Consider the following 120,337-nt stretch of genomic DNA (forward strand, 5'->3'; position numbering starts at 1 on the left):
CTTGGATGGATAAACTGGAGACTGTTCTCACCACAGACAACTGGAAGGTAAAGAGGAGGTCAGTCTAGGGGAGATTATGTCACGCCCATCAGTTGGGGTTCTAAATTTGCAACCCCCTTTCCTCGGAAGCTTTGCCCTCTGGTTAAGGAGAATACCCAAAACAAACTGTCTCTTTAACAAAGAAAAGATTTATATAAAGGTATTTACAAATACAGCAGAGTCCTGGGATTTTTCAGCTGCTTCCATGCGATGACTAGTAAACAATAAAGTCCTTATCTTCAGATAAGATGCCACAGTCTTGTTCTTCAGACGTTGCAGTAACAATATACCTCCGGCAACTCCAACTTGGACAAATCAGCTCCAGCAACTCCAACTCAGCATTCAAGCTCTAAACTCTCTCCAACCTCAAACCTCAAGCACCAACCTCCAACCTCTTTCCAACCTCAAACATTGAGTAACATAATGTATTTAGTCTCTATTAGTAGTACTCCATCTCTAGCAGGTGGCTTGATTGTTGCTGGCCATACAGTATTTGGTCCTGTTCCTTACAATCACTTACCTATTTTTACTTAAGAAATGATATAAAACTCTGACAGATTAGTCGTTCTTAGCTGTTCTATCTCTCTGGCTTGTTTTTTTTCTGTGTCAGGAGCGACTTGAGAAACTACAAGTCGCTTCTGGTATGAGAGAATTGGCTGTCTGAAAGGACGTTGCCCAGGAGATGCCCGGATGGGGTTGTTGTGTGTGTTATGGGCTGTATGGCCATGTTCCAGAAGTATTCTCTCCTGACGTTTTGCCCACATCTATGGCAGGCATCCCCAGAGGTTGTGACATACCTCACAACCTCAGAGGATGCCTGCCATAGATTTGGGTGAAATGTCAGGAGAGAATACTTCTGGAACATGGTCATACAGCCCAGAAAACACACAAAAACCCTGTGATCCCAGCCATGAAAGCCTTTTACAACACAGATGCCCGGATGTTTGATGTTCTACCATCCTTGTGGGAGGCTTCTCTCATGTCCCCGCATGGAGCTGGAGCTGATAGAGGGAGCTCATCCGTGCTCTCCCCAGGTTGAATTTGATCCGGCAACCTTCAGGTCAGCAACTCAGCCTTCAAGCCATCAGTCCTGCTGGCACAAGGGTTTAACCCACTGCGCCACTGGGGGCACCTTACTGGCTTGTTGAGAGGATATTAAATTGCCACACATATGAGCTCTTTGGAAGTAGAGTGACATGCAGGTTTTGAGGGCGATCTGACTGTGACATCTGTCACCCTGTTGATCACGAGGGTTGTGTTGGTTGGCTAGCTAGGCAGATGTCCCTCTCCCATTGACCCACATATATCCCCACTGAAGCTGTGAGCTTGGTGGAAGAGAATGGCCACTTCAGATAGAAGGAGTGCACCATTATTTGGACAATGGTATATGATGGCTGAGCCCTATTTCCAGAACCTTCAAACAAGCTCAAGGAAGTAGGGTGAGATTCTAAAGCTGTGTAAGGAGTAATGTGTAAACTTGAATGGGAAGGTCTTCTGGCAAAACCAGCCTTAGCATACTCAAGCTTGGGAAAGTGACCCTTTGGACACCAGTTCTCAGCATCCTAGTAAATTCTGGGAGTGAGTGTCCACAACATTTTTTCCCCAAGCTCTGCCATGAATGCACTCCTGTTAACCATTTCAGAGGGAACCCTGATGGCACAGTGCTGATGACTTGAAGGTTGGGTTGCTGACCTGAAGGTTGCCAGTTCAAATCCAACCTGGGGAGAGCGTGGATGAGCTCCCTCTGTCAGCTCCAGCTCCATGTGGGGACATGAGAGAAGCCTCCCACAAGGATGGTAAAATATCAAAAACATCCAGGCATCCCCTGGGCAATGTCCTTGCAGATGGCCAATTCTCTCACACCAGAAGTGTCTTACAGTTTCTCAAGTCACTCCTAACAAGAAAAAAAAAACATTTCAGAGAAGAGGTTACAAAGTGATTGCAATGCTCCTGCCTCAAAAAAGTAAAAAACTTTATAAAGAGCAAGCAAGTATAATTTTCCTCCAAAGAGGTCACTCTGACACTCTGGACATCAGAAACCTCTGTGGTTTTTCTCAAATAAAACCCAATTCAGAAATGGTCATCCCAGATGCTCCCTCCACCTGGCTGAATCCAAGCAACTACAAGGCAAGAGAAAGTGCCACCCAAAAAGCTGCCTTCCCCCAGTCTCTCCATTGATCTCTTTGAGATTGCAAGAGGTGTTAATGAGGTCCTGGAGTTTGGGTGCTCTATAATTGGCAACAGTGCTCCACAAGGCCTTGGCCAAACTAAGAGAACTAGGAGATGCTGCCCTGTGGCCTTTACAGTGAAGAGCAATTAGCCTGGAGCTGAAAGAACCCCTACCTGGACCTGCTGAGTGCCAGCTGCTAGCATCAAAGTGGGAAGACGGGCTCACACTTGCAGGTCCATGCAGGAAAAAGCAGATGGAGGATCTAAGCAGAACCAAGGGGGCCGGGGAGTGAGGGAGTGAGGGGTGGATAGTGGCTCCAGTGTCAGTGAATCTCTTTGGGGTATCAATCTGAATAATCCATGGTGTTTCTAATTTGAGGATAGGATGAAACCTTGCAAAATTCATTTAAAGTTCCAGCTATAACAGAGAAAATTCACTGCCCCCATTGAAAAGGTTACACCAGCCACCATTGAGCTGTGCCTGATACACACCATATTCCCAAATCTCACTGATACAGAAAGAGGGAAATATTTGAATATTTGCAAATATTCAAACTACAGTCACCTAGGAACTTAGGTTGCTTCAAGTACCTGCTGGGACTCTGCCGAGAATTTCTGAGAAGAACAAACAAAGGTCAGAACTAATTAGCTCTAGTTACTATTCCAAGGCTCAGAAAATGTAATTATCGCCTCATTTTCAATTCTGTAAAAGTTTCCTGTTGTTATTTGCTCTCAGGTCAGCTTTCACTTCTGATGACCCTATGAATGGGAAACCTCCAAGAGCCCTGGTTATCAACAGCCCTGCTAATGATCGTGTCTTTCTTTATTGAATCAATCCAACTGCATTGCAGTTTTCCTCTTTTCCTACTGAAGATTACTGTCTTTCCCAGTGAGTTATGTAATCTTTAACAGGCTATCCATGGATGGGCCTTGAAGTCACCTGTTGACTGACAGTGACCCCATGAATTTCATTGGGTTTTCTTTGGTAAGGAATACTCAGAGGTGGTTTGCCCTTGCCTTCCTCTGAATTATAGCCTGCAGTATTACTAAAATATTGTCTTTAAGATCAGAGTTCAAAATACTGTTGTCCTATTGCATAAAACACCTCTGGCAATAGACTATCCATGCATGCAAATACAATAATAATCAAAACACAGTTACAATTTGATTGCAAAAGGAATGGAGTTACCCTTATTGCACTGATATCCTAATGTAGCTTAGTTATTGCAAGAACAAGTTAAAAGCAAGGAAATAATTGTTTATAACTAGCTACCTCCAATTTTCAAGAAAGGTTGATCACCATTTTTTAAAATAAGTTTTCTTTATAGGAAATAACATTGGATGCTGATTTTGCTGTCTTTGGAAAAAGAAATATAATCTGAGCCAGCCTTGGAAGAAAACAGAGGTATGTGAATCAGTCGGTTTCACCTTAGAGAGGTTAAAATCTATTCCTCAGAAATATATTCTCCAATAAATGTCCTTTAGCTCTCATTTCATCCTCATGGCCGAGCAAAACTGTTTTTCCATCTTCCTTCCATCCTGCAGGGGAATGGAATTCTAGGGACAATGTGGAGCTATTTTAGACAAAGGGTATATGAACTGGCCATTAAAAGTTCACTGCTCACCAATGATAGCTGAAATACACAGGTCTAGGTTGAAAGATATATCATAAGCAAAGATATATCAAGCAAAAGATAGGCTACTGGTGAGTAACATCAGTCAGTGACTGCCACATTAATGATGTAGTGAATGCACTTGGGCATTTAATAAGTCTAACAGAGCTGTCCAAGGTACTGAGCCAATTTTGAGGCTGAAGTTCAGCACTCTGGACAGACTAAAAGTGTTTGCCACTCCACCTAATTGGAAGATCTCTATAGGATCATAGCAAGGCATTTGATGGCCAAGGAGAAGAATAGAGAGCACTGTTTCCCTTTCAATGCATGAAAAGCAACTAGATGGATAACTGAATTTTATTTCAACACTGATGGGTAAGAAATGATGAGAGTGGACCTTGACAGCTTTCTCATGAGACCTTTGAAAAGTTGCCAGAAAGTGTGTGAAATGCGTACATTTTCTGGGGTATAAAAGGTATTCATTCCATTCATTTAAAAAAAACAACACCGGGACTTCAATATTAGACTCTCTTGAAAATAATATGGGTCTACATGGGAATATTTTTCACAGCATACAACACACCAGGTGTGAGAAAAATGCTGATTACATCATGTATATACTTATCAGTAAATCAAGTATAGGTGTATAGTGTCTAGATCCAGGGAAGTCATGCTACCCTTCTATTCCATCTTGGTCAGTCCACCTGGAATACTATGTCCAATTCTGGGCACCGCGATTGAAGGGAGATGTTGACAAGCTGAAATGTGTCCAGAGGAGGGCGACTTAAATGATCAAGGGTTGGGAAAACAAGCCCTATGAGGAGCAGCTGAAAGAGCTGGGCATGTTTAGCCCGCAGGAGAGAAGGCTGAGAGGAGACATGATAGCCATGTATGTGAGGTGAAGTCATAGGGAGGAGGGAACAATCTTGTTTTCTGCTGTCCTGGAGACTAGGATGCAGAACAATGGCTTTAAACTACAGGAAAGGAGATTCCACCTGAACATCAGGAAGAACTTTCTCACTGTGAGAGCAGTTCGGCAGTGGAACTCTCTGCCCTGGGGTGTGGTGGAGGCTCCTTCTTTGGAGGCTTTTAAGCAAAGGCTGGATGGCCATCTGTTGGGGATGCTTTGAATGCAATTTTCCTGCTTCTTGGCAGGGGGTTGGACTGGATGGCCCATGAGGTCTCTTCCAACTCTATGATTCTAAGTTCTTTGGACAGTTAGCAAAGCATATGTGTAGCTCAGGGTACATGTTCTCCAGAGACCTGGGGATCAATGTTTGACTCCCTGGACTTGTAGTGGGCTGAACCTGCCCTGCGAAACAAAACTAAAAGTGTCCTGAAGTCAAAGCAAGGCACGTGTTTTTAAATGTAGATTCACAGCTCTTGGGGGCATACAATGGTAAAAATTGCCCCCCATTCAAAATACTCACTTTTGATGGTGATGGGGATCTTTTTGGGAAACTATTAATTGTTCCTGTTGTGATTTGTATTGTTTTCAATTAGTCTTCCCTAACCCATCCTCTCCAGCCCAAATGCTGTGATAGGTGTTGTAGTCTGAAAGGTCCAGAGAATGCCATCTAAGAGGAGGCTGGCTCCTGAGTGTAGAGGGGAAGGGACATTTTTAGGAATGAGATCCCTGTTTCTGCCGTTGTTTCCCCTCGCCCGGTCCCCCATCTCCGGGTAGCAGCTGTCCACCCAGCAGGCTCCCTCCGCAGGAAGGCCCAGCTCTTTCCTCGAAGCCTGCATGTGTCCACGGAAGCCAGCTGGTCTCAGCCAGCCATGGAAGAGATTCTGGATTCCAAAGGGCTTTGCAAGGAACCCGTCCTCTTGCAAAAGGAACCCTTTTTAATCAAAACAGAACATTGGCTCCCTGTTGCAGAAGAACAGCAACATCTCTTAATGGGGATTAAAGGAAACTCATTCCTGGTCACAGAGCAGGACTACTTTTACTTTTGGAGCAAAAGAGATAATCCTTCGGGGTTTTTTTTGCTTCATCTTTTAAACTCACATAAGCATACATACACACACGTGTGTGTATGTGTCTCTGTCTTGTCATTGCTCCGAAACCAGGACATGTTCGGCTTATAAGGCAACTGAAAGAGGTCAAACAATTCAAAAGGGAGAGGGTTATGAAGTTGCTTCAAGATGAACCTTACGTTGTTCATGGCACTGCTTCATTCATATTTTATTGAGAAGGGGGAAGATCTAGAAAAGTCCTTTTCATTTTCAAGGCTCCCTTTCTTTTCCCGTTGTTTTTCCATCTTTTTTCTTAACAGGAAAATAAAATGCAATGGCTACACATTCTGACTCGCAGTGGATAGTTCCAAAAACTTGAAAGCAGGCAAGGTGGGCAAAGTGCAGCATTCTCAGTGCAATTGGACTAGAAATTTCAGCAGCATCCAACCATGTCTAGATAGTGATTTCATTCCCACTCCTAATCTAAAAGCTCACTGGCTCTCAAGTCAGCCTAAAAGTCAAAGCCTCTCTTCTCTTCATATGGTTTGTTTTTCATCTGTTCATATTATACAATTTCTCATCTACAAAGGGACAGTAGATTAAAATGTGATCCAGATTAAGATCATATAATAAAAAGAACTGAAAACAAATATAGACATACAAGCAAAGGCAGCGAACACATGACACAGATAAATCTCATCAATTAATTTGAGATGCCCAGGCAAGTAAAAAGGCTTTGACCTTGAGCTGAAAATAATGCACTGCCATCAGGAGTTGCGGAGCTGATCTACAATAAGGACCACAACAGTGTTGTGATGCCAGGGCTCACATAACCAAGTCCCAGAAATTTTTGATTAGTAAGGATGTGCCATCCCCTAGATTTTCTTGTTTCTTTTCATACGAGATGCAATGCATACAGTGCTGGGGCAGGGTGAGTTTGTCCAGCAAAAAAGTGAAGCTCCTTTTACAAAGCCTTATGCCTCCCACCCCATTGCTGTTCCTCCTTGCTTTCTCTCTCTACCTGGAAGGGTTTTTTTTCTGGGTGATGACTGAGAAGATGGAGAAAGGGGATGAGAGAAATACAAACTTCAGGCAATAGCATCACTAGGTGGGATGGGGGGGGGGGTGCAAACCCCACCAAATGACACCATCAGAGGGATAACACCAAAGCTATCTATTAACGTTTTGTGCAGTGTTTCAGCAGAAATTTATTTTTTTAAAATAAAAACACCCCTGTAGTTAGATATAACGACAAAAATATTTTTTCATGCACTGGATCAATATAACTGCAAGCTAAAATTCTGTGATAATTTACTTTTGAATTTTCAAATGCACGTGAGCTCTGCTGAGAGCTGTGATTATCATCCAATTACAATGATGATTTGAATTATGTGTTTAGTTCAGTGGTTCCCAACCTTTGGTCCTCCAGGTGTTTTGGACTTCAACTCCCAGAAATCCCAGCCATCTTATCTGCCGTTAGGAACTATGGGAGCTGAAATCCAAAACACCTGGAGGCCCAAAGGTTGGAAACCACTGGTTTAGGTCAACAAGCATTACAACTGTGTTTTTTAACCTGTAGGTCCCCAGATGTTTTGGGCTTCAACTCCCAGAAATCCTAACAGCAGGTAAACTGTCTGGGATTTCTAGGAGTAGTAGGCCAAAACACCTGGGGACCCACAGGCTGAGAACCACTGCATTACAAGCATGCAATGCTATTTTATTGGTATTTTTATACTGGCTTTGTCCAATTTTCTGGTATTTTATCTGCAAATTTTTAATCTCATCTGGGAAGAGTCTGTTGGGTGGCACCTATTGCAATGGGTGACATCAACAGCAATAAAACCTAAGTCTGCTAAAGAGCATGAATCTACTTACTTACTTACTTGCCCTACAATGAAGACATCTGCCCTTGCGCTTTGCTACTCTGCTGCTGACTACGTATGCCCAGTGTGGAATACATCTCATCACGTTAAAACAGTGGATGTGGCTCTTAATGAGACATGCGGCATTATCACAGGATGTCTATGCCCCATGCCACTGGAGAAATTATACTGTTTAGCCGGCATTGCACCACCTGATATCCATTGGGAAGTAGCAGCCTGTAATGAAAGGACCAAGGTATTGACATCTCAGCCCCATCTTCTGTTTGGATATCAGCCAGCATGTTAATGCCTTAAATGAAGAAACAGCTTCCTAAGATCTACAGAGATACTTGCAGGTATGCCTCAGCAAGCAAGAGCCCAAAAGTGGCTGGCTAAAACCCATAACCTCAATCCATGGCTGAGACTGGATGAAAAACTCCCTCCTGGACACACAGAAGACGGTGACTTGGAAGGCGCTGAACAGACTGCGCTCTGGCACCATGAGATGCAGAGCCAATCTTAGGAAATGGAACTACAAAGTGGAGTCTACAACATGCAAGGATGGAGAAGAGCAAACCACAGACCACTTACTACAATGCAACCTTAGCCCTGCCATATGCATAATGGAGAACCTTCTCACAGTGACTGCAGAGGTGCTTCAATTGGACAGTTTCTGGTCAAAGGAAATCTAGTATAATGTCAAGTTTTTAACTTTATGCTTTTAAATACATTATAACTGTAGCCTCAATGTGATAAATAAATAACTACTCAATCAGACTGTAGCTGTGTGTTCCTATCTACAGCAGCCAGGATAAACAGCAGCTGACTCCAGAACCCCTTATTTATGTGAACAGCAAAGCAGAAAAAAATGGAAAGCAGGTAAGCCCATGTCACCAACGAACCATAGCATATTTAAAAGGTATGCAAAATGGAAATTGTAAGAAAAGTGGAGGATGGTGAAAGAAAAAAACTATCCCTGGGTGCATTTTGGATGAAGCTTTCAATCAGTGTCCAGAAGGGTTGAAATGTATTACATTTTATTTTTTTATTATGCCAGGCTTATGTAGTCCGGTTCATATGTGTATATTATTACTTTTTGATAAAAAGTTTCCTGAAACATATTCAATTAATCTTTTTTATTTGCAGTGTGGGAACCCATCCCAATTCTTTACTTTTTATTTCTGCCTGTGACATTTTCTGTTAAAGTAGTAATGTCCATCTGTGTTAACTGAAGTTTGTTCCTGTGTACTTTCATATTGTTTCAGACTTATGGTGGCCCCACCTACACTGACATATAAAACCAAATTATCTGCTTTGAACTGGATTATATGGCAATGTGGGGCCCTATATCCCAGAATATCAAGGAGAAAATCACACATTATCTGAGTGTGGACTCAGATAACCTAGTTCAAAGCAGACATTGTGGGATTTTCTGTCATGATATACTAGAATATAGGTCTGTGTGAAAGGCCCGTAGACTCATATAATCCTGTTCAAAGCAGACAATCTGGATTATCTGCTTTGATAATCTGGATTATATGGCAGTGTGGATCCAGCCTAAAATGAATTTATCATGGAGTTTTTCTGTATTATTTTGTGAAGGTACACAAGAACAAACCTCATATTTCACAAAGCATTTTGGGGTAGATTGCTCTTGAATATGCAATTAAGACTTATTAGCTTTGAAAAAAAGACCTGCTCATGGCTGGAAATGAACTTGCTAGAATGTATTGGGTAACTTAAGACAAAGTGCACTCTTTAATGCTACAAAATGAAATTCCAATAAAATCTTGGTACGATTAGTCCTATAGTGTTTTGGGATGTGCTGTTTTACACTCCCTTGCTCATACAATGTGTTCTTTCCAGCCAGAGTCAAGAATGGGCAGTCATTTTTAATGACCATCAGCAGATCCTAATAAATGGGTGTTTTGCTATGTTCTAATGTTTTGTGTAACTGAATGAGTGGAACAAAGAGAGGGAAAAGATACACAAATCAATGCATTTTAAAACTCTCTATGGCCCCTTCCACACAGCTGAATAAAACCCCACATTTTCTGCTTTGAGCTGGAATATATGGCAGCGTGGACTCAGATAACACAGTTCAATGCAGATATTGTGGGATTTTCTGCCTTAATATTCTGGGTTATATGGCTGTGTGGAAGGACCCAGTGTCTGACCTACAGTTTTGAACTCTTCTTCGGTGAATGATGAGTGCCTTCACTTCAGAATTTAGCACCAAAGAACAGGATTTAGCACTTTGGAACAAGGAACAGGTTGAGCATCTTGTATTTGGAATTCTGAAATCTGGAATACTCTAAAAAAGCTAAATTTTCCACATGAGTGGTTGAAATAGTGACATGTTTGCTTTCCGGTGGTTCAATCTACACAAAATTATTTAAAATGTTGTATAAAATTACCTACAGTGCTATATGTGCAAGGTTTATACAAAACATATCCTAAGTTTAGACTTCGCTCTCATGTCCAAGATATCTCATTATGTACATATATGCAAATGCAGGGATTCCAAACTCCAAAGAAATCTGAAATTCAAAACACTTCTGGTCCCATGAATTTCAAATAAGGGATGTCCAACCTTTTTAAAACATTGTTATTGGAAGTCCATTTTTTTCATGCAAATAATGCATGTGTGCAAGCTTTTCAGCACAAACTTGATATTTGGATTGAGATCTTTAAAAAGAAAGTTAATAAATACATGTATGCACATCTCATATTCTAGCACAAAAAGACACAATCTCAGATGCCTATGCCCAATATCACTGGAGAAATTATACTTTTTAGCTGGTATTGCACCACCTAATATCTGCCAGGAAGTAGCAGTCAGCAATGAAAGGACCAAGGCATTAACATCTCCGGCCCACCCTAAATTCAGATATCATGCCAATGACATAAATCAAGAAACAGCTTCCTAAGATCTCTACAGAGATACTCGCAAGAACACCTCAGCAAGCAAGAGTCCAAAAGTGGCAGGTTAAAACCCAGAACCTCAAGCAGTAGCTGATAACAGATGAGAAACTCCCTCTTGGGCATACAGAAGACTAGGCGACTTGGAAGTCGCTGAACAGACTGAGCTCTGGGACCATGAGATGCAGAGCCAATCTTAAAAAATTGGGATGTAAAGTGGATTCCACGATATGCAAAGAGCAAACCATAGACCATGTACTACAATGCGGCCTGAGCCCTGCCACATGCACAACGGAGGACCTTCTTACAGCGATACCAGAGGCACTTGAAGTGACCAGCTTCTGGTCAAAGGAAATGTAGCATAATGCCAAGTTTTTAACTTTGTGGGTTTTTTAAATACATTAGAGCTGTATTCTCAATTTGCTTCTGACATGATAAATAAATAAATAGCACCTTGGAGTCTAGTTGGGGAGAAGACACTTGTGTTATAAACTTTTATAGACACAGACCATCTCATCTGGTCTTAGCATTACTCTGTAGCTTCTGATCTGAATGTATTCATTGAGTTAAACTAAATGTGTCTTCTGTCTATTCTAGGTTTTCAAGTGCAAGGACAGCGTGTCCATTTAGCCACACAACTATTACTTTTAAAACGCCTTGCTTCAAAACATAAGCGCCCAGGGAAAATGGAGGCAAAATGATCAGACATGCTTTGCAAAATTCAGAATGTGGCTTTTGAGCACCCTCTGCTGGCACAGAAATCTTAAGGCACAAACGGTCTTAGTTTTTACCTTTTTTCCATGAAGATGGAAAATCCCAAGAATAGACAGGCATTGATAGAATGAGGGTGGATATTTTTTGGAAATAGATCCTCACTTTCTAATAGAAGAATGAAGGGACGGAAAAGGTAGGATGTAGAAAGAGACTGACCTCTTTCCCCTCACATGTGCTGTTTCAAGTCAGTTTCCATTCCATTTTCTCCCACTGTGGACATTCCAGATATATAAATCCCACTTGACTAGTTTCCAATAGACCTCACATGTGGGCAAAACGTCAGGAGAGAATGCTTCTGGAACATGACCATACAGACTGGAAAACTCAATGCAACCCAGTGCTTCCGGCCATGAAAGCCTTTGACGACACAAAACAGAAATTGATTTTCAACAAAATGTTGCTACATGAGATAGTGCAGTGTAAAGTTCAATCCACACCATTACCTTCCTTTCCTCTTTAGTTTTCAATTTTTTGTCCCAATGCTTAGTCAGTACAGTAAAATCCATCGGGTTTATTCTCTGTTCCCTAAAAACAGAGTTTCTCAAATGACTGTTAAAACTCTTCAGTTTCATGCATGAACTTTGATCTCTTAAATATGGTGGTCGATAATTACCAAAGAACGTTAGCCATTCATTGCCCTGCAAATTGAAGACAACACTTTATTGGTAGCAGATGCTAGACATTTCAAAACAGAAATATTTTCATGAAAATACATTTCCCCTCCCCACGTTTAAGTCTTTTTCTCCAAATAAAACCTAGAAGGCATTTTAAATCATACCTCTTGAGAATTTTATTTCCCTTTACAAAGGTAATACAAAAAAAATAACATCCAACCCATGCTTTTTAAATTTATTTTTTTTAAAGAAAAGTGGTAATTTAGCAGAAAATGTTTTTTTTCCAATGTACCATTAAAAAGATTGTTTGGATAAAATAGTTCTTTAAAATAGTGCAATCTTTGTGTTGTGTACCTCTGCTTTAACCATAATTTCATTTCAATGAGAAGAAAATTTGTAACACGAGCTGATCTCATTCACTAAAAATGGATCAGACACAATCCACTGCATTTTTTGTGCGATTTCTATTTAAATGAACAGAAACACTGTGCTCTTGTACAAGTCCCATTCATATGGGGAAAAATAAAACTGTGGTGGGATTTCCCACCATGGTTATGCTGGGTGGATAGTCTTTTAAAAACTCACTTTAAAAAACTCGGTTTCTTCCTGCAGCATCATGGCATTCCACATGTTAATGGGGAATAGAAACAAAAAGCCACACTGTGTCATTCCTGTGCTAGCTAGATTCTATGTTTGTGTTCCCAATCAAAAGCTGTGTTTGCCTAGGGTGTGCCTGTAACACATTTTATCCACTTTCAGACAATTGTGAAAAAATTATAGGCAATTGCTCTCGCATTGTGTTTATCTGTCTTTAAGTGACCTGTTGAATTATGACCCTGTGAATTTCATAGTTTTTGGGGCATACCCCGGGCAATGACTTTGCAGACGGCCAATTCTCTCACACCAGAAGCGACTTGCAGTCTCTCCAGTTACTCCTGACACGAAAAAAAGGGTTTTGAGGCAAAGAATCCTGAGGTGTTTTGCCAGTTCCTTCCCTGAAATCTACCCTACAGCACCTGGTATTTTTGAAGGTCTCACAACTAAGGCCCTTCCACACAGCCGTATAACCCATATAACCATTCTGGTTTTACATAAAATTATATTAATTTGTCTGAGAAAATCAATATTATTATGTGAAAGCATCCTGAGAACAGTATCCTATGGTGTTTTACAACTTGGGCATGCCATCCTTTCTTACTTGGAACAAGTCCTACTGACATGAATAGGGGTTTACTTCTAAGTTGACACATGTAAGATTGTATTCTTAGTCATTTGCAACTAGAACTTGAAAAAAAACTTTTTCTGAAATCCCCACACAGCATGGCCCCTGGCTATAATGGTTTCTTGAAGTCATGCTCCAAATAAAACACTTTGTCCACCTCTGTTAGTAATAGGCATTGCTCTTCAAGGCCTACCGCTTGCTATGGGCTGTATAAAACCGTATAAAGAACATGGGGCTTGCCATCTACAGTGAACAGATGAAAACAGAAGTGGGAATAAACAGGGATGCACCAATATGCAAGGTTGGCAAGCAAGTTAAGGCTCGGCAAGTTTTGAAATGCATACAGATGAGAGGTTGGGAGTATTTGACCCTTCAAATGTTGATCACATCTCCTACCAGCCCTAGCTAGCACAGCCAATGGGGAAAAGTGGCTGTCAATATCCTGAGGACACACATTCCCCATTTCTAATGCAGAGAATAGGTGTGTATTCCCCAGCATTGCGGATGGTATGCAAGGGGCATAATTATCAGTGAATCTGGTAAATAGATCTTTATATCATTTCAAAAGTTTACCAGAGATATACAGCCATGTACACACCAAAAATAACTCTTATCATAACACTTTCAATTCTCTCCCTCCTTCCAAAATTACTCTCTGTCCAGCCCAAATAATAAATTAATCTTACAAATTGGAAAGGGGTAGGTTTGGCATGTAAAGAGGTGCTGAGACTGTGGTAGGAAGTTGGAGCCAAAGAGGACTGAAGGGAATAAAATGGTGGCAGGGACCTGGAGGGGGTGATAATGAATATAGGAAATAGGGGTAAAGGAGTATAATGCGTGTGTATATGAACACGGATGCTAAAAATGGGAAAGAACCCCCAGTTGTTAAGGGTGGAAATGTACAAGCAGTATGGACAGAAAATTTCTGCAGGGGTGAAATTTGTCCTTTTTTGCTGTTCCAGAATAATGTAACCTATGAGTCCTTCTGAAAGGCTCTACCCACAAAGTTTCTGTTCCATTGCTATCTGCAGCAATGTCACTATCTCCACACAACAAAAACTGGGTGGTGCTACCCATGCAGTATAATGATAATCTTGCAATGACAGGCAAAAGCTTTTTTTTACAAAAAGAAAAATGTGGAGGCAAAAATGTGAGAAAACAGCAAAGGAAATCTATAAAGTTATTGATTCAGTGTTCAGTGCATGAAGGCAGGAGAAGTTGTGATATCTCCTGCTGCTGTCACACATCCTGACCAAAATATTATGACTGCAACTAACCTACCAAATTATCTGCAAGCCAGAGTAGCCACTATTAAGACAGGGGTTGGAATTATATTTTCCTGCTATTATGTTTATCTCTGTGTTTTTGCTGGTGCTTTCACTGGAAGGAACAAATTGTCTGAAACAACATCATTTGGTTGTTCTTGGGAAAATAAATTGTGTCTGGCATGGCCCTTTGAGAAGTGACTATTTGTTAACATTTCAAGACAGCAGACAGCATGAAATCAACTCAACGCCAGTTAGCCTTCACAGCATGACCTCAGCGTGAATATACTGCGTTTGCTCTGAAGACATATGTCTGCCTGCATAGCCTTCAAAAAGTTGTTTTCAGGTGCAAAGTGCATGCAATTTCTGCTCCTCTAACTCAGTAAGCAAACCTGTAGGGGGGGAGGAGGGTGTGTTCCATTGTGCTTCGGAGACAAAATATTGTCCAAAAGAAATACTGTACTCCCTTTGGTGATATCGAAGGGTAAAGAACAGGCACAACTGTCTCCTGCAAATGTTGCACCCAGACACATCTATCCAATGACTCTAACTTTTGGATAAGCAAAGGACAAACATTGTACTAAGAGTTACTTAAATCTTTCTGTGAAAGTTTCTCTGGGAGGTTGGTGAATGGAAATCGAAAATAACCAGAACAGTGATCTTCCACATAAAGTCTTGTGTGGGATAATGGTGGAGAAAGCATCAATTTCTTGTACAAGGAAAATCGTAGGTCAATGATGTTCAGGTGGAGCCATGAAATGACACAAAACTACAGGGATATCTATGGCACAAAGAGAAGTGAGTCATAGCTTTAGGACACATTACCTTTCAGCTTGGCCCTGACTCCCTCAAACTTTAACACTTCGGCTTCTACTACCTTTGCATCAACTCCAAGCAACTGTCCATGGAAGAGGATCTGGTTTTACCATTTACCTGACAAGTAAGGTGGACACCCTAAGCATCTGAGCCCAATCTGAAAACACACAACACCCCCATAGCCCAAAACTGTGGGAACACATCAGTGGTGGAACTACAAAATCTATGTGGTTCACTGAACACTTCCTTGAGGGCCTAAGGAAAAACATGGTGATGGCTGAATTGGTGATAGGATCCATTCATTAAAACAATAATCTGACCGACAGACATATATGTGAGAAATCTTTTAACATTGTGTTAAAATAGTCTTATCTTTATTGTCTAATAGATATAAAAATAGTGCCTGTAGGGCTGCAATTCTTCCCAGTTGTTTCAACCTAATGAAAGGTCAGGGGTTGTAGGGAGGAGAGAAGAAAAAGAGAAGTGGCTGATTTTCTTGACTCATCTAGAACTCTCACCTCTAGATATCTTTTTTATTCCTGAACCCAGTAAGGAAATTCTGGAACCTGCTCCTCACTCTGTATTCTAAGTGGGCGGGTGAGGCAAATACGCCATTATTTCATGTTAGTTCTGCACCATTTTTAAAAAAGATATTCTCACACCCCAGTCTTCTGAATAGCACACTTCAGACATGCCAGAAGTCAAGGGACTTTAGATGGAGCAGTCAAGATGTAAGCAACCTAACAGAAAAGACCAGCTTTAATCCATGGGGAGAGTGGGACATAAAAAGGCTCTAAGGGATTCTGCCAAGCCCAAAGGGACCTGGCAGGGGCTGGCTTCAATGTTTGGGTACAAACAGGAGCAATGCTCCCATAGACCAAATGCTTCTTGTGCAGGGTGCCATGCACATGCCCGCACAATAGAAACAGGCCAAACGCAGACACATGCACCATACATACACACAATTGCACACAAACAATCACACACCGTTTTTTCGAGGCGTAGCTGAGAGAAGAAAATTCATACACAGAAAGATTACAAAATACGATCCTTCAAATAAGGCCTACTCTCTTCCACAGCTCAGTCCTCACCACTCCCAGGCCACCCCCAATCCCCTCACCCCCCAAAAGGCTGCTAGGCAAAGAATGGCAGTGTGCTGCATTCTGGGAGGGTGGGAGGTAATGGTTTCCTGACACAAATCAACAGTAGCTTGGCAGAAGGAGGCAGTATGCTGAAGCAGAAGACCTGAGGCAAGTCTCACAGCAGAGCAGATGGGAAAACCAAGCAATAGCACTCCACTGCCTTTTGTACACGGGCAAGGGGAGGGATGGCACCCATGTCCTCACAAACACCACCCCTCAGCTAGAGCATGGCAAGCCTGCCCCACTATAGGGTAAGGAAGTGCACTCCCAGAGCAGCTGCACTCCTGCATGGCAATGGCCTCTCCACACCCATGTTTCACAGTCTCTGCATGGTCTCTTCAGGGAAGGGGGCAAGGTCATGACTGTGCATGCGAGATCCACTGGCTGTCCATGGGGCGCCGCAGCAGTTCTTCTACGTGCCGTGCCACATCCATCGAGTCATCCAAGTCAAAGTCCCCGTCCGGGTCCAGTACAGAGTCAGAGCTGAGACAAAGGAAAGAGCATGCTGATCAGGTGGCCTGTAGAGAAAAACTCCTATCCACTTTTGCAAAGTCGTAAATCTGTCCCTCTAACCATGTTCAGCATCCCTCGAAAATTATAGTTCCTGGGATTTAGATCAGTAGTTCTCAACCTGTGAGTCCCCTGATGTTTTGGCCTTCAACTTCCAGAAATAGCTGGTTAACTGGCTGGGATTCTGGAAGTTGTAGGCCAAAACACCTGGGGACTCACAGATTGAGAACCACTGGTTTAGATGAAGCCATTCTACATGGGCCTCAGGATGATGTCAGAGTCAGAAAGCTGGAGTGGGAGATCCAGGTGCACTGCTCCACTAAGTCATGAAGCTTCCTGGAAAAGCAACCCGATCTATCTTACATTTTAAAATGATTAAATAAATCTGTGTAAACCACTTAGAGCTTAGTGTGAGTGGGAAATAGTATATACATATAACAAACACATGAACATGCGCTCTACGTGGGGCTGCCCTTGAAGACAGTCCGGAAACTGCAATTCGTCCAGCGCTCGGCAGCCAGGCTTCTAACTGGAGAGAATTACAGGGCGTGCTCAACTCCCCTGTTCAAGGAGCTCCATTGGCTGCCGTTTATTTTCCGAGCCCAATTCAAGGTGCACGTGATCACCTACAAAGCCCTAAACGGTTTGGGACCCACCTACCTTCGTGACCGCATTTCCCCCTATGAACCAGCACGGTCCCTTCACTCGTCGGGGGAGGCCCTTCTCTCGCTCCCATCACCCTCGCAGTTGTGGTTGGTGGGAACGAGGGCCTTCTCCATCATGGCCCCCTGCCTCTGGAACTCTTTCCCCAGGAAGATCAGGCTGGCCCCTACCCTCCTTACTTTTCGGAAGAGCCTGAAAATTTGGCTCTTCCAACAGGCCTTTGGCGACTGATTTCCATAATAAAGGATTGACCTGTTGCCTATTTTTATCCTTACTGCACTTTATTCCTTTAGCCGGCCATAGTTTCCTTTGTTTACGCCTTCCCCAGCACTTTAATGGGACAATGGTTTTGTATCATCCTCTCCCCGATTGTATCTAACACTACTAGCACTTTCTTTGGCCCAGTTCCTTTTAGGAGCCAACCCAGGATTTTATCAAAGCATGTTTGTTTTATGTGATCTCATTAGTTTTATGACTTGTTTTATTGTTGATTGATTGGTTTTATTGTTGTGTTTTTACATTGTCTGTTTAGCCTGGGCTTGGCCCCATGTAAGCCACCCCGAGTCTCTTCGGGGAGATGGGGTGGGGTATAAAAATAAAATAATAATAATAATGATAATTAATATTAACATAACTGATTTAACAAAACAACATGGCACGGCTCCTTCAGACTGCTATATTATGATTTTGGAAGAGGTACCCATTCCCTTTCTATCTTGGCCTTGATCAGTGCAGATTTCCTTTCATAAACTATTGCACACCAGATATTCTTTCATTTTTAACTTTGTTCTATTCCATTTTTTATATTGGGATTCCTGTTTCAAACAGGTTTCAAATGGTTTCAAAGTCATTTACATGTCCTTTTTTTTTTAAAAAAAACTTTTTATTGAAATATTTTTAAATACACATAATAAATACATGTCCTTATTTGTTGATGCCCGACAGAAGACAGGGAGATTGGCTTGCAGATTTTGTGTTGTTGTGTGCGTTTAAGTTATTTCTGACATGACGATTCTAAGATGAATCTTTCAGGGGTTCTGGAGCTGAAAGTGTGCAACTGGCCTAAGGTCACCCAAGTGGGTTTCCATGACATCATGGAGAACCCAACCCCGTCTCCAGAGTCCAAGTCCAAGTCAAACAACTACACCAAGCTGGATCTCAGATTAGCTTTGGGTTTTTAAAGGAATTATAAAGTAGAAATCTATAGCTAGGGAAACATATAGGCAGGCATGTCCTGAAGCGCAAAAGATCTGTACCATTTCACTTGTTTTTCTCTGTCTCCTAATTTTAAAAAGTGGGAGGTTTAGTTCTGTTGTCAGACAGTCCTTCTATGTGAAGGACTGCCTGACTGCAAAATTACTGTTTGCATTTTTGGGATGTCCGCAAGATTTCTGTCAGGTTTCTGGGTTTGGGAAAATTAAAAATGACTTTCCTACAGAAGATTGAAAGGAATAAGGAACATCTCTGTGACTTTTAACCTATAGTTTCACTGCCTGCAGCTCATCAAACAGTTATTTGGTGGAGGAAATAAAACATGTGTCACTAGAAGGGCAGTGCATGTTGTGAGTTATCCCTGCACATCATGCTTCCCATTTACACCACCAAATCCCATCTCAATTGATTCTGAAAATGAATGGGGTGCAGTGGAGACAATAGGTTTGGTTTTCTCTGGCTTAAGAGCAGGTAAGAAGAAGTCAGTGGAAGGATTAACAGACCACAAGCCTCTCTCAGCCTCCCAGTCTAGCCTATTGCAACAATTTACTTACTTCTGTGCATACATGTTGTAGTGGGACTGAGGACAAACAGCTGGGGATGATGCTTGCTCCATATAAGTAGTCCCTCCACCTGCAGAGTCCCCAGACGTGGTGGCAAACCTGCAACAGATGGGGAGGGAGTGAAATCAAGTAGATCTAGAACAGGGCTTCTTAAAACCTTTCCCTGGGGACCCCATGTGGCCCAAGGAATGTTTATGTGACCCCAACATTAAGCTAAAGGGACCGTATTTTGGGTCGAGACCCATAGTTTAAGAAGTAGTGTTCTACAGAGTCTCTTTTTTGCCTGACTCATCTCCCAAGATATGTCATGGGGGCATTTGAGGGAAAGTCAGATCTAGCCACGTCTGTATAATGAGTCACCCAGTTTCCACGAGCAGCAAGAACACCATTATCGTAAATATCATTTGGTGTAAAAGCTGAGTATCAACAAACAAAAAGTATATACAGCTCCTTAATTCTTTCCTGCTCTAACTGTGGACCCGGGCTGTGGCGCAGGCTGGTGAGCAGCTAGCCAGCTGAAGCCAGCTGTAACAAATTACTCTGACCAAGAGGTCATGAGTTTGAGGCCAGCTCGGAGCCTATGTTTGTCTTGTCCTTGTTCTATGTTAAAGGCACTGAATGTTTGCCTTATATGTGTAATGTGATCCGCCCTGAGTCCCCTTCGGGGTGAGAAGGGCAGAATATAAATACTGTAAATAAATAAATAACTCCCTAACACTAGTCACACCAGCTGGTCTATTGCATTCTGTCCAAACTCACAAATGGATCCATTCACCTTAAAGGAAATAATCTGGTTCCTCCATTCCAGGACTTTTAAAGGCTACCTCTTTGGTCTCTACTCTCCAAATCTTGTTCATTAGGAGAATAATAGACTCAAAAAAGGTGACATTTCCAAGCTTTGCTATGTTTCTTCCATATTATATGTTTCAAGGACCCCCTTCCCCTTCGTTCTGTATGGAGCAAAGTGACCCAAATTAATCTTTTTTCCACCACAACTGAAGATGGTTTAACAGAGAACCAAGGCAAAGGAACAAAATGAGTAAAGAAAAAAAAAAGCATGAGAGGAGATGGCAGCAGCAACAGCTCTCAAGATACTCCTCAACTTTTCTAGCATCTGCCTCTTCTACCACTCATCTCATTTCCTAGGAAATGAGACAGGAGAAGAACTAGAACTGGTTTCAGGTTTTGAAAAATAAAACCTCAAGGGAAATGCAGCAGGACTTTTAACTGAAGGCAGAGTTCTGAAAAAGGTGCTGCAGAGAATATGTAGCCAAAGTTTTAAGAGACATCTACTCCCCTCCATGCCATAATTATAAACTCCCCTCTCATAAAAACCCAACCACCATCATCACCCTTTTCTTCCATGAAACTCACTCTGGCACAACTTGCTTGATCTGTGGCTTCACATATCCATCCACAGCTTTTGCTGCAAAACAATAAAGGAGGGAAAGTACTGAATTATTACATCGGTCAAGGTAAACATCTTGACCCCCAATCTCTGCACTGCATTACAGAGACACAGAAAAACCGTTGAATGTTTTTTGTTCATCTTATTGTGTCCCTGCTCTCTCATAAGGAATTGGAAGACTTCGTGTAGTTTTACTGAATTTTCTCAATGTGCATATTTCTGTACACAGTTTTCTAATTTACATATGCGCTTCCAGTGACTAAAGCATGTTTATATATATATTTTTAACAGTTCAAATGTTTAGCCATTTGCATTCTGTGTATACTTCACTTTAGAGAAATGAATAAACCTCAGCATCAACACATGTGAATTATCAGAGCAGAAATGCATTTCTTTGTGCAACAAGTCTCAAGAGATGTGAAAATGCTACTTTCACTGACACTCCAGTTTCAAATCCAATTTCTGATAAGTAGTAAAAAAATGTTTGTTTGCACCCAAAATCACATTGGCCACTTAGAAAAAGTGTCAACAAATCAATTTCACCTATAACTTCAACTTCTTTAAATCTACACACTTCAAGTCTAGCTACTATAACAACTTCCCTCTCCTTTGCCTTTGTTATTTTCACTTCTCTTTGAAGAGTTGTTTTTAATCTATTTTATGCATTTTTAATCTGGGGAGTGGAATGAGCACCCGCTGTTAGCCCCAGCTTTTGCCAACGTAGCAGTTCGAAAACATGCCAATGTGAGTAGATCAATAGGTACTGCTCCAGTGGGAAGGTAACAGCGCTCCATGCAGTCATGCCAGCCACATGACCTTGGAGGCGTCTACAGACAACGGCGGCACTTCGGCTTAGAAATGGAGATGAGCACCAACCCCCAGAGTCGGACTTAATGTCATGGGAAACCTTTACCTTACCTCTTTATGCATTTGCCCTTATGGCATAATACATATAATTCGGTTTTATAGACTACCAGGTATTACCGACAGGGCTTTTGGACCATCAATTCTATTCTATCCAAGATCTAGGAATCAGTCAAATATTGCTGAATAATGTGGCATGTTGCAAGCAATGTTGCTTTCTGTTAATTGTTTGCTGTGATCCTATCTATAGAAGTTTCATTCAGATAAATTCAATCTGCCCAACTAGAATTGCTCTTAGAACACCCATCACTACTGGAATCACAGCCTTTATCTTTTAAAAAAATAAATATTGTCTATTTGCCATTGTTATTAGATTGGTTTCACAAAAAAGGAGTAGTTCTGGATCAGTAGTGATTCAGATTCTACCCAAGAATCTAGGAATCAGTGGAGTATCGTCAGACAATGTGGAATGCTTCAAGAAGTGTCATTTTTTGTAACTGTGCTATTGTTATCCAATCTGTGTTGACTTCATTTAGATGTTTTATCAGTACAATTGGAACTGCTTCCAGTGCACTTATCAATACTAGAATCACAGCTGATTTCTTCTAATAACAGGTTTTGTCTGTTGTTGCTGTTCTTATTTCAGTTTCACTGTCTACCATATATTTTTGTCTGGAATAGTTTTTGGACCTTCAATGATTCAGCTTCTATCCAAGGATCTAGGAATCGGTGAGCTAGTGTTGGAAAATGTGGCATGTTCCAAACTATTGTGGTACTATCCATGGCAATTTCAATCAGACATTTTGTCAGTCCTTTTGGGCTCGGGCTGTGGTGCAGGCTGGAGAGCAGCTGCAATTAATCACTGCAATGAATCACTCTGACCAGGAGGTCATGAGTTCGAGGCCCGCTCGGAGCCTATGTTTGTTTGTCTTTGTTCTATGTTAAAAGGCATTGAATGTTTGCCTATATGTGTAATGTGATCCACCCTGAGTCCCCTTCGGGGTGAGAAGGGCGGAATATAAAATGCTGTAAATAAATAAATAAATTTTGGAGCCATAAATGATGACGATGATTTTCTGCTACTGCTACTACTACTAAACTTTATTTATATATCACATTTCCCCCCCAAGCCAGGCTTAAGAATTAAAACAAATAGAGTACATTAAAATGGAATTAAAACTACCAATAGCTTAAAATAATTTCATATCCTGAATGAAACAGGATGCCTTGATAACAGTACCACAAAGTTATTTGAATACCAGAGGAAAAACAGGTGTCGCTATTGAATGTAACTACTGCCTAGATCCCTCTACTAGAGGTCTTCAGAGATATATTTGCATTTATCCATCAGAATGGGAAACATTACTGTGACATTACTTTTTTTTTTTTTTTGGAATACAGGCTTTGGGATGGATTGTGGCTGGACAGATCAGATCAGTTTCCTAGCAATTCAAACTCACCAAGGACTGGCATGTAGTATTTGGAAAAGACCTCTTCCTTAGGCCTGTCAGGATACACAAAAAGGAGGTATGGGAGATCTCCAAGACGGTCTGCTAGTGACCGGATGGAGAAGTCACGGGTGGTGAAGGGCATCAGGTTCCAGAACATTCTGTCAGCTATAAAATTAAACATGGCCGTAACATAGCATTAAGATACAACAAACAGATCTGTGTGCAACTAGGAGAAGAAAAATACTTTCAAAGAAATGCAAGACAATTGCAGAGATAGTGGTGAGGAACTAATAACTACTACAGCTGCTATGAGCACAGTTGCTGTAGCAAATATGTAGTCTAACCCTACATATGAGAATACACAGTGAAGAAAAGGAAACTGGATGAATTTATTAAGAAAATACATTGATCCCAAAAAAGCCCAATAAATGCACAATGTAACAAAATGTAGTTCAATAGATGATACACTTTCAATAAAGTTTATACAACACAGGAAAACACTTGCATGCAAAAATTATGACAGAAATGTAGGAAATGCACAATATATTAGCAAAAGAAATAATACTTGTAGGAACAAGGCCTAGCAACAATTGAGTAAAAGATATGCACTGCTTGTGTTAAAAACAACCCACCCATACTCTGACACTACCTTTGCCTAGAAAATTCAGATTAAACACCCTCAGAAAAGTTAAAGACAAAATGCAACATTTCTCTAGCGAAACTAAGATACGCACTATTATCAAACTTCCAGGCAATTGTGATACCACCAATCTCAGAGTCACTGAACCTCAGGAGGAACGTTCCATCTGGTTTGTTGATTAATAAATCATGGGCCTGCTGCTTATTGACAAAACCTAGAATCGCCCTGTAAAGAGAGAGAAAGAGAAGGACATCAGGCTGCAATGAATTATCGCCCTGGAAAACCCAGAACAGAGCAGAGAGGTACGTAGGGATCTCACCCATCATTCCAGTGAGGCTTCAAGTGCTTCTTCAGGACCTCCATCACTCCATCAAACCATTGCCAGAATGTGTAATTTCGTCCTGGAAGATTCTCCTAGTCAAATAGAACAAGAGACCAACATTTCTGTTTGTATCTCACTTTGCAGTCTTTTCAAGGCAGCAGAGTATATTTATATGTCCTTTGATGGTTTACAAAAAGCACCGACTGATACAGTAGCAAAGTACACAGGCGGCCCCATTACTCATAAACTCCACATGCTATCCATAAGTTAACTGGATGCTGATTCCCAGCTGGCTGACATCAACAGCAGGAATGGCCTCTATGGATTTGAACAATTTAACACAGGAGGCTCTTCAAGGAGATGAAAAATCTGTCTATGGAGTTAAGTCAGATATATACAACTTTTATCCATGTGTCAGGTCACGTTTTCAATCTAAATCAGAAACACTGCACTGGAAAGTTTGCGCAAGTGGTGCTGGCAGAGCTCAAATACTGACCCTGCCAACTACACTTCAATCTACTTCAAGATTTTTGATGGTGTGTCAAATGAGTGACTTTGAAGACAAACTATTCACACAGCCAGCACCCAGCAAGCATTCTTTAAGAAGCTAACTTGAAAGCACAGACTATCAAACATCTGGAGAGCTGGTATAGCATAGTGATTGAAAGAATGCATTCTGAAGTTGGAAGCACAGACTTCAAATCTCAGTTTGTCCATATGCTTGCTGGAAGACTAAAAAGTCATTTTTTATTATTGCAGGTTAAGTTTACATTTTTTTTACATAACCGTTGTTAATATCCAATCTCAGTTATACATTTTTATTATCCTCTAAAAATGTTCTCCATCTCCCCCACTAAAAATATATATATATTTAAAATTGAACTGCAAAGTTATTTGTTTTTCAATTCAAAGCTGTTTTGCTAGCGTAATGAAGATTATGTGAATAATCCCCACAGTCAAAAGAAGCTTTAATCATATACACACACACACACACACACACACACACACACACACACACACACGATAATAAGCTGTTACTATAGCACTATATTGTCAAAATCTCAATTCCCTTCTTTCTTACCTCATATGGATCATTATTATGCCCTTTTACAGATTTGGAACTAAGAAAGTCAGACTCGCAAAGGTTGCCATGGGAAACCAAAGCTCAGCAGAGGTATGTTCTCAGGCTTCTTAAGATCCAGGGCCAGTGTAGCACAGATAGGGAGTAAGAGAAAAGCTACAGATGTGGTGATAGGAATAGCTTACAGGCCAAATTACTTTCTAGTCTTTTTACTCTTCCTGAATCTAGAACTCTTCAAATGTTTTGGACCACACTTTCATCAGCCTGAGCAACCATGAACAACAAAGAGAGGTCAAGGGAGATGATGGCCAAAACAGGCTGGGAAGAAGACTTTCCTAGACTGGAAATGGAAACAGGTTGGGAAAAGGAGTTGTGGTTGTTACCCAATTCCCTACAGTCATAGCATCTTACCCTGTTGAACTGAGCCCAGGAGACAGGCATGTTGTTGTAGTCTTCTATGTGGCTGCTGTTGCTGTTGAAGAGCTTCTGAGCCAGGAAGAGAAGGTTATCCTTAGTGAGCCCTCGGCTACTCTGGACTTCCGACTTGAACTTCATGTTCAGAGCTTCACAGAGTTGTGACCACATCACTTTGTCAGGCACAGCGAAGGGCACGCGGCCCGGCTCCGCAAAAGCATTGTCCCACAACACGGTGGCAGTGGCATTGTTGTCCTGGCTACCATGAACAATCACCACGACAGGCAAAGACAATGTCTTCACCTGAAACACCAGCTCATTGCCTCCGACACTGAACTGAGACTCAAAGAGGATGGTGAACTTCTCCTCAGTCACTGACTCAGCTCCACGCCGATCTGAGCGCTTGATCCGCTTCAAAGACTACGGAAGAGAGGGATGGGGGAAGTAGACACAGAAGGGAAAAAGCACATGCATGCTGTCAGGAGCATAGAAGCAATATGCATGGAGGAACACAGGGAGAATTACACACATGAACTATCCAGTGAGGCAGATTTGCAGAGGGGATAAATCTCAGCATGAATTGATCTGTTCAAAGAGCTTTTCAGTGACTATACAGTTTGAAAGTTTCATTATGTAAGCATACAGTCGGTTCTTCATATTCACAGCCTGAAACTAGTAAGATGATTCCTTGATTTTGGCATTTTACATAAGAGACATCAATCTATTCTGTCATAATGCTACTTGCGCACCCATGGATTTGGTATCCATGAGGTTTGTGTGTGTGTGTGTCCTGAAACTAAACCCCAATGGATACCTAGTGTTCACTGTACCAGTAGAAAAATATAAAAAGATTTTTTAAAAACATTTCCCTTTGCATTCATCAAAAACTATCCAACTCTGCCTTTAGAAGATGTCCCATCTACCATACATGTCTATGCTTTTCTTGGAAACTAGCATTGGAGTATTAATAACATTTTTGAAAACAGTAAAAAGGCAATATGGAATTAGGAAGATGGATCAGGAGTTAGTGAAGATATTTCTCACCATGTTGCGGAAATGAGCACTCAATGTTCCAGTTGCTTGGTGATATTCCATTACACAGCAGTTATTCAAGATATCACCGCTGCTTTCACTGCCAAAAGAAAATAATTGTGGTTTGGAGAATACAAGCACTGCATCATGGGCAATTTATTATCTTCCCATGGACAGTGTCCAGTTGTTCATCATGGGAAGACTAATGATGAGACTCTACCTGTCAGAGAATGAAGTTTTTTGCAAATTGTTTAACCAAAACCTTGTTATTTTTAAAACTAGAATTAAATTATTAGAATAAAATCAATTAACAGAACATATGCATACATATACATCTTAAAAAGACAACAAGTGGGTGATCACTTTTCCCCTTATGCCCTTTTGACAGTCTTGCAGTAAGCTACTATCATGTCATTAAACGTTTACCCACATTCTATCTCTTCAGGAGAAAGTTTATCAAGAACAGACTGTACTAATGTACTGGGCATAAAGGGTCTAATTGGCATGAGACCTAAAGTGCACGCAGCAAGAAAGCAGTTACATAAAGAAGCTTAAAAAGTTCTGGACAAGGAAGATTAGGGTAAAATTTCTACTTTTCTGCATTTTAGCTCCTTATCTTCCTGCATTAAAGAGGGAAAACATTTGTGTATTTAATATGTATTCTTATATCACTCCTGTCCATTGCTTTCCAGATGTGAAGACTAACTATTCTGACTAATATTTAATAAAATTCAAGTGCATGCCTCTACATGCAGCTCCACTTCTTTTCTCTTCATGGTTTCTAGTACTGTGTACTCTCTCTCCTTGCTTTCTTTGCCAAATCCCTCTGTTTCTTGACACAAGTGGTGTGTGAAGATTATACATACTTGCGGGTGCTCTCATTCTTCAGAAGGGCTTTGGCCTGTTGCTCACTGATGATGGTGGCCTTCACCTGAGGGGGATTCATGTGAACGTTTAGCTTTCCACCTACTAACAGCCTTACTGTGGCTGCAAACTTGGTCTGTGTTTTCAGCACTTGAGGAGGCTGCTTTTCAATGATGAAGGTGCTGTAAGGAGAAGGGAGTAAACGAAGGGAAACATTACTTCTACACTGAGATAAAGTAGTCATTACTTTTTTAGATGACAGTTTCCAGACTCTCCTAACTAGTATAGACTATTTACATTCTATTAATTTTTATTTCCAGCAAGTAACATTTTCAAGTTTTACATTTGGGAACCTTTAACTACTATTTCTGATACATATTTTTTATTTCATATGTATTTGTTGGCCATCATGCTAAGGTGCTGGTTCTGGGGGAAATTGTCTAAAATATAACTTTTTCAAGATCTGGTCCAAGGTAAATATCATAATATAATGAATATGCCTTCAAGTTGCTTGCAGAAGAGAAGGTTGAGAGGAGGCATAATACCCATGTTTAAACATTTGAAAGGATGTCACAAGGAAGACGGGACAGGCATGTTGTTTGCGCCCCTGGAGACTATGACTCAGAGCATTGGGTTCAAATTACAAGAACTTCCTGACCTTAAGAACGGTTTCAACAGTGGAACTCATTGCTTCGGAATGTGGTGGAGGCTTCTTTGTTGGAGGTTTTTAAACAGAGGCTGGATGACCATCTGTCAGGGGTGTTTTAACTGTGCTTTTCTTGCATGGCAGGGAATTCAACTGGATGGCCCATATGGCCTCTTCCAACTCTATGATTCTATCATTCTATGAATCTATGCCTGTTGACTTTTGGTATCCCATGAATTTCTTAAGGTTCTCTTAAGCAATGATATGCCATTGCCTTCCTTGGAATACAGCCAACACACCCAAGTATTCCTTTCAGAAAGTAAGCAATTCTGGCCCCGCTCAGCTACCACAATCAGATTGCATTTGGTGTCTTTAGATTCAACTAAGGATAGTGTCTCCTGCCAACCTAGCAGTTCATGTAAATGTGAGTAGATAAATAGGTACCGCCCCAGCGGGAAGGTAACGGCGCTCCATGCAGTCATGCCGGCCACATGATCTTGGAGGTGTCTACGGACAACGCCGGCTCTTCGGCTTAGACATGGAGATGAGCACCAACCCCCAGAGTCGGTCATGACTGGATTTAATGTCAGGGGAAAACCTTTACCTTTATCTTACCTAACTAAGGATAGTGTACCTCCTCTGATTGAATGCTTGGAGGAGGTAATGGGTTGGATGAGGAAAAACATATTGAAACTGATTCCAGACAAAACAGAGGTGTCTGCCATCAAGGGTTCTAATCTAGGGATGGAGGTTACATTCCCCTTGAAAGACTATGTTTGCAGATTGGGAGTATTCCTGGATCTGTCTCTTCAAATGCCAGCCCAGATAGATGCGAAAGTCAGGAGTGCTTACTATCCTCTTCGGCTGATACGCCAGCTGCACCCCCTTCCTAGATTTGGAGGACCTGAAGATGGTAGTGCAAGCACTGGTAATCTCAAGTTTGGACTTCTGCAATGCGCTTTACATTGGGCTACCTTTGTACCAAATTTGGAAACTCCAGTTGGTTCAAAATACAACAGTCAGATTAGTTACAGGAACACATATTCCAAAGTCACTCCTCTGGCTACCAATTAGATTCTGAGCAAAGTACAAGGTGTTGGTTTTTACTTTTAAAGCCCTACATGGTTTGGGTCCAGGTTACCTAAAGGATCGCCTTCTCCCGTACAATCTGCCCCGCACAATTAGGTCCTCTGGGGGGTGTTTATTCCAACCAGCCAGAACGCAACTAGCAACCACCACCCAGAAGACCTTTTCATCATCCGCCCCAAGACTATGGAACGATCTGCCAGCTAAATGAGCTGTGGGAATTTAAAAACTATCTAAAGACCCATCTTTTCTAGCAAGCCTACCCAGCCAGTTTTTAAGCATGAATTTTAAACTTCTGTTCTTTGTTTAATCTCTATTTTGTGTATTTTAATATGTATTTTGTAGAAATACATTTTAATATGTATTTTTTATAAAATACATTGTAATAAGTGTATTTGTGGTATTTTTACAATGTGTACGTGTTTTAATTATTCTGTAAACCTCCTCGAGTCACAAGGAGAGGTGGATAAGAAATAAAATTATTATTATTATTATTATTTAGCATATTTAGGTATAACAGAAAAATGAATCACAGTCTATGTTATGTAACATTACATCTATTAGCTACATAGAAGAGAAACTGAAAAACTGTGTCAACTAATTGAAAATATGAATAATGGGACACTGGAAAGAGTGTCCTGAACACGTCGGCACTCCATAGCCAGTATCTCAAGGCACAACAAAACCCATCAGTTACTATGTTGGCTCCCCTAAAGAGTAACATAATAACAATACAGTACTTTAGTAGATACAGACATTATGGAATTGGCCAGTTCTGGAGCCCACTATCATACATCCCCAAGAGAATTCTAGCCAACATTTTTGCAAATAAATTAGAAGCCAATACTAAAAGATGCAACTCCCAACATTTCAGAAACTATATATTTCCTGTGGTTTCATAACAGATGAGTGGAATGCAACACTATCAACAAACCATTCATGCCACATTTCAAATCCCCTCTCAAAATACACGTGCTTTCCTTTCTTGAAAAAAAAAAAAACCAAACAAAAAAAACAAACAAACAAAAAACAAACAAAAATACTCTGCCCATTTCAGTCATTTACTTACCTTGTGACCAGGGCCGAAATTATGTCTGTGATGGTAGCATTGAGTCCAACCAGCATCTCCTCAATGCGTCCTGGTATAGGCAGTTGCTGGCAGAGATGTTCAGCACGTCGAACTTGTTGACGATTCTGGCAGATTATCTCAGCCAGCTTCTCACACCTTGAGAAAGAAGAAGCGGTTTAGGGATGGAGTAGGAAGGCGAGCAGTCATAAATGAGATGAGTTGAATCCAAAAGATGTCCAGGTCGCTAACTAATCATTCTAGTCATATCCTTGCTGTGGACATTTAAGCATATAGGTCTTCCTATAGACATCTTATCTCCACAACCTCCACCATTAGCCAAGCTGAAACTGAAAAAGTGACCCTAACCAAACACTACTGAAACCTAGACAGAAGCACTGTGCCAGAATTTCCCAAAATTATGAACCCGTGTCCCTGAGGTGTGTCTCAAAAAGTAAAATGGTGTTCCCTTCCTCTCTATAGTTGAGCCTCATCTGGATGTGTTCATTTATACAAATATTTTTATCTTTCACTATAGCATGAGATTTCAGGGTGGTGCACAACTAAAATAATGTTAAAGCACTTTCACAGATTTGATTACATACCGAGAGGTTCTCTATAGGAATCTCTGACTCTTCCAGTGTGATCCTATCCAGATGCTAACCACAGCATTGTGCCTGGAGGCCTACAAATTCCTAGAGAAGTTATCTCAGGTAAAAAATAAAAACATCTATCTTTATATGCAGTTTTTCACTTTCACAGGAGGTCCAGCTCCGCTAACCCCAGTGAATGTGGAGGGCTGACTGTACATACAAAGAAGATATTTCCCCTCATCTGGCTATCACTCTCTCTCTTCCTTATCTAAAGCCATCAGAGAAACTGAAGACACAGAGTTCCTTATAGAAAAGATAGGTGAAATATGACATCACTTTTTAGCTTATTGAAGGGGAGAAACCATCACCAGTGTTCTTCCAGCATATTCCCCTTCCCTCTCCTTAGAAACAAAGGGAGATGATTTTTTCTCTATTTTTAAATTGAACATTTTGTGAGTTTTTTGAAAAAAAGAAACAAAGGAAGAATTAGGAGTGCATTTTTTGTGACTGTTTTTGCTCTGTTTGGCCTCTAGAGGGCCTCAACAGTACAGCCAGATCCTTGTCAGGCCTGCACTGCTTTTGATATTGTTAAACTTTTCATGCCCCAAAAGCACGTCATCTGCCATCTGGACACTCTACTTTTTCAGTCATGAGGAGCAGTGGGGAAACATCTGGATGACCAGCACTCACCTATGTGGCTGAAGCTGCACCATCCAGAATGCATAGCTGGTCTTTTTAGTCATATGCCCCATTAACATGTGCTGTCATGACATAAAGTGGGTTCAGATTTGAGCTCCTAGTGAAGACACATTGATCCTCCCCTTGGGATTGTGTAGATTGTGCCTCAAGCATTTCCCCATTGTCCTCAGACTCTAATGAGAAGTCTGTGGGCAAGTGGGCAATGGCTGAAATACATTTCAAAACAAACCATTGCCCTTAGGGTGGCAAGCTGGGGAATAAATAAGATTTCTCTTAAAGCAGAAAAAAGAGGAAAATATCTTCAGAAATGACTGTTACAATAGCACTGCTTAGCAGGCCATCAAAGACTCCAAAACTTTGTTCTGCTCAGTTGCCACACAAAAACAATTTTCTCACAATTCAGGACTCCTAGACTGAGGCCAACTATCCCAGTCAGAGTCATAGTACCCAGTAGGCACTCAAAGTTGTGATCTTTTCACAAATCAGGATTCCAAAACTGAGACTGACTGTCCTCATTAAGGTAGTACTGCTCAGCAGGTCCTCAAATGCCGTCTTACACAATTCAGGACTCTAAAACTGAGACTGAATGTTTCTGTTAGGGTTCTTCTGCTCAGGACTCTCACAAAAACTATCTTCTCACAATTTAGGAATGTCATCCAGTGCAATACAGCCAGAATATTAAAGACATGTCCTGATTATCAGCAGAGGCAGGATGTAATTGAGAAGGTGGGATTGTCTCTTCTCTTTAGGATTATAAAGATGGTGTACAGACAATGCTCCTACTCTCATCCAGACCCTCCATAAAGAATTGCTCTCCAAACAGCAGAAAAATGCTAGGAGTAAAATGCGGTCTTACACAATTCAGGATTCTAAAACTGAGACTGAATGTCCCTGCTAGGGTTCTTCTGCTCAGAAGTCCCATAAAAGCCATGTTCTGATCAGCAGCAGAGGTAAGATGTAATTGAGAAGGTGGGATCAGCTCTTCTCCTTAGGGTTATAAGGGTGGTATACAGACAACATTCCTACTCTCAACCAGACCCAGCATGAAGAATTGCTCTCCAAACAGCAGAAAAATGCTGGGAGTAATCATATACATAACCCTGTACTGAATCAAATATGTCAACAAGGCCATTGACAAAGAATTCATGTGAGAACATAAAAATTATTTGGAGGGATTCATCCGATACCATGAAAGCTAAAATATTCTGAAATTAGCCTTGAATTGACAGCTTGAATTAGGGACATCAATTATAACTATAAAAAGACTCAACAACACTTTCAAACTGGGCTTGACAAGAAAGTGAGTTGTGTAGGAAACTGGTGGCCAGTACATTAGTGGAATTTTTAATCTGTTCCTGCCTCTAAGACCAAGAACAGGTTGCTTTGAAGGAATCTAAAGAAATTCTGTACGCTACCACTATTTTTATATCTTCTAATGGTATAATCAGTGTCACCTCCAAGCTTTAAAAACAATTTTGAAAATTTCCAAATGATCAAGTGTGCAGAGACCTAACAGTACAGAGGGGAAAGTGCTAATATATTGCTTTTCTGCATATATTTCCAGAAACACATCAGGGAGGTCTTTTTTTCTCCAGATCCATCTCTCCATCAAAGCCTTGCTTGAAATTATTTCCTCAAATGCAGGTGGACAACTGTCTGAGATCCAGCCCCCCCTCCCCCTGGACAGCATGCCCTGATGATGCTTCTTAATGCTACTATCTTAATCTAAGAACTTTCCAAAACGGTGAGAAGGACTCCAATGAAAATAGGGCTAGGAACTGGGGGTTTTGGCAGGAGGGTTATAAGTGACCTTTTATTTGGGACTAGGACTGTTTTTTCACCTGTTGTTGAACTTCCCTGTAGTTTTGGGGTGAAATGCCTTATAGACCCCTAAATCATGCTGACATAAAATCATTTTGGAGGGTTTTGGGGGGCTTTGAGGACTACAAGAACAGGGTCCAGCAGTCACATGAGGTCCACAGACTGCACAATGCCCACCCTTGCCCTAATGTGACCTGTAAGCCCTTTTTATTTATCTCAGATGTGTGCAGCTGAGCTGAATTGTGTGTATGGCTTGATCATGCAAAAGTACAGAGGCTACGGCTGTTTTCCACCTGTTGTAGAATTTCCTTGTAGTTTCCTGGCTGATCAAACAGGCCAGAGGGGGACTTGCTGGTGGGGGGGACTTGTTCCAACTTGCTAAAAGAGGCAGTTGTGAGACCTATATTTAAAAAGCTACCCGTGAACCCCTCTATAATGGACAACTCATATAGGCCAGTGTCCAACTTTCCATTTCTGAATAAGGTCTTGGAGTGTGTGGTGGCCTCCCAACTCCAGGGATTTCTGGATGAAACCAATTATCTAGATTCATTTTCAATCTGGTTTCAGGTCTGATTATGGAAGAGAGACAAGTTTGGTCACCTTGGTGGACGACCTACGAAGAGAGTTAGACAGGGGAAGTGAGTCCCTGTTGGTCCTCCTGGATCTATTAGCGGCTTTCAATGCCATTGATTATGGTATCCTTTTGGGTTGTCTCACTAGGATGGGACTGGGAGGCACAGTCTTACAGTGGCTTCGGTCCTCTCTAGAGGCCGTACCCAGAAAGTGGTGATGGTGATCTCCTGTTTGAACCCCTGGCCATTGACCTGTGGGGTTCCCTCAGGGCTCCCTTTTGTCCTCCATGCTGTTCAACATATACATGAAACAGCTGAGAGAGGTCGTCCAGAGTTTTGGAGTTCGGTGCCACCTATATGCAGATGATGTCCAACTCTACTACTCCTTTCCATCTAGTATCAAGGAAGCTGTTCTGACCCAAAACCAGTGCCTGTCATCAGTAATGGACTGGATGAGGGAAAACAAATTGAAACTTAATCCAGCCAAGACAGAGATACTCTTGGTCAGTCAGAAGGCAGACCAGGGAATAGGGATTCAACCTGTGCTGGATGGGGTTACACTCCCTGTAGTGCCCCATAAAGACCCTCACTGTTTACCACTAGTTAAGACCTTTTCAGTTAGAGAGATTAATATTTTATGTAGTTTCTGGTGGATTAGTTTAGACAGCCTCTTTGCATTTGAAGCCTGTCGCCCTGCCCCTTTAAGAATCCCCTCAGGGGCAGAGCCTCAGGCAAGGCACTTCTGGTTTTTGGAAGAGTCAGCCTTCCAGTACTGACTGGAAGGTGAAGAGGGAGGAAGGCCAGATATAGCACATCCAGTCGGAGCTGTATTCAAGTTCAGTCAGAGTTAAATATTGAGACCATCTTAGAGACAACTGAACACCATACAAGAAAGAGACAATAAGAAGAAATAACGATTCAAGAGCCTCAGTTCAGCCAGAACTGTATCTCTCTCTCAAAGACTTTACCTCTCCTCATAAAGACTTTGTAGGAGGAGAGAAAGTCTAAAATTTTTGTCAGTTAATAAATTCTTGTTTGATACAACTATATAGTCTCCGATCTGTTCCCTGTACAGCCAGTTCACCTTCCAAGTAGTTAAGATAGCGTGAGGGCAGAATGCTCCCCATGAAGATAAAGATTTGCAGTTTAGGGGTCTTCCTGTACTCAGCATTGAACCTGGAGGCCCAGGTATCGGCGGTGGTTGGGAGGGTCTTTGCACAATTAAAACTTGTGTGCCAACTGCGCCCGTTCCTTGAGAAGCCATATCTGGCTACAGTGGTACATGCCTTAGTTACATCCCATCTGGATTATTGTAACACACTCTATGTGGAGCTGCCTCTGAAGGGTGCATGGAAACTTCAGCTAGTTCAAAGAACTGCAGTCAGGTTGCTCACTGGGGATGGCCACAGGAAGCGGATACTGCCCCCTCCCCCCCTCCCGGTTGCAGAAGCTTCACTGGCTGCCAGTCTGTTACCGGGCATAATTCAAAGTGTTGGTTATGACCTTTAAAGCCCTAGACAGTTCAGGTCCAGGCTATTTGGCCAACCGCATCGCCTCATACGAACCTGCTCGGGTCCTGAGATTTTTAGGAGAGGCCCTTTTCTTGATCCCACCTTCAACTCAAGCTCGGTTGGTGGGAATGAAAGAGAGGGCCTTCTTGATGGCTGCCGCTCGACTCTGGAAGTCCTTGCACAGGGAAGCCAGAATGGCCCTCTCCCTGCTGTCCTTCCGGCAGCAGGCCAAAACCATTTTATTCAGGCAGGCTTTTAAAGATGAAGGTGTTTAAGATTAATTCAGGGGGTGCTGCGGTTTTTAACTTTGAATTTGTTTTAATAGTTTTTAACTGGAAATTTTAAATACTATTTCTATTTAAATGGTTATGCTAATGCTTTTATGTTAAGCCACTTCAGGAGAGATAAAGCAGGGTATAAATAAATATAACAACAACAACACAGCAAAGCTGCAAAGCATAAATTGTTACAAATTACTAAGCATGTCAGCTTTCTTTCTTTTAAAAAAATAAGTTTTCAGTCCTTCTTGCTTCACTAATGTTCTTGAAATGTGTGCCTGATGATTTAGAAGGGTGGTTGAATAACAGCTCCACTGGACAAAGCTTTAGCCTTTTGTGTAGCTTTTAGTTCCTCCTTGCCTTGCTTCCATAATTTATCTTTTCTTCTTAAAAAATTCTTGCTCTTTTTGGATTAACTTTGACTCAGTTTAGTATGTGGAATACACAGCCCAGTCTATCATTGCTGAATGCAAAAGGGACTATATAGCCAAGGGAAATGTGTTCTTGATCCTTACTATCCTTGTCCAAGATGATGCCTTCATTCATCATAATTTACCGAATGAATGAGACAGGCACTGCTTCATTCCCATTCTCATGCTTTCCAATTTGCCATCCTAACTTACCAGGCCTGCAGGCCATCCAAAGGGCCCTCAGGTGGCCCGCCATTTCCTGCTAGCTGCTGCCGTCTTTTCCACTGGATAAGTTCGTCATCCAGAATGATTGTCTGCTGTTTGCGGAGCAGGGCCAGCGTTTCCTGGTGTTTTTCAGCCAGCTCCTAAGGAAGAAAAAGAACAAATGTGCATGTGTGGTTAATAATCAGAAGCACAGTATCAAGATAAATTGAAGAAAGGAAGAAGCATGTTGTGGTTTATTGGAATTGCAGTGTGTTACTTGAATGTCAGCACTCACCACACGATATTGTTGCAACGTCTGTGCCTCCCGATGCAGCCAAGCTTCCAATGATGCCTTCTTCTGCTGCAAAGTAGGCTCACGGGTCATACGCTCCTGGGGGTTTAGCTGGGCCAACTGAGTAAGTTGGGCTGGAAGCAGGAAGAAGAAAGTATTACCTTCCCAGGTCACCTCATGCACTTCATAATGACAGAAAGACATTCTCAGCTGCTTATCAGTAATGTAGAAAAATCAGCTTAGGAACTTAAGAGGTGATACCCTCTGAGGTCCTTCACCTTGGCACTGTCCACTCTATAGTGACTGGTGAGGACTCATCATCATTTCAGACAAAAGTTTTCTTAACCCTGTCCAGACATGCCATGTGAATCTGCAATGAGCCTTACCTTGACTTAGCCAAAATCAGTGCACACAACAACTTGGGGGAATGACATTATGCCTTTCTACAATCATACCTTGTAGACGCAGGCTCTCTTGGTACTGGATAATGAAGTATTCCTGGGTCTGCTGAAGCTTTTTTAGCTGGTTCTCCGTGTCCTGTGTAACCAAGCGAAGCTCCTCAAAGGTCTGGTTAATCTGTAAGTGCTTCTGAGACAGGGCATCAGCTAGACTGCTGGCTGGAGAGGGGCTCTGTACATGTAGCAGCAGAGAGGGACAGAAAAACAGTGGTAATCACTACGATTTTTCCTTTATCCCACAACTTTTCCACCAGGTATGAGGTTATGCCTAAACCTTCACTGACACCAAATATGAGAACTACCCGAAATTTCATTGCAATCACCACAGCAGAAAGACAAGTCCATGCATTGGGAGCGGAGGGGGGCAAAGAAAAGTGAAGGTTCTCCTTTGTCCCCGTCTGCTACCCATGCATGGATTTGTCTTTTTGCTGTGGCCACCAACTGCAGCGGCCTCCCAGATGCCCTCATCTAGATGCCACCTATGTGAGCTATTATCCAACTTATATCACCCCTCTTTATTCACTGCTTTCACTACAGATACTGTGTCTGAATTCAAGCATTATAATATATGGCATTCCAGAAGGACACAATACTTTGCTAACTGAAATTGAATGTAACAAAGCAGAACAATTTCAAATACATTTAAAACATATCTCATACTCTCTTTCTCTCTTGTCCAAATTACTGCAGGCCTTAAACATCACTCATTATTCTGCATCTAACTTTCCCTGTCTCACGATTCTCATTCATTCATTCACTTCACTAAACCATAACTTTCTAACCAACTATACCACTTGCCATTCATAAGCCTCATTCAACCCCATTCAGACATTCCACCAAAGATTCCGCCCAGGCAGGAAGCAGCCAGGCTTTGAAGCTGCAAGGCTTTCAATGCTAATAAAGGTGGCCAATTGCAACATTCACACTTGCTTCAAATAGACAAGAGTTCTTTCTCTCACCCTGGACATTCCACAGCTATATAAACACCACTTGCCTAGTTTCCAACAGACCTCACAACCTCTGAGGATGCTTGCCATAGATGTGGACGAAATGCCAGGAGCAAATGCTTCTGGAACATAGCCATACAGCCTGGAAAACTCACATCAACCCAATGATTCTGGCCATGAAAGCCTTCGACAACACATTCCACCAATCACTTTCCACTTACATCTGTGGCCTCTCGAACCAGACGCTGCTCATGGTAGAGGATGTGCCGGATACAGCGCACCAATTCCAAAGGGCAGTGTTCATATGTGTTCTATAGAGAAAAGGAAGCAGCACAATGACATTTCAGGGTAGAAAGAATGGGAAAGAGTAGCAAGTGGCCCCACAGCCCACCCACACATTAGCAATCCTGAATGCAATGTTTCTCAATTATTTCCCAAATTTTACTATATCCCCAGAAGCTGAAACCCACCTTCAGCTGGGTGGCATAGTGACCCAGTTTGATCTTCAGAAGGAAGCCATCCTCACCAACTTGATGGTCTGCCTTCTTCTGCAGTTCCTGGATAAGTCCCTCCAGTAACTGAGTGGCTTTGGCACCCTCCTGGGGATTGTCCAGGTCAATTGAGTCCCTGTTAGATTAGATACAAATCAGGACTGCATGCATGACTTTCACAGGGCAATTTCTGCCCATGGGCCCTATCCCAAAATGAGAGAAGCCTGCCACAGGAAGATCTAGAGACTATCTAGCTCTGTAACTCATGTTTATGTCCCTGTGCATGATTTTAGTTAATCTGAAAGAACTACCATTCCCCAATTTCTTACAATCAGTAATTCCAATTTGCAATTTCTTCATTAGGAGGTATTCAAATCATATAGAAATTCATTCATTTGGCAGCTAGCTCAGTGTGCATAATCACATGACACTAAGATAGGGCACAGATTTTTCTCATTACCTTTCCGCTGCATCAGTGTCACAAATGTGTAAAGAAACTGTTATGATTGAGCCTCATGGCTCTGTTACTGACAGACGTGGGCGTAAGACTCCTCGAGAGTCAGATACTCTCGAGGAGCGAGAAAGAAAAAGACTGCGAGACATTTTTGCAGCACCATCTGACGAAGAGTCTTTTGAGGGGTTTACGGAGAGAATGGAGGAGGGGCTGGTTAGCTCAGAGGAGGATGAGATGGATTGGACTCGGGTGAGGGAGGAATTGGGTGCCATTGGCCATGATGGGATAGAAGATGAATGGGGACCTTCAGGATTAGACCCATGGTATAGCTGGAGGGATGGGACGGGATCCACAGCTGGAGATGCTGTGGGGCGTAGTCAGAGGTGTTCCAGCTCTGATGAGGAAAGTGATGAGGAAACGCCCGGGTTAAGGAGGACAGCTGACAGTGATGAGGATTTGTAACTGGCATAAAATGGGGCTTGGGAGCAATTGCAAATTGCGTTGGGCAAGGTAATCTGGACGAACGCTTGGGATCTGTGTGGGACGCTTTCCTGAAGACTGGTGTGTTTTCGTGTGCTGATACGTAAGTTGTTTTGGAATTCAGGGTCAGACGGCGGGAGGAATTGTGTGGGCATTTGTTTGTGCAAACCTGTGCTTACTCTTATTAGCTTGACCTTCCGTCGTCTTCTTGACGGACGCCATCTCCTGCTTTGAACACTCGGACTGAACTGACCACGGCTTGTCTTCCCCCTTCTTGGACTTGGAATCTACAAACGTCTGCTTCTGGCTTTGATCTACGGAAAGGAACTGGTCTACTCTACTGCTACAATCCTTGGCTGATCTGTTCGTGTTGGAAATCCTGTCTGCTGTGTGTGTGGGAGCGACGCAAGTTACTCTAAGCACAGTGTTGGCAGCAGAGAGGAATCTGCTGCCAATTAGTTGCATTCTTTTGTATCTTTTGTTCCTCGGCTTTTGTTTTGTTTATCCCCAGGCTGAAGCAAGCAGTTTGTTTTTACCCGGATTAAACTCCGGTTTAATCCGGTTTATCTTTTGAACGTTTTTCCTTGTCCCTTTTTGCTCCTAAAGGCTAATACTGCCTGGCCCTTGTATTTTACGGGCATTTTTGAGTTCTGTAATCCAATAAACTCTGTTATCTTGAACCTTGTGGCGTTCTGTCCTTGACAGATTGCCCAACGCCCATAAAAAGTTTATTGCAGTAATAAACCCGTCAGGAAGACGATGGAGGAGTTAAGGGCCAAATTTGACCAATTACAAACGGCTTTTACCGTCAGCCAAGCAGCTCATGCTGTGAAAGGACATGTTTTGACTCCTGAACGCTTTGACGGAACCAGGTGCAAGTTGCCAACCTTTTTGGCACAAGTGGAGCTTTATTTTTCCCAGCTCAGTGCTCATGCTTTTCCTACAGACACTAGCAAGGTGGCATTTATTTTGAGTTTGTTGACCGGTCCCGCAGGACAATGGGCCACTAATTTAATTTTGGGAAATGACCCAGTCAAGGACAATTTGAATGATTTCAAAAAATTATTAACTGACACTTTTGGGGATCCTCTCCGCACGGAGAATGCTGGGTGGGCTCTGTATCGTTTGAAACAGGGAAAGGGGACTGTTTTGGATTATTTAAATAAGTTTAACTTGTATCGCCACCAGCTGGATTGGGGGGAAAATGCATTCATGCTTTTATTTACTGCTGGGTTAAGTGATATGCTCCAGGATGAATTAGCACGCTTGGAGCCGGCTGAAAATTGGGACGCCTTAGTAGCTAAGGTGCTGCGTTTGGACGCAAGGTTCGAGGCTCGTAAACACTCGAAAGCAATGTGTGCGCCACCCATGCATGTTACCAGGGCACCTGTGGTGATGGGGGAAGAGCCCATGGAGCTTGGGGTCTTTAAAAAGCTGTCTACAGAGGAAAAGAGCCGTAGGAGGCAGCTGGGGTTGTGTTTGTACTGTGGGAATGCTGGGCATTTTGCCAAAAACTGTAATGTGAAACCTTCTCAGCTTTCGGGGAAAAGGCCAGCCCTAGTGCGACGTGAGTCCAACGCACTAGGGCTCCTCAAGCAGTCGACTGAGGGGAGGAAGCATGTTTTCGTACCCATTACATTATCTGTTGGGGGAAGGGAACTTGTTTCTACTTTGGCACTGCTGGACTCAGGGGCTACGGTCTCTTATGTAGATATTGAGTTTGCTAAGAAGCATGGCATTCCTAGAGTGCGCAAGGCATGCGACGTGTGGGTGGAAGGAGCAGATGGGAGACTGCTGGAGACTGGGGTGGTTAACCATGAAACCTCAGCAGTAATGTGGGAAGTGCAGGGAGTAACGGGAACGTTTGTGTGGGATATTACGAGCTTGCCTAGATATGATGTGATCCTGGGGATGGATTGGCTAGCTGTAGTAAACCCACAAGTAGATTGGGCGACACGTAAATTGACCTTAAAGAGGCAGGATTGTTGCACTCTGAATGTTACTCAATCTGATATGGAGGGAGTGCCTGCTGAGTATGGGGAGTTCTCTGATGTATTTTGTAAAAGAGAAGTGGACAAATTACCACCGCACAGGCCATATGATTGCGCCATTAAGCTAGCAGAAGGTGCGAAATTGCCAGCAGGAAGGCTGTATGCCTTGACTGTACCGGAAAGGCAAGCTTTGCGGGAGTTTCTAGATGAAAATTTAGCCAAGGGGTTTATTCGCCCATCTAGCTCTCCAACTGCGGCACCAGTATTCTTTGTAGCCAAAAAGACTGGGGAACTTAGGCTGGTCTGCGACTATCGGATCCTAAACAAATATACCATTCGGGATAGGTACCCGCTACCTTTAATATCGGAACTGTTATCAAGGGTGCAAGGGGCCAAGGTCTTTACCAAGCTTGACCTGCGGGGGGCATATAACTTAATCCGTATACGGGAAGGGGATGAATGGAAGACGGCATTTAACACGTGTTTCGGATGCCACGAGTTCCGAGTCATGCCTTTCGGACTTTGCAATGCTCCTGCGGTCTTCCAGAGGTTCATGAACGATGTGTTCAGGGACCTAATTGACCAATTTTTAGTGATTTATTTGGATGATATCTTGATTTTTTCTAAGGACGAGAAAGAACATCGTCAACATGTCAAGCAGGTTCTGCACCGTCTGCGGGCTAATGGGCTTTTCGCCAAGGCTTCCAAGTGCGTCTTTCATGTGCCTGAAGTGGAGTTCCTAGGTCATGTAGTGTCAGGTAGGGAACTTAAAATGGACCCACATAAGGTTGACGCCGTCAACTCATGGCAGGAGCTTAAGACTAAGAAGGATGTACAAAGGTTCTTAGGTTTCGCTAATTACTACCGGGAGTTTATTCCGAATTTTGCAAAGCTCACGGTACCTCTAACGCAGCTCCTGCGTAAGAAACAGCCATTTGTGTGGGGGCGGGAAGCTCACGATGCGTTTCTACAACTTAAGTCTAGTTTTCAATCGGACAACATACTAACACATCCTGATGTTGACAAACCGTTCGTGGTAGAAGCGGACGCTTCTAGCTACGCGTTGGGGGCTGTATTGTCTCAGAAGGATTCCTCAGGGACCTTGCGTCCCTGTGGATTTTACTCGCGGCAACTAACACCCTTCGAGCAGAACTATACCATATGGGAGAAGGAGTTGTTGGCGATTAAGGTGGCGTTTGAGGTGTGGCGGCACTGGCTTGAAGGGGCGCGGCACCAGATCGTGGTCAGATCTGATCACAAGAATTTAGAACACTTGCAAACAGCAAAGAAGTTAAACCAGCGTCAAATCCGATGGGCTTTGTTTTTCTCCAGGTTTAACTTCAAGGTGCAGTTCGTGGAGGGGAAGGCAAACTTGCGGGCCGATGCTTTATCCCGTAAGCCGGAGTTTAAGACCAATGAGCAGGTAGTATGTCAGACCATCTTGCCTACTGCCTCTCTATGTGTTGTAGATAATGAGCTCGGGTTACATGACCAGATCCTTGAGGCTCAGAGGGATGATGTGTGGACTCAGGAGCAACTGATGCTGCTATCAGCAGGTAACCGTACAATACTGCCGCATCTACAAGATCAAGACGGAGTATTGGTACGCAGGGGGCAGGTCTACGTACCAGTGGGGGCCCTCAGGTTGGAGGTGATTAGAGCCCACCATGACGAACCCATGGCTGGGCACTTTGGCAGGTTCAAGACCGTACAGCTTATCACCAGGAGCTACTGGTGGCCAAAGATGCGGCAAGACATTCTGCGCTTTTGTGACAGCTGCGCTGTCTGCCAGCAGAGTAAGACGCCTGTTGGGCGCCCTAGAGGGTTGTTGTCGTCTCTACCTGTTCCTGAGAGGCCATGGCAAATCATTTCCATGGATTTTATTTCGGATTTGCCTAAGTCTGGGGGTTATACTTGTATTTGGGTGGTGGTGGATTTATTTAGCAAACTGGCTCATTTTATTCCTTGTTCAACCATTCCGGCGGCCCCTACGTTGGCCTTATTATTTACCAAGCACATCTATCGTTTGCACGGAGCACCCGAGGTGATTATTTCAGATAGGGCTCCGCAATTTGTGTCACGCTTTTGGAAACACTTCCATGAGTGCTTAGGGACTAAGTTAAACGTTTCTTCAGCCTTTCATCCGCAAACGGATGGACAGTCGGAACGGGTTAATGGGCTCTTAGAGCAGTATTTGCGTTGTTTTTGTTTAGATCAACCCACGGCTTGGGTGAAGTGGTTACCGGTGGCGGAGTTCGCTTACAACAATGCGGTGCACACGTCTAGTCAGCATACGCCATTTGAGCTAACTTATGGTTTTCACCCACGGGGAGGTGTGGCGCCGTCGACCAATGTGGTCTCTTCGGACCCTGTGTACCGCACTTCGGAAATGGCTGCATTGCATGATGTTGCCCGTCGCTTACTGTTGGAAGCTAAGGCAACGCAAAAGACTCAGGCTGACCGCCACAGGCAGGCAGGGGAGGAGTTGGAAGAAGGGGATTTGGTGTGGTTATCTTCCAAACATATTAAACAGGCTGGGGAAAAGTTTGCGCCTCGGTATTTGGGTCCCTTTCCTATCGTTAAAAAGATTTCTTCCGTTGCGTTTCGTTTGCGTTTACCGTCTAGTTTAAAGGTCCATCCAGTCTTTCATCGTTCGCTGTTGAAACTCGATACCTCCAGTCGTCGTGGTGCTATAGCGGAGGGTATCACTGCCACTTCTCCGCCATCGGGGGAGGAGGCCTTTGTGAGAGGGGATAGTGTTATGATTGAGCCTCATGGCTCTGTTACTGACAGACGTGGGCGTAAGACTCCTCGAGAGTCAGATACTCTCGAGGAGCGAGAAAGAAAAAGACTGCGAGACATTTTTGCAGCACCATCTGACGAAGAGTCTTTTGAGGGGTTTACGGAGAGAATGGAGGAGGGGCTGGTTAGCTCAGAGGAGGATGAGATGGATTGGACTCGGGTGAGGGAGGAATTGGGTGCCACTGGCCATGATGGGATAGAAGATGAATGGGGACCTTCAGGATTAGACCCATGGTATAGCTGGAGGGATGGGACGGGATCCACAGCTGGAGATGCTGTGGGGCGTAGTCAGAGGTGTTCCAGCTCTGATGAGGAAAGTGATGAGGAAACGCCCGGGTTAAGGAGGACAGCTGACAGTGATGAGGATTTGTAACTGGCATAAAATGGGGCTTGGGAGCAATTGCAAATTGCGTTGGGCAAGGTAATCTGGACGAACGCTTGGGATCTGTGTGGGACGCTTTCCTGAAGACTGGTGTGTTTTCGTGTGCTGATACGTAAGTTGTTTTGGAATTCAGGGTCAGACGGCGGGAGGAATTGTGTGGGCATTTGTTTGTGCAAACCTGTGCTTACTCTTATTAGCTTGACCTTCCGTCGTCTTCTTGACGGACGCCATCTCCTGCTTTGAACACTCGGACTGAACTGACCACGGCTTGTCTTCCCCCTTCTTGGACTTGGAATCTACAAACGTCTGCTTCTGGCTTTGATCTACGGAAAGGAACTGGTCTACTCTACTGCTACAATCCTTGGCTGATCTGTTCGTGTTGGAAATCCTGTCTGCTGTGTGTGTGGGAGCGACGCAAGTTACTCTAAGCACAGTGTTGGCAGCAGAGAGGAATCTGCTGCCAATTAGTTGCATTCTTTTGTATCTTTTGTTCCTCGGCTTTTGTTTTGTTTATCCCCAGGCTGAAGCAAGCAGTTTGTTTTTACCCGGATTAAACTCCGGTTTAATCCGGTTTATCTTTTGAACGTTTTTCCTTGTCCCTTTTTGCTCCTAAAGGCTAATACTGCCTGGCCCTTGTATTTTACGGGCATTTTTGAGTTCTGTAATCCAATAAACTCTGTTATCTTGAACCTTGTGGCGTTCTGTCCTTGACAGAAACTGAATACCGGTTTAGACATCATCCTTTCCCATCATTGCAGACTGGATGGGGTCTGCTGTTATCAAAATAGTTTTAAATACTTCATATGCTTTTAACTGTTTAAAAACATTCATCTTGTAATTTTTAAAAAGGCACAGCCCATTTCAAATGAGTTGCAGAAATGTTGTCTAAAATTTTAGACCCATAGAGAAAACAGCTTGAACATACATGACACATGCCCCTTTAGAGTAGTCCTACAGCTCAAATAATATTTTGTCTTTTCTCAGTCAGAGCAGATGAGGAAACCAAAATTGGGTAACAAGAAGGAGGCATCATTCATATCAAATAGTAAATAAGTGTCTTGGGAAATTCTAACTTACTTTGAATAAACTGCATAGTAGCACACATTCAGCACTAGATTTGGTTCCTCTTTCCAGAAAAGTGGTTAGCAAGCCTGAAATTTTTTGAACTGCATACAATCTGACATGTTGCTCCTAATTAACCCAAGATTTGTATCCTGAGAAAAAATTCTGGCCTGTTTGGGATCAACAAGCCAGGATCCTATAGGAAGCAAAATATTTTATGTATTTTTTTAATCTACTCACATTTCTGTAAAAAGCTAAGCAGAAGCAAGAGGTTTGACTAGCTCTCATGGTATGACAGGATTCACCAGCAATTCTTGTCTGTTGTTGTGAATCCAGCAAGTGAAAGGAAGCTGTTTAACATTAAAGCTAGCTGGAAATACTAATTAATTATATAATCCAGCAAGCGAAAAGAAGCTGTTTAACATGAAAGCTAGCTGGAAAAACTAATTAATTATAGAATCATAAAAACTCCAGCCATCACCCAAGTCAAAAAAGAAGCATAATTAAAGCCCTGGCAGACCATGCAAAGAATCTGCGAACCCCACCTCCTCCAAGGTGAACTAAACAACCTAACCTGGTCTCTACAGGCTAATAGATACTCCACCACAGACATCAGAAGAGCTGCAAGGCCAAGAACAAGCAACAACAGTAAAGACAAATATCCACCCAGAGGAAAAGTATTCTTACCATACATCAAGGGAATGACTGACCGCATAGGGAAGCTGATGAAGAAACACAACCTACAAACTATCTATAGATCCACTAAGAGAATCCAAAAAACGCTACGTTCAGCAAAGGACAAAAGGGACTTCTCACCTCTGCAGGAGTCTACCGTATAGCATGCAGCTGTGGACAAGGCTACATAGGGACCACCAAATGCAGCATTGCCCAAACACAAATCAAGGAACATGAAAGGCACTGCAGACTAACTCAACCAGAGAAGTCAGCCATAGCAGAGCATCCGATGAACCAATCTGAACATAGTATATTATTTGAGAACAGAGAAAAGCTGGACCACTCTAACAGCTATCATGTCAGACTACACAGAGAAGCCATTGAAATCCACAAACATAATAATAATAATAATAATAATAATAATAATAATAATAATAATAACAACAACAACTTTATTTTTATACCCCGCCCCATCTCCCCGAAAGGACTCGGGGCGGCTTACATGGGGCCTAGCCTGATAAAACAGTCAAATATCAATAATACAACAATAAAACAATTATATTATAAACATGTGGACAATTTCAACAGAAAGGAGCAAACCATGATGTTCAAAATGAACAAAATCTGGCTACCAGTATTAAAAAACTCTAAAATCAGAACAGTAAATAAAGAGCAACACTCTGAAAACAGAAGAATTACAAACATGAATCAATCAGGGGCAGCGAACACCGATGAACAAAGGATTCCCCCAAGCAGGAATGAAGCCTGCAAGGCCATCAAAGTGATTAATTGCAATATTCACATTGGCCTCCAACAAACAAGAGTTCGTTCTCCCACCCTGGACCTTCCAAATATATAAACCTCCCTTGCTCAGTTCTCCAATATACCTCACAACCTCTGAGGATGCCTGCCATAGATGTGGGCAAAACGTCAGGAGAGAATGCTTCTGGAAAATGGCCATACAGCCCAGAAAATGCACAACAACCTAATTATAGAATCCTTTCATGAGAGCTACGGAGCTAGAATGAGAGATTGTTTCAGAAATAGGGTTGTGTGTTTTCCAGGTTTGAAAAATGTTCTGAAAGAACTGTCCAAGAATTGTATGCCCGCTAAGCAGGCATCTACTATTTCCAGTAGTCTCAAGATAGCATTGCTGGAAGATGCAAAATGGAAGCAAGTGATTGATATGAGAATTAGCAACCAGTTAAAAATTTGGTTTGAGCTACAACACCTGGAAGGCACACAAAGAAAACCAAAGTAGCTTTCTTGGAAAACCAAAGTAGCTTGCCAGTCATGTGGAATGAAGGGCAAAATGCATGTTATCACAGGCCCATTGTGGTTCTAACTATGGGAGTAGGGCCTGCAATTTACTTTGTCAGAAATATCACCCCCATTTTAATAAGATGACATAAATTGCAGTTGAGGGGACTCTAACCTGGGCTAGATTGCATGAGAGGAAGCAAAGGGTTAAAATGCCACTCCTCCACAACAAAGTATCAATACAAAACAGAGTACCACAGATATACGTGGGAGGGGGCTGCCTACAAAATATACTATGCTAGCAGGTGATAGTTCCACAAAGTACAACAAAGGATTTGCTTCACTCATAAAGGATCTGCAATAAACTTGCAACCCCTAGTTCCTCTGTGAGGCTGAAGATGGCCCTGGACAGCTGGGCTGACTTACCATGGCTGGCTCTCAATCCACTGTGAGAGGTAATGGCGGACCTCAATTGGAAAGTGTTGGCCATACAGGGCTTGCATCTGTCGCAGGGCATCCCCCTGCAGCTGTTGGGCTTGGATCCACACTGCCATAGTTCAGGGCCTGCTGAAGAGAAGGTTTGTTAATACTACATAAATGTGACATAATAACTCCATGTTTGTTGTACCCCACCTTGAGCAGCAAGGAGAGAAGAGTTATAAAATAATAATAATAATAATAATAATAATAATAATAATAATAATAATAATAATAATAATATACACAGCAAGATTAGTACACAGCAAACAATATCACTATGCTGATTTTTATAATGGATCACATGTTGGACACTTCCCAAATGTCTAGGATTATGTGATGTATGGGTGAATAATGCATGCACATCTGAGTAGCATGGCCTTTTGCAGCTGACAGATGGTAATTTTATCAGTGCCAATTGTTTTCAAATGCTGGCCAAGGTCTTCAGGCATTGCACCCACTGGGACCACCGTTACTGGACAGTTCGATTTTTAAATCCTTGCATTGTGTTAGCTTTTCCAATTGCTTCTCGGTAATCCTGCTGTCGCTTGGGATTGCAACATGGATGATCCATACCTTGTTTTTTTCCACGATCGTGAGGTCAGGAGTATTGTGCTTCAAAACTCTGTTAGTCTGAATTCGGAAGTCCCTGTAACTTTCAGGCTTGTGATCCCACCAGTTCTTTGTCAAGGGCAGATGGTATTTGTGGCACAAGTTCCAATTATTATTATTATTATTATTATTATTATTATTATTATTATTATTATTATTTTATTATGACACAGCAAACAAGATAGATATGCTGGATTTCATATCACAAAATCACAAGTCGAACACTTCCCAAGCATCTACGACTGTGTGATGTATTTTCGGATGATGCGCGCAGATCCCAGCAGGGTGGTCTTTTGCAGTTGGCAGATCGTTTTTGTCAATGTCTATTGTTTCCAAATGCCGGCTGAGATCTTTTGGCACGGCACCCAGTGTGCCCATCACCACCGGGACCACCTGCACTGGTTTCTGCCAGAGTCTTTGAAGTTCAATCTTGAGGTTTCCCCCCCCCCCCACACACACACACACACACAGGTGCCACCTTGACGTGGTGGTGGGGGGGGGCTTAACCATTCCGAGGACGCTGAGGGCTGTGCTGGCGGTAGTGTAACTACTGGCAGGTCCAACCAAGCCAGAGAGGCCTCAGCTGAGGAATGGAACCAAGAGCACCTAACCCATTAACATTATGGAGAATCAAACCAAAACAAAGTCTATACTGGCTCGGTCGTCGCCCAGGATAAAAAGGACCGCGGTGGATGCTGCTGATTCTGGACATCCATTGACAAGTGGGCTACAGAATCATCAAAACCCAAATGAACAGTCACAGAAGCGGCAGAAATATACAATGCCAGAAAACTGCACAATAATAATAATAATAATAATAATAATAATAATAATAATAATAATAATAATTAATTATTATTATTAATTATAATTATTAATTATTAATTATTAATTATTATTATTTTATTGTATGACACAGCAAACAAGATAGACATGCTGGATTTCATTTCACAAAATCACAAGTCGAACACTTCCCAAGTGTCTAGGACTGTGTGATGTATTTTCGGATGATGCGCGCAGATCCCAACAGGGTGGCCTTTTGCAGTTGGCAGATTGTAATTTTGTCAATGTCTATTGTTTCCAAATGCCGGCTGAGATCTAGATCAAGGTGGGAAAAGTGCAACCAATAGGCCACATGTGGCCCCTACAATTTTTGTATGCCCCCAAATGGCCTTTAAACAGCATTTGCCATGTTGCTGGGACTTCTTGGGCCATTTTAGGGTCAGGAGAGGCTTTTCAAAAAAGGAAGTAAACAGAGGGTGATTTACAATCACTTTCTGTTCTTTAAAAAGATATATCCTAAAATGCCTTGAGAAAGGGAAACCCAACAAAACTGCTTTCTATGAGTAAAAAGGGTTCAGTTTTTGTTTTGTTTTTTGACGGGGGAGATGCAGCCTTAGAGTTACTAGGGGGGTTAGCCCCCTAGCCTCCCCACAACTTGCCCGCCTTTGTTTTAGATTCATGCATCCTTAGCCTGTGCTGCTCTGGACTCACTCCAATCTCCTATTATAGATTAAAGCTACGTATGCAGAATGTGTAGCGCCTTATGATGCATCTTTGTATAGATCAAATACAGTTGTGTAGAAATACTCAACTTCTTTTATAATTATTTAATTATTTTATTTTAACCATTTCATCCTTTTCTTCCCAGAAAAGCTGAGGGAAAATAAGTCTAGAGTGGGTGGATTATGGTACATCTATAGTGATTATAGTCCAGAAGTAAAATAGTTATGCTTATTATGTGGTGCAAATTTTTCTCAATCATGAAATCTGAATTATAAATTGCATCTTTAAAATTGAGACTATGATAGTGAAGAGCAAGGTTTGATATTTAATGCAAGAAATATTGTAACTTATTCTTACTGGGTTGAACTATTTCATTATCCTGAAGCAAATGATGGAAGATTGCTTGATAGGCAGATCTTAGAAAACTTACTTTTTACATTACTGTGATGAAAAAGTAACTTTTTTGGAGTTTGTTGACAACAGAATGGAAGACAGATACAGTCTCCCCCCCAAAATTGAGAATGATGCCAGGAAGAGGTGGGAAGTACATTGCTTATCTTTCTACAATTCTAAGTCTGTTCTCATTGATCTGCATTCTTTAAGCTAAAAGACCCTTTCTTTACGTTCTAGTAACTGATTGTACAATCTGCCCACTGCATCCACAGATCCTGCATTCACAGATTCAACCATCCACATTGTGAAAATGTTTTTTAAAAAGCAAACTCTCAAAAGCAAACCCTGATTTTGCAATTAAATTAAAAGATACAATTTTATTAAGACAGTATACATAATGTGACTTGCACATCCATGGATTTTGGTATCCATAATGAGTCTTGGAACCAAATCCCAAAAGATAACAAGGGACCACTTTAGTTTTTAAATGTTGTGTGAGAGAAAAAGAGAATGAAAGAGAAAGAGAAAAAGAGCAAGGGAATGACCGTGCTCACAAGCACATTGTGTATGTTCTTCAAACTTCCTGTCAATTTAATGCTGCTCTATAAATTTCATAGGTTTTTTTTTTAAGGCAAGGACTATTCAGGAATAGTTTTCCCAGTTCCTTCCTCTGAAATATAGCCTACAGTACCTGGTATTCATTGATATTCATTCCCACCAAAGTACTAAATAGAATTAACTCTACTTATGGCATCTGCTGCCTTTAGGTTAGTGGTTTCCAGCCTTTAATCCTCCAGATGATTTGGACTTCTACTCCCAAAATTCCTAACAGCAGGTAAGATGGCTGGGATTTCTGGGAGTTGAAGTGCAAAACACCTGGAGGACCAAAGGGTGGGACCACTGCCTTGGGGTATATTGCCCCTCTTAATTGTTGAGGCCCCAGGCTAAGAGACGATGCTATTTGGAGCTCTTTATAAATTTAGGGTGGGGGAAGGAACTAAAGTTCAAAATACATTTTACATTAAAACATTCATAACTGCTTTCCTGATGGGACTACAGTGTTCCCTCACTACTTCGCGCTTCACTTTTCGTGGATTCGCTGTTTGGCGGTTTTTCAATAAACTCTAAAAGACTATTATAAATCATAAAAAATTACAATTTACAGCCTAAGGAAGGGAGGAAGGAGAAGCCAAAGGGAGAGAAAAGGAGCCCAAGCGGCAACAGGAGGAGAAGGAGGCGATTTACCAACACACAATTGGTTGATAAAAATTTAAAATAGTGTATAACTACTAAAATAATGTATAAATATTAAAATAAATATAGTGCGGATTTTCACTGGAACCTAACCCCTGTGATAAGTGAGGGAACACTGTATATAGGTTTGACCAAATGAGGTATTTATATTGTTTACTTGGGGGGGGGGGGTGTCTTGTGGCCCCAGTCCCTTAGCATGTAGCAGATGGAAAAGCTTAGAATTTAGACAGGAAACAAGACATAGGAAAGAACACAGAAAGCCTGCAGCAACTTCACTAAACAAATTAACAGTATCAATCTCACAGCTATATTTTCTAAAAAGTAACCCTTATATCACAAAATCAATTCAAGATTTTCTGGTGCATTTACTAATCCTGCAAAGAACACCAAACAATCTAGTGGCATCTGAAAGGCTAACAAATTTTATTATAGCAGAAGACTGTCATGGAATACAACCCCTTCATCTGACTCATTTGACAGATACTTATTATACCTGCTTGGATTGGATGTGTGTGTATGTGTATAGTATGAACTGAATTTCAAAAGCTGAACACCTAGATCATTATATATTATACTAGCTGTGCCCGGCCACGCGTTGCTGTGGCTTTTTTTTAGTGATGTTGGTCAATCTACATTGGGTTTTATTTTTGTTGTGACCGTCAACAAAAATTATACAGTATTATTTATTCATTTATTACATTAAAGACATATGATAGGATATTACGCTATAACATATACGACTATTTCACAATATTAGTAGTAATATATATATATATATATATTGTTTTGTTTTGTTATTAGTATTATATTGTAGTGTATTATAATATTATTAGCAGTATTATATGTATATACAATGTATTGTATTATATATGTATTGTATTATTATATATATTAATATATTGCAAATTGGCCCCAGAGTACGGAATGGCCTTGTAGTTTCAAAGCTTGGGTGGTTCCGTGTGTTAGAGGGGGGGAATGCTTTGTTGGGAGGTGCTAGGTGGTCCTGATTGTTTCCTGGATGGAATTTGTGTGTTTTCAGACTGTTGTTGTTTATTTACTGTGCTGAGATGAGAGAGTGATGAGTACGGAATGGCCTTGTAGGTTCAAAGCGTGGGTGGTTTCCTGTGTGAAGGGGGGAATCCTTTGGTGGGAGGTGTTAGATGGCCCTGATTGTTTCCTGGATGGAATAGCTGTGTTTTTAGAGTGTTGATCTTTATTTACTGTCCTGAGATGATATTGTTGTGTATTATTGTACCACAGTAATTATTTCATATTACAGTAGAATCTCACCCAACATTCGTTTATGCAATGTTCTGGATTATGCAATGGAGTCTGCCTTTTAATAGTCAATGTTTTTGGAGTGAGTGTTTTTAATGTATTGTGATATTTTGGTGGTAAATTTGCAAATACAGTAATTACTACATAGCATTACTGCGCATGGAACTACTTTTTGTGTCAAATTTGTTGTATAACATGATGTTTTGGTGTTTAATTTGTATAATGATGACCTAATTCGATGTGTAATTGGTTTTCCTGAATCCCTTCTTATTATCCAACATATTTATTTATGCAACGTTCTGCCGGCTTGTTTATGTTGGATAAGTGAGATTCTAGTGTATATTTATAATGTGATATTATTTGTTTAGAAGTGGATTATATGAGGCGCCTTCTGTTATAACAATAATAATTATTATAGTCTTGAATGATTATCATTGTGATAAAAATAATAACTACTTATTATTAGTTGTTATTATATTGTTGAATGATTATCAATGTTATAATAATAATTATTAATTTGTGAATGATTATTACTATAATAATAATAATAATTTTCTATTATTACGATTTGTTAATACATTGTTGAATGATTGTCAGTGTTATAATAATAAGAACTGACTATTATTATGAATTATTATGTTCTTGAATGATTATCAGTATTATACTAATAATAAATTAGTATTATTATTGGTGATTATGACATTCTTAACTGATGATCAGTTATTATATTAATAATTATTACAGGGAAGGGAAAGGTGAGGGCGATAGGGTTTGAGAGGGGAAAAAGGGGGGCTTCTGAGGCATTGGAGGGGTTGTCATTTGTGGGTGAGAACAACAACAACAATAACAACAACAGAAAAGGGGGAAGCTCAGCCTGGGCCAACTGGGGCCTTCCCTTGACTTGTTTTGGGCGCCAACTTCCACCCTTCCTGGCCTGAGGCTCTTTCCTTTTCCCCATCAGCCGTTTAACCGGGTGAGGGGGAAAAGGAAGGGCCCTGAGGCCGGGAAGGGCGGGGGTTGGCGCCCCAAACCACTCGAGGGGAGGTCCAGGCCTGTTCGAGGGCCGTGCCCTCCTCTTCCCCCCTCACCTTGAAGAGCTTGAAGACCTCCGAGAAGAACCGAGAAGGGAGGAGGAGAGAGGGTGAGGCGGGGGGGGGCTCCGCGGGGCCTTCCTCGCATTGGGGGGAGGGGAGAGGGGCGGGAGGAGGGGGCCTGGACGGCAACCGGGGCCCTCCATGGGCCCTGAGGGGGGGGAGATTGAGGGGGAGAGGGCAGAGAGCGACGTGAGGCCCGCCCCTCCCAGCGCGGCCTCCTCCATCCCGCGCCCACCAAGGAATCGGCCTTCCTGCCTTCCTTCCTTCAGCTCTGAGGCGAGGTGTGTGTGTGCGCGCGCGGGAAGGGATGGGGGGTGCGCGCAGGCGCACATCGCCTGTTGCAGTTTTTGGCCGTTTGTGGCCCTGTGATTGTGTTTGTCATATAAATCTTACTGGAGCCGCGCGAGCGCCATAAAGGTTTGAAGCATGGTGTTTTTGCGCATGCGTACTTAGTTTTGGCATTTTTTGGTGTTGTGATAGTGTTTTATGTGTAAATTTGTTGTATCTTACTGGAGGCGGGGATGATGGATTGCGTTGCCAATTTTCGAGTTTGGGGGGGCTGTAGATTTGTTGTTTTGTCCATCGCCGTGATGCCATCACTCTTTTATATATATAGATGGTGACCATTACCAAAGGGTACAATGATTTGAGTACTGGATTGTGACTCCTCAGTCATGGAAACTCACTGGGTGACCTTAGGCAAGTCATATACTCGCAGTCTCAAAACCCTCTTTCAACAAATCTTGCCAAGAAAACCCCAAACCTTACGGTTTCCAGAATTGAACAATAACTTGAAGGAACACAACGAGACAACAATTAAACAAAAATTAGTTACATGGTAAATATTGTGACAAATGTCAGTTTTTCAAGATGCCACAAGATTTTTGTTTCTTTTGATGGATATTCTGGCTAAACGCTTTTATAAGGAGGTTTACCACATTAAATTCGTATAGCCATAACTTACATCTGTTTGGTGCTTTATATACATTTGCATGGTTTTAGGTTAGATTTGAGAACTCTACAATTCTATAACAATATAGTCTTCATCCATGTGGAGCAAACAGTTAAGAGTCTGGACAGGGAATTTTTTTTCCTTTTCATAACACAAGTACCTGGGTAGGATTCATTGAGATTGACTGATGTGATTGATAAAAACATGGTTTGATTCACATAACTTAGAATCAACTTAATTGAATTTACTACCACAAAATAGCATGACAACTATATGCCCTAAGATAATTGTCCACATTTATGAAGAAGGCCAAGTTTATTGATGACAAAATGTTGTATGGTGGTTAGATTGCTAGGCTGGCACTGGGAGATGCAGATTGTCATCTCCACTGTGCTATGAAACAAACTGAATGACCTTGGTTCATTTTCTGTCACAACCTGACCTTTCTTGCTGGACTGCTGTAAAGACAAAGTAGGGGAAGAAGAAGATCTCTGAGTTTGATGAAAGAAAGGTGAGATACAAATGTGAGAAAGGTGCGATGCAAATTAATGAAAGAAATGCATACCAAAACAGCTAAATGGGACTGTTATATACAAAAGCAGTTTAAATGTCAATACACTTCAATATCTGTTGCTATGGGGGAAAGTATAAGAATAGCATGGGCCCTTTTACTCTATCCAATTATATCAGTATCATTCTACTTTAACTGCCATGGCTGCAACTTTTGGATGTTTTGAGGTACTGGAATTCCCCGGCAGACCATTATAAAAACCCCTCCATAAACTGCAAATCCTAGGATTACGCAGGCAACCAAAGTAGAATACAGTGCTATAATTATGTAGTAATAAAATGCCTCAGTAGGTTTCCTGCTGTTAGATTAAACCAAACAGACAGGCTTTGGGCCTGATAAAGCACAACTATTTCTATATGGATTTTGGGATGTTGCACAGAGTAAGATCTAGCTCACAAGAACATGATGATAGGATGAGTCCCGTCACTGAATTCGTGGTGCTATTTTGGGTCGGTAAGACTTGCCAACACCAGCACAGAGATGCCAAATTCTATTTTTGCCCTGGGCGACACTCAAGCTTGGCAGTTTATTTTGGGACCCTGGGCATTTAAACTGGCTTGCATTGTACTAGGCACAACAAATGTTGTGTAGAAAGGACAGATGAGGGCAATCCATCTATAAAAAGCAAGCTGCTGCCTTGTCACGTTTACATCTGAAGCTTGACAAGCCAGATTCAGTAGCTAGAATCTTAGGAGATGATGCAACAGTGATCAAAAATAAGGAAGTACCATGTGTTTAGAAGGAAGGGAGAGGAAGAGCCGGAGAATTGCCAGCCACTAAAGCACATGACATACCACTGCAAGCTCAGAAATAAATCAATGCAAGTACAGTATCTTCCAAGCCAAAGGGCAGCCTGGGAAAAGACTAAACTGGACTGAAGAAATGAAAAACATTGCACGAGACAAGAATTACCCATTTATATTTCTAGTACATTAAGGAGATGGAAAAGGGAAGTGGTTCATAGTAGGATCCCCTTCTTTCTCCTATCTTGGCTGTACTGCTGTGAACAAATTCTGTCCACTTTAATATAAAAGCTATACTCCTTCTTCTGCAGTTTACAGCACAAAAGTTCCCTGGGAAGACTACTAGATGCTATGTGAACTTGCCATGAGCCACCTGAAATAAGACAGGTGGAGGAGAGTCTTCTCAGCCTTAGCACAACACTCCTGGCATTCCTATTAATGAAGAGATCTGCCTGGCATTTTCCTTTGGCACCAGCTTTCCAGGACCCCACATGAATGCTAAAATCTGTAGATGCACCGATCCCACTATATACAATGGCATAGTAAAAGTGCGTCACTTACATAAAATACCATAATCAAAATTTGATTTTGTATTTTTTTAAATCAAGTCATGGGTGGTTGAATCCATAGATATGGAAGCTTCATTATATGCAGTTAGCCTTAAGGAGGGCTCCACCGCCAGCAAACCAAAACTTCAGGGGTGATTTGTACCATGCACCGGAAACAGCTATCAGGAACACAGACATTGCTGCTGATGAACACCAAACATTCTGCCAACAGAAACAGCTGACTTTTTTCCTTACACTAATCAGAGCCAAGGCACACACAGCAGCAGAACAAACAGAAGCTGAAGGCCAAGTCCAATGAAATTTCCTACACAAGAAAGTATTTATTTCCATTGTAATCATCTCCTGTGATGGGTAAATTTTTAAACACAAACTTCAGTGGGGACTTATCAAGGAATGTACGGCAGACTGAGGAATATCAGATAGAAAAAGAACCAGGCAATGATACCGAATGAATTACTCATTCAATCATCACTGTTGAACTTTTTCCTATCATGTATCATCAGTATCAGGCTGAGTCTCTCCTCTCTCAAAATGAATCATCCTCCCATGACAGAAGGAAAGAAGATCCCTCAGACTATGTTGTGAATACCATAATGAAACCTAGCATTGTCCCTACGTACGTATGATGATGGAAACCTAACTCTTAACAAAAGTTGGGAACAAGAATTGCCCACATGAATAAAAAGAGCTAGAAGGAAGGAAGAAGGAAAAAAGAAGGAAGGAAGGAAGGAAAATATCTTCTTCTTCTTCTTCTTCTTCTTCTTATTCTTCTTCTTATTATTATTATTATTATTATTTCCCACTATATCTCTCCTGAAGAGGACTCAAAGTGGCTTGACATAAAATCATTAGCATACAATTTAAAACATGCAAACATTAAAATAGAATTAAACACAAATAACACTAAAATTCATTTAAAATACATCAAAACATATTCAAAACATTTCTCATGCCTATTCAGATACTGATGAAACTTCAACTTTCTGACCCTACCCAACATAGTCAATAGTAATAACTGCTGGGGATTGCAGTCCAACAATATCTGAAGGTAGTGGCTGCTAATGGACCAAACTGAATGTGTCTGCAGGACCATACATTTTTCAGCCTTGATCTAGAAGAACTCCAAGAAGAATATATCACCAGGATCATACTGTTAAGACTGGGTTCTAAGATGCCATACCATCATGGTGTTTCAGATTCTATTCTAGTTGATTGGTGTATGAGGGGTGTATGTCATCAGCAAGCATGATTATAATTGGAGTTTTTTGTTGTGTCGAAAGTGACTTGAGAACATACTGCAAGTCGCTTCTGGTGTGAGAGAATTGGCCATCTACAGAGATGTTACCCAGGGGATGCCCGGATGTGTTACCATCCTGCTGGGAGGCTTCTCTCATGTCCCCGCAAGCCAGAGATTACAGATGGGAGCTCATCCCATCTCACAGATTCAAACCGGCAACCTTCAGGTCAGCAGTCCAGCCGGCACAAGGGTTTAACCCACTACGCCACCACGACTCCTAGTATTATAGTTGGAAGTGTTGTAAGGGATTCTGTTACAGCCAACCTCTTCTTTTTTTCTAATGAAAAAGTGGCTTCTTCCTCCATGAGAGCAAGGACATCAAATCTGGTCCATAGATTCAGGGCTAGATTTTTGTTTCTGCTACCACCACCCACCTGTATGTCAGGGTTCACCATTTCCACCCCTTAATTTTCAACCAATTTTTAGATGAAAACGGTGTTTTCAGAGATTAAGGGATTCTTGGATATGGGGAAGCAAACCACAAATTTTATGTGGTTTCCTGGCATTTGGGGCCATCTCGGTAAAATACTTTTCAAAATCAACCTAAGTTTTTTGAAAATTTTCAGGGCAGGGGGGTGGATTCTCGGGAATTAGAGAAACAGAGGGACTGCAAGTCCATATTGGCCAAAATGTCATTCACATGCTGTACTTCCCCCACTCCTACTATAAACTAAAAATGAAGGGATGGGGACAGAGAATTTTAATAACATAAATGATACTTCTTTCATGCAGATTTGGCCATGGAGGAAAATCCACGTCTATTATATTGTGAAAGTAAGTACGAGTCTAGGCTAGAAAAGCCCTGTGAGATGCACTTGGAAATGAAAGGCACAAGCTTTGCATAGCATTGCTGCAATAATAGCAGCCACTAAAATCAAAATAGATTACTCTTTGGTCACAAGCTACAGCGTTATTCCAAACTGCGAAATAACACGAAACAATAAGCTACGGGATTATTACACACACTCATAAAAACCTAAACTGAAAACTACTGTGAAGAACTGGGTGTGATAAAAGATGTGACATGGTTCAAAGTATTATATACAATATTTAGATATCCAAAATGGGAAGTGTCACAGCATCATTAAGACTGGATCAAAAATAGATTGCTTCAGTAAGATAGGACGTGAAGATCTACAGCAGAGATCAGGATCATGTGCCCCCCCCCCCCCCCTCAATCCACCAGCAATGCTGTTGGAACTGTAGTGCTCAGGTATCCTATCCAGCATAGCCAATACTGGAAGTTGTAGTCCAACATTATTTGGAAGTAGTAAGGGTTATGAGCAGGGCTGCTCGCATTTGGAGGACCACATGTTCTCCAAAGGATTTGTACCCTCAGGATCACTGCTTGAATAAAGGGCAATTCTAAATGATTACAATGAATGAAGTGGCCTAACTCAAAATACAACAGGTTCAGATGCCAAGTTACCATTAACCATATTTAAAATTGCCAAAGTGATACTTGCAGAATACAAGTAAGCAAATAAGACACATTATATAAAACATTATATGTATGTGCACATGCATGTCAACCTTGAGAGTTTGGACATGTGAAATGACAAGAAATCTGACCTCTGAAATAGAAGAAAAGTAAAAAAAGGACTGCCGTCTGTTTCAGTTTCATCTCTGGAACTGATATGAAAGAAATGTCAATGAAACTTTCCAGAAGTAGTAAAAGATGAGATGGAAAGGTTTTGCCTGTTCTAACAAATACCTAAAAGCAGCTAAGTGGAAAAAAAGACTTTGGAATTGTTTTGTTTTCTGATTGTTTAGTGTACACATACACTTTATTGCATGCATGAAATTATTAAAAAGAGTATAGAAAACTACCTTCAGGCTATGTGTAAAGATTATATATGAAACATAACAGTAATTAAATTTCATGTTAAGACTTGGGTCCCATTTCCAAGAAATCTCATTATGTATGTTTATGCAAATATAAGTACTGTATTTAAAAAGGTTCCGACGTCTAACATTCCTGGTCCCAAGAATTTCAGATAATATATACTAAACTTGTAGCTTGAACTCATAAATCTGATTCCATTCTTTAAACACTTCAAAGATTCTTATGCATATAAAAATCCGAGATGCTCACAAACACATTTCAGATAACTTAAAAAAAATAACAAAATAATAAAAACCAGAAGCATAGGCACAATGTTTTATACAGAACAACAGTCCATCTACAGAGAAATGCAATAAAATAAGCTAATAGCCCTGCACTCCACTTATATTGAAGATGAACCCAACTTGTTTTCTACTGCTCCAAAGATTAGCAGATATCGGATTCAACCCTCAGATTCCAACCACAGGAAAAAAGATTTCACCTAAACATTAAGAAGGATTTCCTCACTGTAAGAGCTGTTTGACAGTGGAATATGCTTCTTTGGAGTAAGGTGGAGTCTCCTTCTCTAGATGTTTTTAAACAGAGGATGGATGGCCATCTGTCAGGAGTGCTTTGATTGCATGTTCCCACAGTGAAATATGAGGTTAGATTGGATGTTTCCTATGGTCTCTTCTAACTATGATTCATGCAGCCAACATGTGCAATGGTGATTTGCAGTGAAAACACAGCATGCAGATATACAAAATCCTGGTCCCATAAATTACCCAGTGCAGATAAGAAACTCTTATCTCTTTGGCTATTCTGTGTGCAGAGGAAATTTGCTACCTCTCTGGCTGAAAAGTTCCCTTATACTAGAAGTGGGCAAAGGAGAGTCCACCACTATATATATATATTGCTCCCAAATGCCCCCCAAAGGCCTTCTGTGGTGTGTGGAAGGCATTCCCACCACGTTTGGAGGTTTTTTGCCCCCACAAAATGTTTAAATAAATTTCTGCAAAAAAATTGATAAGTATTTTTGCCCCAAATTACCCCCATTTTTTAAAAACATGTGGATGAGTGTGCAATTGAACATATGGTCTTTTTCTGAACCAATGCAGCATCTGACCCTCCACAATCGCATACCTGCATCTAATGCTATAATCTTCTGAATGAAACAGTCCAGGACTTCAGCCTGCGAAATAGATTGTGACATTCTTACACATATTTGATACCTGTCTTGATTTTGGTATTTCTCTAATAGCGGCTGGTGTGTTCTGCTGATGGTTCACAAGACTGTAGACCTGATCCATGCACGTGCCCACCAATAGCTTCATTCACACAATAACCACTTGGGCCCCACAGTTCTTGTGGCTGCTGCCTCTCCAGCTGCCCTCGACAGGAAAGAGTAATTTCCTTCCAGCACATCAGCTGCCACTACTAGTAAACCAGCTTCCTCCCACTCAACGTTCAACAGCAGCATTCACCCATTCGCTTTTTACTTGCTTGGGAAACAAATACACAGTGTTATGAACTCCTGGAGTTGTTGCAGTAGGAGTAGTTTCGGCAGCAGAACAATTACAAAAACAAACCATGCTTCAATGTGATACAAGTTCTATATTTCATACATCTGTCCTGGGAGCCAGAAGAGCTATACTGTTCTTTGATTCCACACTATAGCTTGGATCCAGAGAAGTGGATTAAGGTTACTGCCACAATTCTTAGTCCTCGTTATGACCTATAAAGCCCTATACAAGATGATATGAAAGACAATATCTTCCTATATAAGTCTGCTTAGGTTTCAAGATCCTTGGGAGAAAGCTTTCTCTCATACCCGCCAGCAAGTTCACAGATGCGTTTGGTGAGACATTCTTGGTGGCTGCTCCCAAATTGAGGAATTCCTAGGCTAGCTTTTGGCTATATTCAGATAGCCATAAATCAGAGCCAACCTGAAGACAATAACAACACAAACCTGCTCTTGCCATTTTTCTCCTGTTGCCTGTGCTTTTTGTTGTTGTTGTTTCACAACACTGCTATAGAACAGATGAAGCAGCTGTTCAGTATCTTAGACTTAATAAATCAAGGAGCCACTTCTCTAAAATTACTCCTGTTGCAAAAGAACCCACAACGTGAACTATGTTGCGATGTTTTCAAACAAAGTACAAAACAAATTGGTCACCACAGGATATAAAGCTTGCAAATTAATTTGTTTACATAAATGAGAAGAAAAACACAAGTCTATGTTATTTACTTGTTTCGATGAATTTATTCCAGCCTCTTTATTCAGGATGACTAAGGCAACTAACAAACTAAAAGTATAAGAGGGCCACCAGACCATTTAAGATGAACGTAAACACAACATTAAATGCAAAAGCCTTAAAAACGAAATCAAGCCAATCAGATAAGTATTTACAATGTTACAATCATTAAGAAGAACAGCAGGGAAGAAAATCCCTCAGAGGAGAGTTCTTTTAATTGGTAGAGACAACAGTGAAATCTTTCTCCTGTACTTCAGGGCAATGTAACTCTAATACAGATGAGATACACCTGTATTCCTATATTCATCTTGATGGATAAATAAACATTATAACAGATGGCATCCTTCCTTTCTTTTCTAGTAAACCCCTGTAAACATTGTCAGAGATTCTATGACAAAGAACTTGGTACTCTGATAATCTTAAATACTGTAACTAGCTGTGCCCGGCCACGCGTTGCTGTGGCGTATGTAGAGGCTGGATGGCCACCTTTCAAGATTGCTTGGATTGTGTCCTGCATGGTAGATGGGTTGGACTGGATGGCCCTTTGGGGTCTCTCCAAACTATTGGATTATATGGTTGTAGTATTATTATTATTATTATTATTATTATTATTATTATTATTGTCATCATTATTATGCAGAGGCTGGATGGCCATCTGTCAGGAGTGTTTGGATTGGTAGAATGAAGTAGAACTGGATGATCCTTAGGGGTCTCTCCAAACCTTAGGATTCTATGATATTGTTATTATTTTTATTATTATAATTATTTAGAGGCTGGATGGCCATCTGTTGGGAGTGCTTGGATTGTGTCCCCCATGGCAGAAAGGGGTTGGACTGGATGGCCTTTAGGGGCCTCTTCTAACTCCATGATTCTATGATTCTATTATTATTGTTGTGCAGATATTGGATGGCCATCTTTCAGGAGTGCTTAGATTGTGTCCTCCTGCATGGTAGAAGGACGTTGAACTGGATCGTCCTTAGGGGTCACTCCAAACCTTAGGATTCTATGATATTATTATTATTATTATTATTATTATTATTATTATTATTATTAATATTACTATTATTAAGAGGCTGGATGGCCATCTGTTGGGAGGCTTGGATTGTGTCCCCCATGGCAGAAAGGGGTTGGACTGGATGGCCTTTAGGGGCCTCTTCTAACTCTATGATTCTATGATTCTATTATTATTATTGTGCAGATATTGGATGGTCATCTTTCAGGAGTGCTTAGATTGTGTCCTCCTGCATGGTAGAAGGACGTTGAACTGGATCGTCCTTAGGGGTCACTCCAAACCTTAGGATTCTATGATATTATTATTATTATTATTATTATTAATATTACTTTTATTGAGAGGCTGGATGGCCATCTGTTGGGAGGCTTGGATTGTGTCCTCCATGGTAGAAAAGGGTTGGAGTGGATGGCCTTTAGGGGTCTCTCCTAACTCTATGAGTCTATGATTCTATTCGTCCCCGCCACACACCTTCCTTCCCTTCCTTAAGGTACCGAGCTCTGCTTTCCGCAACCAAGCGGGAGGTGGTTAGGGTGGCGGCGCGGAATTTTAAAATTTCCCCACGCGCACACACGCCGCCTTTCCTCGCCTGCCATGCGCCCGGCCGCTCCCTTCCCTCCCTCTCCCCCCCCCCCCCCCCGGCAGTCGGCAAACCCAAATTGCTCTCGCCTGCCCATCCCAACTCAAGCCTCAGGAGGTAGCGCGCGGTCTCCTCCACACTCCCCCGACAGGAAACTGCCACTTTTACTGTCCTTTCTCTCTCCTGGGGCCACCCCTCCTTCCCTCCCCCTCCCAGTTCGGTGCGCGCAATGCTCTGTGGGGGATGGTGGCGATGATGGCGCCGCCCGTGGCAGCAGACAAGCGAGCGTGGAGGAGGGGGTTGTGGCGCATGAGGCTCGTGCGCTGCACCTTGCTCCGCGCATGTACAGATTGTTTTTCGTGTTTTTTGGCTTTTTTGGGCCATGGATGTGAGTTGGAGTTTTGGTTGTGTTGTCAAAACCTAACGGGGAGGACTGTGGGTTGTGTTGCCAAGTTTCGTGGTTCTGGGTTGTTTAGTTTCACTGTTTACCTTTAGGTAAAAATGCCACAAGCTTTTTATATATATAGACGATTATTTTTGTCTGTTATAAGCACATTTCTTTCCCCTTAAGATTGTCAAGAATACTCTGTATTCTATACTATACATATGCTAGCTAGGCGGTACAACTGTATGGCTCAGTCTTCCATGTAGGAGGCAAGTTATCACAACTCCTGGTGCAGAGCAATGACTTGCTTGACCACTTATTCGAACTCTGGGGAGAGATGAAGTAAAGGGACAGTAATAGCCTGATGAATAGCCAGGACAGGAGCAATTTAGCTCACAGTAATTTGGTCAGACAAACATGAGCAAGCCTCTTGGCTAAGAAACCCACAGGAGACCCTGATTTTCCTTCCTATGGTTCTGCCAATTGAAGTCGTCCAATTACAGACGCATTCAGTTCCAATTTAATAAGGCTTCCCTACTGACCATGACAAACAGCTATTTTCTGTGCACAGAAACAGACCAGCAGTCAATTCAGATACATCTTTAAAGTGCTGAAATAATGTTCTTCCAGACCTGAGCCCAAGCTAATAACCGAGGTCCTACCTTTGGAACTAACTGAACCTTTCAGGCAGTTTTCAAAGGTAGTATCACGTATAGCACATAGCAATAGCAATTCAAAGGCAGTGTCACGTATATAGCACATATGGTAAGCAAGTCTGCAGATAAGTTGCACCAGTTTCAGGCCAAACTCTATGAAGGCAGCTGAATTCACAAATATCCCCAAAAGGCAAACTTGATCCTTTAGCAGTAGTATGTATAACAGTGTTCAGAAAAGGCACAATACATCAAACTACTCCTTCATCTCATCAAGCCTGCTTCTGTTGATTAGCTGTCTTAAGTCCAATTTTGAAGGACAAAAATAAGATATAAACTTAATATAGAAATCACAAAATATTATTTCTTTGGTCTATTACATATCCCAGACATCGGTTCAGCAACTCCACTGCCTTACTTGATTCAGATACAAAGGGGAAATTCAGTTATTTATTTATTTATTTGCTATATTTATACCCCGCTCTTCTCACCCGGAAGGGGACTCAGAGCAGCTTTTTATACATACAAATAATAAATATAACATTTCAAATTATAAAACAGTTAAAACACATAAATGCAATAAAACAGATGAAAAACATAGTTTCCCACTCACGTTCCCCCTTACAGGCCAAACATAAGCCTGCTAGTAAAAGTGGTCATATGCGTTATTACCATGGGGTAAGGCGATATAAAGTGCTAGTGTAAAAGGTACGCCCAGGGCTGAGCAAGGCAGCTGGATGGCAAATACTCAGGCCCCAGGGTCTCTCCTGCAGCAGGGCCCAACAGCTCTCCCAAGCCTCTAGGTCAGACCTTTTATGTCCTCTTCTTGGAGGCTGCTGGGTCAGCGGGATGGAATGAGGGTGTGGCTGCAGGTCTCCTCGTAGGCAAGCCCAGGGCTGAGCAAGGCAGCAAAGCTGGGTGGCAAATACTCAGGCCCCAGGGTCTCTCCTGCAGCCCGGCCCAATGAGTTACATGTCATTCAAATATTGTTGATAACACCTCATCCCAGATCCCAAGATGATTTCTCCCAGTGGTTTCAAACAAATGTTATAGATAACATGGGTAGGAAACTGCCATGGATATGAGACCTCCATTGTTCCTTAGGGCTCCTGGAAAGCTATTCCACTACTCCCTTTTTATTGCCCAAAATGTCAACTTCTGGATCAGGTCCTGTTTGATAAAAGCACTCACCTGGGTTAAGAGCAGTTGAACTTCCTCCTCCACTAATGGCAATATTGCCATCAAACCAAAAGGAAGCAAAATATGCTTTCAAGTGGGGACCCTGTGGTCCTAACTGCACTTTCCGCACTTCTGTTACAATTTTTTTTTAAAAGATATATTGGAACTCTTGCAGTATAATTGCGACAGGGTTTAGCAAAAGTTTTCCAGCACCTCTGTCTAGAATTGCTCTTTTTTCTTGCTGTCTTCAATTAGGATAGGAAAGCAAAACATTATGTCATCTACTCTAGACTTGGAAGAACCTATTTACAGTGATACTATGGTTGATAGTATTGCGCCATCCAAGAGAATTTCAGATATCCCAGAATTTTTCTAGCATAGATTACCAACCAGGCCATAGTGAAAACTGAAAAGAGATGCTGTTTCTTTAATTATGTTATGTAGAAGCAAAAAATACAGCAGACTGCTTGTTATCTGGAAACCCGAGCTAAAATTCCTCAGAATACCAAAAGCAATTCTGGATCCAGATAGAGTGGCCATCCAAGAACACACTAGAGTTCCCCAGCTGTCACCTTCCTACGTACCTTGTCCATGAAGGGACTATTTCTAACTAGCTGATAGTCTTAAAAATGCATTAGATTACATCTAGACCATCAGAGTTTTATGTATGGCATGAACTACTGTATTCCCTTTTTGCCAATTCTCCATTTACTATCATTCAGCTTCATTTAGTATACCAAGTTCTACTTTTATGAGACTTAAAGGGGGGAAATATCTCTCTTCCCTCATAATTTAATAAATTGATTAAATTCCTTCTCTGATAAAGGTTGGCAGACTTAAAACCGAAGACAGATTTTGTATCTTTATTGGTTGTGAAAAAGAGAATTTTAGCAGATGCCACTTATCAAAATTCCCTCTTTTATCTACATGCTGTACTATCCTTCAAAAATCAAGAGGACTTAGTGATCAATATATTGCCTATAATAGCCCTTTGCTAAATAAAGAGGAAATCAAGCTTCATCTGAGAGACCTTCTACTTACTACAAGGTTGAGTCAGAAGAAAGGAAATGAAGTTTCATTTCTTTCAGGAGTGTTTCAGAGATTTCATACCAGAAACATACACTCTTTCCTATTTTAACAAGCTAAAGAAGAAGAAAAGGCCTCAGGAAGAGAACTACCAGGTTTCTCTAAATTATTATGCCAGTTATCAGCAAATGAACAGGAGAGTGATGTAAGCAACTTTTTAAACAGTTGTAAAAAGCACAGAAAACTCACTGTTGGGATATCCTTGTGAGAGGTGTAAAAGAATATCTCCCCGATTTGTTGTGAAGGAAGTGGTAGTATTCATAACTCAAGTCTGAGACCAAATGCAGTTTTAAAAGTGAAAGCACACATAGCTAAAAAATTTACATTGTACAAAAATTAAAAAAAACCCCAAAAAACCCTATCAGTTAAATTAAAAGCAAACCAAAAGAAAAAATGACAACAAATGTAAACAGATCCTCCCCTGAGCAGTCAGCCCTTAAGATCTGGCAAAAGAAAAAGGTCATCACCTGTCTACAAAGGATAGAAAAGATAGTGCGAGTCTAACTTCCCTAGGGAGGGAGCTCCATAGCCTCAGAGCAGCCACCAAGAAAGCCCTCTTCCATGCTCTTATTCAGATATACTGGTGGAAGCGGTGGGACAATGGAATGAGCCTCTCTAGAAGAACCACATAAGACTTTGTAGGTCATAACCAGCATTTTAAATTGTGCCCGGAAAGAAATCAGTAGTGAATGGAGCTGTTACAACAAGGGATTTGTGGGGGGTTTTAAAGGAGAAAAGCTTCCAGAAATTCACTGAGAGTTTTAATAATTCCTTGCAAGCTCATCACGGGTGTGCAGGATCAGTGACTTTCATTCTTCATGGTAAAAAATAAAACACAAAAGTAGCTGGTAAAGGAGAAGCGAAATTATTGAAATGATGGAATCTAGAAGCTATATCCTCATATGTAGCCTTCACACGTTTCATTGCAGAGACAGGCACTTTCTGAGAGAGTATGAAAGTGAGAAACAAGCACCATCAAACATGTATCAATGAACTGATGTTGTGTTTTACCAGAGTTGTGTTAGAGTTCAGATCACCATTTCCATCATCATTGGTGATCACTTGTGTTCGAGTATGATTGTCTCCCAAGTGTAGTGTCTTGGTGGTGGGTCCGTAGGTGACTGTAGAGACCTATTTTTGATCTGCATGTTTTTCCACAGTGAGGACATCCATTTCCAGGTAGAAGGCAGTCCTGGTCAAGGCTGGTTTGATGTGCCTTCCTTTTGACATGTTTCTCCCTTTCGCCCTCCATTTGTGCCTCTTCAAATTCCACAGCACTGTTGGTTAAAGCTGACCTCCAGTTAGAACGCTCATGGGCCAGGGCTTCCCAGTTCTCAGTATCTATGCCACAGTTTTTACAGTTGGCTTTAAGCTCATCTTAAAATCTCTTTTCCTGTCCATCAACATTCCATTTTCCATTCTTGAGTTGGGAGAAGAGTAACTGCTCTGGGAGCCAATGATCGGGCATTTGGACAATGTGACCAGTCCAGCGAAGTTGATGGCGAAGGATCATTGCTTCAATGCTGGTAGTCTTTGCTTTTTACAGCACGCTGACATTTGTCCACCTATCTTTCCAAGAAATTTGCAGGATTTTTCGGAGGCAACTGTGATGGAATTATTCCAGGAGTTGAGTGTGATGTCTGTTGACGGTCCACATTTTGCAGGCATATAACAGGGTTGGGAGGATAACCATTTATCCTAACAAATATTCGTAAGATGTGCACACAGGGAACCAGCCATTTGGATCAAATTTTTGTACCTGTCTCCTGAATGTAGCTGAATTACAAATATACATTCAGACTAGGAGGACGTGTGATAGATGCCTACGGTGCAATTTTTGCAGATTATTTAAACAAACAAGATAAAGAACTTAAGGTATAGTGTGGTTTAAAAAGAGAAAGAATTATAAATTCTGGCTTTGAAGACCTGTTTAACAGCGATCATTTATCACTGGTCTATCTAGCTAGTATTGTTTACTCTAACATTCCCATCACCTACCTCTGACCATTTCACTCTAAAGCAGGAAATCAAACTTCTTGAGTGATAGTTTGTATATGTGTGTATAGACTTATGTTGACCCCATGCATTTCATATGATCTTCCTAAACAAGAAGTTATGTAGAGTTGGATTGCCACTGCCTAAGTCTGAAATATAGGTTATAGTACCTGATACTTCTGAACTTTGATCATTTTCTTCATTAATGTTTGAGGAAAATAACCTCTTCTTGATAGTTTCCACTTTTTAATAGCTGTGTGAGTATGACAATGCTCAAGTGGTTCAGAAAGGGAGCACAATGCAACCAAACAACTGAAATAAAAGTAAATTTTAGAAACTGACATGAAATACCACTAGCACAACAAAGCTAGGAATGCTGTGTAATAGGTGGCCAAGGTAATTCACACAACCTCATTTTGAACAATACAAATAATTGCAATTTAACTGCTAGAAGAGGGGAAAGCTGAAATTCCTCAGCAAAAAGACAACACATTTCCAAATCTTGGAAGAACTAGATACCTACTAAACTGAAATATTGCCTCCAGGAATGATACTTGGGTATCATTCCTTGGGTATAATTCCATACAATCCATAAGAAATAAGAACTGAACATTTAAAGAATTTTAGATAGGATTTTCACTTATATAAGTTTTTTTGCCTTGACGATCCTTCCAGTTCTGTTAAATACTGCCCTTGAAGTTAAAAAAAAAAACAAAGTAATTTCTCATTGTCCCAAACTCTGATGAAATTGTTAATGCCTCCACACATATTAATACAGAATCTCTTGTGTAGAAATGCTTTAGGCCCAAAAGGCACCAAAAAGAGATGTTTACAGTTCCAAATGCAACCAGCCACAGCAGCTGTTTAACTAAATCCCAGGGCTCAACCATTAGATGGGACAAGGTATTTTTCTTTCTCTGTGATGAGAGATGCCAACAAAACTCTAATCTGACTGGGAGATTCCAGGTTAAACCTGTCCTTAATCTCTAACATAATAACAAATCACTCCGGATAAAGCAGCATCTGTCTGCACATATACACTTTAAAATGTGTCATTTTGCAAATACTTACAGACGGCACATTCTCAGAGATCCCAGGTCAATAATATGCATATGACAGAAAGTACAATCTAGGATCAAACATGAAAGTCCTCTTGCTTCATTTTGTACAAATATTTCTGCCTCCCAAGTTCAAGGCAAGCTTTATCAATGTATGAGTAAGCTTTTAAAAACCACCATGATGCTAACAGTTAAAACCAGTGTGCTTACCATGATGAGCAAGAACAAGTTCAGAGCTGACTGGCTTTTGTGTAGGAGGCCTGGGAAGTACCGCAATAAATCTAGGAAAATCCAGGTGTCTGGTTGCCTTGAGATCAGGTACTGATATCTACGTAAAACCTTTTAATCATCACTGATGAAGAAATGTTAAATTCGTGATTCCAAATTAAAATACCCATTTTGCTTCTCTTCTCCCAAGACTAACAAGTGAATATGATGCATTTTGCCTGAAAAGGTGTGAGGCTTGTTATTGTTATTGTGTGGCTTTAAGTAATTTCCATCTTATAGCGAGACTATAGTGAACCTATCATGGGGTTTTCTCAGCAAGATTTGTTCAGGGGGGTTTTTGCCTCACCCAAGATTACTCAGTAGATTTCCATGCCTGAAAAGGGTTTGAACTCTGGTCTACAGTTATAACAAATCCAATCACTATGCCATGATGGCTCTATTTGTGTTGCATTATGTGACAGAAAATTCAAGTGTTTTTGAAATGCCAACAACTAAAATTGTGGGTATTTTATAAAATGAAGGCAAAACATGCTTTAGTCAATGCAAAGAACATGGACTAAAACCACTTCAGAATGTGTACCAAAATATGCACAGTTTCCATGTGGGGTTGTAAAAAATATCCTACAATCTGAAATGAAAATGGAACAGAACAAGAATGTGGGTCAGAAACTGAGAAATTCTTAACTGATTTCCATATGCTGGTTTATAAGATCTGCCTCTGCAAAGGTAGTAATAAGACATGAAGTCCTTTAAAGAAATGAGTAACAGCAGTACTTTTTCCAGAACAACAAAAATACTTTCTCATTTTAACTTAGCCCCTGACACAGATATCTCACCTTCTAGTTCCCTTGACTTTCCAATTGGGGAGGGGATTTTAATGAATCAGCCCCCATCGTGAGCCTTATCTAGCCTTGATCAAGACTTTCTTGTGTTGGTAGTCACTACAAATCTTTACACACACATGTTGACTCAAAACCAGCTTCTGAAGCCTTCCTAGTCTTCAAGAACTGATATTAGGGAGGCTACAATTGGCGACAATAGGAAGGAGGCATTTTATTTCACTTCTAGTTCCACTGCACTCCATTATTCCAACAGTAAAAATCCACCACTAGTCCCACAAGATTCTATTTTTATTTGATTTTAAAAATATTTAGTTTTGATGATAACAGATACTGCTTTGGGGGGGAGTGCAATTTAGAATGAAATCTGAATTCAACACAAAGTATTTTGCCTCCATGCTATAGCCGTTTCAGTCTTGGACTAAGGACTCTGGGAAAGAAGAGTTTGAGCCCTTCTCAACTCTGGAAATTTCCTGGGAGACCTCTCTTAGCCTCAGAAGAAAGCAATGACAAACTCTCTCTGAACAAATCATGCCAAGAAACTCCCATAATATGTTTGCCTTAGATGTCACCATATGTCACAAATGACTCACAAGCACACAATATCTCTTAAAACTAAATCCATGATTCTCTGTCAAGCTGACCAAAATTAAACCCTTCTTATGGGGGAAATAACTGTGTTTTTATAGAGTTGAGACTAAACCTGGAGTAGATCTATTAATACCAAGAGAACTTAAATTACATCACACCCATGATTAGATACCTGTGGAAGACTAATGTTTGATGTATCTGTAGATGCTAAGGCTAAGTGATATGCTTACGATATGGTGAGATAAATATTGTATCGTTTATGATATAGAGTATAGTAATTCATGAGTAATAACCATACCTCATGGACAATTTTTCTTCATGGAGAACTACTGCTATTATCTCCAAATGTCACTGGGTTGCAACTCCCATCAGCTATAATCCTCATTACCAATATTCAAAGCTGATGGGGCTTGCAATCCAACATATATAGGGTCACGTGTTCCTAGTCAGTTATCTAGTCCAGCTTTTCTTATTCTACCCATGACCCCTTTCCAGCTGAGAAAATTTTATTTGACCCTAGGTATATTGGTATATGAAATAGGTATACTAATAATAAATCAGCATTTGCAAGGCTTGCTAAACAGGTGGATTTTCCTCTTTGTTGAGTACAGCCTAAGCATTTTCTAGAGTCCACTATAAGGACAGGTTGCTTACCTGTAACCATGTTTCTTCGAGTGTACTCTGTGAATTCACACTAATGGAGAGGCTGCGCCTGCGCAGGTTCCAACGGAAACTCTTCCCAAGCTGAAGTTTAAATTTTGGCGGTAGCCACGCCCCTCCGTCCCCGGAGGGCATATAAGGCAGCCCTCGGCGGTTGCTCCCCAGTTCCTACGCCGCTAAGGCAACGAGGAAGGAAGAGGGTTTGCCAGAGGGGAAGGAAGGGCGGGCTTGTGTGAATTCACAGAGTACACTCGAAGAAACATGGTTACAGGTAAGCAACCTGTCCTTTTTCTTCGTGTACTCTGTGAATGCACACTAATGGAGACTAGCAAGCTTAGGTCTCGGAGGCGGGCTAAGCAAACCCTGACAACGAGATAATGTCCAAACATATGTTTATTAAACATCAATAACATGGTCCGAAGGACCCATTGAAGTATTGCATGAACGCACGCATAATACCGAGAGCAGTCCGGTAAGGCATGATATAAACAATCTAAGAAAACATGTGTAAGCCAGGCACATCATTCCTCAAAGGAGGAAGGCAGTAGCAAATAAGGCACAATATTTCAGAGAGAACAGTGCAAACATGTACTGAACAGGAAAAAACGATAAAAGAGTCGCATGAGAACATCCTTAGAGAAGGAACATATGAAGAAGCCTTTCAGGACAAACAGGATGACAAAACTGCTCTAGCAAAGGCTGAGTCCTTTAAGGTTTTCTGGTCTACCCTGTAGTGAGACACAAACGTAAGGGGGTTGGACCAGATAGCTGCCCTGCAAATAGAGTCCAGGGGAATGCCCCTTAGGAAGGCAGTCGACGTGGAGAGGCCCCTCGTCGAACGCGGGCGAACCGACGGGGGAGGCGGTCGTTTGGCTAGTTCGTAGGCCAGTTCAATAGCTTGAGCAATCCAATGAGACAGTCTTTGTGAAGAAATAGGATTGCCCAGTTTATCTGGGGCATGGGCCACAAAAAGTTTTGGGGTCTTTCGAATGTCTTTAGTACGGTCCCGATAGAAAAGGAGTGCCCTACGCACATCAAGAAGGTGCAGTCTCCGCTCAAGAGGAGACGAGGGGTCTGGAAAGAAGGCAGGAAGGACAATGTCCTGGTTAAGGTGAAAAGCTGAGACCACCTTGGGAAGGAAGGTGATGTCCGGACGGAGAACGGCACGGTCATGATGAAAACGGAGGTAGGGTTCATCAACCCGAAGGGCCGCCAGCTCTGAGGGTCTGCGCGCCGAAGTTATGGCCACCAGGAAGGCAACTTTCCAAGAAAGGAGACGTAGGTCGGTCGAAGCCAAAGGTTCGAAAGGGGAGGCAGTGAGCTGGGAAAGCACGAGCTCGAGGTTCCACCCCGGAGTCGGAGGCTGAGACGGCGGGCAGATGTTATTGTATCCCTTTAAGAAGGTTTTGACGAGGTGATCAGAGAACAACGACGGTTTACCATGTTGTTGGAAACACCAGGATAGGGCGGCCAAGTAAGATTTCATAGAAGCAAGAGAAAGTTTTTGGTCTGCTAGAGACATAAGGAAGTCCAGCACTATCGGTATCGAGGTTGGAAAGGCAGTAATCCCTCGGGAGCGAAGAAAGGAGCGGAAGCGAGAAACCTTATAAGTGTAAGATCTGGTTGTAGCCGGCTTGTGAGCTGCGCGGAGGACCTCCTGTAGGTTCTGCGGGAGGGAGGTCAGGTGAGAATTCTCCAAGCAGTGAGATGTAGAGAGGGGAGATCCGGGTGTAGGATCTGGCCGTTCTCTCTGGACAATAGGTGTGGTAGGAGAGGCAGAGTGAAGGAGGTCGCTCTGGAGAGATGAAGAAGGGCCGGGAACCAAGGTTGGCGAGGCCAGGCTGGAGCTATCAGGATCGCCGACGTCGGTATCGACCGGAGTTTCTGTAGGATCTTTGGTATGAGAGGAAAAGGCGGAAAGAGGTAGATCGGTTCCGCAGACCAGTCCAGAAGGAAGGCGTCTCCCAGGCAGCCTGGAAAGGAGGACGGGGGAAGTCTCGCCCCGTACCGAGGCAACTGTGCGTTTTGGGGAGAAGCGAAGAGGTCCAGAGTGGGAAAACCCCATTTGTGAAAGAGAGAAAGAAGAGTCTCGGGATCGAGCATCCACTCGTGGGAGGAGGTCGTCATCCTGCTGAGGGCATCTGCTAGATTGTTCTGGATCCCGGGAAGGTGAATTGCCGCGACTTGGATGTTGCGGGCTATGCACCAGTGCCACAGCTGAGAGGAGAGAAGCATTAGCTTCCTTGAACCCGTGCCGCCCTGTTTGTTGATGTAGAAGACTGCTACTGTGTTGTCTGATTGGATGAGGACAGATTTTTGGGAGATCAGGCGGGAGAAGGCTTTCAGAGCCTTGAAGATGGCAAGGAGTTCCAGAAAGTTTATGTGATTGGCCTTCTCGGAAGGAGACCAGAGGCCGTGAACGGTGAGACCGCTCATGTGGGCTCCCCAGCCGAAATTGGATGAGTCTGTGGTTATGGTGGTCGAGGGAGGGATCGGGTGGAACGGAAGACCCTTGCAGACGTTGGAGAGACATTTCCACCAGAGAAGCGACCGACGAACGTGGGGCGGAACGGAGAGAAACCTCGAGTTGAGGTGGCGAAGTGGCTTGAAAACGTCTATAAACCATCTCTGCAGAGTCCGGAGATGGAGTCTGGCAAACGGGGTCGTGAGGACTGTGGAGGCCATGTGACCAAGCAGTACCTGGATGGATCGAGCCCGAACCCTCCGGTGGGTCTCGCAAAAGATGATCTGTTGGCGGAGGGCTAGGAACCTGTCGAGCGGGAGAGAGACAGTCCGAGAGATTGAGTCGAACAGGGCACCGATGAAGCGGATCTTGTTCGACGGAGTGAGGTGAGATTTTTCGGGGTTTAGTTGGAGACCGAGAGATTCTAGAAGAGAGAGGGTGTAGTCGACGTGACGTCGAAGGAGGGCAGGGTCGGATTCGACCAGAAGCCAGTCGTCTAGATAAGGGAAGACTGTGATCCCCTGGAGCCGGAGGTGGGCAGCCACGACAGCGACGACTTTGGTAAAGACCCTTGGGGCCGTAACGAGGCCAAAGGGTAAAACGGTGAACTGGTAGGTCTGGTCGAGAACCTTGAAAGAGAGGAAGCGCCTGTGGTTTTCTCGAATCGCCACGTGGAAATAAGCGTCTCGAAGGTCTATAGACACGAAGTAGTCTCCGCGCTGAAGCATCGGGAGGATGGAGGCGATGGACACCATCCTGAACTTGGTTGGGCGTATGAAGGCATTGAGCATACGTAAGTCCAGAATGGGGCGGAGGCCCCCACCCCTCTTCGGGACCGTGAAGTATCTGGAGAAGAAGCTTTGAGGGTCCTGTACCGATGGAGAAGGCCGAATAGCCCCTTTGGCGAGAAGGGCGTCGACCTCTGCGAGAATTTCTTGAGAAGGGTTGGAGAGAAGGACCTGACCCGTGGGCGGGAGTTCCTCGAACTCTAAGGCATAGCCTTCTTGGACAATTTTGAGAACCCAGGCATCTGAAGTAATAGATTTCCACCGGTGAAAGAAGGGAGCCAGGCGGTCTAGAAAGAGACCATGAGGTTGATTCGGTGGAGGAGAGGGGTGCGGAGGAATGAGAGCTGCATCGGTACCGTAGAAAGAGTCTTTGGAAAGAGAGATGGCGTCAGGAACGCCGGAGAGGTTGACCAGCGGTGGGGGTGGCCCGGCCGCGCTGTCTTTGTGGTTGAGCAGCCCGACGGGGCTGTTGGCGGTTCTGGTTGTTCGATACCGAGGGACGCCTGAAGGATTGATGGCGGTAAGAGGGAGGCGGGAAGCGTCGAAAGCGTTGAGGAAACCACTTGGTGCGGTGTGTTTGGGGTTGATCGACGCATTTAGTGGCCAGAACTTTAAAGTCATGGTTGGTTTTGAGCTTGTCGTCGGTGCCAGAATTAAAGAGGCCCATGGCGTCGAAGGGGAGGTCCTCGATGACCTGCCTCGAGGAGGAAGACAAACCGGACGACCTCAGCCAGGCGTGGCGACGAATGGCAATGGCGTGGGCGATCATCTTGCCGGCCGTGTCGCCCGTATGCTTAGCCATCTGGATTTGATGATGAGCTAACGAGTCGGCCTCTTGCTGGAGGGTGGACATAACCGACCGGTCTTCGTCGGACAACTTCGAGAAGAAGGGCTGAGCTTTCTCCCAAAGGATCTGCTGGTAGGCCCCCATACAGGCCCCATAGTTCGCCATTCTACAAAGTAGAAGGGCCCCGGAGTAGAGCTTTCGACCGACCGCGTCAAATCTCTTGCCCTCTCTATCTGCAGGGGTAGTGGATTCACGACCGGAAGTTTGAGAAGCCTTAACAACCATGGAATTTGGGTCGGGATGGTGTTTAAGCCATTCTAAGGTGTCGTCATCTGTACGATACCAAGATTCAATTCTCTTCGAGGTAGGAGGAATCGAGGAAGGAGTCTTCCACGATGATTGGATGACATCCAGGAGGTAAGGCAGAAACGGCAACAGCGTGGCCGGGGGGGCCTGGGCTTGGACCCGTTTGAAAACCGGGTCAGACACTGCCTTAGAGGTTTGTTTGATTTCTAGACCCAGGGCATCAGCCATTCTAACCATTTGTTCGGAGAAGGCCCGAATGTTGTCGGTAGGCGAAGGAGGGTCCACCTCATAGGCATCATGAGGAGGAGAGAGATCAAGGCCTAGAGATACCACCGAGGCCGAGAGAGCGGAATCAGGGCGATCGATATCAATCTCATCGTCCTCAGCCCCTTGAGGGGACTGAGGGGGAGATGACAACACAGTCTCTGGTGGTGGCAAAGCCTCAAGAGCAGGGGCCATCTGTGGCAGAGTTTCCTTAGAGGCCGAGGCCTGGGCCGCTCGAGCCAGGCGGGCGGTTTGTCTACCCCGCTCCGGTGTCGAGGTCGGGGGAAAAAGCTGTTGTCGAGACGGGCGATGTGAGGCAGCAGGTCGAGGAGATGGCACCCTGACCACTGTCTGGGTAGAGTGGTGGGGTGAGTCCTGCAGTTCGCCATCAGAAAGTTGCTGAGGAGAAGGTTGACGAGGCCGCTGAGCGGGAGGGATTGGAGAGGACTTTCTAGACGAAGTCGCCGAAGAAGGGACGTCCATCTTGGAGGAGGCAGAGGAGGAGGAACGCTGGGTAGCCCTCTTCTTTGCGAGCGGTTGCTTTGATGGAACCCTCATGGATTTTCCCGGTGTAGGCGGGACCATTGCTGAGTCGGATTGGGTCCGACGAGCTTCCTCATGAGCCCTTTTAAAGGCGATCTTCATCGCAGAGGTCGATGGAGGGGCCCCGAGATGGGATCGGGCCGAGGAAACGGAGGCCACCGAGCTCGATGTCGAGGAAGGGCCGACTCGACCGGAACGTGTCGACATCGTGGCCGTGGTGAGTGTGCACGGCGGTTTGGCGGCTTTAGCCGATCTGGAGGCTCTGGACGCCCTGGACGAGACCGAGGGAGCTTTAGCCGTTGGAGCCGACATCGATCTCGGGTCGACCGACGGCTTCGTGCCCGAAGTCGACGGAACGGGTTCAGGAGCAAGCAATTTTTCGTAGAGCGCTGCTCTAAGCCTCGCGGCTCTATTCTTCCTAGCCTGAGCCGTCAGGGCCAGGCAGAAACGGCAGGTACCGACGACATGTGCCTCCCCGAGGCAGTAGAGGCACTTGGCGTGGCCGTCGGAATCAGGAATTTTAGCGGCACACTGAGTGCAGCGCTTGAAGCGAGTCGTAGACATGAGAGTCCGAAGTGAACCTTGCGGCGGAAAAAAAGGAACTGGGGAGCAACCGCCGAGGGCTGCCTTATATGCCCTCCGGGGACGGAGGGGCGTGGCTACCGCCAAAATTTAAACTTCAGCTTGGGAAGAGTTTCCGTTGGAACCTGCGCAGGCGCAGCCTCTCCATTAGTGTGCATTCACAGAGTACACGAAGAAAAAACACTGCATATTGTTGCACACAATTGTGCTAATGTGTGGCATTCAGAAACTTTTTACTGTTGCCAAATTTTTCGTGGACACCAACTCAAGCTTCCCCGGATTGTGGTGGAGGCTCCTTTTTTGGAGGCTTTTAAGCAGAGGCTGGATGGCCATCCGTCAAGGGGTGCTTTGAATGCAATTTTCCTGCTTTTTGGCAGGCATTGGACTGGATGGCGCACGAGGTCTCTTCCAACTCTATGATTCTATGATTCTAAGCTAAGGGGACTCCATTTGAGGTCGAAACCCACAGTTTAAGAAGCAATGATCTAGTCCAACATCTGTTCCTGTTTCCCACAGTGATCAAACAGATGATACAAGGAAAACTAAACCTCTCCCACTGTTGCTTCACCACATCTGGTACTTAAAAGCCACACTACTTTTCAATGTGGCAGTTCCTTTCCACCAGCATGGATAATATTCACTGGGAGATTTACCACCCTCCCTGATTCTGTTTAAGCCTTTTTACAAACTATTGGCCATCATCCATAAATTATGAGCTTTGATTCTGAAGGCTTCAGGCAATCAGGCCACCAAGTTCTGTCTTGAGGGAAGACTTTTGTCTTCAAGTAAGTCATGTTGGCATGCATCTTTGTCTAGACTGCCAAACAAAAATCCTCCAAGTTTAGAATTGCCACCTGTCCCTAAGCAGAGATAATTGTGAAGCACAAAAGGAACTCGGGGTATTGCAATGCTATTGCAGGACAGATATGTGGTTATTTTGGGTAGGGCTGGGGGATGTGTGGCCCTCCAGGTGTTGAATTTCAGTTCCTGTGGTTTTATATGCTACTCTGGTGAGAAGGATTTACACTGCAATAACTCCCACATCAACAGCATATAGCACAGCTTTCCCTCAACCTGCTATTCTCTCTGGGTTTTGCACTACAGCTCTCATAATCTCCAACCAAAAGCTTCCTTCTCACACCAGCTGGGCAGAGGATAAATGTTGACCTGCTTGTGTGACATAATAGCACTGAAAATTCTGCTATGGAAACTGAGGCAAGGATGGAACAATTGAGAGCTATAGTATGAGCCTTTCCCATGTGGTGTGAACTTGGTTGCATTATTCCTTTGGAGTAGCTGCTTACATTACATTATTACATTTTAGATGTTCCTAATAAAGGCACAGGAAGAGGACACAGAGGGTTAAAATTTGAAATTTCCTCAGACTCATAGTCACAGAGAGGATTTAGTTGTGGAAGACTGGTGGAGTAGAAGAAAAGAAGCCTATGTGCCTCACATTCCAGCTACATAAAAACAGTTATGGACAGAAGATATCTTATGCAGTGTTGCCTATCTTCATAGCTGTAGAGATGGTTAGAGAATTGGGCACCACTTTTCTGACACAAGATCCATCTGTTCCTGGGATTCCCTTAGCGTGAGAATTGCTGGGAAATGAAATCACTGTGTGATGTTACTCCAAACGCAAAGAATAAGAGAGCAAAAAAAAAAAAAAAAAACCACCACAGAAAAAGGAGAAACAGAAGGCTAAAAGATGAGCAATAAAAAAAAAGCAGCAGTAGTACAATGGTTCCCAAACTTTGGGCCTCCAGGTGTTTTGGACTTCAGCTCCCACAGTTCATAACAGCTGGGATTTCTGGGAGTTGAAGTCCAAAACACCTGGAGGCCCAAAGGCTGGGAACCACTGGTTTAGTACAAAGAAAAGAAAATGCTACGAGATGAAGAGATTCATAGAGAAAAAAAAGATCAATGACAAATGGCAGTGCAGAGAGATCCATAACAGTGCAAGAGAGAGAGAGAGAGATCCATAACAGTGCGAGAGAGAGAGAGAGAGAGAGAGAGAGAGAGAGAGAGAGAGAGAGAGAGAGAGAGAGAGAGAGAGAGAGAGAATGTTGTGAGTTGCAAAGTAGAAAAAGACGTATCCCCGATGGGATTGTGTATAGAGACATATAGGTAATGGAGACCCAAGAAGATATCTAGAGACCTGTGGGTATGGGCCAACACAGATGGAAATCTACATTGGTGTGAAGTTAGGAAGAATACAAATACAGTAAAGTACATGGCCAACAGCGGAGAGTAATGGGGCACAATCTCTATACCTGTTTCCCATTTTTCCTATCTAGACCCTGTCAAACTCCTGGATTGCAGTAATATACACCAAGACAAGACAAGAAGAAAGGAAACTGGATTAAAGAAATGAGGGAATCACACATAATTTTTATGTGCACGGGGCTGTGGCGCAGACAGGAGAGCAATGAGTCACTGACCAGGAGGTCATAAGTTCGAGGCCCGCTCGGAGCTATGTTTGTTTGTCTTTGTCCTGTGTTAAAAAGGCATTGAATGTTTGCCTAATATGTGTAATGTGATCCGCCCTGAGTCCCCTTCGGGGTGAGAAGGACGGAATATAAATGATGTAAATAATAAATAAATAAATAAATATCTTGTTTGGCAAGCAGGAGGAAGTTTTTAGAACATTTTGAACATAGAATCATAGAATCATAGAATAGTAGAGTTGGAAGAGACCTCATGGGCCATCCAGTCCAACCCCCTGCCAAGAAGCAGGAAATCGCATTCAGAGCACCCCCGACAGATGGCCATCCAGCCTCTGATTAAAAGCCTCCAAGGAAGGAGCCTCCACCACAGCCACAGGGGAGAGAGTTCCACTGTCGAACAGCCCTCACAGTGAGGAAGTTCTTCCTGATGTTCAGGTGGAATCTCCTTTCCTGTAGTTTGAAGCCATTGTTCCGTGTCCTAGTCTGCAGGGCCGCAGAAAACAAGCTTGCTCCCTCCTCCCTATGACTTCCCTTCACATATTTGTACATGGTTATCATGGGAGACACTGCCATTTTGTTTGCTCTTTACTGCCGAGATTATTCAAATGTTAAATTTGTTTTGGCAATCTCCTTTCACATAAGGCTCGGACTCTGAATTTACGTAATTGTTGGTCTAGTTTTATCAGAAGGAAGGAGCAGGGGTATATATTTTGCAAGAGAATAGTCTTGTACTTTTTATTTCTCCCAAGCACTCTTGCCTTTGGTGGAACAATAGAGACCAAGGATAGTTTCTAGCCATCCACTGAAAGGGAGGTAGATAGAAAGGAGGAATGCCTGTATTACTCTGTGTTTTTATTGTTATTATGTCAATTCCAGAATGACAGAGAGCAAAATTAATACTTGTTCAGCTCTAATTACAATCCTGTTATAATCCTGGATAAAATGAAGTTGATTTCTGGCAATTAATGGGTTACACTACCTTACGGTTACAAGATGTTTCAGTGGATCCAGATAGCGGATTCGTTTTTGCTAAAAGGGAATACGGGAAATTAAGAGTTCATGGTTGAGTCCTGTAGTTTTTAATTGTTTTGATTAATTATAACTATGAATTTTTTTATGCTGCTTGTGTTTAATTTTATTTTAATGTTTGCATTTTGTATCTTTTAAATTGTATATTAATGCTTTCATGTCAAGTCCCCTTTGGGGAGATAAAATGGGCTATAATTAACTATAACAACAACAACAACAACAACAACAACAACAGCCTAATAAAAAGCATTTACTTCATAAACTGATGACATTCATGGAATGATCTATTCTTTTAGGAAGGAGGCTTCAATACTGTATTCATACTGACTTTAATACTGTATTCAGATGCCAAGTTAGACAGCATCCCCTTAATAATAATAATATTTATTTTTATATCCCGCCCCATCTCCTCGAAGGGACTCGGGGCGGCTCACATGGGGCCAAGCCCAACAACATACAATAAAATACAACAGTATAAAATACACAATACAAAATACATAACAATCACAGTAGATCAATAACACAGCTTCAACAGAGTAAAAGCATGGCCATTAAAAGATGTGATAACATGGCGCTTCAGTCCAGTTAAAAGTAAACATACAAAACTCAGTTCTGTAGGATTTGTCAGTCTTTACTTCCGTGGGCTTACATGATGGAAATACCTAACAGGCAAGGAATACACCCATTACTAAGATCTGCACAAACTCTATACAAATACAGATCACATGTAGGTGTCTTGACAATGTAATTGATAAAGTTGAAGACATAACAATCTCTCTTGCTACAGCTTTTGATGACAACTCTGAGTTTAACATGGAAGTTGGAAAACCAGATAAAAGGACAAAGGTTTAATGTCTCCACCTCTCACTACTTTACAAGAAACCTTTTGCCAAGAATTTACAAAAAAAATCAGAGTCTTTTTTTTCTCAGTGAATGAAGTGCCTAGTATGTCTTCCGCTACCATATGGGACACAATGAAGACAGTATTAAGGGGTTATGGAAGGATTTCATGCAAAAAACAACAACAAATATAAATGCGTGAAACAGATTAACACAAGACCTTGCTAGCTTCATCTCATAAGAAATAAGTTAATTTTAAATCAACTTTTAAAAGGGGTGGGGTAGCTGAATTGACTACTTTGGATTTTGAAGAAATTCAGATCACCTTAATCTTAACCAAATGGGGAAATTTTGAATGGGGAGGCAAAAGTTCTGCTTTACTTATACAGTAGAGTCTCACTTATCCAAGGTTCTGTATTATCCAATGCAGTTGGTCTTTTAGTAGTCAATGATTCTGTAGTCAATTTTTCAATAAATTGTGAAATTTTGGTGCTAAATTCATAAATACAGTAATTACTACATAATGTTATCGTGTACTGAACTGCCTTTTCTATCCATTTGTTGTAAAGCATGATGTTTTGGTGCTTAATTTGTAAAATCATAACATAATTTGATGTTCAATAGGCTTTTCCTTAATCCCTCCTTATTATCCAATATTTTCGCTTATCCAATGTTCTGCCAGCCCGTTTATGTTGGATAAGCGAGAGTCTACTGTATATAATTATTTTGGTCTGTACAAAGTTACCATTACCCCCTCCTTAGATATATTAAAAGTATTTGACAGGATAGAATGGTTCTATCTATTTTGTTTATTGGGGAGGGGGGATTTTTGGAACTCATTTTGTTGATACTGATGAGAGAATACTCTACACAAAATATCTTTCTTAGATTTGGTTACAAACGTGTTTAAGAAATGAAATAATAGAAAAATAATGTTAGGTTTTACAATGTACTGAGTCATGCACTGCTAATGGGCTTCTATTGGGAATCATTTGGGGAATGTGTTTGGGCCTACTCCAGGTGATTGTCAATGATGCAATCCTGAGTTTGAGTTGGGTTAATTAGTTGGTAACCAATCAATGATTACTATGAGTAATTGTATTGTATATAAGGAACCATGTTCAGTGTATTTCTCCCCCCTTTCCTTTCCTTTTTGATGTCGTGACGTCTATATGTAATTAAACCTCCTACTACTTGGACAAGATACTACGTTCTGTGATGAGTCTGTAATATCATCTAGACTGGGGGAAAGACAGTAGTAAAAACTGACAATGGCCGGGCATGTGCTCAAGAGTCTACTATGGAAGCAGACTGAAAGTACTGAGCAGATGTAAGCTACTGGAAGGCGCTGAGACTCTGCAAGTATAAAGTTAAGTCATAACAAATAAGCTACATTATTTTCCCCCTGCCCTCTCTAAAAGTTGTATTTCCCCATTGGAAGAGAAAACAAAGAACATACACACAACAGATTATCAATTACATGTTTATTTAATGGATTAGAAATTAAAACACTGTTGTTGAAAAGGAAATTGTCTAATACCAGAACCAATGGGTTGGATGTTTTAAGCTTGAAACATAGCAAATGATTGCAGGTGCCTCCAAAACAATTATTTGAGTTGATTTGCACAGTTCCCTCAACTAGGAACAAGGGGTCCGATTTCCAAAATGTATAACTTACTAGTTTTCAAAAGTTAAAACAAATATGGACTCAACTAAGGTCAACTAAATTTAGTTATTCCAAATGAAATTTAGTAAAAAAATCCTTTTTATTCACTTTATCTCTGCTTAAATGAGGGGAAGTGCTTTAAAAATTATATGTAGGTGACATTAGTATCCCTGAAACTTTTCCTACTTTGCAAAAATGTACAAGAAATTTGCTGGAGGAGGTGCTTTAAAAATTATATGTAGGTGACATTAGTATCCCTGAAACTTTTCCTACTTTGCAAAAATGTACAAGAAATTTGCTGGAGGAGGTGCAGGGAACAAGGAACATATGCTAGTTCATATGTGGGTAGATTGTGCTTACGTTCTGGAACACTGTACTTAACTTATAGAAGGTATTATGAAAGAAGAAATCATAAAAAGGAGTCACTTTTGCTTTTTTCTGCATAGCAATGCATTGTTACACAACAAATACTTAATTTTACTAATTTTGTTTGTTGTTCATAAGGAAATCACCCCAAATTTAAGGTATTAAGATGACTTGAATATTCTAAGAAGTTTTTGACTTGCTGTTATATGAAAAATTGGTCATGAGCACAAGGTATATCAAAGGAAAAAGCAGAAAACACAACTTTGTTGAAAAACTTTCCAATTCATTGAATATTTGAACAAGGGTAGACTTTGTACAATCCTGTTTCATTGGCAGAAAATTTGGAAGGACTTCCTGACAACATAGCTATTCTAGTCCTCTTAATAGAAATTTTAATGAAACTAACTGGCTGGACTTTGATAGAAACTTGCAAGTGCATTTGTGAGATTCCTAAGTCAACCATTTTATTTGCTGTAATTCTTGATGTTTTGTTCTAAGATGGTTTCTATTACATTTTTAAAGAATGTAAACATAGCAAATGTATAAGGAATATGTAGAGAAGTTGCAAAGAAACAAAGGAATATACAACAAGACAAGAGGCACTATGGGCCACTATGAGGTACTGTACTTCAGCTACAATGTTGTATGTTGAATGAATCCTTCAGTTGCATTCCCATCCTATTTAAACAAAAAAAAAATCACAGAAGGAGTATTTCCTCTGGAATATAGGACAGAGACCATAGTCATTCAGGCAGATCACCATGGACAGCCAAGTAGGAAACACAATGAATGGATGTGAAAAGTGAAGTTGGGGGTGGGGAATGAAAGGAAGAAATTGTTATATACTCATGTGTAAATCTAGACATTTTAGTTTTAAAAAATTCAATTCCAAAAAACTGAGTTGACATATCCATGAGTCAATGAAAATATCGCATCTTAATTCTAATCAGAAAAGGAATAGCCTCAGAATAAAGTTGTAACAGGTGAGAGCCTAGTCTGTGCCAGGAGAATAAAGTAGAAGCACCAACCCTTCTACACTCTCCTCCATGGCACAGCTTTCAGACGTTTTGAATGACTGGGTGGGAAAATGGGGAGGCAGGGGTGACTGTGCTAGCATTTTCCCCTCTCTGCAGAAATACCTTCAAGTTATCCATATGGCACATCAAAGTACATAATTTTCTCCTCAAAACATGCATTTGACTTATACATAGAGTCAATGTATAGATGAGTACATATGATATTTCTGTACTACATGAGCACCTATTTCATCAAGATGATAAAAGCCACAACTGCCACTTTGCAGACAGAAAATGTAGATATTCCCAGAAGTGGAAATCTTAGTGCTTTCAGTCAAAAGAAATTACACTACTATTCCAACTTTGCTTCATTAAAGAAAGGGGATGGGGGGATAGTGGGAAAACAATGGAGAGATACAAACTAGAGACACTATTTGGAACAATAAAATTCCTTTTTTGTGTGTCAAGAGCGACTTGAGAAACTGCAAATCGCTTATGGTGTGAGAGAATTGGCCATTTGCAAGGACATTGCCCAGGGAACGCCCGGATGTTTGATGTTTTACCATCTTGTGTGAGGTTTCTCTCATGTCCCCGTGTGGGAGCTAGAGCTGACAGACAGGAGCTCACCCCACCCCCATATTCAAACTGCTGATCTTTCGGTCAGCAGTCCTGCCGGCGCAAAGGTTTAACCCTTGCGCCACTGGGGGCTCCCAGTTATTAATAACTGGGAAGAGGCTCACATCACAGACAGGTAAGCACATTATCCTCACTCTTCCAAGTAAATTATATATAACACTGTTGTCACTGGGAAATAACTTGTGGAGCTAGCACACAAATATGAAGAGCAGTTAAGACACAGTGCAACCATTTTTACAGTAAGACCTTAGCATATACACATGTACATGTATTCTCTTTAGGATTGTTGCTACTGCATTGCAGATATGTGGGCGATCAGAAGACTGGTGTGGAGGGATAGCTCTCTCTTTCTCTCATATATTTTTAGTTCTTATCCAAAACGAAAGGAGAAGTTTATAACTTTATGGGAACTTCTTTCTGCCTCATTCTATAATTGCAGTGTAGGCAAGTATTTCCACCCATGTTATGCCAATACACACACAGCCCTATGCTTCACCCCTTTGACAAGAATCATTACAGAACCATCATGTATTAAATGTAGCTTGTAGGAATATCTGGAAGCATCAATTTGCTCCTAGAATGCAGGAATATCTAGAAGCATCTATTTGGCTGACTTCATCCCCTTGTACAAACCTGCCCAGGGCCTGAGATCTTCAGGAGAGGCCCTTTTCTCAGTCCCACCTCCATCTCATGCTCAGTTGGTGGGAACGAGAGAGAGGGCCTTCTCAGTGGCTGCCCTATGACTCTGGAATTCCCTGCCAAGGGAAGCCAGAATGGCCCCCTCCCTGTTGTCCTTCCAGGGGGGCAGGCTAAAAACTTTCTTATTCAGACAGGCTTTTAAAGATGAAGATGTTTAAGATCTAGTCAGGGGTACTGTGGTTTCAATATGTTTTAATGGATTTAAACTGACTTTTTAGTGCTGTTTGTGTTTAATTCTGTATTAAAGTTTGTATATTTGTACATTTTAAATTGTATGCTATACTTTTATGTCAAGCCTCTTTGAGTCCCCTTTGAAAAGATAAAGTGAGGCATAAATAAATATAATAAATATAATAATAATAATAATAATAATAATAATAATAATAATAATAATAATAGAAGCATATACAGAGGGGGATGGTGAAAAGGGTACAGATATGAAAAGGGTAAGCATATCTGATATATATTTATGCTTCCATATACATAATGAGAGTTCTTTTAGATGGGACCGAAGTCTAAACATTAATTTCATTTATGTGTGAAATACAACATGCATATATAGCCTGAAGGTAACTTTATACACAATATTATCACTAATTTGTTGCTTGAAACAAAGTTTATGTACACTGAACCATCAGAAAGTAAATGTTCACTATCTCGACCACCCAACATGGATCATTTTGGATTTGAGAGTATTTTGGATTATTGAATTCTGGATAAAGGATACTAAACCTATATCTGGCTTCTCCCTAGACATAATTTCCTTATCAGTTTGGAACAAATTAAATTTGCAATCATTACGGTACAAATGCATTTCTAGATAACTGGGAGAGAAAAGAGTTAAAACTGGAAGATTCTGAAATGGAATAAAGCTATCAACAGGTTTATTCCATGTACCCAAGGAATTGAAAGGGTTTGACAGTCGTCTTGTCAAATCCTTTCAATTCCTTGGGAACAAGGAGCCACCATCACAATCCATGGCACCCACCCACCCCAATTAAGACCTCTGCTGTCACCTAGGAGCACTACTTGATGTTTTCTTATTAGCACAAAAGAGGTGCTGATGAGAAAGGGATACAAAAGGAGACCATAATGAGTGCAGCCAGAGCTAGCAACCAGAGACGTCACAAACACGCAAGCTTGGCAGTCAGGGAAGGTCACAGCTTTATTTAATTTAAAAAAACAGCACGACTATTCTGAATTGCTTTAGAGCATGCTGCCTATATGTGCAAGATATAAAAATAGGCAAATGTTTCATTGGCTTTCTCTATGCCATCTAGCAGATATCACCAGGCAAGCATGCAAAAAACCCAGCTCTCAGAATTAACAATAGGACCTTAAACACGAAAGCAATGTACCGAATGTACAGTCTTTAAAATAAAAACAAACACTCTCCGCATGCAAGATGTTGCAAGAGTTCACAGGAGTAACTTTGTTACGACCAAGAACAAAAAGTACCATATATACTTGAGTATAAGCCGACCCGAATATAAGCCGAGGCACCTAATGTTACCACAAAAAACTGGGATAGCTTATTGACTCGAGGGTGGGAAATGCAACAGCTATGGGTAAATTTCAAAATAAAAATAGATACCAATAAAATTTCATTAATTGAGGCATCAGTAGGTTAAATGTTTTTGAATATTTACCATATTTCAGAGAAAAACAATAAACTAGCACTATAAGTGGAAAAGTAGAGGCAACAAAAACAATATGGTATCAACAACAAAATAATAATAACAATAATAATAATAATAATAATAATAATAATAATAATAAAGACTTCGTTTGGATTCCACCCTATCTCCCCATGGGGACTCAGGCCGGCTTCCAACATAGTAACAGGCAAACATTCAATGCCTATATAAAAATGCAGAGCTAGATATAGATCTATAATTATAGACACTAATTTCACATGTGCATTTCCCCCTGAAACGTTTGCAAATCTCTCTCTCTGTGCATTTCCCCTACAATATTTGCAAGCCATATATATAGGTAGGTAAGAATATATTCATATCTATCCAGATATCTCTCTTTATATAGATATTTGCAGAGAATTGCAAACATATGAGGGTAAATTCATATATAAAAATAATGTGTATGTATAACTACAGCCTCTGGTGGCTCAGTGTGTTAAAGCGCTGAGCTGTTGAACTTACAGACCGAAAGGTCCCAGGTTCAAATCCGAGGAGCGGAGTGAGCGCCTGCTGTTAGCTCCAGCTTCTGCCAACCTAGCAGTTCGAAAACATGCCAATGTGAGTAGATCAATAGGTACCACTCCGGTGGGAAGGTAACGGCGTTCCATGCAGTCATGCCGGCCACATGACCTTGGAGGTGTCTACGGACAACGCCGGCTCTTCGGCTTAGAAATGGAGATGAGCACCAACCCCCAGAGTCGGACACGACTGGACTTAACGTCAGGGGAAACCTTTACCTTTTTATAGCTACAGATACACAGGTACATGGATCTATCTGTATAAAGGATTTGCAAAGACCTGCAAACATATGAGGGGAAATTCATATATAAAATTAATGTACACATTATAAAGGTACATAGAGATGGCAAAAGCTTACAAGGGGTTGATGCTTATATATCTGTAGGAGAGTTTAATAAATATTTCAGGGGAAAATGCTTTCATAAGATTAATAAATATATATTTCTCTTCTTCCTGACTTGCAAGGATGTCTTTCTCTTATCAAAACATTCCCTTGATTAAGAGCGAGGGAGGCTTTGCAAAAGAAAACACACTGATAAGATAGAAGAAAGAAATAGATCACATATTGCAAGCAATAGCCTGCAGGCTCTGTTGCTGGCCTTGACCTTGACCCGATTATAAGCCGAGGGAGGCTTTTTCAGTTCATAAATAAGGGCTGAAAAACTTGGCTTATCTTTGAGTATATACGGTATATTGCCTACATATCTATATCTTTATCATCTATATATCCATATCCATAATATCCATAATAAAAGCGAAAACCTGTATGTGGCACGGGTGCCCGCTCACACAGACAGCCTCCGGCCTCCACAAATAGGCTACAGTTCCCACTGCTAAGGAGCCACCAATTCACTCCCTTCCACTGACATTGCAGTTACAGCGAGCTCCATGAACATGCAGCCCAAACCCTGCCAATGTCCTTCCCAAACACTACGGCCCACCACCCAAGGAATGCTTTCGTTTAGGGACCATTTCATCCTAGATTTTGCATTTTCCTCCACCACAGGCAGGCATCCCAGGGTTCTCAATTGGTGTGAAATTTGCATGACCCTGCCTACTGCCCTTCCCTTTCAAATCTGTCTGCATAACAAACACAGCAGAACTGAGTGGCAACTAAATTTACTGGAGGAGTTTGGGAGATTGACTCCACATGGTAGAAGTTGTAGTTCACCCTGCATCAAGTCAGAGCTCTGTGACTCCTACTGGGGAATTTAGAGGAGTTGTAGTTTACCTACACCCAGAACGCTATGAACCCAAACAATGATGGGTGTGGACCAAACTTGCCATGCACACCTGATATGCCCAGATTTGAATACTGGTGGGTTTGCAGGGGAATTGGCCTGGACATTTGGGAGTAGTAGGTAGTGGGATTTATAATTCACCTGCAATCAAACCCCACCAATGATGGACCATGACCAAACTTGGCACACAGAGCCCCCATAACCAACAGAACATATTGGACAAGTTTGGGGAAAAGGGAGTTATAGTTCACCTGCATCCAGAGACACAGTGACCCCCACCGACAATGGACTGGGACTAAACTTCGCACAGAGAAGCCTCAAGACCAACTGAACATACTGCAGGGGTTTGTGGGAATGGGTCTTGATTTTGGGAGTTGTAGTTCACCTGCATCCAAAGAGCACTGAATCCAGCCAACGAGGGATCTGGACCACACTTGGCACACAGACTCAACATTGCCTGCTGTTGATACTGACAGATGTTTCGGGACACTTCCCCCGGGAATCTGGGAGTTGTAGCAGATCACCCCCATCCAGAGGAGCATTGCAGCCAGGCGATGACCAGCCAACGACAGATCTGGTCCACACTTGGTACACAGACCCAAAATGGCCAACTTTGAATACTGGAAGGGTTTGGGGAGGATTGCCCCACGATTCTGGGAATTGTAGTTCACCCACTCCAACCTGAGAATACCTAACATTAAAATACAAATAATGCCTTTTTCAAATAACCCGGGCATCGCCGGGTCCCCAAGCTAGTACTTTTATAAAAGAAGAGTGGCTGCCAAACTTACCAACAATTGTATGAATCAAGAGCACTCCAAATCATGGTACAAAAAGCTTACAATTTTACACAGTGGGAAACTGTTAACACCAAGCTGGGAAACCAACGTACTTTCTCAAAGATAAAAACATCAACAATAGGCTGCACATACAACAGGGAACTCAGTGGAGACAGCAGATTAAGCAGTGCTTTTTAGTTTTGCAAGTGAATGAGGGCACTTGCTATTCTACAGTCTGGGCCAGTCAGATGGGGGAATCCTGCTTTATCAGCAGCTTGAGCCTAGCCATATCATCCAGGAAGCGGTGCTTGCAAAGAACCACCCCCAACACTTCCCAGAATTGCTGAGAAGAACAGTTAAAGGCAACGCACCTTCTATCAGCTGACAGATGTTCATGTCTGTCCTGGCACAAGAAAGCAAGCATTTACTGAAAAGCACACCACAGAACAAGCCTTCTTGCCAAGACGTATTTCCTCCAATCCCCTGAAGCAAATTTGTGCACAAAGCAAAGTAACAGAGCTGTTCCATCACTAAATACAAAATTTCCAGTTCGACAACACCCTTATATGCATCCTTTGCTTTTCACCAGTCTGCTTTTTGGTGATCTGTTACTATGATCCCTTTTAAGTTTGACAAGAATCCACACATTTGAATTTCAGCCTATTTTGTCATGTTTGTGTGAACTTCCACATGTTTTTCTGGCCAGGCCACACATTACTTTTTCTCTTAATCATTTATGCTATTCAGTTTTTCCCCACATTTGCAAGAGCATTTTTGGTGGCAAAAATCCATTTGCAAGCTAAAAGAAAACTGGGTTCTGCAATTCAAGTTTTTCCAGTTATTAACTCTGGTTCTGAACCTGTTGACTAAGCAGGAACATATGTATTGCAATCAACAGCAACATGACATTTTTTTTCATGTCAGGAGCAACTTGAGAAACTGCAAGTCACTTCTGGTGTGAGAGCATTGGCTATCTGCAAGGACATTGCCCAGGGGACTCCCAGATGTTTCGATGTTTTTACCATCCTTTGTGGGAGGCTTCTCTCATGTCCCCGCACAAAGCTAGAGCTGATAGAGGGAGCTCATCTGCACTCTCCCCAGGTTTGAGTTGAACTTTAGGACAGCAATCCAACCTTCAAGTCATCAGTCCTGCCAGCAAGGGTTTAATCCACTGCACTACCAAGGCCTCCAATATCAAAAAATGTGTAAGCTTTCACTAGAATTTCATTAAAACTCTTTTCCAGCATTTTGGTTGATTCTAACAAAGGGTTAGTTAAAAAAAACTGGGTTTTATTGCTGAGAGTGCATAGCGAAGGTTTGAAAAATTAAAGATAGATTTTTAAAAACTGAAGTAGGCATTTAAAAAAAATCCTGACTGTTAAATATCAACAGACAGAAATTGAGGACAGAATAACTCAATGCACTTTTTCATCCTACTCATGAGCAGAGTAAAATGGGGATTTCTGTAAGAAAGGTTTTTAATGTCCATGTTTCTCTTTGTTGAACACACTAAAAGATATTCTCTGGTAGCACTTGAAAATCACAAGTCAGTACAGACAGCATTACTGCCCAGGTCAGAAACCAATGAATAAAATAAATTTCTATCATAAGCAAACTCATCTATCAGAATTCAGACAATTACCAGAAATGCCTCCTCTCCTACACAACCCCCAATAGCAATTACAAACACCAGATATGAAAGTGAAATATTTCCTGATTAAAAATTGTTTAGGTTTTGTTGTTATATATATAGACAAAAAGGTGGGAAATTCCAAGCATACTCAAAGTACTTTTGTGTTAATTATGAGAAAACACATTATTACTGGGAAATGGTCAAGGGTAAAATGTGAATTTTGAGTACACAAAACCTTTACCATTGAGTAATATGACAACCACACTAAGATAATTGTGAGGACATGGTGTCCTATCAAGTCATTCAATCGCCAACTTGAACTAGGCTAAATGAGGGTAAAGAGATTTGGTGTACCTGGGGAAAGGATAATTTCCTCATAGGCAGTAAAACCACATCTTTTTAGAAACAACATCAACAGTATATCATGCCAAAAGCAATGAAAAAGTATGAGAGGGCACTTCCATGGAGCACTGTAGAACAAAAGAACTCACTCCATCTTCCATGGAAATTAATATGTACTGTATAAACAAGGCCAAAGCAAGGAGGCAAAGGCACAAGCCAAATCAAAGACTTGGCCTTCTTTCTGTATGGCCCAGTCTTCCTGCCTACAGTTCACACTGGTAACTATGTAATATTTTTGAAGCCTCAACCCTGAGCCAGCCTAGGTTTTCTTTCCAGTATCAAGCAGGAAGCAAATGATCTCTCAGCTTACTTCTTCCAATTTATGAGTTTTTATGCACCACATTCCTTAAGAACCAACACAAAACTGAATATTTACAGACTGGAATTCACAGATGGTATATGTTGTAACACTTACCGTATATACTCAAGTATAAGCCGACCGGCATATAAGCCGAGGCACCTAATTTTACCACAAAAAACTGGGAAAACTTATTAACTTGAGGATAAACCGAGGGTGGGAAATGCAGCAGCTACTGGTAAATTTCAAAATAAAAATAGATACCAATAAAATTACATGATTTGAGGCATCAGTGGGTTAAATGTTTTGAATATTTACCATATTTTTTTAAAAAAGGAAACAAACTCTACAAATGGAAAAGTAGGGTCAACAAAAACAATGTGGTATCAACAATAACTTTATAGTAATCATAATCATCTTCAACTACAGCTTCCTTTGTATCCCACTCTATCTCCCCATGGGGACTCAGGCTGGCTTCCAACATAGTAACAGGCAAACATTCAATGCCCGTATAAACAACTCTTTTATATATATAGATATACATACACACATACACACACACACACATACATACAAGGTCCCAGGTTCAAACCCCGGGAGCAGCGTGAGTGGCCGCTGTTAGCTCCAGCTTCTGCCAACCTAGCAGTTCAAAAAAATGCCAATGTGAGTAGATCAATAGGTACCGCTCCGGCGGAAACGCAACAACGCTCCATGCAGTCATGCCAGTCACATGACCTTGGAGGTGTCTACAGACAACGCTGGCTCTTTGGCTTAGAAATGGAGATGAGCACCAACCCCCAGAGTCAGACATGACTGGACTTAACATCAGGGGAAAACCTTTACCTTTACCTATATCTATCTAGACATCTCTCTCTATATATGTGTGTGTGTGTGCATTTCCCCCCTGTAATATTTGTAACCTCTATATATCTATATTAATATCTATCTATCTATCTATCTAGAAATCTATATAGGGCTTGCAGATACTTGCAAACATGTGAGGGTAACATTCATATATACATTAATGTATACACATAGATACAGATATACAGGTACGTGGAAATCTTTAGATATCTATATGTATATAGGATTTGCAAAGACCTGCAAACATATGAGGGGAAAATTCATATATTAAAGTCTTTGTAGGGGGAACATCTATATAAATATTTACAAGCTTTGGGGCATGAATTTGCCCAAGGAAGAAATGCAAGCAAAGCCCCCCTAAAAACAACTTTGGCCTTTTTTCTCCTGCCCTTTCCCACTTCTTTTCTTTCTCCATTTTTCAATCTCTAAAAGTAGCGGCTTTTTAAAACTTCTCTCCCCCTCCCAAAAAAACCCATCCCATTTTTGTTTCCTTAGGAATAAAAAGAAATACACACCTTCTGTTGCTCTCCTTTCCCTCCTTCCGTCCCTTTTGACTCAAATGTTCTTGCAATAATAGTAATAATAATAAAAATAAAAGTAATGAATCCTGCAAATTTGCAAGAGTCTGTCTTTTTCTTTCCCTTCCACCCATGAAATATTTTTCTTCTTCCTGGCTTACAAGGGTTTCGCTCACACTCTCCTTTCACTTTTGAAAACATTCCCTTCTTCTCTCTCTCTCTTAAAAAAATAAGATAACTCCAGCCTGGGAGGAGAAGTGGATGGGGGGAGGTTTTGGAAAAGAAAACACACTGCAGTCTCCAGGCTCCACTGCTGGCTTGACCTTGACCCCATTATAAGCCAAGGGAGGCTTTTTCAGCCCCCAAAAAGAGATTAAAAACTCGGCTTATCTTCGAGTATATAGGGTAAATTAAGACCTTATTCCAGTAGAAGAAAGGGGCAAAAAAAAGAAGCACACTTCTAAGACTACCTTACAACAGAAATGGTATAAGTCAGTGTTTCTTCACCTATGGGTCCCCAGGTGTTTTAGCTTTCAACTGCCAGAAATCCCAGCCAGTTTACCAGCTGACAGGTTGAGAACGACTGGTATAAGTGAAGGGAGGAGGTGTACCTACAAGTCACCTGTGTTTTATAATGAAAAATCAGACCATATAAAAATAATAGAATTAACTTAAAACAATGTATATTTTTGAAAGTGTCATACATATACCCTGTCTAGTAAAATGAATTGACTGTTTGGTCAATAAAGTTGAAGAATTGCTGGTAATGGGCCACACAAGACACCCACCAAAGGTTACAGGCCTGTCCTCTCCACTCCTGCTGACATCTGCTGAAATGGTAGTGAAAATAAAATCCTGCTTTTCCATTAAACAAAATGCTTTTGTTTACAAGCACAGTCACACTCCTAGAACACTTCCAAGAGCATGATTTCATTTGTAAACAAGACAGACAGGAGCCACATGTCTTGTTCTACAAGGAAAGCCAGAGTTTACTTCTTTGCTATAAGAAATTCAATTGAGTCTGGAGACTGCCTGTTGCCTATCCCTGGGCTGTGTAATGCTAAGGAAGCTCACACTGAAATCCAGGTTTAGAGCTAGTATTGAGAGACAAAGCCATGTTTGTTTCAGCATAAAAAAGGATAAAAGAGTCCTATAGGACCATTGAAAAACAGCATGAGACCTATATCGATAGGGGATATGTTCCATGAACTTAACATGGAAACGGGAAACTCTGGGTAATAGGTTACCATAGAGTCATACTGGAGTAAAATGTCTGTAAAGAATCACATATACAAATTGACAGTTGCGTGAATTCTAACACAATTACAAAATGTGTGGACAGGATGACAGCAAACAGATTCAGTCTCAATCCACTTCCCAATTTGTCTGCCTGTCTATGGACACTTTCTTCCATGAATGTGATGAAGTATACTAGGGTTCATAAATTAAATTGAGTTAAATTAAGGTCTACATTGTAGGGTAATTACCTGAGCAGTTGTATTGTTCCGCTTCCAATGCTGGACCAAAAGACACCTAATTGATCCTTCTAGCACGTGACACGCAAAAAAAGGGTGCAATCATGTTGCCAGCTATAGGTGAATTTAAAATAATTGTAGCCTGTGGGATGTCCATAGGCTATCATCTTAGTGGGAACTGAAAAAAGGAATTCACTAAGATCCCCTGAATCCAGGAAATGAGACGCACATCTATATCCATATACAGCTAATTGTTTCCCCATTTTGATTTCATCTCTACACCTTTCTCTTATGCCTTGGGCAGAATGTGTGAGGTCATCCATTTCACTACCTCCTTTCTCCATCCTCAGTAAAGCCTTTTCTGATCTGCCCGCTATTTCACCTTGCCTCTAATTGCAGAAGACAGGCTCTGCATTCATGAGGACAAAAGTTTAATCCCTGCCTTCTCAATTTAAATGTTCTCTAGTAGTGTCAGTAAAGATATCTGGCTGAGACTGTGGAGAGCTACTACTGGTTAGGCTTGACAATTCTGGGACAACTAGACCGAGTCAAACTCAGTACAGCGCAGATTTACATGTCTCCAAGCACCCAGCCTTCCAACTCAGCCCTATGTTGTCCATAAATTGAACTTTCTAAGCAAAGACAGTACTAGTTAGCCCTGTAATTCATGCAGCATCTAGCAAACAAAACAGTTGCATTAAATGCACTTTCTAGTAGTTAGGAGTATGAGCTATGACCTAGGTATCTAATCAATAATGGAAACATATGCTACAGATGCATAATTTCTGGGATGCATCTGCATCTCTACAAACATAACTCTAAATCCAATTTTTTTTTAAATTGCAAATATGTTCACATACTTATTCTACTTATTCTGCATGGTTTACTTGTTAACCACTGAAAGGAGTAAGGAGACATGAAGAGGAGCAAAGTGCTTCCCCTGACCACAGGAAATCTTGTTCTATTTTTCTTGGGTTTCTGAGATTTTATTGCTGCCCACAGCTTTTCTATATTGCATCTGAAGTTCACAGGGTACTAAATTCTGTACCTGGAATAAACACTGTAAACATTGTGTGATCAGAGATGTACAAAATACATGGTCTCCTGATCACAGTGAACCATAAAAAAAGGAAAACTATGTTCAAGGCTGCCTGCAGTAAACAAACCTTGATTAAACTTAATACTGAAACAGTACAGCCCACCAAGTGTGCACTTTTAAAAATATGGCCAATTATATGGCAATCATTTTTAAATATGCAGCCATGTAAGATATGTTTGCTTATCAGTAACCATGTTTCTTTGAGTGGTCACCTGTGAAATTCTCACATATGGGTATTGCCTGTGCAGTTAGTTCGGAATCTTCTAGAAATTCTCTAAGACACATTTTGGTGGTAGTCCAGTCCACACTCCCCATGGAGGTATATAGCCATTGGGAGGGGCTACAGCCTCAGTTCTCAACCTTTGGGTCCCCACATGTTTTGGCCTTCAACTCCCAGAAATCCTAACAGCTGGTAAACTGGCTGGGATTTCTGGGAGTTGTAGGCCAAAACACCTGGGGACACACAGGTTAAGAACCTCTGTTCTAGAAATTCTCTAAAATACATTTTGGTCCCACTCACACTCCCCACGGAGATATATAGCCCGTGGGAGGTCTACAGCCTCAGTTCCTTTTGTCTGCCGCCATTGCAGAAGCTTAGAATTCTCTCTCTTGCTTATCAGCTCATTTGTTTTTTGACTTGGACCATTTTATGACTACTCTTAGCTAACCGTTTTAAACTTGTTTGGACTGTTTCTTCGCTGGACTCTCACTGCTTTTTTTACTATGCTTTCTCTCTGCCTGCCTTATTGAGCTGCACTGCCTTTGACCAATTTAACGCCTCAGGCCAGTATATCCTCGACTACCTTTTCCAAGAAATGCTCCGCATATGGGGGGAAGTTTCCCGACACAGACGGGCATTCTGTGTGCCTTTTGTATCCTGGAGAAGGTCATGCAGTGCAATCCTGGCAAGTCTACCTCTCTTTTACACCTCAAGCATGCAAAAACCACGAGTCACAGCTGAAGGCGCTTCCCCCCACCCAAACCAAGAAACGGTCGGCAGCCCAAACCCGTCTTCCCCTTTGGAGCAACCTCTTCATTTCCTGGATGTTCATAGGGCTCTGGCCTTTTACATCTACAGAACAGTGGCCTTCCAGTTTCATCCCAGAGACTGTCCTCATGGATTGTGTCTGCTATTTGCTTAGCCTCCCAGGTGGCTGGGTGCAACTTACCTTTGCAGCTCAGGGGCCATTCCACCAGGGCTACATCTCGGGCATTCTGGAGGGGCATACCTTTAAAAGATGTTTGCCGGGCAGCTGCCTGGTCTACTCCTCTCACCTTTGTTGCTCACTACAAGGTGGGTGCTCTTTTTAAGAAAGATGCGGCCTTTAGCAGAGCAGTCCTCTTCTCTTCAGTGGCATGATGCCCGCCATCCAAAGTTAGTGGTTTGCTAGTCTCCCATATGTGCAGTTTCACAGAGACAACGAAGAAGAAACTAAGGTTGCTTACTTGTAACTGTGTTTCTTCGAGTGGTCATCTGTGAAATCTGCACATCCCTACCCATCCTTCCAACTTTTTGTCATGCCTCGGCTCTTTTGCCTGCTACCTGCGGCAGAGGAACCGATGTTCTAGAAGATTCCAAACTGACAGGAAATACCCATATGTGTGATTTCAAAGAGATAACGAGGAAGAATATTGTACATGTATGCACATCCATACAATATAAAAAGGTAAGTCTAGTCGTTTCTCAATCTGGGGTTTGGTGCTCATTTCCATTTCTAAGCCGAAGAGCTGGCATTGTCCGTAGAGACCTCCAAGGTCATGTGGTCGGCATGACTGCATGGAGCACCGTTAACTTCTCATCAGAGCGGTACCTATTGATCTACTCACATTTGCATGTTTTCAAACTGTTAAGTTGGCAGAAGCTGGGGTTAACAGAAAGAGCTCACCCTGGTCCCCAGATTCAAACCACCAACCTTTTGGTCAGCAAGTTCAACAGCTCAGCGGTTTAATCTGCTGCACCACCAGGGGCTCTTGCATACAATTACATGCTTTCATATCTGGAAGTGATTGCATATATATGCACAAACATATATGGGCTAAATACCTAATACTGGAGAATGAAGCAGGAGAAATGTAACAAAGAAAAGGTAAGAAGGTAGTACAGCAATACCTAGCTATAGCTACCCCAAATGAAATAAAGTCTGCAGTGTCAGATGAACTTCATTCAAAGATGTTAAATGAACTGATAGAAGTAATCTTAAAATCACTGTATTTCTTTGATTCTAAGATAAATGTTTCCTTCCAAATAGAATCATAGAATCCTAGAGTTGGGCCATCTAGTCCAAGCTCCAGCCATGCAGGAAAAACCAATCAAAATAAACATCTCTAAAAGCAGGTGTGTCGTACGTAGAATTGTGGGTACTTTTTATATGTATGTAAATAAAGCTTTTTTTCTGTTGGCAATACTGAAATTAGTGTGTGTGTTACAAGAGATGGCATCTTAGAATCAAGGAAATATTGTATTATATCCTATAAATTCACTGAAGAATTGAAAAGCATATTTTTATAGGTGAATAATAGCTCATGATCAACTAGACACTCCCATGCCACCATTACAAAGAACGCACACATATAAGATGACAACCATGAGCTTTACTTGGCGTAACATATAGCTATTTCTCCATGTCTGGAGAAAAAAAGCAAATGTCATGTTGTGGTGATACACCAATTCCATGGCTCTGTTCTGTGACAAGTTCCTTTTATGCCTCAGAAATTAACAGAATTAATGTCTCTCAGAGGAAACTGAATATATCTAATTATGACTCACCGTAGTTATACCACACTCAACTGTATATATACATAGTAATATGCTTCCATATTTGAATACGATAACTATGACTAGTCTACAAACAGGGAAAATTCGCTTTTTTTCTGGAAATGTGTGCAACTGTTGTACAAGTCGTTCAGTTTTATACCCTAACATGAATAAGAGAGATAGGGCTGTTTGCCTCTTGGGATTATTATTGAACAGGAGACAGTGAGGTGATGCCATAAAAAAGAAGGTGAATGTTATTTGAGCCTATAATAATAGAAGCATAGTTTCCAAGCAGGGAAAAGTAATAGGATTGAGAGAGCTGGCAAGCACAGTTCCATTTCTAGTCTTTGTAAGTTCACCCTATTTGGCAACAAGGCCAGAACTAACTGTATAAGAGAAACAAAAAACTGACAAAATGGTTGGAAGGGGGAATAGGATGGCTGGAAAGGGAGACAGATGAGAGCAGGAGAGAAACAAAATCTAAGCTATCTTTCACATCTCAAATGAGAGGGTCAAACTGTACTTCTCATGGGACATATGTAATGGGATCTCTCAACATGTTGTGTCTTACTTAAAGACAACCATAGCAATGTGCATGTTAGATCTGACTGGAACAGTGGTGCTAGTGAAGGGATCTTTGATCATTCTCCTTTTTCCATTTTTCCAATTTATATTCCCAATCGACATCCCCTCTCCCAAGAGCTGGTTCATCTTTAATTCTGTGGACCTAAAAGCTCCAGAGAACAGTTAAACAAGGAAACCAACCTAGACAAAGCTGAATTGGGTTGTGTTCTAATCTCCTCGAAAATCAGAGGCTTCATTCTGTATCCATCGTTGAACCAAATTTGCATCTCTTATAAATAATAATAAATATAAAGCACACCTGACCCAACATAAAGACATCACAAACCCTTGATTTAACCTTGTTTTCTGAGAAACAATGTCATTTCTGCAAATAATTATTTCCTCCCCATCTCTGCAATACCTGTGCCAAATGCACCTTTCCTACTGGAGAGCCATAATAGAAGTCTATCATGTGTGCTTTTCTTTTATAAAGTGCCTCATCAATGTGTATGAATGGTAGGTTTTTGTTTATCATGTTTTAAGCATTTGCTCCAGCTTTATTGAAAAACACAAACAATAGACACAGAACATTTAACAATGTTAGGAGAGCTCTCTGGGATCAGATCAAAGACCCATTCAGTCCATCATTCTATCCCAAAGATGTTTCTCAGAAGGCCACAAGCAGTACATGATTTCCACATCCTTTCACATTCTCCAAAATTGGATAACAAGGGCCTTTGATACTGAAAGCAATATACAGCCATAGTGACTAGTAGTTGTGGATAGCTTTATCATCTGTCTGTTTGTTTGTTTGTTTTTTAAATTATCTATATTGCTGTCACTACATCTTAAAAGACAATTTCTTCACTGTTTCACTGTGGACTGAAAAAAGATGTTGCCTTTTTCTTTTCTCTGTTCTGAATCTCCAGCCATTTGGCTTCATTAATGCCCCTGAGTTCTAAAATGATTGTTCTTCACCACAAACATGATTTTTAAAATCTCTATAATGTTCCTCTCATAAGTCTTTTTAAACTACAAAGTCCCAAATATTATAAACCTTGCCTACAGAGAAGCTCTTCCACTTCCCCGCAACATTTTGCTTTTGCTTCTCCAGCCATTTTTAAGTGCAATGACAAAAAGTACGTGCAATTGCAAGTACTATAGTCAAATCACATATGATCAAATATCTCTAATATGGAATTTTCCCTTTTTTCCCTTTTCTATTCTATTTTGAAATTATCACCCAATGAGCTGGGATTCAAGTAAGGTTGCCAGTTTCGGATCATCTAAGGCTGGAGGATTCCAGGACAAAACCAAAAAAATGAAGACAGTCTCTGGTGATCTCATGAAGGATTACATATGAGATACCAACCACATTGATCACAGTTTGTCATTCATCCACACAAACACACATTTTATTTTTCCCAATTTATACAATAAGACTTAGACAGATAAAGGAAAAACAAGGAGATTATTTGTTCTCGCTTAAGAGGACATAATAAAGAACATTTACTCCAGCCTACTTGTTTCTATCCAGAAGGTGAATGTAGAGCAGAGAATGAGCCTTGGCACCACAATGACTGCAAGGAAAGGGGGAAGCTATCAAAATAAATACAAAAAATACACTGGAAAATGTGCAAATTACAAGAAGAAATCAATTAATTCTTGCAAATTGTGCAAGCTGCTGCTTTAAGAGCTGAACTGGAGATTTCTTTCTGTCTGGAGAATTTGAACCCATATTTCTTCTCTGGATAAGGCCCATGAAAACTGGACACTTAGGATCAGGCCATAGTATATGCCAACCCTACAAGGAGTGGACATACTTATCAAGCTATAAATTGCTACTTGGAGATCCATTGCTTGATCAGTCACCATAAACTCAGATCTTGGAGTCCTTGTGGACAACAAGTTAAACATGAGCCAGCAATGTGATGCAGCTGCTAAGAAAGCCAATGGGATTCTGGCCTGCATCAACAGGGGTATAGCATCTAGATCCAGGGAAGTCATGCTACCCCTCCATTCTGCCTTGGTCAGACCACACCTGGAATACTGTGTCCAATTCTGGGCACCGCAGTTGAAGGGAGATGTTGACAAGCTGGAATGCGTCCAGAGGAGGGCAACTAAAATGATCAAAGGTCTGGAGAACAAGCCCTATGAGGAGAGGCTTAAAGAACTGGGCATGTTTAGCCTGCAGAAGAGAAGGCTAAGAGGAGACCTGATAGCCATGTACAAATATGTGAGGGGAAGCCATAGGGAGGAGGGAGCAAGCTTGTTTTCTGCTGTCCTGCAGACTAGGACACGGAACAATGGCTTCAAACTACAAGAAAGGAGATTCCACCTGAACATCAGGAAGAACTTCCTCACTGTGAGGGCTGTTCGGCAGTGGAACTCTCTGCTCCAGACTGTGGTGGAGGCTCCTTCTTTGGAAGCTTTTAAACAGAGGCTGGATGGCCATCTGTCGGGGGTGCTTTGAATGCGATTTCCTGCTTCTTGGCAGAAGGTTGGACTGGATGGCCCATGAGGTCTCTTCCAACTCTACTATTCTATGATTCTATGATTCAGTCCCTATTGGCAAATGTGTAAAATTTGACCTTTTTGTCCAATGTGTCTCACTTTATATTACTTGTATACTCAAGCTCAACTGCTATTATAATTTTCATAGACTGTCCCCCCCCCCCCCCACACACTCTTTTTGGAGTTTCCCAGCATCCCTTTTTGCTATATCCATTCTTCATAATTCACTAGCATCTGTAAATCTGAAGAATTACACTTAGTCTACAGAAACTTATACTACTAACTTCATTATCTCAATCTTTAAAATGATACAAGTCTCCTTGCATACTCCAGACTAACGCATCTATGTCGAATTCAGTCAGCAAATTTGATATCCTTCTTGGTCATTGCCTATCTCTTTTTAAAACACCAGCCTTAATACACATGCATAAATAAATTGACGGTCAGCATTAGCAATTCCATGGCAGATGACACAGAGTAGAGTAGAGAAAGGATCTCCAGGCCACAGATTAGTTTTTGATTGATGGCTCAATCTATATAATGAAAAGGTGAAGTACAGATATTCTTTCTAATCCTCCTTATTTTTGTGGAAGGAAAAAAGGTGAAAAGAGTGATGAAAAGAGAAGGAAGGGTTATTACAAATGAAAGATAACACCGTTTGAAAGCTGCAAATTTCTATCAATGAGGAAAGATGGTTAAGCAATACATGCTGCAACTAAAATCACTTACAGAATTTTTTTTTCAATTAATAATAACTGAGGAAGAATGTTAGCTTCCCTATTTTTCCTGCATGGCTTTAAGATATTAAGTTTAAGAGACAAGTTACATGTAATATTAATCAGACAGCTTGGCATTATCTACATCTTCTTAAAATTGTATACAGCAGCTATTAGAAGGGGGATTAAGATCAGATTCACAGTATGTGGGGAGGGGATTGAAACCCATTAGCCCACACAGCAATCCTGATGAAAATCCTGTTCTGAAATTACTATTAGTTCCGAGAGTAAAGCTTTCATTGGCCCCAGTGGATGCCTCCTTTCTCAGCTAAATAGTAACTGGGGACAAGACACTGAAAGGAATGGTGGGTTCTTCTCTCCCTCTGAGACCAAGACAGTGGCAGTTCAGATGTAGGGATATTTTTTTTCATTTTTATGAAAATCTTTTATATTTTAAAGAAATTATTATCTTTTTTTTAAAAGTAACACCATTAAATATTTTAACCTGTGAGACAATCTGCTTCCCTAAACAAAGAACCAGGAAGTAATGGCAAAACACAGCACCAATCACAGAGATAGATCTTCTCTTAATTGCAACAGAATTTGTCAGTAGGAAGAGGTGGAGTAAGAGCAACCACAGAATGCTACAAAGCCAGCCACGACTGTTTGCACTGAATTTTACCACACTGTTAAAAAGCAGGCAAACTTCTACTTCCCGCCATTTAAAACTTAACAAGCTGGTACTCTCTATTCACCCATTCTAACCACTAAGGAAGAGAAAGTATGTAAAAATGTCGGCAAGGAAGTAATGGCAGTAATGCTACTTTATGGTGGAAAATTATAGTGAAACCAGGGGAGGGGGATTTCTTCAGGCTAAGAAGGAACCGGGTACAGGCGGAGGTGGTGCCAGAAAGCTCAGTGGGAAAAGGGAGGCAGAAGACCTAATAGACAAGAAAAGGGAACAGGTCTGAGAGTGGGCAAGATTCAAAAGCTTTATAGAAGGATTGATGGACGTGGAAATCGGTTGAAGGGAAAGAAATGCAACACTGGGAAGTCTTGGCAAGAAGAGAATGTAGAACCAAAAGGGATTTTGAAATTTCATTTCAATATTAATTTCACTGAGGATGCATAAAGCATATACTAGGAGGATGCATATACTACAAGAGTAGGGGAAAGAAAAAAACAAATGACAGAAAAAGAAGTTCACACCAAAAATGAGAATCTAAATGAATATGAGTTGGGTTTATATATTACTTACCTCCCCTGGTTCCTCGAACTTGACAGTATTCTTGAACACCACTACAAAAAAAAGTAGGAAAAGAACAAAATAAATGCAGTGCAGTGTAAAACATTCAGACTCCAACCCCTAACACAACGAGGCTACAGACTGACTGTGGTTTCTTTGCTATATTCTCCCAAGGCAAGAAAGCATTTTTTCCACTCTCTGCAGATGGGAGGCAAACAAAAATATCACTTTGTGCAAAACATTGCATTATGAATTCTGCTCACCTTCCTCAATGATAAAAAAGAAGGTAAGGGAATCTCACTGGACTCTTTTACAAGGATGAGTTATACCTCAATCATATCTCAAAAACAATTCAATTAAAAAAAATATGGTCCCTGTATGCTTTAACATTTTGCATAGCTTTCGGATCATAAGAAAAATGAGATATAATTAATGTAATATAACACAAACCATAAACCCCAATTTGCCTAACATCGTTTTATAGTTAGAATCATAAGATATCAAATGGGAAAGGAGTATGAACATCCATCAGCACCATTCATTCCAACTAACTACTCACACCAACTCATTTGATCCAAATCACAAAGCACTGCCAGCAGGGAAGACAACTATAAAAGAAACCTGTGGAATAAATAACCACAGACAGTCCATATACTAATCTGAACAGCAAGAGTGCTTCATCCTTAAGTTTTAGGATCAGATCCCTCACCCTCAAACCACAAGTCACACACACACATACCCCTCAAATTGATCCACTCATATGTCTAATTCTAAATAAACATTTCATGTATTTATAATAGTATTCAAGGTGTCTAGTTTCCTTTTTTTCTCTTCTATAATCATTCAATCTATTTACTGTCTTGTAGCAAGAACTGAAGTTTATGCATACAGAATATCAAACATGTAGCAACCTATGCATTTACTACATACTAGCAGTCAATTACTCTTTGAAGGAAAACTGGGGTACTGTTCTATAAACTTTAAATTTGCTGTATAAAACAACAATATAATTTAACAATTTGTAGCATTATTATATAATCCTACAACTATAGAAATATGTTGTGCCATGGCTACATTTGTCCTAGAAAACAAACACAAGGATTCACCATACAAGGAGACAGTGACAGTAAAAAGCTGCTTCAGTAACTGAATTTGACCTTCCCAGGCAGTTTGAAGGCACGAAGCCTCTGCTCATAAAAAGGTTAGCTTTTTCAAGACAGACAGTGTGTTGCAGGGGTTTTACAGGTTGAGCAGACCTTGTTTGGAATTCCAAAATCCAAAACCAAAACATGTCCACATGACCGAGATAGTGGCACCTTTACTTTATGATAGTCCACTATACACAAACTTTGTTTCATGGACAAAATTATTTTGAAATGAATTGTAGGTATAAAATTCCCTATATGCTGTGTGTGTGTGTGTGTGTGAATATATATATACAGTTATATGTATGTATGTATGTTCCACAATCGCTCCTACATGGCTTGATGGATTTGTGCCAAACTTGATACACACACCCTTTATGCTCTAACCTAAAATACTGGTGGGGTTTCAACTAAAAATCCAGAGGCTAGGGACCTAAAAATGAATAAATGGGTATGGATGTATGTAGTGCTCAGACACAATGACAAAAGGGCAGTATATAGATAGAAAAGTTAACTCAGAGGTAAGGATGACAAATTGAAGAGGGCTACAGTGTCATCAGGTTGACACTCTAAGAGTCCTTCACAGAGAGCCAGAGAATTGCTATGGAGACTTTCTACGGGAGGCCTCAGAAGGATAGGCAAAGATGGAAGTGAGCTGGAAAAGGGAGAAAGAAGTCCCTAAGATGATAAAACTTGGGTATTCATTCAGCTCTTAACAGAAATCTATATTCAGGGCAGTGTATTTTTATGCATGGAGAAAAGGATTAACTTGAGCTTATCTGTGCTCAGAAGCGGAGTACTTTTATAAAACCATTCAAAAATGAATACCCAGGCAATGCCGGGTACATATGTTAGTAAGATATATATGAAACATCAATTAATTTCATATTTAGACTTGGGTTCCATCTCCAACATATCTCATTTTGGATTATATGGACATAAAGGTATTCCAAAATCCAACACATGTCTGGTCCTGAGTGACTGTCGCAAATTCACGCCGTAAAGTCCATAGCTCAATGATGACTTGAACCTAGATCTTGTGAGTCCTAGTCCAGTAATACAGGTTAAGTATTTCTTATCAGAAATGCTTAACCTGTATTACTGGACTAGGACTCACAAGATCTAGGTTCAAGTCATCATTGAGCTATGGACTTTACGGCGTGAATTTGCGACAGTCACTATTTCCTGGTCTGAACTATGTGAAAGGTTACTGTGAGAAATGGAATAGGAAACAAGAGCTCTAAGCTCACTACAGGGTAGTCCTCAGCTTACTTCAGTTGCTGCAAACTGAGTTCAAAGTACAAAAACAGTTACTTTCATTGGTCAGCAAAGGAAGAGGAGGGAGCAGAATCTTGCCAGTAGGCTCAAACAAAAGGAAAGTGTTGCAGCCTCTCCTAGCTTATGTGTTCTTTCTGATTAATAACTTTGCCATCTTGAACACACATTGATGTTGCTTGGCTACATGTCTCCCAGTTTTCATCTGTAGAATGTCAGAGGTATGGAACAACACTGATTATGTAAAAACATAAAAAGACTTTACAAATGAAACTGGTAGGAAAATAGGCTATCAATTGCACTGAATAAGGAATTAGCAGTGATAGCTCTAAACTGTTCATTTAACAGCAATTGGAATTAACTTTCAGTTGAGCTGGTAGAAGGAGCCACCCTATATAAGAACGACTGCTCCACATTTGCCCCTGTCAACTTGTGGCAATCCTTTTAGAATTTTCTTAGGCAAGGAATTCTCAGAGGTAGTTTGCCGGTTTATATGCCCCCATCATCATACCTATGCCCATGTATATCTTAGTTATAATTGTATCATGCCTTTCCATAAAGGAATTAAAAAGTGGTAGGTGCAAAGTAAGATTTTATTTTATAACTAGCTTGGGGTCCCGGCGGTGCCCGGGTTATTAGTAGACGGCATTGAGTTGTTTGGGAATGTGAGGAAATATCACTTAAGTTTGGTCCAGATCCGTCATCAGCTGGGTTCAGTGCTGTCTGTATAAGGGTGAACTACAACTCCCAGAGCCAAAGGAGAATCACCCCGAAACCCTGCCTGTATGCTCAGTTGGACATGATGAGGCAGTGTGCCAAGTTTGGTCCAGATCCGAAGTCGGCTGGGTTCAGTGCTAACTATATAAGGGTGAACTACAACTCCCAGAGCCAAAGGAGAATCACCCCGAAACCCTGCCTGTATGCTCAGTTGGACATGATGAGGCAGTGTGCCAACTTTGGTCCAGATCCGAAGTTGGCTGGGTTCAGTGCTGTCTATATAAGGGTGAACTATAACTCCCAGAGCCAAAGGACCTAGCAACCCGAAAGATAGTTGCATCTATCAAGTAGGAAATAAGGTACCACTTATAAAGTGGGGAGGCAAATTTAACTAATTTATGACGTTGGAATGAGGAAGTGCCGTCACAGTGGATCAACCTATTTACGTACTGCCGCCTGACTTTGTTGAAGGAGAGTGCTGTATCCAAAAGACACAGGCAAAAGCTGCTCTGTTTGGAACAGGGAAAATGGCCGCCTGAAACGTGTTAGCAAAATGATCAAAGGCGGCTTGGATTGGGGCTTTGGGGGCTAGAAGTGTTCATAAGCATATCATTAAAAAGATAACAATGTTCTCTGCTGTCTTTTGAGGAAAGTAGGGCCTTACAAAGAAGTTGAAAGCTGAGGCACCTTTTGGGCCTAGCGGCGTGGGGCCAGCCTGGAAGGCCTTAAACATGTCAGCAGAGGGGCCAAAGGGGGCCATCCGTTGTCAGTGGGTTCATGGATTGTAGGGGTGATGTGTGTCAAGTTTGGTCCAGGTCCGGCCTTCCTGGTGGTGGCAGTGGTGTTTTTTATTACCAAAGTGTAGGCCGAAAGCTGTTAACTGTCCTAAAGCTAGCATCGTTCTGAGGAGATAAGTAGGCCGAACGAAGCCAGTTGGTAGTAGTTTTCCCCTCAGCAATCCCATTGGCCTGTGAAAGTGGCGGCCAATCAGAGCTGGCCCATATTCCGGCCGGCCAATCAGAAAGCTGATCCATATTCCGCCAGGCCAATCAAAACGCGAGCACATATTCCGCCAGGCCAATCAAAACGCTGATACATACTCCGATACAAACATTCACTTTTATTATATATATAGATTACAGCAATCATGACAGGTAGGTTGGTGTAAGAGATTGTTGCCTCAATCAGCTACATTTGTGTGTCCTACTCACGTCCTAATGAGTTAATTAGATATAGCACCTGATGTTTAGGGAAGAAGGGGGATAGGGAAGCAAAACCCAGGCTATTGTTCCTCCATCCCAAATGGTCACTCAATGCCACGACCAATATTCTAACTGGAGTAGTTTTTCTATATTATTTTTGAACAACTCTCAGGATTCCCAAGCAACAGGGCAACTGGTTATGCTGACCAGAAGAATCTGGGAATGATAGTCCAGAAAAGGACATTTTTCCAAGTTCTAACCTGGAGTGAAAAAGATGCAAAACTAGCTACTGGATCAGAGGTATGACATGCAATACCAAAGTTCTGAATCCAATTGTTCTTTGCACACATGGAAACTTGATTCCATGTACATATTTTGTCTTCTAAACAGACTGGGGTGAGGCACTTGTACTTAGCTTCTCAGTAAACATTAAAGCCAAGTGTGGACTTCTATATTTCGGCTCAGTGCTCTTTGCAAAACATCACACTGGCTCTGATTGAGAAAAAGTGTCATACCTGAAGGAACACTGCAGAAGCAGTTTACAGAGTAAAATGATGAGGATGAGTAACACAAGGAAGTCAGGCCACATAGTATAAACTAAGGAAACTACAAGGATCAACAAGCAACCCGACCCAAGGTAGTTATAAGCTCTATTACTGTCAGTCAAATCTAGTGCATGAGAAACAAACAATCCAAAGTGTCAAAATCATTTTCTCTGTATGTCAAGCTATCTCAAGAGGCTGTTGTTATATTTAACATTTGCTCCCTGAAGAGCACCACCAATACATACACACACACACACACACACACACGTGTGTATGTGTGTGTGTGTGTGTGTGTGTGTGTTTTAATATCAAAAGCAGAAAATCGAATTAGGCCATGAAAATTAGTATTAGCATTGTCCTCATGTTATCCATACTCTGATAACATTTTGAATTGAATAATGTGCTGTAAGTAGGGCTGCCTTTGAAGACTGTTGGAAATCCAGAGTTGGTTCAAAAAACAGCAGCTGGATTGCTGTGTCCAATCTTTTTCAATATATTGTTCAGAGTCCTGTTCGTATCTTATACAAATGCAAGTTCCAAAAATTGGCATTTTTATCCATTATGGAACATCCACATTTAAGTTAACATAGGAGAGCTGAGCATACAAATGCATATAAAGTTGAACAATACTACATTACTAACAACAGAATTGAAAACAACTCAAAGGGCTAGAACTTACTTTTAATCCCTACATGTTTTCACATCTTTATAAGATACTGAAAAGATGTCTGTTCTTGCAGCAACCTCCATATATATTGAGATCATTTGGAGGGCTCTTTTCCAGTAATTCCCACTGCCTGAAGCAAAGTGGATGATAGCCATACAGAGTTTTTCAACTGTAATATCTCATTTACAGAATTCTTTCACTGAGAAACTCATCTAATGCCACGGTTTCTGTATTCTGCACCAGACAAAAGTATTTCATCTGTATAGACTTCTAAATATATTGATATTTTAATGTGTTGTAATTATGTAATTACAGCGCTTTTAATGGCGATATCCACAAATGATCTCAACAACACGGGGGGGGGGGGGGGGGGGGATCTTGCAATGACACCAGGAATCTTATGTAGTTCACAGAAAAAATCAGCTTAAGTCCCCAAGGCCTTGGTGCCTGGAACATGCATAATAAAAGAAAAGCTGTGAGCAAGTCTATATAATGCAAAAGATCTTGGTTCTAAAAAATAGGTAGTGGTACCCAAGTGCTCCCTGACAGCGATTCCACCTGAAAATTAACTCAATTACAAGAGATATTGGCCCCTTGATTCACAAATCCTCCCCTGCTCACATTGTTTTTTTCCAAAAGGCAATGCTATCAAAAGCAACAGGAAGAGGCGAGCATTGTGCAAGAGAGAGGCAGGATATTGCCCATATCTGTAACCCTTGTACCAATGACATTGCTTTGAAATTGAAACTGTCCACAGTAACTTTGGGGAAGAGGCAGGGAGGAGAACTGGACGGCAGATTTATTACCCCTGTTGCTGCTGCTGGGAGGTAAACACTTCACCACCTCCAGCACGCAGCACTCGCAGTTTACAATACAGCAGGAAAAGAAAAAGACAGAAGGGGGAAATAGGCCATTTAAAACCCACAAAAAACTTGCATAGCTGTTGATCATCCATGATATGTAAAGTTCAGCTGGCCCCTTATGTTTATTGGTTTTATATGCTCATTAACTGATGTGATATGTTGTGCTATTTCTGTTACTCCCTACCTCAATGCTCAGTAAGAGGTGGACAGTAAATATAGTAAATAAATAAATAGCAATAATTTGATTTTAAGAGCCCAATCAACCCCAAACCTTATTGTGTGCAAGGGCTTTATGAGAAAAAACCTATTGGCAGAATTCAAAAACCGCCTTAACATTTGCTATACACACACATATATGGTTCATATAGTGAATCTCTCTCTCTCTCTCTCTTTCACACACACACGCACACATATATATAATGTACTAAATGTTTTTCTCCTGTTGTTTCATGTATCCAATGTTTTCTTCCTATATATAATTATATTGTTCATGTACTGGATTATATATATTAACTCTTGTTAATATATAAACTATGTATTAACTCTTGTTTTATTGTCTTACTGTGTTTTACTATTTTTTTTTGTATATTGTTTAATGTATTAATGCTGTTGTTTGTAAATTGTGCTAGTTGGGCCTTGCCCCATGTGAGCCGCCCTGTGTCGTCGTCTGGTGGTGTTGGTGAGAAATTGTTGAGGTAGTGGTGGTACTGAATGTGTGTTGTATGGTTGTCTTTATGTTTAGTATGCATTTGGTTGTTTGTGTACTGTGAAAGTGGTGAGGGTAGAGGGGGTCTATGTCCCTGTGTAGTATTGTATAGTCCATGTGTTGTGAATGCTTGGATTGTGTCCTGCTGCATAGTAGAAAGGGTTGGGCTGGATCGCCCTTAGGGGTCTCTCCAAACTCTTGGATTCTATGCTTCTATCATCATCATTATTATGTAGAGGCTGGATGGCCATCTGTCAGGAGTGCTTGGATTGTGTCCTCCTGCATGGTAGAAGGAAGGTGATCTGGATGATCCTCAGGGGTCACTCCAAACCTTAGGATTGTATGATGATGTTGTTGTTGTTATTATTATTATTATTAGTATTAGTATTGAGAGGCTGGATGGCCATCTGTTGGGAATGCTTGGCTTGTGTCCTGCATGGCAGAATTGGGTTGGCCTGGATGGCCTTTAGGGGTGTCTCCTAACTGTCTGATGTTATGATTTGATGTGTATTATTATTGTGCAGATACTGGATGGCCATCTGTCAGGAGTGATTGGATTGTGTCCTCCTGCATGATATAAGGAAGTTGAACTGGATGATCCTTAGAAGTATCTGCTAACCTTAGAATTGTATGATATTCTTATTATTATTATTGAGAGGCTGGCTGGCCATCTGTTGGGAGTGCTTGGATTGTATCGTCCAATGGCAGAGTTGGGTTGGACTGGATGGCCTTTAGGGGTCTCTCCTAACTGTGATTCTATTATTCAATTTGTATTATTACTGTGCAGATCTTGGATGGCCATCTGTCAGGAGTGCTTGGTTTGTGTCATCCTGTATGGTAGAAGGAAGTTGAACTGGATGATCTTTAGGGGTGTCTCCTAACCTTATGATTGTATGATATTCTTCTTCTTATTATTATTACTACTATTATTATTATTGAGAGGCTGGGTGGCCATCTGTTGGGCGTGCTTGGATTGTGTCCTCTATGGCAGAACTGGGTTGGACTGGATTACCACAATAATTAGTTCATATTACAGTAGAATCTCACTTATCCAACATTCGCTTATCCAGTGTTCTGGATTATCCAACGCAGTCTGCCTTTTAGTAGTCAATGTTTTAAATTCATTGTGATATTTTGGTGGTAAATTTGTAAATACAGTAATTACTACATAGCATTACTGCGCATGAAACTACTTTTTCTGTCCAATTTGTTGTATAACATGATGTTTGGTGCTTAATTTGTATAATCATTATGTAATTTGATGTTTAATAGGCTTTTTCTGAATCCCTTATTATCCAACATATTCACTTATCCAACGTTCTGCCAGCCTGTTTATGTCGGATAAGTGAGACTCTACTGTATATTTATAATCTTATATTATCTTCTTAGAACTGGATTATATGAGGCCCCTTCTACACAGCTGTATAAAATGCACACTAAAGTGGATTATATGGCAGTGTGGAGTCAAGATAATCCAGTGCCAAGCAGATAATATAAGATTATAAATGGGTAATATAGCTGTGTGGAAGGGCCTTGAGTCTACACTGCCATATAATCCAGTGCAAATTAGATAATCTGTGGAAGAGGCCTAAGTGAGGTCTCACTGTGCCTGTCCCCTGGGCTGAGTAGGTTGCTAGGAGACCAAGTGGGCGGAACTTAGACTTCTAACTGGTAGCAATTGGATAAAAACAATTATTCCTCTCCCACTAATTAGGACTTTATTTTTTTCTTTTTGTTGTATCAACCTAGAGGCGTGGATGATGGGTTGTGTTGTCAAATTTTGAGGTTGGGGGGCCTGTAGTTTTGTTGTTTTGTCCGCTGCCCTGATGCCATCACTCTTTTATATATATAGATATACATACACACATACACACACACACACATACATACAAGGTCCCAGGTTCAAACCCCGGGAGCAGCGTGAGTGGCCGCTGTTAGCTCCAGCTTCTGCCAACCTAGCAATTCGAAAACATGCCAATGTGAGTAGATCAATAGGTACCGCTCCGGTGGGAAGGTAACGGCGCTCCATGCAGTCATGCCGGCCACATGACCTTGGAGGTGTCTACGGACAACGCTGGCTCTTTGGCTTAGAAATGGAGATGAGCACCAACCCCCAGTCAGACATGACTGGACTTAACGTCAGGGTAAACCTTTACCTTTTACCTATATATATATATATATATATATATATATATATATACACACACACACACACACACACACACACACACACACACTATGTACTGAACATTTTTCTCCTATTTCATGTACTTAATGGTTTTTTCTCCTCTCTCTCTCTCTATAGCCCAAGTTCTAAATGTTTTCCTCATATATGTATATGTATATATAAATGTATACACATGCGCACACAAATATACATATTGTTCATGTACTAAATGTTTTCTCCTATATAGTTTTCCTCACATATATATAGATATATTGCTCATGTTCTGAATGTTTTTGTCCAATTGCTTCATGTACCTAATGTTTTCCTCACTATATATATATATATATATATATATATATATATATATAAAATGTTCTGAATATATATACAGAGAGAGAGGGGAGGGAGAAAAGCCATTAAGTACATGAAACAATAGAGGGAAAATGTTCAATACATAAACTGTGTGTGTGTGTGTGTGTGTTAAACATTCACTTCATGAGCAATAAATGACATATATATTCAGAACATGAACAACATAGATCAGTACATATAGGAAGAAAACATTTGGTATATGAAGCAATTCGAGAAAAACATTCAGAATATGTTCTGACTGTTTTCCTTCTATCTTCACATACTTAAATGTTTTTCACACACACACACAAATATATATAGTATACACACACAGAGTGTTCATGTACCCAACACTTTAGAAGAAGGGCTTGCAGAGGGTAACAGCGAAACGTCAAGCAATTTAAGAACAAGAACCAATCCTGAGTGACAAAGTAGCCTGCTGTTTTGTTCCGCCTTGTCTTCCTTCCCGCCGGAGGCCTTCCTCTAAAGGAACTCATGCACCCAACAAACAAACACAGAGACGGTCCTCATTACTGAAGCAGCTCTTAATACCCACTGCAACAAATACCCTGCCCTCCTTATCTTCTTGGCAGCCTACACTCAGAGCTGGTCAACAGCACGTGTCACACACAGCAGCAAATATTTACCACCATGAATGTATACACAGAGAGGCAGAACATGAGAGAGACAGGGAGGGCGGGTGAACCAATCTCACTCCGTTATTATATCATACCTCTCCTGCATATACAGGCAGTCCCCAAGTTGCAAACAAGATCTGTTCTGTAGGTTTGCCCTTAAGTTGAGTTTGTAAGCCAGAACAGGTACACCTTTTAAGTGCAACTCCAGCCTATATATATATCTGTGTGTGTTAGCTTTGAATAGTATATATAGGGAAGGGTTAACACCCTTGTGGCATTTGTTTTGCTGTCTGTGTCAGTTTAAAGATTTCACCTCAGTTTATGTCCTTGTAATAATTTGAAAAAAATTGGCTTGTTATGGAAACAAGGATTGGTGAGAAAGCTTCAACAGAGACACCTTTTCCCCATGTTAACTCTTTCAGGGCGAATCCCCCTTACTAAAGGTAGATTTCTCTCACTTCCTTTTGTCTCACCTCCATTCTTAAGTCAGATGTTTGTAACTCAGGGACTACCTGTACAGTGCAGACATGCAGTCAGACCAGGCATGGGCAAACTTCGGCCCTTCAGGTGTTTTGAACTTTATAAAAATATTTACAAACATAATAGATGCATGTGTTGTCGAAGGCTTTCATGATCGGAATCACTGGGTTGCTGTGAATTTTCCAGGCTGTATGGCCATGTTCCAGAAGTATTTTCTCCTGGCGTTTCACGCTCATCTACGGCAGGAATCCTCAGAGGTTGTGAGGTCTGTTTGTAACTAGGCAATTGGGGTTTACATATCTCTGGAAAGTCCAGGGTGGGAGAAAGAGCTCTTGTCTGTTTTGAGGCAAGTTTGCAACATTCACATTCACAGACAAGAGTTCTTTCTCCCACCCTGGACATGCCACAGATATATAAACCCCACTAGCCTAGCTTCCAACAGATCTCACAACCTCTGAGGATGCCTTTGGAATATGACATATAGCCCCGAAAACTCACAGCAACCCAATAATACATACAGACAGTACACATGCCACACACATCACACACAATACACATAAGACAACCCTCTTGCCCACACCCTAGACAAAGTTGGCCACAATTCCACTCACCCTTGCACCCACCACCTTAACTTCCATCCCTAGTCACTGTGATGCCTATAGCAATTCTTATTCACCCTCCTGACGTGCTTAGCCATAAATTCCTCTTGAGACTGTATACAATTCACTTCTTTGACTCTCCTTCCAGATACGCCATGGGCTGTTTCCATCTCTTTAAGAATTCATGGCTTTTACTCGCCAAATTATTAGATAACTTGGCCATTTACATATAGTGCGTTAGTTTATCTCTCCAATTTCTTTTAGTTACCATTTTTTCCCCTTTCCAGTTCCTAGCAATTGTCATTCTTGCTGCCACAAAACTATATTGGCATATTTCTATATCATCTTTGGGCCCTCTCACACAGCCATATAACCCAGAATATCAAGGCAGAAGATCCCACAATATCTGCTTTGAACTGGATTATCTGAGGGCCCTTCCACACAGCCATATAACCCAGAATATCAAGGCAGAAAATCCCACAATATCTGCTTTGAACTGGGTTATCTGAGTCCACACTGCCATATATTCCAGTTCAAAGCAGAAAATGTGGGATTTTATTCAGCTGTGCAGAAGGGGCCTCTGTTGGTGCTTTCCATAAATAAACCCAGAAAACATATCCCCAGATTTTTTTGAACCTTATTGCTCAACATTTTGTTCGCTTCCTTTATTATGTTGTTACAGAATACTTGGAACGCACTCACATGACCAGAACATGTGAAAGAAACGTCCTTTTTGCTTTTTAACATCTCCAATGCCTGTCTAATTGAGATTTATCTATTTTTGCAAGTAGAGTTTGTGTTGTACAAAACATTTTATATACCATATATTTCCCCTAACTGACCCTGCTGTTATAAAATTGAATTCTATCTTCCAGAGAAGTTCCCAGGTTTCTGGATCTATAACTCTCCCTAAATCCCTAGCCCAAGCAATAATTGATTTTACTCTATAATCTTCTAGGTCTGGCATGGGCAAAGGCTGTTAGGAAGCGTGGGAGTTGAAGTCCAAAACACCTGGAGGGCCCAAGATGGCCCATGCCTGTTCTAGGTTATAGTCTAGTATATATTTGCCTTGTATATATTTGTATACACTAGCCATGTGTGTATAATATGTGTGTATGTATACACACAGAGTCTCGCTTATCCAACATAAATGGGCGGCAGAACATTGGATCAGACAAAATGTTGGATAATATGGAGGGATTAGGGAAAAGCCTCTTAAACGTCAAATTATGTTGATTTTACAAATTAAGCATCAAAACATAACATTTTACAACAAATTGACAGAAAAAAAGCAGTTCAATAATGGTAACGTTATGTAGTAATTACTTGTATTTACGAATTTAGCACCAAAACATCGCAATGTATTTAAAACATTGACTACAAAAAACATTGACTACTAAAAGGTAGACTGTGTTGGATAATACAGAACGTTGGATAAGTGAAGGTTGGATGAGCGGGACTCTAGTGTAGGCATGGGCAAATTTTGGCCCTCCAGGTGTTTTGGACTTCAACTCCCACAATTCCTAAAAGCCGGTAGGAATTGTGGGAGTTGAAGTCCAAAACACCTGGAGGGCCAAAGTTTGTTCATGCCTACTCTAGTGTATATATGTGTGTGTGCGTGTATGCATATACAGTAGTCTCAGTTATCCAACGTTAACGGGCTGGCAGAACGTTGGATAAGCGAATATGTTGGATAATAAGGAGAGATTATGAAAAAGCCTATTAAACATCAAATTAGGTTATGATTTTATAAATTAAGCACCAAAACATTATGTTATACAACAAATTTGACAGAAAAAGAAATTCAATACACAGTAATGCTATGTAGTAATTACTATATTTACGAATTTAGCACCAAAATATCACGATGTATTGAAAACATTGACTACAAAAATGCGTTGGATAATCCAGAACGTTGGATAAGTGAGTGTTGGGTAAGTGAGACTCTACCGTATATCTAGGTTATTGCCTAGTATATATTTGTATGGTCTGGAAATTAATCCTTTCCTCCCTTTCTCCCATATACGTTTTAATTCTGGCCTGAGTTAGACATACTTCCACTGGCATGGTTGCTACAGCTTACTGGCAAAGAAGGTGAAAGACCTTGTTGAACTACAACTCCTACTTGAGCCCTGTCTCTGGCTTTTAAAGAGACAGGGCACCAGAGAGAGGCAGGTCCTTGTAGGACTGTTATGACTGCCCTCCAGTGAGTGCTGTGAGGCAAGGAAGACGCGGGTCCGCCCCACGTGAAGCGCTTCCCAGGCGCTGCTTCCTTGACTTCGCGGGCACGCGTGACTGGGCTGCCACTTCAGTCTGTTTCCCTCTCTCCCTCCCTCTCGCGGCTGCCTGGCTTCTCCTTACCTGGGCCGGCTGGGCTCCAGGCGGGAAGGGCGCCGGGCTGGGGTCCCTCGGCGTCGACTCCGGCCTGGCTCGGCCCCGGCTCCAGCCACAGCCCTTCCTGCCTCGTCCGAGCGCCGCCCTCCCCGCCAGGCCCGCCTCTTTCCCTCCTTCCCTCCCTCAGGCGCCAAGGCCTCCTCCTCCTCCTCCCCGCCTCTGTTGCCTCTGTTGCCTCTTCTTCCCTCAGAGAGGAGCCCTGCCCGCCCGCCTTCGACAGGAATAGGAGTCGCTTCCTCATTGGTCCGTCCCCCTCGCAGACCTCTTCGCTCTGGACTGAGGCGCCAAACAACAACAACAACAACAAGAAGGCGGGAATTCCTCTCTTCGCTGTCTCTAGGTCCGTCCCCTCAGCTCAGGGAATGCAGGCTGAATACACCGCTTGTTTCCACGGGCCCTTCCTCACAGTCCTATATTCCAGAATATCAAGGCAGAAAGTTCCACATTATCTGGAGTGTGGACTCAGCTAACCCAGTTCAATGCAAATATTGTAGGTTTTTCAGCCCTGATATTCTGAGATATAGGGCTGTGTGGACTGTTCTGGATGTTGGGGCCCCTTCCACATTTGTCTAAAATCCTCATTGAACTGGATTATAGGGCAGTGTGGACTCGGGGCCCTTTCACACCTCCATAGAACCCAGAATCCACAATATCTGCTTTGTATTGGGTTATCTGAAGCCCCTTCCACACAGCTGAATAAAATCCCACTTTATCTGCTTTGAACTGGGATATATGGCAGTCTGGATGTAGGGCCCTTCCAGACAGTCCTATATCCCAGAATGTCAAGGCAGACAATCCACAACATCTGCTTTGTATTGGGTTATCTGAAGCCCCTTCCACACAGCTGAATAAAATCCCACTTTATCTGCTTTGAACTGGGATATATGGCAGTCTGGATGTAGGGCCCTTCCAGACAGTCCTATATCCCAGAATGTCAAGGCAGACAATCCACAACATCTGCTTTGTATTGGGTTATCTGAAGCCCCTTCCACACAGCTGAATAAAATCCCACTTTATCTGCTTTGAACTGGGATATATGGCAGTCTGGATGTAGGGCCCTTCCAGACAGTCCCATATCCCAGAATGTCAAGTCAGACAATCCACAATATTATTTATTTAATTATTTCCAGCATTTCTATGCTTAC

The 120,337-nt window shown here is 41.6% G+C and overlaps 1 protein-coding gene across 3 annotated transcripts; it reads right to left on the bottom strand.

Annotated features, from left to right (window-relative positions):
* Positions 1-11,968: 11,968 nt before the first annotated feature.
* LOC100566752 (signal transducer and activator of transcription 5B) lies at positions 11,969-119,390 on the bottom strand. 3 transcript variants are annotated; one of them, XM_008113411.3, is made up of 18 exons: positions 119,160-119,390; positions 105,456-105,496; positions 48,025-48,162; positions 38,472-38,628; positions 38,223-38,312; positions 37,052-37,226; positions 36,600-36,730; positions 36,314-36,465; positions 30,220-30,375; positions 27,421-27,600; positions 26,567-26,654; positions 25,520-25,942; positions 24,025-24,119; positions 23,800-23,930; positions 23,075-23,230; positions 20,717-20,768; positions 19,334-19,441; positions 11,969-16,877 (listed from the first exon to the last, which is right to left on the bottom strand). In XM_008113411.3, the coding sequence occupies exons 3-18, from the start codon at positions 48,150-48,152 to the stop codon at positions 16,751-16,753; spliced, it is 2,349 nt and encodes a 782-aa protein (XP_008111618.1). In that variant the 5' UTR covers positions 48,153-48,162; positions 105,456-105,496; positions 119,160-119,390; the 3' UTR covers positions 11,969-16,750. The 3 variants fall into 3 exon arrangements, with proteins under 3 accessions (XP_008111618.1, XP_016850085.1, XP_062814088.1); XM_016994596.2 differs by having other exon boundaries at positions 48,025-48,165; XM_062958018.1 differs by lacking the exons at positions 105,456-105,496; positions 119,160-119,390 and adding an exon at positions 102,491-102,512.
* Positions 119,391-120,337: the final 947 nt, after the last annotated feature.

Source organism: Anolis carolinensis, chromosome 6 (assembly GCF_035594765.1).
Source record: "Anolis carolinensis isolate JA03-04 chromosome 6, rAnoCar3.1.pri, whole genome shotgun sequence".
NCBI classification, from domain to species: domain Eukaryota; kingdom Metazoa; phylum Chordata; class Lepidosauria; order Squamata; family Dactyloidae; genus Anolis; species Anolis carolinensis.

Coding starts and splice junctions, on each gene's coding strand:
- LOC100566752 (XM_008113411.3), bottom strand. CDS start 48,152: ATGGCAGTGTGGATCCAAGCCCAACAGCTGCAGGGGGATGCCCTGCGA. Junction 30,376..36,313: donor TTGGATGGCCTGCAGGCCTG/GTAAGTTAGGAT, acceptor TTCTTTCTCAAG/GTGTGAGAAGCTGGCTGAGA. Junction 25,943..26,566: donor GTGCTCATTTCCGCAACATG/GTGAGAAATATC, acceptor TCTCTTCCGTAG/TCTTTGAAGCGGATCAAGCG.